The sequence below is a fragment of the Oncorhynchus keta genome, chromosome 22, assembly GCF_023373465.1.
Source record: "Oncorhynchus keta strain PuntledgeMale-10-30-2019 chromosome 22, Oket_V2, whole genome shotgun sequence".
NCBI classification, from domain to species: domain Eukaryota; kingdom Metazoa; phylum Chordata; class Actinopteri; order Salmoniformes; family Salmonidae; genus Oncorhynchus; species Oncorhynchus keta.
The window spans coordinates 19,384,748-19,516,414 of NC_068442.1; the positions used below are offsets into that span (position 1 = coordinate 19,384,748).

Here is a 131,667-nt window from a genome sequence, read left to right on the forward strand (position 1 = left end):
CCGTTTACAGAGGAGCGAGGGAGACTACTGTCACTGATCTCTTGTTTGTATGACTCAATAAATGTCAATGGGGTTTTCCCTGATCCAACAACATTCACATCATCCAAATGGGATTTTTTAGCATTGATCTCATAAGACATGAGCTGAGGCTGAGGCCTGCACACCCAGAATTTCTCTGGGACTGGAGTTAGACCTCTCTGGTCTGTACAAATAATGCAAAATTCTGATGTCGAGAGACTCTGTGTCAGACCCAAAACTATCTCTTCTCCCAGGCTTTTGTGTTTTAGAGCAGAGATGGGAAGATGGATGTGTATTTTTAATCAGTACCAACGGTAGCATCCCCTTGTGTAAAGCTTATCTGCTACAGTTATTCAGGAAATATTTATTTTGGATTATTCAATTGTTTCTTGTTTCAACCCAGTTTTGGCCTTCTTAATGTATAGATTTGTTTTGTTTGTTTTACATTTGTGAGTAAATATGTTTTATTTAAAGGTGACTGCCTCCATCTCTCCACGCCTCATTGTTTGAGCTTGTTAAAAATGAAAAGTTGAGGTTCCTATATTTCCAGTAAAATACGATGTGCAATCTATGCCCTCTAGTGTTGAAGCTGGTAAGTGGTTCAAAGCCAGCATATTATTATGGCACTGTCTGGGTTTCTCTGACCAAGAGGGAGGGGAAAGGTTTGTGAATGCTCCCCCCCCACATAGCAAAAGATTATTCATGTTTTCATGCTAATACAACTCTTTCCACAAACCAAAAGCAGTGAGATCACACATATTGATTGTATTGTCAAAGTCAGACCATGTAGGAGCATAACAGTTGATTTAAGCAGAAAGACGTTTGTCAATCACAGTGAAGGCTCCTCAGACGAGGAAGGGGAGGACCATCCTCCTCAGTGAATTTCTTACAAATAGTGAAACATTAAATTGATCCTTTTTCGATAAAATTATACTAAATATATTCACGTCACCAAATAACTGCTTAAACACATTGTCAATGAAGGTCTACAGCACTCTGTAGGATAGCACCATTGTGTAAAAGGAAGACAGTTAGTTTACGTTCTCTGGTCACATTCACTTCAATACCAAATCTAGGAGGCTCAATTATGACAACTTCCAGAGGACACCCTCCAACCTATCAGAGCTCTTGCAGCATGAACTTTGTTTAGTCTGTTTCCAAGTAAGGATATCTTCCCTTGACTCGACAGCTTGGGTAATGGGATGGCTGGTTGAGTGGTGCAGTGGTCTAAGGCACTGCATCTCAGTGCCAGAGGCGTCACCACAGACACCCTGGTTCGAATCCAGGCTGTATCACAACCGGACATCATTGGGAGTCCCATAGGGCAGTGCACAAATGGCCCAGCGTTGTCCGGATTTGGCCGGTGTAGGCCGTCACTGTAGATAAATATTTGTTCTTAACTGACTTGCCTAGTTAAAGGTTAAATTAAATCAACTCCTGAGGCACTCACATGGCCTTTAACGATATAAGGATGGCGAAGGATTTGGCCAGTTTGTGATACTTTGCTGGGCTGATGGATTTGGGCAGTTTGTTCATTATGGACATCAAAACTGCTGGAGTCAACGTTATTAGCTCCAAAAGAGGAGTCAACATAATTAATGTAATTTCCAAAGCCACAGGGTTTTGCAAGCCACATCTTTTGCCCCTTGTTTAACAGGGACTTTGACATGTTTCTCTGAGACAATGTTTGGGACTGTTTTCCCTTTAGATAGGATGGTGGGTGGGCTCACATAGATTCCACTCCTCTGAGGAAAACCTCCAGTCTGGGTAGAGTCATAGCCACTGGATACAGGGTGCTGGACACTGGTTCCGCTGGTCACATATTTGGGCTTCTTGCTGATGGGGACTTTCAACTATTGCTTACAGAAGGGAGAAGTCTTCTTTGACCCAAGGCCTGGTTACTAGTGGGCTTGGGAAATAAGATGGATTGACGAGAGAAGCCTCTAGGCCAGAAGAGCTGGATGCGGCAGGTCAGTACGCTGGAGACATATCCAGATTGTGTTTGTGGGCATTGGGGATTGTGTCATTATTGCATCAAAACTGCTAGAAGAACCTTAATAGTTTCCAAAGCGACCTGAATGCATGAAGCTGGACACTGGGTCTGGAGGCCATGTCTTTGGGCTTCTGAATCTGACTGATTGGGACTTTGTGCTGCTGCTCAGAAACTGAATGCCAGAGGGCTGGTAGTTTGCGTGCTTGGGAAATAAGATGTATTGGCTATGGGGGCTGAACTTTGGGAAACTCACTTAGCCACCAGTTCTGTAAGAACCACATTGTACAGAGGAAGAGCTAGAAGGGGAAGGTATTTGTACATTCGCTTTCCTTGACCGCTGGACATTAGGAACTCTCCCCCGATTGCTCAGTTTGGCCGGGCGGCCAGCTCTAGGAAGAGTCTTTGTGGTTCCGAACTTCTGACATTTAGGAATGATGGAGGCCACTGTGTTCTTGGGGACCTTCAATGCTGAGAAGTTTTTTGGTACCGTTCCCCAGATCTGTGTCTCGACACAATCGTGTCTCGGAGCTCTACGGATAATTCCTTCCACCTCATGGCTTGGTTTTTGCTCTGACATGCAATGTCAACTTTGGGACTTATATAGACAGGTGTGTGTGTGCCTTTCCAAATCATGTCCAATCAATTGAACAGTGGTGGGGAATGTACCCAATTGTCATACTTGAGTAAAAGTAAAGATACCTTAACAGATTATGACTCAAGTGAAAGTCACACAGTAAAATACTATTTGAGTAAAATTATTTGGGTTTAAATATACATAAGTATCAAAAGTAAAAGTATAAACCATTTCAAATTCCTTACATTAAGCAAACCAGATGGCACTATTTTATTGTGTATATATACAGTTGAAGTCAGAAGTTTACATACATTTAAACTCTGTTTTTCACAATTCCTGACATTTAATCCTAGTAAAAATTCCCTGTCTTAGGTCAGTTAGTATCGCCACTTTATTTTAAGAATGTGTAATGTCAGAATAATAATAGAGAGAGGATTTATTTCAGCTTTTATTTCTTTCATCACATTCCCAGTGGGCCAGAAGTTTACATACACTCAATCAGTACTTGGTAGCATTGCCTTTAAATAGTTTAACTTGGGTCAAATGTTTCAGGTAGCCTTCCACAAGCTCCCCACAATAAGTTGGGTGAATTTTGGTCCATTCCTCCTGATAGAACTGTTGCAACTGAGTCAGGTTTGTAGGCCTCCTTGCTCACACATGCTTTTTCAATTCGGCCCACAAATTTTCTATAGGTATGAGGTCAGGGCTTTGTGATGGCCACTCCAATACCTTGACTTTGTTGTCCTTAAGCCATTTTGCCACAACTTTGGAAGTTTGCTTGTGGTCATTGTCCATTTGGAAGACCCATTTGCAACCAAGCTTTAAATTCCTGAATGATGTCTTGAAATGTTGCTTCAATATATCAACATAATTGTCCTGCCTCATGATGCCATCTATTTTGTGAAGTGCACCAGTCCCTCCTGCAGCAAAGCACCCGCACAACAGGATGCTGCCACCCCCGTGCTTCACGATTGGGATGGTGTTCTTCAGCTTGCAAGCCTCCCCCCTTTTTCCTCCAAACATAACGATAGTCATTATGGCCAAACAGTTCTATTTTTGTTTCAGACCAGAGGACATTTCTCCAAAAAGTATGATCTTTGTTCCCATGTGCAGTTGCAAACCGTAGTCTGACTTTTTTAATGGAGATTTTGGAGCAGTGGCTTCATCCTTGCTGAGCTGCCTTTCAGGTTATGTCAATATTGGACTCGTTTTATGGTGGATATAGATACTTTTGTACCTGTTTCTTCCAGCGTCTTCACAAGGTCCTTTGCTGCTGTTCTGGGATTGATTTGCACTTTTCGCACTAAATTACATTAATCTCTAGGAGACAGAAGGCGTCTCCTTCCTGAGCGGTATGACGGCGGCGTGGTCCCATGGTGTTTATACTTGTGTACTATTGTTTGTAAAGATGAACGTGCTACTTTTAGGCGTTTGGAAATTACTCCCAAGAATGAACCAGACTTGTGGAGGTCTACAATACATTTTCTGAGGTCTTGGCTGATTTCTTTTGATTTTCCCATGATGTCAAGCAAAGGGGCACTGAGTTTGAAGATAGGCCTTGAAATACATCCACAGGTACACCTCCAATTGACTCAAATTATGTCAATTAGCTAATCAGAAGCTTCTAAAGTCATGACATAATTTTCTGGAATTTTCCAAGCTGTTTAAAGGCACAGTCAACTTAGTGTATTTAAACATCTGACCCACTGGAATTGTGATACAGTGAATTATAAGTGAAATTATCTGTCTATAAACAATTGTTGGAACAATTACTTGGGTAGTGCACAAAGTAGATGTCCTAACCGACTTGCCAAAACGATAGTTTGTTAACAAGAAATTTGTTGAGTGGTTGAAAAACGAGTTATAATGACTCCAACCTAAGTGTATGTAAACTTCCGACTTCAACTGTATATACGAATAGCCAAGGGCACACAGCCAAGGGTACACTGTTTAGTGAGTCCGCCAGAATAGAGGTAGTAGGGATGACGAGGGACGTTCTCTTAAGTAAGTGTGTGAATTGGACCATTTTCCTGTTCTGCTAAACATTCAAAATGTAACGAGTACTGTTGGGTGTCAGGGTTAAAATGCATGGGGTAAAAAAGTACATTGTTTTCTTCAGGAATGAAGTGAAGTAAAAGTTGTCAAAAATATAAATAGTAAAGTACAGATAACCCCAAAAAACTACTTCAGCAGTACTTTAAAGTAATTTTACTTAAGTACTTTACACCAGTGCAATTGAATTTACTACAGTTGGACTTCAAGTGGTAGAAAAACCTCAAGGATGATCAATGGAAACAGGATGCACCTGAGCTCAATTTCGTGTCTCATAGCAAAGGGTCTGAATACTTATGTAAATAAGGTATTTCTGTTTATTTAGAATACATTTGCGGAAAAAAAAAAAAAAAAAGTTTCTCTTTGTCATTATGGGGTAGTGTGTGTAGATTGAGGGAATAAAAAAATAAAAAAAAAACATTTTAGAATTAGGCTGTGATGTAACAAAATATGGAAAAAGTTCAGGGGTCTGAATATTTTCCGAATGCACTGTAACTGCGGCTTGGAACGCTGCTTGTCCAATCAGCATCCACGACCCAAACAAGTTGTATAATAGACCAATACAAATTAGAGTTCCAAACCTCTCTGCCAATAACAGCTAGTTTTCTATTATTTCCTTCCCTACTCAGACCACTTCCAGACAGTTCTAGCAAAGTTCTTACTTGAGAAACACTCTTTGCTACTAAGATATTTTTGTTTTTAATTAAAATGATAAAAACAAATACCATCACAGTAAGGTATTTAATTGTTACAGAGAAATGATTTGATGTAAAGATAATAACAGCTGCATTGGTCCTTTTAACCCTCATACTACCAACAAATTTGACATGTATTACTAATGGGTCATTTTGACACCAATAAAAAACCATTGGAAAAAGCAACAATTATAGCAAACTATCAACCTAATTCTTATCAAAACATCATTAGATATGTAAATAATGTTATCTGAAATTTAAAAAAATACAAACCCAAAAATACTATTTTAACAAAATGACAGTAATTTGCATATTCTGTCAAACGAAAATATATATTTTTCCCCTAATGTGCATCTTTTTTTCAAAGTGCAATCCACATTTAGCTCTAAAGTTGATTTTAACATAACTAAATGATACTACAATCACATTTTCATAATTTTGAAGTAAATATAAACGTTGTCATATTTATGTGGTAAAAGTGCCACTTATTAAAGGGGTGGAACACCAAAATGGGAAATATACTTTTATTGACAAAAAGTGATTTAATCCATTTATCCTTAGAGAGGGGGGATACTATGAATAACTGCGTGGGGGCAGCTACTGAGGCTATACCTAAGAGTTCAGGGAGGAGGAAAGCTGTCCCATGGTGGATGGAGGAGTGCGGGGCAATGGTGAGGAGTAGGAACAGGGAATTTAGAGTACTGATTCAGTATAAGCAGGCCTGGGCCATGGTGAGGAGTACTGTCCATCAGGCAAAGTGGTCATGTTTCTGTCGGTCCTGTTACCATTGGAAGGGTGACACCTGTGGGGAAAAGTCTGTGATATAATTTAAGAGGATGAATGGCATTAGAAGAGAGTGGGATTATCCAGTGTTGACGACTGGGGATGGTATGGCAGTAACAGATGAGAAGGCAGAGATGATGGCCAAAGCGTCTGTCCAAGTGCATAGCTCGGCAAATTTTTCAGAGGGGGCAGAGAGAACAAGATGAGCACCCTGGAGCGCTGGACAGGAGGGAGGATTAAATGATGCATTGCCATACAGGGGCGAGGACTACAAATATGTAGTGGGTTGTTTCAGACCTCCCCAGTGTCTGCACTACAGGTGGACATGGGGGGATATGCAATTGGAGATTAGGAGACAGCAGCTGGCAATTAATTATTGGGTCAACCTACAGAGACATTGGGTGTCTCATCCTGTGAAAGGGATTTTACAGGCATGCTGGGAACAGGAGTGAGGACAGAACACGCGCTTTGGGTGTATGGGTAATAACCAGGCGAGAGAGATGGGACTGTATGGAAGGGAGTTTAGTCCAACGGCAGCTATTCCTGTAAACCCACCATGGCTCCTCCTTCCTCCAGTAGTTGATCTAGAAGTGTTGGAGAGACTACAGAAAGACAGGGAGGGTGATGATCCATCTGATTGGTTTAATAGACATCTGGATACTGTATATCAGATGGTTCAAAAGATCCAAGGACAGGATGTACTGGGTCAGCACAGTAATGTGGGGTGACAGTCAGGAAACGTATTACAGATCATCTGGCTGTATATACGGCGGAGCTGATGGTCATACTGTTGGCCTTGCAGTGGGTGGAGGAAGTCAAGTCAGACAGAGTAGTTATTTGTCTCTGATTCATGTACAGTGTTGATGAGTCTGCAGTCCTTTAGCTCACCTAGCAGACAAGACCTATTTTATGATGGTCTACAAACCTATGGCGGGATTAGACACATAGGTATACAGAAGATTTACTTGGGTCCCAGCCCCCATGTGAGGGTGAAGGGGAACGAGGCAGTTGATGTACTTGCTAAACAATCACTTAGTACTGGGGATGTTGATTTTGTTTCAATGACCAAGGCAGAGGAAAAAAGCCTGATATGGAGAGTAATTGTGCAGAGATGGCAGCAGTGGAATAGAGATACTAAGGGCAGGCATTTATTTGAAGTACAGAGGAATGTCGGGGAGGACGACAGGAAGGGACAAGAGGGGAGGCTATTTAGTTACAAGATTAAGGGTGGGACATAGTTGGTTGAATAAGACTTTACATGTGATGGGAAAGCATCCAGCAGGAAGGTGGGATTATTGCCAAGAAATGGAGACAGTGGAGCATGTATTGATGCAGTGTGGGCAGTATGAGAGAGAAAGAGAGGCTGAGATATAGTATGAGGGAGGATGTTGAGTGGAACGTCATTAGATACAGTCTCAAATATTTCATATTTTTTAAGAGAAACAGGGCTGGCAAGTAGGATTTAATTTCTCTCTGTCTCTGGCCCACACTCCAGTACAGTAGGTGGCGGTAATGCACAGTTGGATGCCAACTGCCGATAAACCCCACCGAATAAGTAATCACTATCTTTCATTCAGATGGAACCTCAGAGCTGTTACTGACATTACACACAGGAGGTTGGTGGCATCTTAATTGGGAAGGACGGGCTTGTGGTTATGGCTGGTGCGCAATTGGAGGATGGTATCAAATACATCAAACACATTGTTTGATGCTATTCCATTCACTCTCCGTTCCAGCCATTATTATGAGCCGTCTTCCCCTCTGCAGCATCCACTTCATTACCGTCATCTGTTCCACTGTCTGAAGCCTACAAAGATCAAATGTATTCAATAGGGTATACCCTTTCCCTCTTGTTCTTACAGACACTCCATTCCGGCAAATCCCATCCACCCACCTACAGACATTTTTGTCAAAATGTCAAAAACTTAATTCCACTGAGATTATGCTACTGTGTGTGTAGGCCAGTGACCAAAACAAACATGTTATCTATTTTAAATTCTGGCAAACACAACAAAATGTGGAAAAGATCAAGTGGTGTGAATACTTCTAAAGGCACTGTAAAAATGTATTGACAAATACAATGTTCCGGTCATAACGATCTCTGATAAGCCTTTGACCAGGGTTGAAGGTCTTTGTGACCTTAACATTGAATTTGTGCAGGACTACACTCAACAAGTTGAAAAAAATATAAAACAATAGACACGCATCTATATATCTACTTCTAATATAGCTATCAATATACAGTGGCGGCCAAATATATTGACAGCCTTGCTCTTTTCTTAAATAATTCCCTATTTCTTCTAGAATAAGTGAAACATAAATCAAATAAAAAGTTCAGTTTCTACATGTTTTTATTAGATTGTCAACATTGCAGAACCACTAGAAAATGCTTCTTGTATCCATCAATGAGCTTGCTGCACCTTTCTACTGGCAATTTACCCCACTCCAATTCTTCAATGTTTGAGTTGTGCCTTCTACCAACTGCTGTTTTCAGATCTCGCCATAGGTTTTTGTTGGCATTCAGATCTGGACTCATTGCTGGCTCCTCCAGGACCGTCCAGTGTTTTATTCATGAACCATTCCTGGTTGCTTTTTGATGTGTGTTTGGGTTGTTGTTCTGCTGGAAGACCCACAGCCTTTAACAAACACCTAGTTTTGGTCACTGGGTTGAACATTGCACTCTAAACTTCTTGATAATCTGCTGATTTCATGATGTCTTGCCCCAAATTGTTTACATAGTCAACTTACACACAGCTCTGACACACACACACTTACCCCACCAGACATTCCACCAGGGGTCTTTTCACAGTTCCCAAATCCATAACAAATTCAAGAATATAGAGCCATTATTGCATGGAACTCCATTCCATCTCATATTGCTCAAATGAACAGCGAACCCGATTTAAAAAATAGATAAACACCTCATGGCACCATGCCTCTCCCCTATTTGGTCAAGATAGTTTGTGTGTATGTATTGTAATGTAGGCTTTATTCATGTAATTATGTCCTTGAGCTGTTCTTGTCTATTAATGTTCTGTACTATTTCATGTTCATGCTGCTTTTGCAACAGCTAATGGGGATCCTAATAAAATACCAAATGCCTTCCCCTGATGTAAATATCTGATGTTCATCTGGCCTGAGCCAGGATCAATTATACAGTGCCTTCAGAAAGTATTAACACCTAAATAAGTTCAGGAGTAAAAATGTGCTTAACAAGTCACATAATAAGTTGCATGGACTCACTCTTTGTGCAATAATAGTGGTTAACATGATTTTTGAATGACTACCTCATCTCTGTACCCCATACATACAATTATTTGTAAGATCCCTTAGTCGAGCAGGGGATTTCAAACACAGATTATGTTTGCAACAAGGCACTAAAGTAATGCAGCTTAAAATGAGTCATGTTATGAGTATGCTTGTAAACGTTAAGGACTGGAGAGTTTTTCCAGGAAGAAAAATAAACGCGATGGAGCTAAGCACATGCAAAATCCTAGCATAGAACCTGGTTCAGTCTTGCTGTCCACCAGACACTGGGAGATGAACTCACCTTTCAGCAGGACAATAACCTAAAACACAAGGCCAAATCTACACTGGAGTTGATTACCAAGAAGACAGTGTATGTCCCTGAGTGGCTTAGTTACAGTTTTGACTTAAATCTGCTTTAATATCTATGGCAAGACCTGAAAATGGTTGTCAAGCAATGATCAACAACCAATTTGATAGAGCCTAAAAGTTGTTTTAAAGAATAATGGGCAGATGTTGCACAATCCAGATGTGGAAAGCTTTAAGAGACTTAACTAGAAAGACTCACTGCTGTCATCGCTATCAAAGGTGAGTCTGAAATGTATTGACTCAGGGTTGATTAATTTTGTTCAAATGTTATCATTTTTTAATCCATTTTAATTCCAGTTTGTAACAACCAAATGTGGAATGAGTAAAGGGGTGTGAATACTTTCTGAATGCAGTGTAAATGGATCAGAATCAAAATCCCATGTAGTGTACATATCAAATATAGGTGGTTATTGTTGTGCATCTCACTTGTCTCACAGTGCCAGACAGACACCACACCATGACTAAACGGATGGGTACACGGCCTCTCACTGGCTGTCAAATGCAAGCATATGCTGTCTTTGAGACTTCCTCTGGTGAAAGGTTTTGAGAAGTTTGCGGACACTGAGAGCACGCACGCACACACTTACACACAAACGCTTTCTCTCTATGATCATGCGATGCTCCTTTTCAGTTCAGTATTCACAGATGAGTGGAGATTGCTGCACGTCTTCCTTTGTAAATGTGTAAAGGATGCGCATGAAAGCCCGACGAGCGACCAATAGATAGGTAGGCATATGCCCACTCAAACTGTATTACGAGGAATGGGAAATGAATAGGAAAACCTTCCCAGTAAAGGTCTACATGCCTAGCCTACAACACAGCCCATATAGTGCAGTAATCACTACGCTTCCCATAATTCCATGTTGCCTAATCCGTGAGCGCAGAACCCTCTGCCGTCATACGACAAGGTTGAGCAAGAAGCGCGTGATGGAACCCATTACTATAACTGACTGAGAGACTGATTTGTCTCTCTCCAGCCCACACATGTCAACAGACACAGAGAGTCGACGGCGGAGATCAACCATCGACAGTCAAGGTGAGGCCGAGCTAAATAGCCTATTACTGATGTAGCTAACGTTAGTGTTGTGCGATGCTAAACTTTTTTTAGGCTATGCAAACTAGCCATATACTTCGTATCGTCGATGTGCTTTAAAAAAAATCTGTCATATAATAAATAATCATACTGCGAAATAATTCCTACATGTTAATACATGCACATTAGGCTACAGTGTAATTTCAAGAAATTGAACAAAGGGAAAAGACAGGTGCATTGCCTATCCTTTTTTGATAATGACTGTGTTACTACTGAATAAATACATTATTGTCGTGGTCACTTAAATCAAAATCTGAGAATAAACCTGTGACGTATGATCACACGGAATACACTACAGGTTAAGCCAAAAACGGCAGGTGGCGATATTGATCTGGTTTCATTTTACCATCAAAGGCCGTTGAATGCAGCCGGCAATACACTGGTATCCCCTTTGGACCGGTTCCTACCTACAACGTTCTCCAGTATGGCTGCAAATGCGTTGATTTCCTCATGAACTAGATTTAATGGAGAGAAGGTATTTTTGTTGTTGTTGAAAATATGCATACTTTCTTTACGAAACACCATTTCCAACCCCATGCTAATGACACTTCCTGTTGTCGCGTCCTTCGTTCAACTAGCAACAGAAACAACAGATGGCTGCAAACAGATGGCGGCATGGGATATGCAACATCTGGGATTAGTGTTTGCAGGCATTAGCCACTTTAGCATGGTGGTGGAACATCGTGTTTCATAAAGAAAGTATGCATATATATGTTTTACCGTTTTTTCGCCAGCCTTCTTGCCATTAAATATAGTTAAGGTGGAAATCGATGCCTTTGCAGACCGAATGGAGGAAGAACCGGTCCACTGGGATACGGGTTTATTGCTTGCTGCATACAATGCAGACTGTAAAATGGAAATGACTCAATATCACCATCTGCCGGCCTTTGGACTAGCAACAGGTGTGGTGATACAGATGGTTTGTAGGGACTGATGGTTTGTTTACATAGCTGGTTAGAACTAGGAGAATTAACATGGCAAGTTAGGAGAATTAGGTTAAGGTTAGGAAAAGGGTTAGATTTAAAATGCTAGTTGTCACCAACTGTTGTCCCTGATAGGACAACTAGATAGAGCTGTAGGCCTACTCCGTATAACGACAACCATAAAAACATAAACAGACCATCAGTCCCGACAAAACAGTAGTATTATAACACCATCACCAACATATGCTCGCACACCTGTCACGCAGGATTTTTTTTCCTTGTGTCAAATGTCCTGCTCAGAATTTTAGAATTCATTATTCTGCTCCCCTTTGGATTGAGCTATAATACAGTTAAAAAAAAAAACTTAACTAGATAGGTGATAACATTGTGGACTTTTTGCTTTTCCTCAAACCCAATTTTTACCTTTTACCCAATCATCCCCAGTCATATCCATAGGAATATAATCTCATTCTAGTTATGTGGTCATATCAGTGATTGGAGGAAGGGAGGACAGAAGGATGCATTTTGAAAGCATCCTACTTTGTAGGATGAGTCCGTTGGATACATACACTTCGTGACCAAAAGTATGTGGACACCTGCTATAAATATGGAGTTGGTCCCCTTTTTCCTGCTATAACAACCTCCACTCTTCTGAGAAGGCTTTCCACTAGATGTTGGAATACTGCTGCGAGAATTTGCTTCCATTCAGCCACAAGAGCATTAATCTTGGGAGATTAGGGCTGACTCACAGTCTGCGTTCCAATTCATCCCAAAGGTGTTCGATGGGGTTGAGGTCAGGGCTTTGTGCAGGCCAGTCAAGTTCTTCCACACCGATCTCGACAAACCATTTCTGTATGGCCCTTGTGGACCTTTGTGCATGAGGGCATTGTCATGCTGAAACAGGAAAGTGCCTTCCCCATACTCTTGACACGGTTGGAAGCACAGAATTGTCTAGAATCAAATCCAACTTTATTTGTCACATGCGCCGAATACAAAATGTGTAGAGCTTACCGTGAAATGCTTACTTACAAGCCCTTAACCAACAGTGCAGTTCAAGAAAGAATTAAGAAAATAAATAACGGCCTACCCCGGCCAAACCCGGACGACGCTGGGCCAATTGTGCGCCGTCCTATGAAACTCACAATCATGGCTGGTTGTGATTCAGCCTGGGTGTCTGTAGTGAGTGACGCCTCTAGCACTGAGATGCGCCACTCGGGAGCCCCCCGAGTGACTAGGTATATACAGGGGGTACCGGTACCGAATTAATGTGCGGGTTAGTTCAGGTAATTTGTACATGTAAGTAGGGGTGAAGTAACTATGCATAGATAATAAAAAGCAAATAAAAGGCTACCTGCCTCCCCATACCAGGCAGTGATGCAACTGGTCAAGATGCTCTCGATGGTGCAGCTGTAGAACCTTTTGAGGAACTGGGGACCCATGCCAAGTGTTTTCAGTTTCCTGAGCGGGAAAAAGTGTTGTCGTACCCTCTTCATGACTGTCTTGGTGTGTTTGTACCATGATACTTTGTTGGTGATGTGTACACCAAGGAACTTGAAACGCTCCACTACAGCCCCGTCAATGTTAATTGGGGCCTGTTCGGACCGCCTTTTCCTGTAGTCCACGATCAGCTCCTTAGTCTTCCTCACATTGAGAGAGAGGTTGTTGTCCTGGCACCACACTGCCAGGTCTCTAACCTCCTCTCCTCCCTCTCAGGCCTACCGTTGTTGTGTTGCCAGCAAACTTAATGATGGTGATGGAGTCGTGTTTGGCCACACTGTCGTGGGTGAACATGGAGTACAGGAGAGGACCAAGAACACACCCCTGATGGGCCCCAGTGTTGAGGATCAGCGTAGCAGACATGTTGTTGCCTGCCCTTAACACCTGGCGGCGGCCCGTCAGGAAGTCCAGGATCCAGTTGCAGAGGGAGGTCTTTAGTCCCAGGGTCCTTAGCTTAGTGGTGAGCTTTGTGGGAACTATGGTGTTGAACGCTTGAGCTGTAGTCAATGAGCTGCATTCTCACGTAGGTGTTCCTTTTGTCAAGGTGGGAAAGGGCAGTGTTATTGTATGCTGTAGTGTTAAGATTTCCCTTCACTGGAACTAAGGGGCCTAGCCCGAACCATGAAAAACAGCCCCAGACCGTTATTCTTCCTCCACCAAACTTTTACAGTTGGCACTATGCATTGGGGTAGGTATAGTTCTCCTGGCATCCGTCGGACTGCCAGATGGTGACGCGGGATTCATCACTCCAGAGAATGCATTCCCACTGCTCCAGAGTTTATATCTCTCCAACCATGTGCAGCTGCTCAGCCATGGAAACCCATTTCACGATTCTCCTGACAAACAGTTATTGTGCTGACATTGCTTCCAGGGGCAGTTTGAAACCCGGCAGTGAGTGTTGCAGATTTTTACACACTACGCGCTAGGGATGCAAGATATATCGGTAAGCATATCTGAATGGACAGATATTAGCTAAAAATGCCAACATCAGCATCGGATTAATGTCTAGTTTAACTCCGATGTGCAAAACCGATGTCAAACTGACCTATATAATGTAGGTAGATGACGTGCATACCTATATAACGTAGGTAGATGACGTGCATACCTATATAACGTAGGTAGATGACGTGCATACCTATATAACGTAGGTAGATGACGTGCATACCTATATAACGTAGGTAGATGACGTGCATACCTATATAACGTAGGTAGATGACGTGCATACCTATATAACGTAGGTAGATGACGTGCATACCTATATAATGTAGGTAGATGACGTGCATACCTATATAATGTAGGTAGATGACGTGCATACCTATATAACGTAGGTAGATGACGTAACCACGCCACAAAAAATACAGCTCTACACAGAACAAAAACATAAAAATACTAAGCGCACACTTCCAAGAACTAAACAAGTTGAAGTCGAGCAGTCATTTGAAAGAGTAAGAATATTTCAGCGAGACAACTCGGGCAAAATCCATTAACGCCAAGATAATGAAATTCATTGCCCTTGACAATCAACCATTCTCTGTTGTGGATGATGTTGGCTTTCGTCGACTGGCCGAGCACCTCGAGCCTCGGTACACACTACCAAATAGGCACAATTTTTCAGATGTTGCCCTACCGGAGTTACACAGTATTGTTGAAACGCACATCCATGAGCTACTTGCTATGGGCATCACTGCTATTAGCTTCATGACTGACATTTGGACCAGCGATGTCAGCCGTATGAGCATTATGAGTGTGACAGCAGTGGGTCGATGAGGATTGAAGACATTTAGGCAGAAAGATGGGGAAGTTCAAGAACATCGTTTGTATTTATACTGGTAAAGGGAAGTGATACTAATACTTCTGTATGTTACTCAAATCAAAGGTTATTGGTCATGTACACAGTTTAGCAGGTGTTACTGCAGGCCTACTGTGACTATGAGAAGCCTTGGTACAGAAAAACAAGTCAGGGGAACATTAGATCACACTTTGGCCTAAGTGCATTGCATGACTGCTTACCTGGATGAATAAAGGTTATATAAATAGTGTAATGTATTGGGTCATAAAGTTTATTTGCCACCATTAAGCACATTCTGAAAATAACCGACCAGGCAGGCACGCCTGTCTTGTTTCAGGCAGAGTTTTGTCTCCGTGAACAAGCCCAGCTTATGTCTGTCTGTGCCCATCTGTCTGACTGTGTATGTCTGTCTGGCTGTGTATGTCTGTCATGCCTCTCCTCTTCCAGACATGAAGTACAGGGTCATTGTCTCTGACCTACGGTTCCACCAGAATACCACATGCTAGACCAGTGTTTACCAAACACTTTGGGCCATGGCCAGAACCTCTTGTGCCATTGCTACATCTCCTCCCCTCGTCTACTCCCTGCAGATTCTCCATGGGACCAAGATCACCGGGGGGGGCACCTCCACGGGCCAATGTGTGATCAGCTGTGTGTGGCCAGCCTGCACTCCGAGCTGAGGGATGCCTGCACCCCCTCGCTTTCCCCCTCCCTCCTCCCCGGACCAGGTGTCTACACGCCAAAATGTCCGTCCACACACACACGTGAGTACAAGGTCCAGTCACATTTTGGTACTATAGCACTAGGAGAAGAGAGGGCGGTAAGGGTTGAAATGGAACCGGGCCAGAGATAAACTTTTGGTTGTTATTATTAACCTCAATAGAGTTAGATTGTAACATGATTGAATACATCTCACCCTTCAGGACTCAGCGCCCATGAGGATGTATGGGAGGATGCCACCAACAAGACCACTATCAGAGCAGAGAACGAAGTGGAGGCCAACAAACTAGCCAATAACTACAGGGTATAGTACAGTATAGTTTATGAAGCAGAATCAACAACATTGCAGATGAATGAAAGATTTTGATCCATCCCAGGGATGTAGCCCTGCACACAATCAAACAAATTCACAATACTTACAATTTCAATACAATAAAAATACACAATTTTTTACAAGGAATTTAAGAAAAGTCACTAACAAAACACTTTCCTGAAAAACAAACACATTCCTCAGTCAAAAAGTAATCAACCAACTGTCTGAAATGTCCTTGCGACACCAAAACATCCAACTTTGTAGAATTCTAGAGATCATTTCACAAGGTGCAAAAGGACCAAAAGGATCTCCAGAGTTGACCATCCCTGTGATCCGGTCTGGTGACTCGTATGTCTGTAATTTAACAGGGATGTAAGGCATGGCAGAAGTTTGCACGAGGGCTTTATAAAGTAAAATAGAGCAGTGCATTGATACAGAATGCAGTGTACTGAACCTATCACCGGTAATAAAGCATAGTGCACTATAATAAACTGTGTCCATTGGCTTCAATACAGTGGCAGCTGCATTCATATACGGTGCATTGGAAAGTATTCAGACCCCTTGACGTTTTCCACGTTTTGTTGCGTTACAGCCTTATTCTAAAATGAAATACCTTACTTACATAAGATTTCAGACCCTTTGTTATGAGACTTGAAATTGAGCTCAAGTGCATCCTGTTTCCATTGATCATCCTTGAGATGTTTCTACAACTTGTTTGGCGTCCACCTGTGGTAAATTCAATTGATTGGACATGATTTGGAAAGGCAAATACCTGTCTAGATGGGAGGACCTTCCAGAAGGACAACCATCTCTGCTGTCATTATGGGGTATTGTGTGTAGATTGATGGGGGAAAAAATGATTTAATAAATTTTAGAATAAGTCTGTAACGTAACAAAATGTGAAAAAAGTTTAGGGGTCTGAATACTTTCCGAATGCACTGAATATAAAGTGTAATATTGGGATGCAAACTCAACATTTAAACTTAACATTTAAACTCTATATCTGACATGGTACAGGTGTCTTTTTTAAGCCCATGACCATGTGTGTGAGGCGCATACGTTTGTTTCAAAGTAGATTTGTTGAAGTCTACCAAGAAACACTCTGTGACCCTGATTTAGCCCACTGCTGTAAAATGTTAACATGGTTAAAACTAACATTTTGATATCATGGTCATTCCTTGCATCCATAGCTCTGTCGTTGAATTTGAGAGTTGTTACATTTCTCCAGCCTTGTCCCCCGCTTTTCACTGAAGTAGTGGTGGGGAGAAGGCTTTGTCATTGTTTTTACTGAAATAGTGGTGGGGAGAAGGCTTTGTCATTGTTTTTACTGAAATAGTGGTGGGGAGAAGGCTTTGTCATTGTTTTTACTGAAATAGTGGTGGGGAGAAGGCTTTGTCATTGTTTTTACTGAAATAGTGGTGGGGAGAAGGCTTTGTCATTGTTTTAACTGAAATAGTGGTGGGGAGAAGGCGTTGTCATTGTTTTAACTGAAATAGTGGTGGGGAGAAGGCTTTGTCATTGTTTTTACTGAAATAGTGGTGGGGAGAAGGCTTTGTCATTGTTTTAACTGAAATAGTGGTGGGGAGAAGGCGTTGTCATTGTTTTAACTGAAATAGTGGTGGGGAGAAGGCTTTGTCATTGTTTTTACTGAAATAGTGGTGGGGAGAAGGCTTTGTCATTGTTTTTACTGAAATAGTGGTGGGGAGAAGGCTTTGTCATTGTTTTAACTGAAATAGTGGTGGGGAGAAGGCTTTGTCATTGTTTTAACTGAAATAGTGGTGGGGAGAAGGCTTTGTCATTGTTTTTACTGAAATAGTGGTGGGGAGAAGGCTTTGTCATTGTTTTTACTGAAATAGTGGTGGGGAGAAGGCTTTGTCATTGTTTTAACTGAAATAGTGGTGGGGAGAAGGCTTTGTCATTGTTTTTACTGAAATAGTGGTGGGGAGAAGGCTTTGTCATTGTTTTTACTGAAATAGTGGTGGGGAGAAGGCTTTGTCATTGTTTTAACTGGAATAGTGGTGGGGAGAAGGCTTTGTCATTGTTTTAACTGAAATAGTGGTGGGGAGAAGGCTTTGTCATTGTTTTAACTGCTGATTTGCCACTGTACGCAGGGTGTCTAGCACATCACAAGTAGAGTTGTTGAAATGAAAACAAATATTCACTAAATCTGAAGTTAGGAAGTATGTTTCGTACAGTAAAGGTTCAAATGAACTGTCTAAATCATATGTGCACAATAACTCTCTCGCTGTGTGTGTGCGCGCATGTTTTAGTTTGGATTTAGGAAGTGGAAGAGTCATGTGACGGAGCGTCCCTTTGAGGACAGGTCGGATGTGGTCAAGGAGCTCTATTCAGAGCTCAACGTCATCAAACCACACACAGGTGAGTGTTTGTGGGTTTTTTTTGTGTGTATTTGTGCTTGTAAGGAGGAAACGTAGTCAACTCTACAGATGTCACTGTGATACTCAGTACAAACCCCTCAATCATGGCTTGCTGTGAATAGGGCTAAATGGCGTCATCACTAATTTCTCTCTGTCTGTGTCTCTGATGTTAGGTCATCTGATCACCTGTGGAAATGTGGTGTATGTGTTGTTGTTTGGCTGGTGGGTGTCTCTGGTCTACCTCCTGGTCAGCATACTGATGTTCATCACCATCATTGGAGTACCATATGGTATGGATCTCCATTGGCAGTACTGTCTATCCTTTGGCAGTACTGTGTTATCAAATTTGATTTGTCACATGCGCCGAATACAAAAGGTGTAGACCTTACAGTGAAATGCTTACTTACAAGACCTTAACCAACAATGTTTTAAGAAGTTTTAAGAAAAAATAGATAAGTTCAAAAAATAGAAAATAAAATTAACCAATAATTAAACAGTAGTAGTAAAATGACAACAGCGAGGCTATATACAGGGGGTACAGGTACAGAGTCAATGTGGAGGGGCACCGGCTAGACGAGGTAATTGAGGTAATATGTACATGTAGGTAGAGTTAAAAATGACTATGCCTAGATAATAAACAGAGAGTAGCAGTAACGTAGCCCTTTGATTAGCTGTTCAGGAGTCTTATGGCTTGGGGGTAGAAGCTGTTAATAAGCCTCTTGGACCTAGACTTGGAGCTCCGGTACCGCTTGCCGTGCGGTAGCAGAGACAACAGTCTATGATTAGGGTGGCTGGAGTCGTTGACCATTTTTAGGGCCTTCCTCTGACACCGCCTGGTATAGAGGTCTTGGATGGCAGGAAGCTTGCCCCCGGTGATGTACTGGGTCGTTCGTACGCACTACCCTCTGTCGTGCCTTGCCGTGGATGGCTGAGCAGTTGCCATACCAGGCAGTGATGCAACCAGTCAGGATGCTCTCGATGGTGCAGCTGTAGAACCTTTTGAGGATCTAAAGACCCATGCCAAATCTTTTCAGTCTGCTGAGGGAGAATAGGCTTTGTCGTGCCCTATTCACGACTGTCTTAGTGTGTTTGGACCATGATTGTTTGTTTGTTGGTAATGTGGACACCAAAGAATTTGAATCTCTCTACTTGCACCACTACAGCCCCTTCGATGAGAATGGGGGCATGCTCAGTCCTCCTTTTCCTGTAGTCCACAATCATCTCCTTTGTCTTGATCACGTTGAGGGAGAGGTTGTTGTCCTGGTAGCACACGGCCAGGTCTCTGACCTCCTCCCTGTAGGCTGTCTCATCATTGTCGGTGATCAGGCCTACCACTGATGTGTCATCGGCAAACTTGATGATGGTGTTGGAGTCATGCCTGGCCATGCAGTTATGGAAGTACAGGAGGGGACTGAGTACACACCCCTCAGCGGCCCTCATGTTGAGGATCAGCGTGGCGGATGTGTTGTTACCGACCCTTACCACCTGGGGGGGCAGCCAGGAAGTCCAGGATACAGTTGCATAGGGAGGTGTTTAGTCCCAGGGTCCTTAGCTTTGAGGGCACTATGGTGTTGACTACAGCTCAACGTTCAATGAATAGCATTCTCACATAGGTGTTTCTTTTGTCCATGTGGGAAAGGGCAGTGTTGAGTGCAATAGAGATTGCATCATCTATGTATCTGTTAGGGCGGTATGCAAATTAGAGTGGGTTTCTGGGATAATGGTGTTGATGTGAGCCATGACCAGCCGTTCAAAGCACGTCATGGCTACAGACGTGAGTGTTACGGGTTGGTAGTCATTTAGGCAGGTTACCTTAGTGTTCTTGGGCACAGGCACTATGGGAGTCTGCTTGAAACATGTTGGTATGTTGGTATTAGGTGTAAAATGTCCGTGAAGACACTTGCCAGCTGGTCAGCACATGCTCAGAGTACACGTCCTGGTAATCCATCTGGCCCTGCGGCCTTGTGAATGTTGACCTGTTTAAAGGTCTTACTCACATCGGAGAGTGTGATCACACAGTCGTCCAGAACAGCTGATGCTCTCATACATGTTTCAGTGTTATTTTCCTCTAAGTAATTTAGCTCGTCTGGTCGGCTCGTGTCACTGGGCAGCTCACGGCTGTGCTTCCCTTTGTAGCCTTAGATTTCATTCACCAGCTGTTGTTTCCAAATACACATAGACCCCCACCCCTTGTCTTACCAGAGGCCATTGTTCTATCATGCCGAAAAAGCTTACAACCCGCCAGCTGTATGTTATTCATGTCGTCGTTCAGCCACAACTTGGTGAATCATAAGATATTACAGTTTTTTATGTTCCGTTGGTAGGATGTAGGTGCTCATAGCTCGTATATTTTATTATCCAATGATTGTACATCTGAAGTAAATCCTTCCCGTCCGACTCATGAAAGAAAAATTATTCCTCCAATATTGGGTGAGTAGTCACTGTCCTGATAACTAGAAGCTCTTTTCAGTCATAAGACACGGTGGCAGAAACATTATGTACAAAATAAGTTACAAATAACGCAAAGAAACACACACAACAGCACAATTGGTTAGGGAATCATAAAACGGCAGCCATCCCCTCCGGCGCCATTATTTTCGATAATCAATTTTTGATTATCAATTGAATTGGTGGACTCCAATCTGAGATGAAACCTTTGTATCTTGTGGAGGGTGGGATTATCACATACTGCCATCCTAAGATATGATTCCTTTAGAAATGATTGGGTCTCTCTCGCTCTCTCTGCTTTTAGGGAAGATGTGCTGGAAGTTGTCTTGGTATTTCTTATGGCCATTTGGGAAGTCCATACAGGAGGTACAGTAATATGTGTTTTGTCCATCACGTTGCTTCCACTGGAAAAGATCAGTTTAGAGGAAGTAAGTTAAAACTGTTAAGATACACCACATCTGTTTCAGCTCCTGTCTTCACTTCCTGTCTGTTTGTCTGTGGTTGCTGTGTAGCAGAAGTCCCTGTTTCCTTTCCCCACCACAAGCCATTAAAGGCAAATGTCCACAACAATCATGTAGACTTAAAGGTCTATGTTATCGAAGCATATAGCTAGAATACAGCTAGATTGTTGAACATTGTTGAACATGTGATGACTTATAGGGAAAAGATTAGACAGACAGACAGATAATGTCCTCTAAGAGAATGAATGTTGTGTCTGGGCTAAACTCTCTTGTGTTCCCCCTCTAGTTGGGAGGAGGCGTAGAGAGGTGCTGTGGTAGGTTCCCCCACTGTGAGGCCACCCCAGAGGATATGGAGGACACTTCTCCCATCCTCCTGCCATCACCCACTGAAGAGCCCATCCCAGACCTGCTACAGGGGCCACCGCAGCACAAGCCCTACTGGGTAAGATGTGTGATGCGGGGGCTTGTATACAGTTGCGGACAAATATGTTGACACCCATGCACTTGTCTTAAATAATTCCCAATATCTACTAAAATACAATACAACAAACTTTTGATCACCACACCGTGTTATTGGATTTTCAACATTGCAGAACCAGTTTTATTTTTCTGAATTTAAGTTTACACATTAGATTTAGAAAATAAAGACAAATGGCATGGACAATAGTATTGTAGTACTTGGTGGCGCAGCCTTTGGCAAAGATAACTGCGGAGACAAACGCTTCTTGTCGTCGTCAATGAGCTTGCAGTACCTTTCTGCTAACCTTTCATGTTTGTTTACTTTTTCTTGACGCACACATTTTTTGTGGTCACCCTCCCTTCACATTTCCCACTGTCAATTGTGAATGATAATTATTCAAGTTTTACTGGTGAAACGTCCACGCAGCACCTGTATACAGTAGCATAGCCTACCTGTGTTTAGTTTCAATCAAAGCACGTATTTTGCCTGGTGGCGTGCGCTGTTGAGTTTTGGCCACATGAGAACATTTCGACCCTTCGCACAATCATTCTAAAATCTCATAAGGATTTGGGTGGTGTCTTTTTGTCTTAGAGTAACTTTATACTATGCTACTATATTCGGCTCTATTGTGTAGAATGCTATCATTATGGGATATTGCAGACATTGATTCAGCTTTGATCTAACTATATTAAACGAGCACCATTCGCCATGAGTAGCCTGTTATCTACGAGTAGAGCAGAGACTGTGCGTCAAGTAGAGTGTCATGCGCAGAAGTTTCGAGACCTTTAGCTGTCGGGAAGAGGGGTCCAGAAAGGTTGGATCTGCAGCCAATCCGTGTGATGTATACCTTCTATCTGTCTCCTCTATCCTATGTAGCACCGTGTGAGCACGTATGTGTGGCTGCTGTTGGGTTATCCTTTTCTGGCTGTGGTTCACTCCCTGGCCTGCCTGATCTCCTGGCTGCTGGTGTTCACCATTCCCGTGGCCAAGATGAATGCCCGGACCCTGGCCTCCATCCTCCTCATGCCCCCTGAGAACCTCTCGGTCTCCACCTGCTCAAAGAGGAAGGTAGGGGCAGAGCAGGCAGACAGGGCGCTGATCATTTAAGCATTTAAGCCAGGTATAGCCAGATCTCCTCCTTGGGAGCTGGCTATGCAGGCTTTTGTTCCATCCCTGCTGTAACACACCTGTTTTAGAAAATCTAAGGCCTTGGTGAGCAGCTGATAAAATGAATATGATTGTCTGGATTAGGTCTCAGTAAAGAATCCATGTATTATTACTAACTGTAATATCCTGTATGACTTCCAGCCTCAGGGTTGTGAGACTCGAGCGCTGCTGTGCTGCTACCACGCGGTCAACTGGTATTACTACAAATACACTGTGGATGGGATCAATGTGTTTGCTGTCAGTATCCTTTATGACAAGGCCTATAGTGTTGGGGCCAAAAGGACTAGGCCGGGGTTGTTTTTGGACCAGTCATTTGATTTACATTTTACATGTTGAATTCCTTAGTCCCTTCATCAGACCTCCTTCCCCTGGTGATAGTGTCCCTGGTGATTGGCTATGTAGATAAAGGAAACCAGTTTGCCAGCTCTGAGGTCAAGTTTGCCACAGCAGTCGGCTCCATCATTCCTCTGTCCTACTACATCGGCATGGGCATCGCCAGGTCAGCACACGCACTCACACAAATACTGTCGGGGAGAGTGGGGTATGTTGAGCCACCCTTGTTTCTTGGAAACCATACACAAAATGAACAATTTGACCAAATATTTGGGAAGACGTCATCATTTCATGGAGTCTGTGAAGGAAGAAACCACATGGAAAAAGTCGTAAACAGTTGTGTCCAAAAGAAACAGATTTTCACTAAGTCAAATGAATTTATTGTGTTGAGGTTTCGTGATGCTTGTATATAAACAATAGTAGAGATTGTTCTATACATCAGTTGGGACCTCTATAAGCATCCATATGATGTCCTAAACCTAGCAATAAAGTACATCCTTGTAGCTGTGTGGACTAATAGTAAAAATGTTTGCCTTGGTGTAAGTTGAGCCAATGTAAGAGTTTTCTTACCAGGTATAATGCAAGTCATTACCGGTCCCTTGGAAATGAATATACAACTAGTCCGTGACATCTCTGTGGAGTTTGTGACAGCAACTATGTGAGCTTATTACAGTATATGTGTCCTGGGATTTCCTGTGATCTTCTATGTAGAAGAACCCCTCACCTTCTAACGACTCTTGTGAGCAAAACATGTTACCTGTTTGTGAGAGTCTCAGCTTTTAATGCTTTGTAGCTCAAACCATTCACTCTACAGATGTTTTTGTAAAAAGACCTGGGCCCAGTCTAGCTCAGCCCCCATTAATGGTCGGTATCTATGGATGCAGAAGAGATTGATTGATCCAATGGTACAACCCATAAGTATGTATGTAGCGCATACACACTATGATTAAAAGGGGACAGAAGTCTAAAACGCGCTGGTGTTACAGTGGGACTCATTGGGTTAAAATGATTCAAAGACAAAAAAGCTATTTTGATTGTGTTTAATATTGTTTGGGAAATGAGGATATACATGGTTTCAAAAAGGCAGTGATAATATTTCATTCAGTACAGAAATGTGTAGCAAAACCCGGGGTAAATTGTGCCAAGAGACAACTTTTTTTGGACAAGCTATGTTTTCAAGACTGTAATGTTTACATTAATTTTGATTTATTTCCAGGGATACACAGCATCCTGACAGATATCTTTGTTAGAATGGAAACTATATTTCCCTTGACAGATTGATGCTGAATGAAAAACAATGGCTCATCTTACCCCACTCTCCCCTACATATTCCCATAAACAAACATGCATACAGCACATGTATACTTGAGGAGCAAACATGACGAGCAATACTCGTATTACCCTTTATTTTAAAGCTGAATAAAAACAATTGGCCACAACAAAGTCATATGAACATTGCCCCTTATCCCTTCTGCAGTATCTCTGCCCAGAGCAACTTTGCGGTGGGGGCGGTGGTGAATGCGACCTTTGGCTCCATCACAGAGATGACCTTCTATATCACGGCCCTGCTGAGGGGTCACCGCGCTGGTAATGCCTGTCTGCAGGAGATAGTTAAATCTGCCCTCACCGGCACACTGCTGGGCTGCATCCTCTTCATCCCTGTGAGTCTCACACACACACACACACACACACACACACACACACACACACACACACACACACACACACACACACACACACACACACACACACACACACACACACACACACACACACCTACACTGAAATGCAATACGTCTCTTTTTCCTTATTCCTCTTTTTTGCTTACTCCTCCCCCAACCACTCACTCCTGCTCACCCTTTCTTACCTCTCTAGGGGATCTGTATGATCATAGGAGGGCTGAGACACAGGGAGCAGAGGTTTAACAGTCGTTCAGCTGGGGTCAGTTCTGCCTTGCTCTTCATCTCTGTGGGAGGTGAGTCCTGACCTCCTCACCACCAACTTTCTCCTTCGTCCTTACTCCTCACCCCGTATCCAAGACCTTCAACTCTAAACCACAACTCACCTCTAACCCCTAACTCCTTTCCCACCCCGTACCCAAGACCCTCAAGAGCCACATATCCTCAAAAAGGTTTTATTCCCCTGGCTTACCCTCTCCTCATCCTGTCTCTGTAGGTGTGTTTGCCCCCACGCTGTTCTCTAAGGCGTATGGGAACCTGGTGTGTGACAACTGCACCAATTCCAACACCACCAGCGGGTCATTCGCCTGCCGCAACTGTCACTACGACCTGGTCAGTAACGCTTAGTCATGCTCAATCATCAACAGACACACAGTCAAACTGTAATGTTCAATCATCAACAGACACAGTCAAACTGTAATGTTCAATCATCAACAGACACAGTCAAACTGTAATGTTCAATCATCAACAGACACAGTCAAACTGTAATGTTCAATCATCAACAGACACAGTCAAACTGTAATGTTCAATCATCAACAGACACAGTCAAACTGTAATGTTCAATCATCAACAGACACAGTCAAACTGTAATGTTCAATCATCAACAGACACTCAGTCAAACTGTAATGTTCAATCATCAACAGACACAGTCAAACTGTAATGTTCAATCATCAACAGACACTCAGTCAAACTGTAATGTTCAATCATCAACAGACACTCAGTCAAACTGTAATGTTCAATCATCAACAGACACTCAGTCAAACTGTAACGTTCAATCATCAACAGACACTCAGTCAAACTGTAACGTTCAATCATCAACAGACACTCAGTCAAACTGTTACATTCAATCGTCGACACACAGTCAAACTGTAACATTCAATCATCGACACACAGTCAAACTGTAACATTCAATCATCGACACACAGTCAAACTGTTACATTCAATCATCGACACACAGTCAAACTGTTACATTCAATCATCGACACACAGTCAAACTGTAACATTCAATCATCGACACACAGTCAAACTGTAACATTCAATCATCGACACACAGTCAAACTGTAACATTCAATCATCGACACACAGTCAAACTGTAACATTCAATCATCGACACACAGTCAAACTGTTACGTTCAATCGTCAACAGTCACACAGTCAAACTGTTACATTCAATCGTCAACAGACACACAGTCAAACTGTAATGTTCAATCATCGTCACACAGTCAAACTGTACCGTTCAATCATCAACAGACACTCAGTCAAACTGTAATGTTCAATCATCAACAGACACTCAGTCAAACTGTAACATTCAATCATCGACACACAGTCAAACTGTAATGTTCAATCATCAACAGACACTCAGTCAAACTGTAATGTTCAATCATCAACAGACACACAGTCAAACTGTAACGTTCAATCATCGACACACAGTCAAACTGTTACATTCAATCATCGACACACAGTCAAACTGTAACATTCAATCATCGACACACAGTCAAACTGTAACATTCAATCATCGACACACAGTCAAACTGTAACATTCAATCATCGACACACAGTCAAACTGTAACATTCAATCATCGACACACAGTCAAACTGTTACGTTCAACAGTCACACAGTCAAACTGTTACATTCAATCGTCAACAGACACACAGTCAAACTGTAATGTTCAATCATCGTCACACAGTCAAACTGTACCGTTCAATCATCAACAGACACTCAGTCAAACTGTAACATTCAATCATCAACAGACACTCAGTCAAACTGTAATGTTCAATCATCAACAGACACAGTCAAACTGTAATGTTCAATCATCAACAGACACAGTCAAACTGTAATGTTCAATCATCAACAGACACTCAGTCAAACTGTAATGTTCAATCATCAACAGACACAGTCAAACTGTAATGTTCAATCATCAACAGACACAGTCAAACTGTAATGTTCAATCATCAACAGACACAGTCAAACTGTAATGTTCAATCATCAACAGACACAGTCAAACTGTAATGTTCAATCATCAACAGACACAGTCAAACTGTAACGTTCAATCATCAACAGACACTCAGTCAAACTGTAACATTCAATCATCAACAGACACTCAGTCAAACTGTAATGTTCAATCATCAACAGACACAGTCAAACTGTAATGTTCAATCATCAACAGACACAGTCAAACGTAATGTTCAATCATCAACAGACACTCAGTCAAACTGTAATGTTCAATCATCAACACACACAGTCAAACTGTAATGTTCAATCATCAACAGACACAGTCAAACTGTAATGTTCAATCATCAACAGACACAGTCAAACTGTAATGTTCAATCATCAACAGACACAGTCAAACTGTAATGTTCAATCATCAACAGACACAGTCAAACTGTAATGTTCAATCATCAACAGACACAGTCAAACTGTAATGTTCAATCATCAACAGACACTCAGTCAAACTGTAATGTTCAATCATCAACAGACACAGTCAAACTGTAATGTTCAATCATCAACAGACACTCAGTCAAACTGTAATGTTCAATCATCAACAGACACTCAGTCAAACTGTAATGTTCAATCATCAACAGACACTCAGTCAAACTGTAACGTTCAATCATCAACAGACACTCAGTCAAACTGTAACGTTCAATCATCAACAGACACTCAGTCAAACTGTTACATTCAATCGTCGACACACAGTCAAACTGTAACATTCAATCATCGACACACAGTCAAACTGTAACATTCAATCATCGACACACAGTCAAACTGTTACATTCAATCATCGACACACAGTCAAACTGTTACATTCAATCATCGACACACAGTCAAACTGTAACATTCAATCATCGACACACAGTCAAACTGTAACATTCAATCATCGACACACAGTCAAACTGTAACATTCAATCATCGACACACAGTCAAACTGTAACATTCAATCATCGACACACAGTCAAACTGTTACGTTCAATCGTCAACAGTCACACAGTCAAACTGTTACATTCAATCGTCAACAGACACACAGTCAAACTGTAATGTTCAATCATCGTCACACAGTCAAACTGTACCGTTCAATCATCAACAGACACTCAGTCAAACTGTAATGTTCAATCATCAACAGACACTCAGTCAAACTGTAACATTCAATCATCGACACACAGTCAAACTGTAATGTTCAATCATCAACAGACACTCAGTCAAACTGTAATGTTCAATCATCAACAGACACACAGTCAAACTGTAACGTTCAATCATCGACACACAGTCAAACTGTTACATTCAATCATCGACACACAGTCAAACTGTAACATTCAATCATCGACACACAGTCAAACTGTAACATTCAATCATCGACACACAGTCAAACTGTAACATTCAATCATCGACACACAGTCAAACTGTAACATTCAATCATCGACACACAGTCAAACTGTAACATTCAATCATCGACACACAGTCAAACTGTTACGTTCAACAGTCACACAGTCAAACTGTTACATTCAATCGTCAACAGACACACAGTCAAACTGTAATGTTCAATCATCGTCACGTGGTCAAACTGTACCGTTCAATCATCAACAGACACTCAGTCAAACTGTAACATTCAATCATCAACAGACACTCAGTCAAACTGTAATGTTCAATCATCAACAGACACAGTCAAACTGTAATGTTCAATCATCAACAGACACAGTCAAACTGTAATGTTCAATCATCAACAGACACTCAGTCAAACTGTAATGTTCAATCATCAACAGACACAGTCAAACTGTAATGTTCAATCATCAACAGACACAGTCAAACTGTAATGTTCAATCATCAACAGACACAGTCAAACTGTAATGTTCAATCATCAACAGACACAGTCAAACTGTAATGTTCAATCATCAACAGACACAGTCAAACTGTAACGTTCAATCATCAACAGACACTCAGTCAAACTGTAACATTCAATCATCAACAGACACTCAGTCAAACTGTAATGTTCAATCATCAACAGACACAGTCAAACTGTAATGTTCAATCATCAACAGACACAGTCAAACGTAATGTTCAATCATCAACAGACACTCAGTCAAACTGTAATGTTCAATCATCAACACACACAGTCAAACTGTAATGTTCAATCATCAACAGACACAGTCAAACTGTAATGTTCAATCATCAACAGACACAGTCAAACTGTAATGTTCAATCATCAACAGACACAGTCAAACTGTAATGTTCAATCATCAACAGACACAGTCAAACTGTAATGTTCAATCATCAACAGACACAGTCAAACTGTAATGTTCAATCATCAACAGACACTCAGTCAAACTGTAATGTTCAATCATCAACAGACACAGTCAAACTGTAATGTTCAATCATCAACAGACACTCAGTCAAACTGTAATGTTCAATCATCAACAGACACTCAGTCAAACTGTAATGTTCAATCATCAACAGACACTCAGTCAAACTGTAACGTTCAATCATCAACAGACACTCAGTCAAACTGTAACGTTCAATCATCAACAGACACTCAGTCAAACTGTTACATTCAATCGTCGACACACAGTCAAACTGTAACATTCAATCATCGACACACAGTCAAACTGTAACATTCAATCATCGACACACAGTCAAACTGTTACATTCAATCATCGACACACAGTCAAACTGTTACATTCAATCATCGACACACAGTCAAACTGTAACATTCAATCATCGACACACAGTCAAACTGTAACATTCAATCATCGACACACAGTCAAACTGTAACATTCAATCATCGACACACAGTCAAACTGTAACATTCAATCATCGACACACAGTCAAACTGTTACGTTCAATCGTCAACAGTCACACAGTCAAACTGTTACATTCAATCGTCAACAGACACACAGTCAAACTGTAATGTTCAATCATCGTCACACAGTCAAACTGTACCGTTCAATCATCAACAGACACTCAGTCAAACTGTAATGTTCAATCATCAACAGACACTCAGTCAAACTGTAACATTCAATCATCGACACACAGTCAAACTGTAATGTTCAATCATCAACAGACACTCAGTCAAACTGTAATGTTCAATCATCAACAGACACACAGTCAAACTGTAACGTTCAATCATCGACACACAGTCAAACTGTTACATTCAATCATCGACACACAGTCAAACTGTAACATTCAATCATCGACACACAGTCAAACTGTAACATTCAATCATCGACACACAGTCAAACTGTAACATTCAATCATCGACACACAGTCAAACTGTAACATTCAATCATCGACACACAGTCAAACTGTTACGTTCAACAGTCACACAGTCAAACTGTTACATTCAATCGTCAACAGACACACAGTCAAACTGTAATGTTCAATCATCGTCACACAGTCAAACTGTACCGTTCAATCATCAACAGACACTCAGTCAAACTGTAACATTCAATCATCAACAGACACTCAGTCAAACTGTAATGTTCAATCATCAACAGACACAGTCAAACTGTAATGTTCAATCATCAACACACACAGTCAAACTGTAATGTTCAATCATCAACAGACACAGTCAAACTGTAATGTTCAATCATCAACAGACACAGTCAAACTGTAATGTTCAATCATCAACAGACACAGTCAAACTGTAATGTTCAATCATCAACAGACACTCAGTCAAACTGTACCATTCAATCATCAACAGACACACAGTCAAACTGTAATGTTCAATCATCAACAGACACAGTCAAACTGTAATGTTCAATCATCAACAGACACAGTCAAACTGTAATGTTCAATCATCAACAGACACAGTCAAACTGTAATGTTCAATCATCAACAGACACAGTCAAACTGTAATGTTCAATCATCAACAGACACAGTCAAACTGTAATGTTCAATCATCAACAGACACAGTCAAACTGTAATGTTCAATCATCAACAGACACTCAGTCAAACTGTAATGTTCAATCATCAACAGACACTCAGTCAAACTGTAATGTTCAATCATCAACAGACACTCAGTCAAACTGTAACGTTCAATCATCAACAGACACTCAGTCAAACTGTAACGTTCAATCATCAACAGACACTCAGTCAAACTGTTACATTCAATCGTCGACACACAGTCAAACTGTAACATTCAATCATCGACACACAGTCAAACTGTAACATTCAATCATCGACACACAGTCAAACTGTTACATTCAATCATCGACACACAGTCAAACTGTTACATTCAATCATCGACACACGGTCAAACTGTAACATTCAATCATCGACACACAGTCAAACTGTAACATTCAATCATCGACACACAGTCAAACTGTAACATTCAATCATCGACACACAGTCAAACTGTAACATTCAATCATCGACACACAGTCAAACTGTTACGTTCAATCGTCAACAGTCACACAGTCAAACTGTTACATTCAATCGTCAACAGACACACAGTCAAACTGTAATGTTCAATCATCGTCACACAGTCAAACTGTACCGTTCAATCATCAACAGACACTCAGTCAAACTGTAATGTTCAATCATCAACAGACACTCAGTCAAACTGTAACATTCAATCATCAACCGACACTCAGTCGAACTGTAACATTCAATCATCAACAGACACACAGTCAAACTGTAATGTTCAATCATCAACAGACACAGTCAAACTGTAATGTTCAATCATCAACAGACACAGTCAAACTGTAATGTTCAATCATCAACAGACACTCAGTCAAACTGTACCATTCAATCATCAACAGACACACAGTCAAACTGTAATGTTCAATCATCAACAGACACAGTCAAACTGTAATGTTCAATCATCAACAGACACAGTCAAACTGTAATGTTCAATCATCAACAGACACAGTCAAACTGTAATGTTCAATCATCAACAGACACAGTCAAACTGTAATGTTCAATCATCAACAGACACTCAGTCAAACTGTAATGTTCAATCATCAACAGACACAGTCAAACTGTAATGTTCAATCATCAACAGACACTCAGTCAAACTGTAATGTTCAATCATCAACAGACACTCAGTCAAACTGTAACGTTCAATCATCAACAGACACTCAGTCAAACTGTAACGTTCAATCATCAACAGACACTCAGTCAAACTGTAACGTTCAATCATCAACAGACACTCAGTCAAACTGTTACATTCAATCGTCGACACACAGTCAAACTGTAACATTCAATCATCGACACACAGTCAAACTGTAACATTCAATCATCGACACACAGTCAAACTGTTACATTCAATCATCGACACACAGTCAAACTGTTACATTCAATCATCGACACACAGTCAAACTGTAACATTCAATCATCGACACACAGTCAAACTGTAACATTCAATCATCGACACACAGTCAAACTGTAACATTCAATCATCGACACACAGTCAAACTGTAACATTCAATCATCAACAGACACAGTCAAACTGTAATGTTCAATCATCAACAGACACTCAGTCAAACTGTAATGTTCAATCATCAACAGACACAGTCAAACTGTAATGTTCAATCATCAACAGACACTCAGTCAAACTGTAATGTTCAATCATCAACAGACACTCAGTCAAACTGTAATGTTCAATCATCAACAGACACTCAGTCAAACTGTAACGTTCAATCATCAACAGACACTCAGTCAAACTGTAACGTTCAATCATCAACAGACACTCAGTCAAACTGTTACATTCAATCGTCGACACAGAGTCAAACTGTAACATTCAATCATCGACACACAGTCAAACTGTAACATTCAATCATCGACACACAGTCAAACTGTAACATTCAATCATCAACAGACACACAGTCAAACTGTAATGTTCAATCATCAACAGACACAGTCAAACTGTAATGTTCAATCATCAACAGACACAGTCAAACTGTAATGTTCAATCATCAACAGACACTCAGTCAAACTGTACCATTCAATCATCAACAGACACACAGTCAAACTGTAATGTTCAATCATCAACAGACACAGTCAAACTGTAATGTTCAATCATCAACAGACACTCAGTCAAACTGTAATGTTCAATCATCAACAGACACTCAGTCAAACTGTAATGTTCAATCATCAACAGACACTCAGTCAAACTGTAATGTTCAATCATCAACAGACACTCAGTCAAACTGTAATGTTCAATCATCAACAGACACACAGTCAAACTGTACCGTTCAATCATCAACAGACACACAGTCAAACTGTAACATTCAATCATCAACAGACACTCAGTCAAACTGTAACATTCAATCATCAACAGACACTCAGTCAAACTGTAACGTTCAATCATCAACAGACACTCAGTCAAACTGTAACATTCAATCATCAACAGACACTCAGTCAAACTGTAACATTCAATCATCAACAGACACACAGTCAAACTGTAATGTTCAATCATCAACAGACACTCAGTCAAACTGTAACATTCAATCATCAACAGACACAGAGTCAAACTGTAACATTCAATCATCAACCGACACTCAGTCAAACTGTAACATTCAATCATCAACAGACACTCAGTCAAACTGTAACATTCAATCATCAACAGACACAGTCAAACTGTAACATTCAATCATCAACAGACACTCAGTCAAACTGTAACATTCAATCATCAACAGACACACAGTCAAACTGTAATGTTCAATCATCAACAGACACTCAGTCAAACTGTAACATTCAATCATCAACAGACACACAGTCAAACTGTAACATTCAATCATCAACCGACACTCAGTCGAACTGTAACATTCAATCATCAACCGACACTCAGTCGAACTGTAACATTCAATCATCAACAGACACACAGTCAAACTGTAATGTTCAATCATCAACAGACACTCAGTCAAACTGTAACATTCAATCATCAACAGACACACAGTCAAACTGTAACATTCAATCATCAACCGACACTCAGTCAAACTGTAACATTCAATCATCAACAGACACTCAGTCAAACTGTAACATTCAATCATCAACAGACACAGTCAAACTGTAATGTTCAATCATCAACAGACACTCAGTCAAACTGTTACATTCAATCGTCGACACACAGTCAAACTGTAACATTCAATCATCGACACACAGTCAAACTGTAACATTCAATCATCGACACACAGTCAAACTGTAACATTCAATCATCGACACACAGTCAAACTGTAACATTCAATCATCGACACACAGTCAAACTGTAACATTCAATCATCAACAGACACAGTCAAACTGTAATGTTCAATCATCAACAGACACAGTCAAACTGTAATGTTCAATCATCAACAGACACAGTCAAACTGTAATGTTCAATCATCAACAGACACTCAGTCAAACTGTAATGTTCAATCATCAACAGACACAGTCAAACTGTAATGTTCAATCATCAACAGACACTCAGTCAAACTGTAATGTTCAATCATCAACAGACACTCAGTCAAACTGTAATGTTCAATCATCAACAGACACTCAGTCAAACTGTAACGTTCAATCATCAACAGACACTCAGTCAAACTGTAACGTTCAATCATCAACAGACACTCAGTCAAACTGTTACATTCAATCGTCGACACACAGTCAAACTGTAACATTCAATCATCGACACACAGTCAAACTGTAACATTCAATCATCGACACACAGTCAAACTGTTACATTCAATCATCGACACACAGTCAAACTGTTACATTCAATCATCGACACACAGTCAAACTGTAACATTCAATCATCGACACACAGTCAAACTGTAACATTCAATCATCGACACACAGTCAAACTGTAACATTCAATCACCGACACACAGTCAAACTGTTACGTTCAATCGTCAACAGTCACACAGTCAAACTGTAACATTCAATCATCGACACACAGTCAAACTGTAACATTCAATCACCGACACACAGTCAAACTGTTACGTTCAATCGTCAACAGTCACACAGTCAAACTGTTACATTCAATCGTCAACAGACACACAGTCAAACTGTAATGTTCAATCATCGTCACACAGTCAAACTGTACCGTTCAATCATCAACAGACACTCAGTCAAACTGTAATGTTCAATCATCAACAGACACTCAGTCAAACTGTAACGTTCAATCATCAACCGACACTCAGTCGAACTGTAACATTCAATCATCAACAGACACACAGTCAAACTGTAATGTTCAATCATCAACAGACACAGTCAAACTGTAATGTTCAATCATCAACAGACACAGTCAAACTGTAATGTTCAATCATCAACAGACACTCAGTCAAACTGTACCATTCAATCATCAACAGACACACAGTCAAACTGTAATGTTCAATCATCAACAGACACAGTCAAACTGTAATGTTCAATCATCAACAGACACAGTCAAACTGTAATGTTCAATCATCAACAGACACAGTCAAACTGTAATGTTCAATCATCAACAGACACTCAGTCAAACTGTAATGTTCAATCATCAACAGACACTCAGTCAAACTGTAACGTTCAATCATCAACAGACACTCAGTCAAACTGTAACGTTCAATCATCAACAGACACTCAGTCAAACTGTTACATTCAATCGTCGACACACAGTCAAACTGTAACATTCAATCATCGACACACAGTCAAACTGTAACATTCAATCATCGACACACAGTCAAACTGTTACATTCAATCATCGACACACAGTCAAACTGTTACATTCAATCATCGACACACAGTCAAACTGTAACATTCAATCATCGACACACAGTCAAACTGTAACATTCAATCATCGACACACAGTCAAACTGTAACATTCAATCATCGACACACAGTCAAACTGTAACATTCAATCATCGACACACAGTCAAACTGTTACGTTCAATCGTCAACAGTCACACAGTCAAACTGTTACATTCAATCGTCAACAGACACACAGTCAAACTGTAATGTTCAATCATCGTCACACAGTCAAACTGTACCGTTCAATCATCAACAGACACTCAGTCAAACTGTAATGTTCAATCATCAACAGACACTCAGTCAAACTGTAACATTCAATCATCGACACACAGTCAAACTGTAATGTTCAATCATCAACAGACACTCAGTCAAACTGTAATGTTCAATCATCAACAGACACACAGTCAAACTGTAACGTTCAATCATCGACACACAGTCAAACTGTTACATTCAATCATCGACACACAGTCAAACTGTAACATTCAATCATCGACACACAGTCAAACTGTAACATTCAATCATCGACACACAGTCAAACTGTAACATTCAATCATCGACACACAGTCAAACTGTAACATTCAATCATCGACACACAGTCAAACTGTTACGTTCAATCGTCAACAGTCACACAGTCAAACTGTTACATTCAATCGTCAACAGACACACAGTCAAACTGTACCGTTCAATCATCAACAGACACTCAGTCAAACTGTAACATTCAATCATCAACAGACACTCAGTCAAACTGTAATGTTCAATCATCAACAGACACAGTCAAACTGTAATGTTCAATCATCAACAGACACAGTCAAACTGTAATGTTCAATCATCAACAGACACTCAGTCAAACTGTAATGTTCAATCATCAACAGACACAGTCAAACTGTAATGTTCAATCATCAACAGACACAGTCAAACTGTAATGTTCAATCATCAACAGACACAGTCAAACTGTAACGTTCAATCATCAACAGACACTCAGTCAAACTGTAACATTCAATCATCAACAGACACTCAGTCAAACTGTAATGTTCAATCATCAACAGACACAGTCAAACTGTAATGTTCAATCATCAACAGACACAGTCAAACGTAATGTTCAATCATCAACAGACACTCAGTCAAACTGTAATGTTCAATCATCAACAGACACAGTCGAACTGTAATGTTCAATCATCAACAGACACAGTCAAACTGTAATGTTCAATCATCAACAGACACAGTCAAACTGTAATGTTCAATCATCAACAGACACAGTCAAACTGTAATGTTCAATCATCAACAGACACTCAGTCAAACTGTACCATTCAATCATCAACAGACACACAGTCAAACTGTAATGTTCAATCATCAACAGACACAGTCAAACTGTAATGTTCAATCATCAACAGACACAGTCAAACTGTAATGTTCAATCATCAACAGACACAGTCAAACTGTAATGTTCAATCATCAACAGACACTCAGTCAAACTGTAATGTTCAATCATCAACAGACACAGTCAAACTGTAATGTTCAATCATCAACAGACACTCAGTCAAACTGTAATGTTCAATCATCAACAGACACTCAGTCAAACTGTAATGTTCAATCATCAACAGACACTCAGTCAAACTGTAACGTTCAATCATCAACAGACACTCAGTCAAACTGTAACGTTCAATCATCAACAGACACTCAGTCAAACTGTTACATTCAATCGTCGACACACAGTCAAACTGTAACATTCAATCATCGACACACAGTCAAACTGTAACATTCAATCATCGACACACAGTCAAACTGTTACATTCAATCATCGACACACAGTCAAACTGTTACATTCAATCATCGACACACGGTCAAACTGTAACATTCAATCATCGACACACAGTCAAACTGTAACATTCAATCATCGACACACAGTCAAACTGTAACATTCAATCATCGACACACAGTCAAACTGTAACATTCAATCATCGACACACAGTCAAACTGTTACGTTCAATCGTCAACAGTCACACAGTCAAACTGTTACATTCAATCGTCAACAGACACACAGTCAAACTGTAATGTTCAATCATCGTCACACAGTCAAACTGTACCGTTCAATCATCAACAGACACTCAGTCAAACTGTAATGTTCAATCATCAACAGACACTCAGTCAAACTGTAACATTCAATCATCAACCGACACTCAGTCGAACTGTAACATTCAATCATCAACAGACACACAGTCAAACTGTAATGTTCAATCATCAACAGACACAGTCAAACTGTAATGTTCAATCATCAACAGACACAGTCAAACTGTAATGTTCAATCATCAACAGACACTCAGTCAAACTGTACCATTCAATCATCAACAGACACACAGTCAAACTGTAATGTTCAATCATCAACAGACACAGTCAAACTGTAATGTTCAATCATCAACAGACACAGTCAAACTGTAATGTTCAATCATCAACAGACACAGTCAAACTGTAATGTTCAATCATCAACAGACACAGTCAAACTGTAATGTTCAATCATCAACAGACACTCAGTCAAACTGTAATGTTCAATCATCAACAGACACAGTCAAACTGTAATGTTCAATCATCAACAGACACTCAGTCAAACTGTAATGTTCAATCATCAACAGACACTCAGTCAAACTGTAATGTTCAATCATCAACAGACACTCAGTCAAACTGTAACGTTCAATCATCAACAGACACTCAGTCAAACTGTAACGTTCAATCATCAACAGACACTCAGTCAAACTGTTACATTCAATCGTCGACACACAGTCAAACTGTAACATTCAATCATCGACACACAGTCAAACTGTAACATTCAATCATCGACACACAGTCAAACTGTTACATTCAATCATCGACACACAGTCAAACTGTTACATTCAATCATCGACACACAGTCAAACTGTAACATTCAATCATCGACACACAGTCAAACTGTAACATTCAATCATCGACACACAGTCAAACTGTAACATTCAATCATCGACACACAGTCAAACTGTAACATTCAATCATCAACAGACACAGTCAAACTGTAACGTTCAATCATCAACAGACACAGTCAAACTGTAATGTTCAATCATCAACAGACACAGTCAAACTGTAATGTTCAATCATCAACAGACACTCAGTCAAACTGTAATGTTCAATCATCAACAGACACAGTCAAACTGTAATGTTCAATCATCAACAGACACTCAGTCAAACTGTAATGTTCAATCATCAACAGACACTCAGTCAAACTGTAATGTTCAATCATCAACAGACACTCAGTCAAACTGTAACGTTCAATCATCAACAGACACTCAGTCAAACTGTAACGTTCAATCATCAACAGACACTCAGTCAAACTGTTACATTCAATCGTCGACACACAGTCAAACTGTAACATTCAATCATCGACACACAGTCAAACTGTAACATTCAATCATCGACACACAGTCAAACTGTTACATTCAATCATCGACACACAGTCAAACTGTTACATTCAATCATCGACACACAGTCAAACTGTTACATTCAATCATCGACACACAGTCAAACTGTAACATTCAATCATCGACACACAGTCAAACTGTAACATTCAATCATCGACACACAGTCAAACTGTAACATTCAATCATCGACACACAGTCAAACTGTAACATTCAATCATCGACACACAGTCAAACTGTTACGTTCAATCGTCAACAGTCACACAGTCAAACTGTTACATTCAATCGTCAACAGACACACAGTCAAACTGTAATGTTCAATCATCGTCACACAGTCAAACTGTACCGTTCAATCATCAACAGACACTCAGTCAAACTGTAATGTTCAATCATCAACAGACACTCAGTCAAACTGTAACATTCAATCATCAACCGACACTCAGTCGAACTGTAACATTCAATCATCAACAGACACACAGTCAAACTGTAATGTTCAATCATCAACAGACACAGTCAAACTGTAATGTTCAATCATCAACAGACACAGTCAAACTGTAATGTTCAATCATCAACAGACACTCAGTCAAACTGTACCATTCAATCATCAACAGACACACAGTCAAACTGTAATGTTCAATCATCAACAGACACAGTCAAACTGTAATGTTCAATCATCAACAGACACAGTCAAACTGTAATGTTCAATCATCAACAGACACAGTCAAACTGTAATGTTCAATCATCAACAGACACAGTCAAACTGTAATGTTCAATCATCAACAGACACTCAGTCAAACTGTAATGTTCAATCATCAACAGACACAGTCAAACTGTAATGTTCAATCATCAACAGACACTCAGTCAAACTGTAATGTTCAATCATCAACAGACACTCAGTCAAACTGTAATGTTCAATCATCAACAGACACTCAGTCAAACTGTAACGTTCAATCATCAACAGACACTCAGTCAAACTGTAACGTTCAATCATCAACAGACACTCAGTCAAACTGTTACATTCAATCGTCGACACACAGTCAAACTGTAACATTCAATCATCGACACACAGTCAAACTGTAACATTCAATCATCGACACACAGTCAAACTGTTACATTCAATCATCGACACACAGTCAAACTGTAACATTCAATCATCGACACACAGTCAAACTGTAACATTCAATCATCGACACACAGTCAAACTGTAACATTCAATCATCGACACACAGTCAAACTGTAATGTTCAATCATCAACAGACACTCAGTCAAACTGTAATGTTCAATCATCAACAGACACACAGTCAAACTGTAACGTTCAATCATCGACACACAGTCAAACTGTTACATTCAATCATCGACACACAGTCAAACTGTAACATTCAATCATCGACACACAGTCAAACTGTAACATTCAATCATCGACACACAGTCAAACTGTAACATTCAATCATCGACACACAGTCAAACTGTAACATTCAATCATCGACACACAGTCAAACTGTTACGTTCAATCGTCAACAGTCACACAGTCAAACTGTTACATTCAATCGTCAACAGACACACAGTCAAACTGTACCGTTCAATCATCAACAGACACTCAGTCAAACTGTAACATTCAATCATCAACAGACACTCAGTCAAACTGTAATGTTCAATCATCAACAGACACAGTCAAACTGTAATGTTCAATCATCAACAGACACAGTCAAACTGTAATGTTCAATCATCAACAGACACTCAGTCAAACTGTAATGTTCAATCATCAACAGACACAGTCAAACTGTAATGTTCAATCATCAACAGACACAGTCAAACTGTAATGTTCAATCATCAACAGACACAGTCAAACTGTAACGTTCAATCATCAACAGACACAGTCAAACTGTAACGTTCAATCATCAACAGACACTCAGTCAAACTGTAACATTCAATCATCAACAGACACTCAGTCAAACTGTAATGTTCAATCATCAACAGACACAGTCAAACTGTAATGTTCAATCATCAACAGACACAGTCAAACGTAATGTTCAATCATCAACAGACACTCAGTCAAACTGTAATGTTCAATCATCAACAGACACAGTCAAACTGTAATGTTCAATCATCAACAGACACAGTCAAACTGTAATGTTCAATCATCAACAGACACAGTCAAACTGTAATGTTCAATCATCAACAGACACAGTCAAACTGTAATGTTCAATCATCAACAGACACTCAGTCAAACTGTACCATTCAATCATCAACAGACACACAGTCAAACTGTAATGTTCAATCATCAACAGACACAGTCAAACTGTAATGTTCAATCATCAACAGACACAGTCAAACTGTAATGTTCAATCATCAACAGACACAGTCAAACTGTAATGTTCAATCATCAACAGACACAGTCAAACTGTAATGTTCAATCATCAACAGACACTCAGTCAAACTGTAATGTTCAATCATCAACAGACACAGTCAAACTGTAATGTTCAATCATCAACAGACACTCAGTCAAACTGTAATGTTCAATCATCAACAGACACTCAGTCAAACTGTAATGTTCAATCATCAACAGACACTCAGTCAAACTGTAACGTTCAATCATCAACAGACACTCAGTCAAACTGTAACGTTCAATCATCAACAGACACTCAGTCAAACTGTAACGTTCAATCATCAACAGACACTCAGTCAAACTGTTACATTCAATCGTCGACACACAGTCAAACTGTAACATTCAATCATCGACACACAGTCAAACTGTAACATTCAATTATCGACACACAGTCAAACTGTTACATTCAATCATTGACACACAGTCAAACTGTTACATTCAATCATCGACACACGGTCAAACTGTAACATTCAATCATCGACACACAGTCAAACTGTAACATTCAATCATCGACACACAGTCAAACTGTAACATTCAATCATCGACACACAGTCAAACTGTAACATTCAATCATCGACACACAGTCAAACTGTTACGTTCAATCGTCAACAGTCACACAGTCAAACTGTTACATTCAATCGTCAACAGACACACAGTCAAACTGTAATGTTCAATCATCGTCACACAGTCAAACTGTACCGTTCAATCATCAACAGACACTCAGTCAAACTGTAATGTTCAATCATCAACAGACACTCAGTCAAACTGTAACATTCAATCATCAACCGACACTCAGTCGAACTGTAACATTCAATCATCAACAGACACACAGTCAAACTGTAATGTTCAATCATCAACAGACACAGTCAAACTGTAATGTTCAATCATCAACAGACACAGTCAAACTGTAATGTTCAATCATCAACAGACACTCAGTCAAACTGTACCATTCAATCATCAACAGACACACAGTCAAACTGTAATGTTCAATCATCAACAGACACAGTCAAACTGTAATGTTCAATCATCAACAGACACAGTCAAACTGTAATGTTCAATCATCAACAGACACAGTCAAACTGTAATGTTCAATCATCAACAGACACAGTCAAACTGTAATGTTCAATCATCAACAGACACAGTCAAACTGTAATGTTCAATCATCAACAGACACTCAGTCAAACTGTAATGTTCAATCATCAACAGACACAGTCAAACTGTAATGTTCAATCATCAACAGACACTCAGTCAAACTGTAATGTTCAATCATCAACAGACACTCAGTCAAACTGTACCATTCAATCATCAACAGACACACAGTCAAACTGTAATGTTCAATCATCAACAGACACAGTCAAACTGTAATGTTCAATCATCAACAGACACAGTCAAACTGTAATGTTCAATCATCAACAGACACAGTCAAACTGTAATGTTCAATCATCAACAGACACAGTCAAACTGTAATGTTCAATCATCAACAGACACTCAGTCAAACTGTAATGTTCAATCATCAACAGACACAGTCAAACTGTAATGTTCAATCATCAACAGACACTCAGTCAAACTGTAATGTTCAATCATCAACAGACACTCAGTCAAACTGTAATGTTCAATCATCAACAGACACTCAGTCAAACTGTAACGTTCAATCATCAACAGACACTCAGTCAAACTGTAACGTTCAATCATCAACAGACACTCAGTCAAACTGTTACATTCAATCGTCGACACACAGTCAAACTGTAACATTCAATCATCGACACACAGTCAAACTGTAACATTCAATCATCGACACACAGTCAAACTGTTACATTCAATCATCGACACACAGTCAAACTGTTACATTCAATCATCGACACACGGTCAAACTGTAACATTCAATCATCGACACACAGTCAAACTGTAACATTCAATCATCGACACACAGTCAAACTGTAACATTCAATCATCGACACACAGTCAAACTGTAACATTCAATCATCGACACACAGTCAAACTGTTACGTTCAATCGTCAACAGTCACACAGTCAAACTGTTACATTCAATCGTCAACAGACACACAGTCAAACTGTAATGTTCAATCATCGTCACACAGTCAAACTGTACCGTTCAATCATCAACAGACACTCAGTCAAACTGTAATGTTCAATCATCAACAGACACTCAGTCAAACTGTAACATTCAATCATCAACCGACACTCAGTCGAACTGTAACATTCAATCATCAACAGACACACAGTCAAACTGTAATGTTCAATCATCAACAGACACAGTCAAACTGTAATGTTCAATCATCAACAGACACAGTCAAACTGTAATGTTCAATCATCAACAGACACTCAGTCAAACTGTACCATTCAATCATCAACAGACACACAGTCAAACTGTAATGTTCAATCATCAACAGACACAGTCAAACTGTAATGTTCAATCATCAACAGACACAGTCAAACTGTAATGTTCAATCATCAACAGACACAGTCAAACTGTAATGTTCAATCATCAACAGACACAGTCAAACTGTAATGTTCAATCATCAACAGACACAGTCAAACTGTAATGTTCAATCATCAACAGACACTCAGTCAAACTGTAATGTTCAATCATCAACAGACACAGTCAAACTGTAATGTTCAATCATCAACAGACACTCAGTCAAACTGTAATGTTCAATCATCAACAGACACTCAGTCAAACTGTAACGTTCAATCATCAACAGACACTCAGTCAAACTGTAACGTTCAATCATCAACAGACACTCAGTCAAACTGTTACATTCAATCGTCGACACACAGTCAAACTGTAACATTCAATCATCGACACACAGTCAAACTGTAACATTCAATCATCGACACACAGTCAAACTGTTACATTCAATCATCGACACACAGTCAAACTGTTACATTCAATCATCGACACACAGTCAAACTGTAACATTCAATCATCGACACACAGTCAAACTGTAACATTCAATCATCGACACACAGTCAAACTGTAACATTCAATCATCGACACACAGTCAAACTGTAACATTCAATCATCAACAGACACAGTCAAACTGTAACGTTCAATCATCAACAGACACAGTCAAACTGTAATGTTCAATCATCAACAGACACAGTCAAACTGTAATGTTCAATCATCAACAGACACTCAGTCAAACTGTAATGTTCAATCATCAACAGACACAGTCAAACTGTAATGTTCAATCATCAACAGACACTCAGTCAAACTGTAATGTTCAATCATCAACAGACACTCAGTCAAACTGTAATGTTCAATCATCAACAGACACTCAGTCAAACTGTAACGTTCAATCATCAACAGACACTCAGTCAAACTGTAACGTTCAATCATCAACAGACACTCAGTCAAACTGTTACATTCAATCGTCGACACACAGTCAAACTGTAACATTCAATCATCGACACACAGTCAAACTGTAACATTCAATCATCGACACACAGTCAAACTGTTACATTCAATCATCGACACACAGTCAAACTGTTACATTCAATCATCGACACACAGTCAAACTGTAACATTCAATCATCGACACACAGTCAAACTGTAACATTCAATCATCGACACACAGTCAAACTGTAACATTCAATCATCGACACACAGTCAAACTGTAACATTCAATCATCGACACACAGTCAAACTGTTACGTTCAATCGTCAACAGTCACACAGTCAAACTGTTACATTCAATCGTCAACAGACACACAGTCAAACTGTAATGTTCAATCATCGTCACACAGTCAAACTGTACCGTTCAATCATCAACAGACACTCAGTCAAACTGTAATGTTCAATCATCAACAGACACTCAGTCAAACTGTAACATTCAATCATCAACCGACACTCAGTCGAACTGTAACATTCAATCATCAACAGACACACAGTCAAACTGTAATGTTCAATCATCAACAGACACAGTCAAACTGTAATGTTCAATCATCAACAGACACAGTCAAACTGTAATGTTCAATCATCAACAGACACTCAGTCAAACTGTACCATTCAATCATCAACAGACACACAGTCAAACTGTAATGTTCAATCATCAACAGACACAGTCAAACTGTAATGTTCAATCATCAACAGACACAGTCAAACTGTAATGTTCAATCATCAACAGACACAGTCAAACTGTAATGTTCAATCATCAACAGACACAGTCAAACTGTAATGTTCAATCATCAACAGACACTCAGTCAAACTGTAATGTTCAATCATCAACAGACACAGTCAAACTGTAATGTTCAATCATCAACAGACACTCAGTCAAACTGTAATGTTCAATCATCAACAGACACTCAGTCAAACTGTAATGTTCAATCATCAACAGACACTCAGTCAAACTGTAACGTTCAATCATCAACAGACACTCAGTCAAACTGTAACGTTCAATCATCAACAGACACTCAGTCAAACTGTTACATTCAATCGTCGACACACAGTCAAACTGTAACATTCAATCATCGACACACAGTCAAACTGTAACATTCAATCATCGACACACAGTCAAACTGTTACATTCAATCATCGACACACAGTCAAACTGTAACATTCAATCATCGACACACAGTCAAACTGTAACATTCAATCATCGACACACAGTCAAACTGTAACATTCAATCATCGACACACAGTCAAACTGTTACGTTCAATCGTCAACAGTCACACAGTCAAACTGTTACATTCAATCGTCAACAGACACACAGTCAAACTGTAATGTTCAATCATCGTCACACAGTCAAACTGTACCGTTCAATCATCAACAGACACTCAGTCAAACTGTAATGTTCAATCATCAACAGACACAGTCAAACTGTAATGTTCAATCATCAACAGACACAGTCAAACTGTAATGTTCAATCATCAACAGACACTCAGTCAAACTGTAATGTTCAATCATCAACAGACACAGTCAAACTGTAATGTTCAATCATCAACAGACACAGTCAAACTGTAATGTTCAATCATCAACAGACACAGTCAAACTGTAACGTTCAATCATCAACAGACACAGTCAAACTGTAACGTTCAATCATCAACAGACACTCAGTCAAACTGTAACATTCAATCATCAACAGACACTCAGTCAAACTGTAATGTTCAATCATCAACAGACACAGTCAAACTGTAATGTTCAATCATCAACAGACACAGTCAAACGTAATGTTCAATCATCAACAGACACTCAGTCAAACTGTAATGTTCAATCATCAACAGACACAGTCAAACTGTAATGTTCAATCATCAACAGACACAGTCAAACTGTAATGTTCAATCATCAACAGACACAGTCAAACTGTAATGTTCAATCATCAACAGACACAGTCAAACTGTAATGTTCAATCATCAACAGACACTCAGTCAAACTGTACCATTCAATCATCAACAGACACACAGTCAAACTGTAATGTTCAATCATCAACAGACACAGTCAAACTGTAATGTTCAATCATCAACAGACACAGTCAAACTGTAATGTTCAATCATCAACAGACACAGTCAAACTGTAATGTTCAATCATCAACAGACACAGTCAAACTGTAATGTTCAATCATCAACAGACACTCAGTCAAACTGTAATGTTCAATCATCAACAGACACAGTCAAACTGTAATGTTCAATCATCAACAGACACTCAGTCAAACTGTAATGTTCAATCATCAACAGACACTCAGTCAAACTGTAATGTTCAATCATCAACAGACACTCAGTCAAACTGTAACGTTCAATCATCAACAGACACTCAGTCAAACTGTAACGTTCAATCATCAACAGACACTCAGTCAAACTGTAACATTCAATCATCAACAGACACTCAGTCAAACTGTTACATTCAATCGTCGACACACAGTCAAACTGTAACATTCAATCATCGACACACAGTCAAACTGTAACATTCAATCATCGACACACAGTCAAACTGTTACATTCAATCATCGACACACAGTCAAACTGTTACATTCAATCATCGACACACGGTCAAACTGTAACATTCAATCATCGACACACAGTCAAACTGTAACATTCAATCATCGACACACAGTCAAACTGTAACATTCAATCATCGACACACAGTCAAACTGTAACATTCAATCATCGACACACAGTCAAACTGTTACGTTCAATCGTCAACAGTCACACAGTCAAACTGTTACATTCAATCGTCAACAGACACACAGTCAAACTGTAATGTTCAATCATCGTCACACAGTCAAACTGTACCGTTCAATCATCAACAGACACTCAGTCAAACTGTAATGTTCAATCATCAACAGACACTCAGTCAAACTGTAACATTCAATCATCAACCGACACTCAGTCGAACTGTAACATTCAATCATCAACAGACACACAGTCAAACTGTAATGTTCAATCATCAACAGACACAGTCAAACTGTAATGTTCAATCATCAACAGACACAGTCAAACTGTAATGTTCAATCATCAACAGACACTCAGTCAAACTGTACCATTCAATCATCAACAGACACACAGTCAAACTGTAATGTTCAATCATCAACAGACACAGTCAAACTGTAATGTTCAATCATCAACAGACACAGTCAAACTGTAATGTTCAATCATCAACAGACACAGTCAAACTGTAATGTTCAATCATCAACAGACACAGTCAAACTGTAATGTTCAATCATCAACAGACACAGTCAAACTGTAATGTTCAATCATCAACAGACACTCAGTCAAACTGTAATGTTCAATCATCAACAGACACAGTCAAACTGTAATGTTCAATCATCAACAGACACTCAGTCAAACTGTAATGTTCAATCATCAACAGACACTCAGTCAAACTGTACCATTCAATCATCAACAGACACACAGTCAAACTGTAATGTTCAATCATCAACAGACACAGTCAAACTGTAATGTTCAATCATCAACAGACACAGTCAAACTGTAATGTTCAATCATCAACAGACACAGTCAAACTGTAATGTTCAATCATCAACAGACACAGTCAAACTGTAATGTTCAATCATCAACAGACACTCAGTCAAACTGTAATGTTCAATCATCAACAGACACAGTCAAACTGTAATGTTCAATCATCAACAGACACTCAGTCAAACTGTAATGTTCAATCATCAACAGACACTCAGTCAAACTGTAATGTTCAATCATCAACAGACACTCAGTCAAACTGTAACGTTCAATCATCAACAGACACTCAGTCAAACTGTAACGTTCAATCATCAACAGACACTCAGTCAAACTGTTACATTCAATCGTCGACACACAGTCAAACTGTAACATTCAATCATCGACACACAGTCAAACTGTAACATTCAATCATCGACACACAGTCAAACTGTTACATTCAATCATCGACACACAGTCAAACTGTTACATTCAATCATCGACACACGGTCAAACTGTAACATTCAATCATCGACACACAGTCAAACTGTAACATTCAATCATCGACACACAGTCAAACTGTAACATTCAATCATCGACACACAGTCAAACTGTAACATTCAATCATCGACACACAGTCAAACTGTTACGTTCAATCGTCAACAGTCACACAGTCAAACTGTTACATTCAATCGTCAACAGACACACAGTCAAACTGTAATGTTCAATCATCGTCACACAGTCAAACTGTACCGTTCAATCATCAACAGACACTCAGTCAAACTGTAATGTTCAATCATCAACAGACACTCAGTCAAACTGTAACATTCAATCATCAACCGACACTCAGTCGAACTGTAACATTCAATCATCAACAGACACACAGTCAAACTGTAATGTTCAATCATCAACAGACACAGTCAAACTGTAATGTTCAATCATCAACAGACACAGTCAAACTGTAATGTTCAATCATCAACAGACACTCAGTCAAACTGTACCATTCAATCATCAACAGACACACAGTCAAACTGTAATGTTCAATCATCAACAGACACAGTCAAACTGTAATGTTCAATCATCAACAGACACAGTCAAACTGTAATGTTCAATCATCAACAGACACAGTCAAACTGTAATGTTCAATCATCAACAGACACAGTCAAACTGTAATGTTCAATCATCAACAGACACAGTCAAACTGTAATGTTCAATCATCAACAGACACTCAGTCAAACTGTAATGTTCAATCATCAACAGACACAGTCAAACTGTAATGTTCAATCATCAACAGACACTCAGTCAAACTGTAATGTTCAATCATCAACAGACACTCAGTCAAACTGTAACGTTCAATCATCAACAGACACTCAGTCAAACTGTAACGTTCAATCATCAACAGACACTCAGTCAAACTGTTACATTCAATCGTCGACACACAGTCAAACTGTAACATTCAATCATCGACACACAGTCAAACTGTAACATTCAATCATCGACACACAGTCAAACTGTTACATTCAATCATCGACACACAGTCAAACTGTTACATTCAATCATCGACACACAGTCAAACTGTAACATTCAATCATCGACACACAGTCAAACTGTAACATTCAATCATCGACACACAGTCAAACTGTAACATTCAATCATCGACACACAGTCAAACTGTAACATTCAATCATCAACAGACACAGTCAAACTGTAACGTTCAATCATCAACAGACACAGTCAAACTGTAATGTTCAATCATCAACAGACACAGTCAAACTGTAATGTTCAATCATCAACAGACACTCAGTCAAACTGTAATGTTCAATCATCAACAGACACAGTCAAACTGTAATGTTCAATCATCAACAGACACTCAGTCAAACTGTAATGTTCAATCATCAACAGACACTCAGTCAAACTGTAATGTTCAATCATCAACAGACACTCAGTCAAACTGTAACGTTCAATCATCAACAGACACTCAGTCAAACTGTAACGTTCAATCATCAACAGACACTCAGTCAAACTGTTACATTCAATCGTCGACACACAGTCAAACTGTAACATTCAATCATCGACACACAGTCAAACTGTAACATTCAATCATCGACACACAGTCAAACTGTTACATTCAATCATCGACACACAGTCAAACTGTTACATTCAATCATCGACACACAGTCAAACTGTAACATTCAATCATCGACACACAGTCAAACTGTAACATTCAATCATCGACACACAGTCAAACTGTAACATTCAATCATCGACACACAGTCAAACTGTAACATTCAATCATCGACACACAGTCAAACTGTTACGTTCAATCGTCAACAGTCACACAGTCAAACTGTTACATTCAATCGTCAACAGACACACAGTCAAACTGTAATGTTCAATCATCGTCACACAGTCAAACTGTACCGTTCAATCATCAACAGACACTCAGTCAAACTGTAATGTTCAATCATCAACAGACACTCAGTCAAACTGTAACATTCAATCATCAACCGACACTCAGTCGAACTGTAACATTCAATCATCAACAGACACACAGTCAAACTGTAATGTTCAATCATCAACAGACACAGTCAAACTGTAATGTTCAATCATCAACAGACACAGTCAAACTGTAATGTTCAATCATCAACAGACACTCAGTCAAACTGTACCATTCAATCATCAACAGACACACAGTCAAACTGTAATGTTCAATCATCAACAGACACAGTCAAACTGTAATGTTCAATCATCAACAGACACAGTCAAACTGTAATGTTCAATCATCAACAGACACAGTCAAACTGTAATGTTCAATCATCAACAGACACAGTCAAACTGTAATGTTCAATCATCAACAGACACTCAGTCAAACTGTAATGTTCAATCATCAACAGACACAGTCAAACTGTAATGTTCAATCATCAACAGACACTCAGTCAAACTGTAATGTTCAATCATCAACAGACACTCAGTCAAACTGTAATGTTCAATCATCAACAGACACTCAGTCAAACTGTAACGTTCAATCATCAACAGACACTCAGTCAAACTGTAACGTTCAATCATCAACAGACACTCAGTCAAACTGTTACATTCAATCGTCGACACACAGTCAAACTGTAACATTCAATCATCGACACACAGTCAAACTGTAACATTCAATCATCGACACACAGTCAAACTGTTACATTCAATCATCGACACACAGTCAAACTGTAACATTCAATCATCGACACACAGTCAAACTGTAACATTCAATCATCGACACACAGTCAAACTGTAACATTCAATCATCGACACACAGTCAAACTGTTACGTTCAATCGTCAACAGTCACACAGTCAAACTGTTACATTCAATCGTCAACAGACACACAGTCAAACTGTAATGTTCAATCATCGTCACACAGTCAAACTGTACCGTTCAATCATCAACAGACACTCAGTCAAACTGTAATGTTCAATCATCAACAGACACTCAGTCAAACTGTAACATTCAATCATCGACACACAGTCAAACTGTAATGTTCAATCATCAACAGACACTCAGTCAAACTGTAATGTTCAATCATCAACAGACACACAGTCAAACTGTAACGTTCAATCATCAACAGACACACAGTCAAACTGTAATGTTCAATCATCAACAGACACACAGTCAAACTGTACCGTTCAATCATCAACAGACACACAGTCAAACTGTAATGTTCAATCATCAACAGACACACAGTCAAACTGTACCGCTCAATCATCAACAGACACACAGTCAAACTGTAATGTTCAATCATCAACAGACACACAGTCAAACTGTAACATTCAATCATCAACAGACACTCAGTCAAACTGTAACATTCAATCATCAACAGACACTCAGTCAAACTGTAACGTTCAATCATCAACAGACACTCAGTCAAACTGTAACATTCAATCATCAACAGACACACAGTCAAACTGTAACATTCAATCATCAACAGACACACAGTCAAACTGTAATGTTCAATCATCAACAGACACTCAGTCAAACTGTAACATTCAATCATCAACAGACACACAGTCAAACTGTAACATTCAATCATCAACCGACACTCAGTCAAACTGTAACATTCAATCATCAACAGACACTCAGTCAAACTGTAACATTCAATCATCAACAGACACAGTCAAACTGTAACATTCAATCATCAACAGACACTCAGTCAAACTGTAACATTCAATCATCAACAGACACACAGTCAAACTGTAATGTTCAATCATCAACAGACACTCAGTCAAACTGTAACGTTCAATCATCAACAGACAAACAGTCAAACTGTAACATTCAATCATCAACCGACACTCAGTCGAACTGTAACATTCAATCATCAACCGACACTCAGTCGAACTGTAACATTCAATCATCAACAGACACACAGTCAAACTGTAATGTTCAATCATCAACAGACACTCAGTCAAACTGTAACATTCAATCATCAACAGACACACAGTCAAACTGTAACATTCAATCATCAACCGACACTCAGTCAAACTGTAACATTCAATCATCAACAGACACTCAGTCAAACTGTAACATTCAATCATCAACAGACACAGTCAAACTGTAATGTTCAATCATCAACAGACACTCAGTCAAACTGTAACATTCAATCATCAACAGACACTCAGTCAAACTGTAACATTCAATCATCAACAGACACACAGTCAAACTGTAATGTTCAATCATCAACAGACACTCAGTCAAACTGTAACATTCAATCATCAACAGACACACAGTCAAACTGTAACATTCAATCATCAACCGACACTCAGTCGAACTGTAACATTAAATCATCAACCGACACTCAGTCGAACTGTAACATTCAATCATCAACAGACACTCAGTCAAACTGTAACATTCAATCATCAACAGACACAGTCAAACTGTAACATTCAATCATCAACAGACACAGTCAAACTGTAACAGTCAATCATCAACAGACACTCAGTCAAACTGTAACATTCAATCATCAACAGACACTCAGTCAAACTGTAACATTCAATCATCAACAGACACTCAGTCAAACTGTAATGTTCAATCATCAACAGACACAGTCAAACTGTAATGTTCAATCATCAACAGACACTCAGTCAAACTGTAATGTTCAATCATCAACAGACACTCAGTCAAACTGTAATGTTCAATCATCAACAGACACTCAGTCAAACTGTAACGTTCAATCATCAACAGACACTCAGTCAAACTGTAACGTTCAATCATCAACAGACACTCAGTCAAACTGTTACATTCAATCGTCGACACACAGTCAAACTGTAACATTCAATCATCGACACACAGTCAAACTGTAACATTCAATCATCGACACACAGTCAAACTGTTACATTCAATCATCGACACACAGTCAAACTGTTACATTCAATCATCGACACACAGTCAAACTGTAACATTCAATCATCGACACACAGTCAAACTGTAACATTCAATCATCGACACACAGTCAAACTGTAACATTCAATCATCGACACACAGTCAAACTGTAACATTCAATCATCAACAGACACAGTCAAACTGTAACGTTCAATCATCAACAGACACAGTCAAACTGTAATGTTCAATCATCAACAGACACAGTCAAACTGTAATGTTCAATCATCAACAGACACTCAGTCAAACTGTAATGTTCAATCATCAACAGACACAGTCAAACTGTAATGTTCAATCATCAACAGACACTCAGTCAAACTGTAATGTTCAATCATCAACAGACACTCAGTCAAACTGTAATGTTCAATCATCAACAGACACTCAGTCAAACTGTAACGTTCAATCATCAACAGACACTCAGTCAAACTGTAACGTTCAATCATCAACAGACACTCAGTCAAACTGTTACATTCAATCGTCGACACACAGTCAAACTGTAACATTCAATCATCGACACACAGTCAAACTGTAACATTCAATCATCGACACACAGTCAAACTGTTACATTCAATCATCGACACACAGTCAAACTGTTACATTCAATCATCGACACACAGTCAAACTGTAACATTCAATCATCGACACACAGTCAAACTGTAACATTCAATCATCGACACACAGTCAAACTGTAACATTCAATCATCGACACACAGTCAAACTGTAACATTCAATCATCGACACACAGTCAAACTGTTACGTTCAATCGTCAACAGTCACACAGTCAAACTGTTACATTCAATCGTCAACAGACACACAGTCAAACTGTAATGTTCAATCATCGTCACACAGTCAAACTGTACCGTTCAATCATCAACAGACACTCAGTCAAACTGTAACATTCAATCATCAACCGACACTCAGTCGAACTGTAACATTCAATCATCAACAGACACACAGTCAAACTGTAATGTTCAATCATCAACAGACACAGTCAAACTGTAATGTTCAATCATCAACAGACACAGTCAAACTGTAATGTTCAATCATCAACAGACACTCAGTCAAACTGTACCATTCAATCATCAACAGACACACAGTCAAACTGTAATGTTCAATCATCAACAGACACAGTCAAACTGTAATGTTCAATCATCAACAGACACAGTCAAACTGTAATGTTCAATCATCAACAGACACAGTCAAACTGTAATGTTCAATCATCAACAGACACAGTCAAACTGTAATGTTCAATCATCAACAGACACTCAGTCAAACTGTAATGTTCAATCATCAACAGACACTCAGTCAAACTGTAATGTTCAATCATCAACAGACACAGTCAAACTGTAATGTTCAATCATCAACAGACACTCAGTCAAACTGTAATGTTCAATCATCAACAGACACTCAGTCAAACTGTAACGTTCAATCATCAACAGACACTCAGTCAAACTGTAACGTTCAATCATCAACAGACACTCAGTCAAACTGTTACATTCAATCGTCGACACACAGTCAAACTGTAACATTCAATCATCGACACACAGTCAAACTGTAACATTCAATCATCGACACACAGTCAAACTGTTACATTCAATCATCGACACACAGTCAAACTGTAACATTCAATCATCGACACACAGTCAAACTGTAACATTCAATCATCGACACACAGTCAAACTGTAACATTCAATCATCGACACACAGTCAAACTGTAACATTCAATCATCGACACACAGTCAAACTGTTACGTTCAATCGTCAACAGTCACACAGTCAAACTGTTACATTCAATCGTCAACAGACACACAGTCAAACTGTAATGTTCAATCATCGTCACACAGTCAAACTGTACCGTTCAATCATCAACAGACACTCAGTCAAACTGTAATGTTCAATCATCAACAGACACTCAGTCAAACTGTAACATTCAATCATCGACACACAGTCAAACTGTAATGTTCAATCATCAACAGACACTCAGTCAAACTGTAATGTTCAATCATCAACAGACACACAGTCAAACTGTAACGTTCAATCATCAACAGACACACAGTCAAACTGTAATGTTCAATCATCAACAGACACACAGTCAAACTGTACCGTTCAATCATCAACAGACACACAGTCAAACTGTAATGTTCAATCATCAACAGACACACAGTCAAACTGTACCGTTCAATCATCAACAGACACACAGTCAAACTGTAATGTTCAATCATCAACAGACACACAGTCAAACTGTAACATTCAATCATCAACAGACACTCAGTCAAACTGTAACATTCAATCATCAACAGACACTCAGTCAAACTGTAACGTTCAATCATCAACAGACACTCAGTCAAACTGTAACATTCAATCATCAACAGACACACAGTCAAACTGTAACATTCAATCATCAACAGACACACAGTCAAACTGTAATGTTCAATCATCAACAGACACTCAGTCAAACTGTAACATTCAATCATCAACAGACACACAGTCAAACTGTAACATTCAATCATCAACCGACACTCAGTCAAACTGTAACATTCAATCATCAACAGACACTCAGTCAAACTGTAACATTCAATCATCAACAGACACAGTCAAACTGTAACATTCAATCATCAACAGACACTCAGTCAAACTGTAACATTCAATCATCAACAGACACACAGTCAAACTGTAATGTTCAATCATCAACAGACACTCAGTCAAACTGTAACATTCAATCATCAACAGACACACAGTCAAACTGTAACATTCAATCATCAACCGACACTCAGTCGAACTGTAACATTCAATCATCAACCGACACTCAGTCGAACTGTAACATTCAATCATCAACAGACACACAGTCAAACTGTAATGTTCAATCATCAACAGACACTCAGTCAAACTGTAACATTCAATCATCAACAGACACACAGTCAAACTGTAACATTCAATCATCAACCGACACTCAGTCAAACTGTAACATTCAATCATCAACAGACACTCAGTCAAACTGTAACATTCAATCATCAACAGACACAGTCAAACTGTAATGTTCAATCATCAACAGACACTCAGTCAAACTGTAACATTCAATCATCAACAGACACTCAGTCAAACTGTAACATTCAATCATCAACAGACACACAGTCAAACTGTAACGTTCAATCTTCAACAGACACTCAGTCAAACTGTAACATTCAATCATCAACAGACACACAGTCAAACTGTAACATTCAATCATCAACCGACACTCAGTCGAACTGTAACATTAAATCATCAACCGACACTCAGTCAAACTGTAACATTCAATCATCAACAGACACTCAGTCAAACTGTAACATTCAATCATCAACAGACACAGTCAAACTGTAACATTCAATCATCAACAGACACAGTCAAACTGTAACATTCAATCATCAACAGACACTCAGTCAAACTGTAACATTCAATCATCAACAGACACTCAGTCAAACTGTAACATTCAATCATCAACAGACACTCAGTCAAACTGTAACATTCAATCATCAACAGACATAGTCAAACTGTAACATTCAATCATCAACAGACACTCAGTCAAACTGTAATGTTCAATCATCAACAGACACTCAGTCAAACTGTAATGTTCAATCATCAACAGACACTCAGTCAAACTGTAATGTTCAATCATCAACAGACACTCAGTCAAACTGTAACATTCAATCATCAACAGACACTCAGTCAAACTGTAATGTTCAATCATCAACAGACACAGTCAAACTGTAATGTTCAATCATCAACAGACACTCAGTCAAACTGTAATGTTCAATCATCAACAGACACAGTCAAACTGTAATGTTCAATCATCAACAGACAGTCAAACTGTAATGTTCAATCATCAACAGACACAGTCAAACTGTAATGTTCAATCATCAACAGACACTCAGTCAAACTGTAATGTTCAATCATCAACAGACACAGTCAAACTGTAATGTTCAATCATCAACAGACACTCAGTCAAACTGTAACATTCAATCATCAACAGACACTCAGTCAAACTGTAACATTCAATCATCAACAGACACAGTCAAACTGTAATGTTCAATCATCAACAGACACAGTCAAACTGTAATGTTCAATCATCAACAGACACAGTCAAACTGTAATGTTCAATCATCAACAGACACAGTCAAACTGTAATGTTCAATCATCAACAGACACAGTCAAACTGTAATGTTCAATCATCAACAGACACAGTCAAACTGTAATGTTCAATCATCAACAGACACTCAGTCAAACTGTAATGTTCAATCATCAACAGACACTCAGTCAAACTGTAATGTTCAATCATCAACAGACACACAGTCAAACTGTAATGTACAATCATCAACAGACACTCAGTCAAACTGTAACGTTCAATCATCAACAGACACTCAGTCAAACTGTAACGTTCAATCATCAACAGACACTCAGTCAAACTGTAACATTCAATCATCAACAGACACTCAGTCAAACTGTAATGTTCAATCATCAACAGACACTCAGTCAAACTGTAACATTCAATCATCAACAGACACTCAGTCAAACTGTAATGTTCAATCATCAACAGACACACAGTCAAACTGTAACATTCAATCATCAACAGACACAGTCAAACTGTAATGTTCAATCATCAACAGACACAGTCAAACTGTAATGTTCAATCATCAACAGACACACAGTCAAACTGTAACGTTCAATCATCAACAGACAGTCAAACTGTAACGTTCAATCATCAACAGACACAGTCAAACTGTAACGTTCAATCATCAACAGACACACAGTCAAACTGTAATTTCGCAAAGTAACAGAAACACTCTTCTGTATAGTACTGTATCAGACAGTCATGTGGCACTGAGTATTTCACCTGATGATATATTGTCATCTTACCAACAGAGTGAGAACAACTACACCTTGTTCCACAGCCACATCCAGTGAGTGTTGAGAGGTTCTGCTCCAAATTATTAGTACTTTTTTTGTAACTCGATGATCTAGGTGAATATTAAAAATATATATACTTTTGTAAAGAATTGTGATACTCATCTTTATTTGTGTGTGTATTTGTGTGTGTGTCTCAGGCCACTGGTGTACACGGTCTCCTTCCTTCTGCCTGTTGCTTACATCATTGGTTTAATCTTCACACTGAAGACACACTCACACATCTACGACATTCACGTTGGCGAGGGACATGGTAAGGGTAAAATACACACACACACACAGTTATAAACTATATAAGTAACAGCCATCCATAACTGTGTGTTTATGTGTGTCTGCAGTGACCGGCCACCATGGTGCAGTTGTCCACTGGTCTCGGTGGAGAGCTCTGGCCATCCTCATCATAGCCACTCTACTGATGTCAGCCTGCGCTGACGTCACCACTGAACACATCCAGCCCATACTGAGTCAGCCCAATATCTCACAGGTACACACACACACCACACCACACCACACCACACCACACCACACCACACCACACACCACACCACACCACACGGTTGTCTTGTCATCATGATGATCTCCCTATAGCTCCCTCTCCTCTCAACCCTCACTCTCCCTCTCGTTTTTCATCAGTACTTCATAGGAGTAACCGTGCTGGCCATGGTACCTGAGATCCCGGAGATTGTCAACGGGATCCAGTTTGCCCTTCAGAACAACATCAGTCTGAGGTGGGTCCTCACTAACAGAGGTCATGAACAGTTGTTTTTCCTAACCACATGATCTGACGGGGTAAAAACTGCAATGGTGACCTGTTGGTTAGCAGGAATTCTCTGACTGAAACAAGTGTTTGATGGGGAGTGACTGACTGTTCCTCTGTGTTGCTTTTCCCAGCCTGGAGGTGGGCAGCTGCATCGCTGTACAGGTCTGCATGCTCCAGATCCCCCTGCTTGTTTTATTCAACGCCTTCTACGTAAGACACTACCCCTTGACTGTACCTGTCACTAGATAACTAATCAATAATACAAGTCCAGTTGAGAATGGAAACACCATGTAGCAGGAGCAGAACCTGGTCAGATTAAATGGAGCTCCAACTAAGGTAATTAGGTGATTGTTACTAAAGTAGCACCTAATTGGTGCACTCTCAGCTGATGTCAGCTAAGGCGGGGGACTCGGATTCCCTTTCTGAATTGGCTTCGCTTAAATTTTCATGGATGGATTTTTTTAGATGTTTTTTTTCATTTGATTTGTCAACTCACCCAAATACCATAGTTATACCATGGTAGACTATAGAAAATAAATATGTTGATGGTAAAAACAGACAAGTCATTTCCTGTGTGTGTGTGTGTGTTATGACAGGATGTGGGCTTTGTGCTAATATTCTGTGACCTGCATCTGTGGGCCAGCATCTTCAGCGTGGTCCTCGTCAACTACATCTTCATGGATGGCAAATCGGACTACTTCCAAGGTAAGGCGTGACTGGAGGGTTTGCCTCAGAGCGATCCATCCCAACCTGTATGCCTGACTGTTTCTGCATCAGCCAACGTGGCATTGTAAACACCAGTGTTGTTCAATGCAGAAACAGTCAGCTACACTGTACACAGGCTAGGGTAATCAATTAACACGTTGAAATGATCATTGATCCAACCAAATCATCCTTGTCCATCTGTTGCCGGTCATCGTAGGATATTGATTATTTGAGCATGATAGAGTACTGCCCTCTAGTGGATTAAGTGTTTAATTGGACAGTTTTCTCCTCTGGTCAGGCACTGCTCTGGTGGTGGTCTACCTCATCCTCCTGGCATCCTACTTCTTCGCTCCATCGCCAGCTGGCTGCTGAGGGACTAATCTGAGCATCATCTTGTTACCTTTTATATCAGACTAAGTTGCATTCAATATGTTTTTTTTTTTAACTTAGTTAATTTATTTATGGAATTGAATATTGTGTGCAGACTGCTAGAGAACATCTAGAAATTTCTCTGGACTGCGGTTCAAAAACAATTCTAATAGTTGGTGAAACATTTCAGTGTTGAACACTGTAGCGTCCGCACAGTCTCACAATTCCAGCTAACATATATACTGTAATCCTCCTGTTCCACGCTACATTTAGTCACTCATCTGTTTCTGTCAAATCAGAATCTACATATTTTCTTAGAACTACTTCTCTGAATTTACTGATTTTACACACCAACCAAACCTTAGTACCGTACTACCTTGCTGTTTAATATTATTGCTTTTAAAACCATCACTGAGAATGTTCAATAGAAGCTATGCAAACTGGAGGACAACATTCAACTGTCAAAGAGCAATGATTAGTCGGTGTAGTTTGGTAAACTTTACACTGGCCCTCTCTCCCCATCTTAGGTTTGTTTTTATTTTTGTACTTGTTTGAAAACCCCTAGGGTGTTTTCAGCAGCCTCTGTAAAGAAGGTATTTTTGTACATTTAAAACGTGTTTAGAAGATGTCAAACTTATTTTGTCAATGCTAAAAGTATTTTAATGCAAAGGAATAAATACATTTAATAGCCAAATGTGTGGGTGTTTAACGAGCCACAGTTGATTTGACGATAAAGCATTCTGAAAGACCTTAAGGATTTGAAAATGTCAAAGGGCCTATCCAGACTTCCAGATCACTATGGTTAATGGAACCTTTTTGAAAGGTCAGCCACTTCACTTGTCAAAAGTCTGTCATCCAGCCGACCCAAGCATGACAATTATCCAAGTTGGACTTTTTCCTGCATTATAAAATGTATTTTTTACAATCAGATTAATAAAGCATTTTTGTGGGGAAAAGTCCATCGGAGTGGCTAGGCCTGGCCATGGGTTGCGCCCCTGCCCAGTCATGTTCGATCCATAGATTAGGGCCTAATGATTTATTTAAATTCACTTGTTTCCTTATGAACGCATAGTTTGTGTACATTTTTCAGAACACTTTAAATCTAGACAGAAATACTTAATTTCATCAGCTGTCTGGGTAGTTGGTCTCAGACAATCCTGCTGGGGAAGAAGACATGTGGAAGTCCTGGGCTGGCGTGGTTACACATGGACAGAAGTTGAGGTCGGTCGAACATACGGCCAAATTCTCAAACTGTCAGGCGGCTTATGGTAGAGAAATGAACATTCAATTCAATCCTGTCAACAGCTCTGGTGGACATTTCTACAGTCAGCCTGCCAACTGTACGCTCCCTCAACTTGAGACATCTGAGCATTGTTTTGTGACAAAATTGCACATTTCAGAGTGGCCTTTGTAAAGGTGCACCTGTGTAATGATCATGCCGTTCAATCAGCTTCTTGATACGCCCCTTGTCAAGTGGGTGGAGTATCTTGGCAAAGGAGAAATGCTCACTAACAGGGATGTAAACAAATGTGTGTACAACATTTGAGAGAAATACACTTTGTGCCTATGGGACGTTTCTGGGATCTTTTATTTCAGCTCATGAAACCAACACTTTACATGTTGCATTTATATTTTTGTTCAGTATAATACAAAGTCAAAACAAGTTGTGTTTGAAAGGGAGTCAGTTAAATTAAATACATAGTACCTGGATTTTCAGGCCAAATAATACACCAGTCAAACAACGTTTTTAAAAAGTGCTTACAGTACATTTATTGATTCAAACAATTAAATTAAAAAACCTAAATGGAATCATGATTGCCTTTAATTGTGCAGAGTCGGGTTGTTTGTCCATCCACATTCAGTACAGCATGTGTAGAGTGACTACATTCACAGGTTGACATGGAGTTCCAAAATCTATTCCATAGATTACCAACAAAACAATAGACCACTGGGTGCAGTGTCTCATACAGAAGCCCACTTTCCCAAAAATTTGAGTTATAGCAAAGGCAAATTTCCCAGTCCAAAAATCAACCCTTAGGCACTATCCCTTGATACTTCTCATGATCCTAAAAGATGTGAGTGGGTGTAAGAAACATGTCAGAAGCCAACGCTAGTCTTCCAGATCGACAAGTAGTATCCAGGGGGCAAGAGGATTGGCATTGATTTCAGACTGAGCACCTGTGTTCTGTGCAGAAACTATAGTATAAAAAGGAGGACCAGAAGTGACATGTGAGTTACATGCTATCAGTCTAACTGACAGGGAAAATGTGTGGGATATTAGAGATTAAACCCAACATTGTTGAAAAGTTAAAAAAGGCAGAGTCGTGATTTCATTGGTTTTTCCACCAGATACATCTCCAGTTTGGTTTAATGTTAAAATGACCTGAAGACACTGGTGCACATCTTTAAAAGCAAAAATAGGATAAATGCAGAAGGGGGTAGCTGCAGCCCAATATGACGTCCGGAGTGGGTGAGTGGGCGCGTGGAAAGGATAGTAGCGCTCTGCTGTTAGGTTACACCAGAGTTTCCTGGGGACCCCAAGAGGTGCACATTGTGGTTTTTGCCCCAGCGCTACACAGCTGATTCAAATAAATCAACAAATGATGATTTGGTTATTTGAGTCAACCGTGTTGTGCTGGCGCAATACAAGACTGGGTGCACTAGTCATTCGCACTGGCTTAAACTGACGGGCAAAACAGTCGAGTGGCAACAAATCTGCCCAATTAGCTGATTCACTTTCCATACACCCACTCCTTTCGACACACCCACACTCCGGTCACCATATTGGGCTGCACCATACCAAATGAGTCTATACATAGTCTGTCCAACCAAATTCACAAGTTAAGGGTTCACTATGCGTGATCGACATTCAGAAACCCAAATAAAAAGAACTGTAATGGACAGAATGGTTTGACCAAAGGTCAGTAAAGAGAATAGATGGAATGGGGACAACATTAAAAGATGAGCGGGTCAATGGCTCAGATTACTAAAGCATGGGGGAACAGAGACTGGTGGAGGGCTATATGGACATTTCCATATTGTCAGTGACTAGGAGTAAAGTTAAAAGCCATGCTTCAGGGACACATGCGTGGTAAAAGGAGAGAACTCTACACAACCAATACAGTTGTCACACTGGAAAAAAATGATCTGAAAAGGCACTAAATGAAATAAATGGCAACAGTACAGTTTCACACCGCTCCCCGCTGTGTGTGTGATCAGTGTGTCTAAGAACAGAAGTTGTAAGACTCAGGCTCTAGAGAATCACAGTGCTGTCACAGGGGGTTCACATAGTCACACTGGCTCAAGAGGTATACCGAACAAGATTTGCCCTGTCTGTCCTAAATCAATGCCTTGCCCCACCAGCCTGCTAGATGAGACCAATTCGTATTAGACCGGTCAGTGGACATAGCAGCAGCTGTTTCTTTACCAGTGGGCTTCCTTACAGAAAACAAGACACCATGTCTATCAGCATCATGTACCTGGTCTGTCTCCCTCAGGAACCTATACATCACAGTATCAAAAGAGACTAATTCAAATGTCCCTTTAGGCATTAAGGAAATAAACCACTGAGTTTAAAGTTTCCGCTATTCCGTTTTGAACAGCATGTGTGTGGTGGGTGGGGGGGGAGGAATAATGAGTAGAGTTAAGGGCTCTCCATAGTGGTTTTCAGTCTACGGAGCTACGTTTGCGTCACGTTCTAAAAATTCAGCAGCACAAAAAAAAGAAAATACGTAATACTACGTAGAGAGCTAAGCAACCTAACCTCCATCGGCTATGTTGCAGATCTTTTGCCTAGACTGTAGAGCCCTTTGAAACAATACTCACGATAACAGGTATGATTAGTGTGGTCAGCTGCATGCAAACACATAAAAGGGTGAAATAAGTAGCATTCAGTGAACTCCCAAGTTCTACTAAAACTCCACTCTCCTAGTTGCTCGCCTAGTTAAGCCATGGCTAATGGAATATGAAGGCAAACAAACCCTGAAATACACCAGGTCCCAGGGACTCCAACACACATTTCAAACATTCCACTTGGGATTTCAAACTCAGTCAAAGTGCACACATTAAAAACTTTATTTTTTTTTAAAAGGCATCCAATGTTTGAGGATGACCTGACGTTATGTCCGCAATATACATCGCTTCTCATCCCTCAGTCCATTCCCAGATATGCCAACACACCTGCTCATTGTTCCATTGGCCATTCAGTCCCTCTGCTCAGTGGTGGCAGGAAAGGGAGTCAACTCAGTTCCATCCACAATCCGTTGGCCTTCACCACTGTCCTTGCTTTGACCTGTTCCCACATCAGCCGTGAGGGCATGGTGGTCTACTTGAGGCGCTGGATGAGGGTGTGTGTGAGGCCCAGGCTGAGAAGCTGCAGGGAGGAGAGCTGAGCCAGGTGAGGGAAGGCCTTTAGCAGCCTCTCCCAGGTCAGCTCCAGCAGGCTGGGCACCACTAGCCACACCTTGTACAGAGACCCAGTCCTCCTGTTCTCTGACATGTTCACCACTCCACCATGCACATACATACAGCCAGCCTGGGAGAGGAGAGAGAGATGTGATTGAAAATCGTACATCCAGAAAAGTGTGCGTGTGTGTGATGTACTGACCGGTGTGACTGCAGCACAGTGGAAGTAAGCAGGCTCAGGCAGGACGGTGGGTAGCTTGGTCCACTGGAAGGTCTGCAGGTTGATCTTCCACAGGTCAGCTAGGATCAGCTCCCCGTTGTAACCCCCACATAGAAACACCTCTGAGGGGGGAGAGAGAGGGATGAACACTGACTCCCAGTCCATAGCCTAGACTAGGGAAGCAAAGGGACGGTATGTTATTGGTAACTTTCAAAGTTTACCGGTAAACTACCAGAATTTTGGTAATGGGTACTTCAGATTATCACATTTATGCAATTATTTCTGGCCCTGTGTGTGGCCTTATCACATGTAAAATACACTGAGTGAACAAAACATTAAGACATCTGCTCTATCATGACACACTGACCAGGTGAAAGCTATGATCCCTTGATGTCACCTGTTAAATCCACTTAAATCAGTGTAGATGAAGAGGAGACAGGTTCAAGAAGTGTTTTTAAGCCTTGAGGCATGGATTGTGTGTGTGTGTGCACGCACCATTCAGAGGGTGAACGTGCAAGACAAAAGATTTAAGTGCCTCTGAACAGGGGTATGGTAGTAGGTGCCAGGCGCAGCGGTTTGTGTCAAGAACTGCAATGCTACTGGGTTTTTCACACTCAACAGTTTCCAGTGTGTATCAAGAATGGTCCACCACCCAAACGACATCCAGCCAACTTGACAGCTATGGGAAGCATTGGTTTGGCACCCCCTCTGGCTCGTGTGGAGGGGGAGAACTTCGTGGGCTATTCTCAGCCTTGTCTCAGGGTAGTAAGTTGGTGGTCTGTCGATATCCCTCTAGTGGTGTGAGGGCAATGCTTTGGCAAAGTGGGTGGGGTCATATCCTGCCTGGTTGGCCCTGTCCGTGGGTATCGTCGGACGGGGCTACAGTGTCCCCCGACCCACCCGTCTCAGCCTCCAGTATCTAGGCTGCAATAGTTTGTGTGCTGGGGAACTAGAGTTAGTCTGTCATATCTGGTGTAATTCCCCTGTCTTTTCTAGTGTCGTGTGAGAATTTAAGTATGCTCCCACTAATTCTCTCTCTCCCTCTCGAGGATGTGAGCCGTAAGATCATGCCTCAGGACTACCTGGCCTGATGACTCCTGGCTGTCCCCAGTCCACCTGGTCGTGCTGCTGCTCCAGTTTCAACTGTTCTGCCTGTGGCTATGGAACCCTGACCTGTTTACCGGACGTGCTACTGGTTTCGGACCTGCTATTTGACTACCACACATGCTGTCTCGACCTCTGAATCCGAATGTTTGGTACTCATTGCATATCAAATAAGATTTAAAAATAAAATGACAAAGCAGTAAAACATTATCTTAAATATAAAACATCAATTTAGTGAATACCATTGTGTTTAACATGGTTTTAGCATGAAATATCCTTTTTTTAATACATCTTTAATGTATATGTTTTGGTGCCAAACTGGTGGAAGTTCTGAAGTCCAGAGTTGCGGAGTAAATTCTTAATTTGATGCTTTTCATTAGCCTATTTTCTTGTGAACCAAAAGCCTATCCCCTAGAAACTAAATGCACAATATGGACATACTATATCATGCCTTTAGAAAGTATTCATATCCCTGGATTCATATCCCTGGACAGCCTGAATTCAGAATGGATTAAATAGATTTTTCCCCTCACCCATTTACTTACACGCACAATACCCCATAATGGCTGTTGATCATTGCTAGACAGCCATTTAAGTCTTGCCATAGATTTAAGCGTGATTTAAGTAACAGTCAAAAGTTTGGGCACACCTACTCATTCAAGGGTTTCCTTATTTTGACTATTTTCTACACTGTAGAATAACAGTGAAGGCAAAACTATGATATAACATATGGAATCATGTAGCAACCAAAAGTGTTACATTTTATGTTTGGGATTCTTCAAAGTAGCCACCCTTTGCTTTGACAGTTTTGCAAACTCTTGACATTATCTTAACCAGCTTCACCTGGAATGCTTTTCCAACAGTCTTGAAGGAGTTCCCACATATGCTGAGCACTTGTTGGCTGCTTTTCCTTCACTTAACTCATCCCAATTGGGTTGAAGTCAGGTGATTGTGGAGGCCAGGTCATCTGATGCAGCACTCCGTCACTCTCCCAGGTCAATTAGCCCTTACACAGCCTGGAGGTAAGTTTTGGGTCATTGTCCTGTTGAAAAACAAATGGTGGGACTAAGCGCAAACCAGATGGGATGGCATATCACTGCAGAATGCTGTGGTAGCCATGCTGGTTAAGTGTGCCTTGAATTCTAAATCAGTCACAGACAGTGTCACCAGAAAAGCACACCCACACAATCACACCTCTTTGCTTCACGCTGGGAACCACACATGCGGAGAGCATCTGTTCACCTACTCTGCGTCTCAAAGACACAATTAATACCAAAAATCTCAAATTTAGAATCATCAGACCAAAGGACTATTTTTCCACCAGTCTAATATCCATTACTCGTGTTTCTTGGCCCAAGCAAGTCTCTTCTTATTATTGGTGTCCTTTAATAGTGGTTTCTTGCAGAAATTTGACCGTGAAGGCTTGATTCATGCAGTCTCCTCTGAACAGTTGATGTTGAGATGTGTCTGCTATTTGAACTATGTGAAGTGTTTATTTGGTCTGCAATTTGAGGCTGGTAACTAATTACCTTGTCCTCTGCAGCATAAGTAACTCAGGGTCTTCCTTTCCTGTAACGGTATTCATGAGAGCCAGTTTCATCATAGTGCTTGATGGTTTCTGCGACTGCACTTGAAGAAACATTCACAGTTCTTGACATTTTCCATACTGACTGACCTTCATGTCTTAAAGTTGTTGTTTCTCTTTGCTTATTTTAGCTGTTCTTGCCATATTATGGACTTGGTCTTTTAGCAAATAGGGCTATCTTCTGTATACCCCCCTACCATGTCATAACACAACTAATCGGCTCAAACGCATTGAAGAAATTCCACAAATTAACAAGACATAACTGTTAATTGAAATGCATTCCAGGTGACTACCTCATGAAGCTGGTTGAGAGAACGCCAAGAGTGTGCAAAGCTGTCAAGGAAAAGGGGGGCTAATATATTTTGATAAATGTAACACTTTTGGTTATTACATGATTCCAGTTGTTATTTCATAGTGTTGATGTCTTCACTATTATTCTACAAAGTAGAAAATAGTAAAAATAAAGAAAAACCCTGAAATAAGTAGGTATGTCCAAACTTTTGACTGGTACTGTAAGTTAAACTGTAACTAGGCCACTTGGGAACATTTAATGCCATCTTTGTAAGCAAAACTATTGTACATTTGGGTTATTAGGTTTATTGCTGAAAGCTGAATTGGTCTCCCAACAGGTTTTCCTCTACGATTTTGCCTGTGCTTAACTCTATTCCGTTTCTTTTTATCCTAAAAAACATCTCAGTCCTTGCCGATGACAAGCATACCCATAACATGATGCAGCCACCACCATGCTTAGAAATATGAAGAAAGGTACTCAGTGGCGTTGTGTTTGCTCCAAACATAAGGCTTTGTATTCAGGACAAATTTTTAGCAGTTTTACTTTAACAGGATGCATGTTTTGGAATATTTTTATTCTGTACATCTTTCCTTCTTTTCACTGTCATTTATGTTAGTATTGTGGAGTAACTACAGCATTACCTCCCATAAAGTCACTATTGGCCTCACGGTGAAATCTCTGAGAGGTTTCCTTCCTTTCCGGCAACTAAGTTAGGAAGGGCGTCTGTATCTTGGTAGTGACTGGGTGTATTGATACACAATCCAAAGTGTCATTAAAAACTACATCATGCTCAAAGGGATATTCAATGCCTGCGTTTTATTTCTACCCATCTAACAATAGGTGCTGTTCTTTGCGAGGCACTGGAAAACCTCCCTGGTCTTGAATCTGTGTTTAACATTCATTGCTTGACTGAGGGACCTTACAGATGTATGTGTGAGGTAGTTTTTCAAAAATCATGTTACACACTATTATTGCACACAGAGTGAGTCCATGCAACTTATTATGGGACTTTAGCACATTTTCACTCCTGAACTTATTTAGGGTTGCCATAACAAAGGAGTTGAATACTTATTGACGAAATACATCTCAGCTTTTCATTGTTAATTCATTTGTACAATTTCTAAAACACATCATTCCACTTTGACATTATGAGGTATTGTGTGTAGGCCAGTAACAAAATCTCAATTGAATCCAATTAAAATTTAGGATGTAACAGTTCAAATGTGGAAAAAGGTCAAATGTGGAAAAAGGTCAAGGGGTGAGAATAGTTTCTGAAGGCACTACATAGGATTTAAAATCATTTTGGAAGTTAATCAAGTATAAATTACCAAAGTTACCATAAATTACCTGCTATTTACCAATATTACTGAAAATGAACCCTAGCCTGGACACACAGAGCTGATTCCTAGTAAACAGATGTAAAGTTCTTACCCTGCCTGACCTGGACACAACTGTGACACCGTCGTGCTGCAGGATACCCTGACAACAACAGAACACACATCAGTTTACAGGCGTGCACAGTAATGTGTATATGAACAACAGTAGACCCTTATGTAAACAAACCTATTTTTTCATGAGGTTTTGTGATAATCTCCTCCCAGGAGTTAGTCTCTAGGTTGTAGGCATGTATCTGAGGGGGGAACAGAACGTAAACCCCCATGCTAAAATATGTCAGTAAAACAACCACCTTACATACAGTGTTCTCTCATCCTGTACTGTACTTTGTCTAGGGGATATGATGTCCAGGAAGTCCCGCCTCCTAGGATGTATATTCTCTGTCCATCATGGGCCACCTCATGTCTGTACCTGAAAGAGAGATTAAGATGTGTGTGTGTGTGTGTGTGTGGGCAGGGGGGGACACTACCAGAAGATTAAGAGGTGACTGACCTTTCCTCTGGCAGGTCTGTAGGGGGGTTGTTGGGCTTGAGGTGGGTCCACTCCCTGGTAGTCAGGTCCAGCCTGTGTAGGTCTGTGCTGTAGACGTAGCCTGTCGTCCCTCCAAACACATACAGGTAGCCATTAATGATGGCCATGGCCTGGAAGGAGGGAGGGAGGAATGAGGGAGAGAGCATGGTTGTGGGGAATGTCCTTACGGTCAAGTGATTTGTTACATACAGTAGGACAGACTAACAATGTAAATAATTGTGTCAGTTATTTACTTTGACCGAGCCAATCTTTTCAGATCAGAGGTTAGGAAAGACAAAGGAAGGAAGTCATATATAGTGCATTTGGAAAGTATTCAGACTAGAGGGCGAACGATTCTGATTTTTCAACGCCGATACCGATTAAAACCGGACGATTTTTTAAAATGTATTTGTAATAATGACAATTACAAAAATACTGAATTAATACTTATTTTAACTTAATATAATACATCAATAAAATAAATTTAGCCTCAAATAAATAATGAAACATGTTCAATTTGGTTTAAATAATGCAAAAACAAAGTGTTGGAGAAGAATGTAAGTGCAATATGTGCTATGTCAGAAAGCTAACGTTTAAGTTTCTTGCTCAGAACATGAGAACATATGAAAGCTGGTGGTTCTTTTTAACATGAGTCTTCAATATTCCCAGGTAAGAAGTTTTAGGTTGTAGTTATTATAGGAATTATAGGACTATTTCTCTCTATACCATTTGGGGTGGCAGGGTAGCCTAGTGGTTAGAGCGTTGGACTAGTAACCAGGTTGCAAGGTTGCAAGTTCAAACCCCCGAGCTGACAAGGTACAAATCTGTCGTTCTGCCCCTGAACAGGCAGTTAACCCACTGTTCCTAGGCCGTCATTGAAAATAAGAATGTGTTCTTAACTGACTTGCCTAGTTAAATAAAGGTAAAATAAAAAAAGTTAAAATTTGTATTTCCTTAATCTTTGACTATTGGATGTTCTTATAGGCACTTTAGTATTGCCAGTGTAATAGTATAGCTTCCGCTCGAACCATGAACACATCGACAACAGCCACCCTCGAAGCAGGTTTACCCATGAAGAGCAAGGTGAACAACCACTCTAAGTCTCAGAGCGTTGTGACATTTGAAACGCTATTAGCGCGCACCCCGCTAACTAGCTAGCCATTTCACATCGGTTACACCAGCCTAATCTCGCGAGTTCATAGGCTTGAAGTCATAAACAACTGCTGGCAAACGCACAACAGTGCTGTTTGAATGAATGCTTACGAGCCTACCATCGCTCAGTCAGACTGCTCTATCAAATCATAGACTTAGTAAAAACATGATAACACACAGAAATAAGACCCTTAGGTCATTAATATGGTCGAATCCGGCCCAAACTGTTGCCTAAACACTGACTCTGCGTGCAATGAACGCAAGAGAAGTGACAATTTCACCTGGTTAATATTGCCTGCTAACCTGGATTTCTTTTAGCTAAATATGCAGGTTTAAAAATATATACTTCTGTGTATTGATTTTAAGAAAAGGCATTGATGTTTATGGTTAGGAACACATTGGAGCAACGACAGTCCTTTTTCACGAATACGCATCGATTATATGCAACGCTGGACACGCTAGATAAACTAGTAATATCATCAACCATGTGTAGTTAACTAGTGATTATGATTGATTGAGATCTTATAAAAAAACTCAGTTTAATGCTAGCTAGCAACTTACCTTGGTTTCTTACTGCATTCGTGTGACAGGCAGGCTCCTCATGGAGTGCACTATAATCAGGTAGTTAGAGCGTTGGACTAGTTAACTGTAAGGTTGCAAGATTGAATCCCCAGAGCTGACAAGGTAAAAATCAGTCGTTCTGCCCCTGAACGAGGCAGTTAACCCACCGTTCCTAGGCCGTCATTGAAAATAAGAAAGTTAAGAACACAGACTTGCTTAGTTAAATAAAGATTTAAAAAATATATATATATTTTTTAAATCAGCCAAATCGGTGTCCAAAAATACAGATTTCCGATTGTTATGAAAACTTGAAATCGGCCCTAATTAAAATCGGTCGACCTCTAATTCAGATCCCTTAACTTTTTCCACATTTTGTTACGTTTCAGACATCCTAAGATTGAGGATTTGTATTTAATCAATCTACACCCACAATACCCCAGAGTGACAAAGCAAATATGTTTCTCAATTCCTTTCCAAATTTATTAAAATTAACATCAATACCTTATTTATGTAAGCATTCAGACCCTTTGATATGAGACTCAAAATTGAGTTCAGATGCATTTTGTTTCCATTGATCATCTTTGAGATGTTTCTAGAACTTGATTTGACTCCACATGTGGTAAATTCAATTGATTGGACATGATTTGGAAAGGCACACACCTGTCTATGTAAGGTCCTACAGTTGACAGTGCATGTCAGAGCAAAAACCAAGCCATGCGGTCGAAGGAATTGTCCATAGAGTTCCGAGATAGAATTGTGTCAAGGTACAAATCTGTGGAAGTGTACCAAAAGATTTCTGCAGCATTGAACGGCCCCAAGAAGACATAGAAAAACGGAAGAAGTTTGGAACCACCAAGACTCTTTCTAGAACTGGCCGCACGGCCAAACTGAGCAATCGGAGAGAATGGTCACTCTGACGGAGCTCTAGAGTTCCTCTGTGGAGATGGTTGTCCTTCTAGAAGGTTCTCCCATCTCTGCAGCACTCCACCAATCAGGCCTTTATGGTAGAGTTGCCAGATGGAAACCACTCCTCAGTAAAAAGGCACAGGACAGCCCGCTTGAAGTTTGCCAAAAGGCACCTGAAGACTCCCAGACCATGAGAAACAAGATTCTCTGGTCTGAGGAAATCAAGATTGAACTCTTTGGCCTGAATGCCAAGAGTCACATCTGGAGGTAACATGGCACCATCCCTACAGTGAAGCAAGTTGATGGTGGTATCGTGATGTTTTTCAGCAGCAGGGACTGAGAGAGTAGTCAGGATCGAGGGAAAGATAAACAGAGCAAAGCACTGAGATCCTTGATGAAAACCTGCTCTAGGGCGCTCAGGAACTCAGACTGAGGGAAAGGTTCACCTTCCAACAGGTCAACAACCCTAAGCACAAAGCCAAGACAATGCAGGAGTGGCTTTGGGACAAGTCTCTGAATGTCCTTGAGTGGCCCAGCCAGAGCCTGGAATTGAACCCGATCGAACATCTCTGGAGAGACCTGAAAATAACTGTGCAGCGACACTCCCCATCCAACCTGACAGAGCTTGAGAGGTTCTGCAGAGAAGAATGGGAGAAACGCCCCAAATACAGGTGTTCCAAGCTTGTAGCATCATACCCAAGAAGACTGGAGGCTGTAATCGCTGCCAAAGGTGCATCAACAAAGTAAAGAGTCTGAATACTTATGTAAATGTTTCTGTTTTGTATTTGTAATAAATGTGCTAACATTACTAAAATGCTTTGTCATTATTGGGCATTGGGTATAGATTAAAGAGGGGAAAAAAGCCATTTAATCAATTTTAGAATAAGGCTGTAACATAAAATGCAAAGTAAATGGTTCTGAATACTTTCTGAATGCACTGTAGGAGTAATAGAAATTTCCACAGCCCAGGTTTAAAGCTAACCGTTAACTCTCCACAGACCACACGATGTGTCAGTGGGACAGCTCAGGTGGTCAACAGATGAGAGCTCTTTACCTGCCCGTAGATTCGGTTGGGTTTCTTCCCTCGGCAGTTGAGCAGTTTCCAGCGTTTGTAGTGAACATTGCAGACATGGACGTCATTCCCGTTGCTTTCTCCAAAAGGAATCCCAGTGCCCCCAAACACCAATAGATTGTTGCCGTGTAAGACAGCTGAGACACACAGAGAAAAACACAACACAAACTGTTCAACGGTCTGTTCTCAGTCTGACCAAGAACGGATAATAATGGTTAAGCAAGTTAACTTTGCAATGGATCGATGGGTACATTAAAGGACAGCCAATATTCAACTTAATCCCTTACCTGACATGGAAGCCAGCTCGGTGGGCATGTAGCCCTCTGTGTGGACCTGTTGCCAGGTAGCCGTGGCGAAGTGAAACCTCCACAGCTCCCTGAAAAGAGGGTAGTCCTCGTTCTCCGAGCCACCTGCCTCCTCAAAGTCAGGATTGTATCCTCCAAACACATACAGGTTGGCATTGTCTGCCACACACCGGTGCCCGCTGCGGGCCGGGGGGGCACAGTGACCTGAGGGGGAGGTGAGTAAAGAGTGGGGTTTCATGGATGGAAGAGGGAGCAAGGGTGAGAGAAGGAGACACGGTTACAGGGGAATTGTCCTTCCTCTTGCACTTCTTTAGTGCCCTTTGTGGATCTCTGCGATATCTTTAAACAATAGCGCCACCTTTTCTCTTTTTGCCATATGGTTTTCACCTATTTAGTCCAGCCAGATTCATGAGGGCAGGAACAACAGCACAGAAGGGGACGTTATTTGGAATGGAGCCTGAAACAATGTCTAGATTTCAATCTAAAACACGTATCCTACCCTTGTTGACTTGACCGCCACTACATGATTTGCATGGGCTGAAAAGCCATAGATGTGTAGGCCTAGTCTGTTATTTCCCAGCTGTTTGTCACAGACAGCCGATCTAGAGACATAAATGAGTATAATAAAATGCAGTGAAGTAATCCAGGGGGTTTCCATCAGATTTCCACCCAGAGCCATTATGTAATCTGCTGCACAGATTACCAAGAACATGGCTGCATAAACAGACCGCTTTCAACAAGCAAATGCTAAAACATTTCTGATTATTTAAGAATCTAGATAAATAGGCCTAGCCATCACATAAGCAAGCATGTGGTTAAAGTACTCCCTATATGACAGGCTTAGGAGAAAGTCTGCATGTTAAATGAATAATGAGCCATATCTTATTGACATACTTCATAACATTTCCACTGTGGAGGTGGTGGAGTTCACCGTGTGTACTGATTAAATGTCCAGGCATCAGTATGATGAGCTTTGAGTAAACAGCCAAGGACTAAACAACAGCCCTATGGAATCATTGAGCCTCAAGATATTTTGTTGTAGAAAAGACCAGAGGAATGTTTTTAGTGGAATAACAGATCAAATAGTCAAGTGGATCTATTTTCAGACACTGAGGAAAATAGGAGGCACAGGTCAAGGGCTCTACACCGACATTCTAATTTATGAGCCTATGTTGAAACATTTAGGAGCACATTTTTCTTTTGAAGTAACAAGCTATTTTCTTTGTAGTAATGGTGCAAGCATGACGGTCATGAATCTGCCCTCAGTGTATTCTCCATGGCACTCAGGGGCAGCGGTACAGTGAAGTCATCATTGCAACCATTATCATTTGGGTGATTTGTTTTCTTCTCCTAGGCGCACGGAGGTCAATTGCTTCCTATAACAATTATGACAATTGTTATAGGAGCAACAACATGACCGACTCACAGAAAGAAAAATAGAACAGAGAAAGCGAGACCTCAGAACACTCCATGACAAACATACATCCAAACCCAGAGACACTGAGGGAGAGAAAGCCTCCCTGGGTCCAATAAAGAAAGCTGAAGAGGATGAGTGACAAGAGGAAAGGAGGAACCAGGGCCAATCAGAGTAAGAGAGACTCTTGCTAAGAGGGATAAAAGTGATAAGAGAACAGGAAGGAAGAGAAGAGGTGGAGTGGACCAAGAACCATTACAAGGGAGAGGAAGAGGCTGTTTAGATAGGAAGAGAGGAGGAAGAGAGAAGGAAGCAGAGTGGTACAAGTGGATTTCCTTGAGTCATGGGGAAATGAGAGGGAGAAGAGAAGCACTGCAGACTGGACAAGGGAGTGAGAGAGGAGGTGGAAGAGCAGATAGGACATTCGTGCTTGACCAACTGTAGGAGACATAGTTGCCATTGAGGGGATTCCATTAATGCCCCGTTCTGGCCAACAGCAGCTCAAAACAAAAGTGACGTACAGTAGGTGAAATATGTGGAGTAATATGTAAGAATGTGTATTTCTATGCAAAAATGATTGAGCTTGATAAATCTGCATGCTTAATCTGCATTCCCAATGAAACCTAGTTTGAAAATTCAAACATATATTTCATGGAAAAGAGATGTTTCTGAACGATGCTTCATGATGCCTTGTTGACAAGATGACCAAGTGGCACTGATTACTGTTCAATTTTAGCATGGCGCACCCTGCTATCCCTGTTCAACCCGGAGCCAGCTTATATTGAATCCCTCATTCTTTAGTCTGAGGGCACTAGAGTTGCGTTAGCATTGGTCGGTGAAGAGAGAGGTGGTCTTGGCTGCAGTCTCGGGTGTTACAGTTACCCACCTTCTCTCAGAAACCTATTAGGGATGCGGAAGTTGGGGCACGAAGGGGAGAAGATCCGCCGAGCCTGAAGCCATCTTACTCTCTTCTTAGAGCCTGCCAGTCATCACCAACCACAATCACCAGCCATGATACAGACATGTGCACACACAGACACAATTAGCGGAGAACAAAACCACAAAAACATTACAAAAGCAGACAGACCAACATTCCACCCCAAACATAGGCTTTTGGTGGAGTTCAGTTCAAGCCTGCTTAGTGTCTAACCAAATAGGCTAGACAAGTGGCTTGTCCATTGTTGTATGACAAACACACACAGGTACCCTAATATTTATATAATTCTTAATTCCATTATTTTACTTTAGATTTGTGTGTACTGTTAAACACTACTGCACTGTTGGAGCTAGGGACACAAGCATGTCGCTACACCCGCAATAACAGCTGCTAAATATGTGTATGTGATCAATAAAATGTGATTTGAGAGAGAGAGACACAGCCTTGGTGGTGAAGCTACCACATAAGTGGCTGACACTACCCAGCCACTCAGAACCTAGAGTATATTTGACTCGAGTCAAAGATACTTTTCCAACCTTACATCAGTACTTGAGTTGTTTCAAAACTGTAGTTGCCACTGATTGGTCAATACTACAATATTTCCTATGGAAATACATTTAGATCTACTCAGTAAAGTCAGTAGTACAAATGACTGGCAATGGATTGCACAGAGGGATAATGTATGCTTCCCACCATCTAGTCAGTCTTCTTTGCATGACAGTCGACTTCCGTATCAAGCTGCGCTAACGTTAGTTGACTAAAATACTTGTTTAAAGTCCAAGCTAAAGTTTAATCGCCTGTCTCTAATATTGTAATTCGAAGATATGCCTTCCTAAACAATTACACTGACTCGTTTTTTTTGTTGATTGCCCGTCAGTTAGTTACTTTAGCTAGCTAACTAATTCTAGCTAGGTAGTTTTACATGGATAGCAGCTAGATAGAAAAATAACAATTAAGCTAGCTACAAACCTGAGTCTCTGATGGGAGGCCTCCCCGACAGTTTCTCGAATTTGTTGAGTTGATACAAGCCGCGACTACATTCACCATCTTCAACAGAGGACATTTTGAAAAGGTAACTAACATTAAATAAAAACTTTCATCGATTGAAATGATGTCGCAACAAACCGTGATAAGGACAAAAAAAACTAAACACCAGTTCGCTAGACATGCATCCACGTCAACTTGAAACGTTGTCCACGCCAGATGAAATGCTCCAGCCAATCAGATAATCGAGAATGCATTCAAGAGTTACAGTATTCTAAAACGTTGGGAAATGGGTTATAAACTGTTTGCAAACAAACTTCCAAGCAGATGGGTGGTAAATGTAGTCAGGGTTAACAGGCGGCAGCTAGTCTTACTGGTGTAAGACTTACTGTTATATATTTCTTAATTCCATTATTTGACTTTTAGATTTGTGTGTATTGTTGTAAATTGTTAGATATTACTGCACTGTTGGAACTAGCAACACAAGCATTTCACTACACCAGCAATAACTAAATATGCTAAATATGTGTATGTGACCAATTAAATTAGATTTGATTTGGTGTGTGTGCATCTATCAGTTTCACATACTAAAACATTATCAGTACATACACACAACAAGTAGGTCACATGGGGGAGAGCCATTGTGCTTTATTTGTTTGTTTTTTTAAACCAGGTTTGCTGTTCACTTGCGCTATATACAGTGGGGCTAAAAAGTATTTAGTCAGCCACCAATTGTGCAAGTTCTCCCACTTAAAAAGATGAGAGAGGCCTGTAATTAGGAGAGGTACTTCCGGCGCCGACAGAGATGGCCGCCTCGCTTCGCGTTCCTAGGAAACTATGCATTTTTTTTTTTTGTACGTGTTATTTCTTACATTAGTACCCTAGGTCATCTTAGGTTTCATTACATACAGTCGAGAAGAACTACTGAATATAAGATCAGCGTCAACTCACCATCAGTACGACCAAGAATATGTTTTCCGCGACGCGGATCCTGTGTTCTGCCTTACAAACAGGACAACGGAATGGATCGCATGCAGCGACCCAAGAAAACGACTCCGAAAAAGAGGGAAACGAGGCAGTCTTCTGGTCAGACTCAGGACACGGGCACATCGCGCACCACTCCCCAGCATTCTTCTTGCCAATGTCCAGTCTCTTAACAACAAGGTTGACGAAATCCGAGCAAGGGTGGCATTCCAGAGGGACATCAGAGACTGCAAAGTTCTCTGCTTCACAGAAACATGGCTCACTGGGAAGATGCTATCCGATGCGGTGCAGCCAACGGGTTTCTCCACGCATCGCGCCGACAGAAACAAACATCTTTCTGGTAAGAAGAGTGGCGGGGGCGTATGCCTCATGACTAACGAGACATGGTGTGATGAAGGAAACATACAGGAACTCAAATCCTTCTGTTCACCTGATTTAGAATTCCTCACAATCAAATGTAGACGCATTATCTTCCAAGAGAATTCTCTTCGATTATAATCACAGCCGTATATATCCCCCCCCCCCCAAGCAGACACATCGATGGCTCTGAACAAACTTTATTTAACTCTTTGCAAACTGGAAACCATTTATCCGGAGCCTGCATTCATTGTAGCTGGGGATTTTAACAAAGCTAATCTGAAAACAAGACTCCCTAAATTGTATCAGCATATCGATTGCGCAACCAGGGGTGGTAAAACCTTGGATCATTGTTACTCTAACTTCCGCGACGCATATAAGGCCCTGCCCCGCCCCCCTTTCGGAAAAGCTGACCACGACTCCATTTTGCTGATCCCTGCCTACAGGCAGAAACTCAAACAAGAGGCTCCCACGCTGAGGTCTGTCCAACGCTGGTCAGACCAAGCTGACTCCACACTCCAAGATTGCTTCCATCACGTGGACTGGGACATGTTTCGTATTGCGTCAGATAAAAATATTGACGAATACGCTGATTCGGTGTGCGAGTTCATTAGAACGTGCGTCGAAGATGTCGTTCCCATAGCAACGATAAAAACATTCCCTAACCAGAAACCGTGGATTGATGGCAGCATTCGCGTAAAACTGAAAGCGCGAACCACTGCTTTTAATCAGGGCAAGGTGTCTGGCAACATGACCGAATACAAACAGTGCAGCTATTCCCTCCGCAAGGCTATTAAACAAGCTAAGCGTCAGTACAGAGACAAAGTGGAATCTCAATTCAATGGCTCAGACACAAGAGGCATGTGGCAGGGTCTACAGTCAATCACGGACTACAAGAAGAAACCCAGCCCAGTCACGGACCAGGATGTCTTGCTCCCAGGCAGACTAAATAACTTTTTTGCCCGCTTTGAGGACAATACAGTGCCACTGACACAGCCTGCAACGCCGAGGTGAGTAAGACATTTAAACGTGTTAACCCTCGCAAGGCTGCAGGCCCAGACGGCATCCCCAGCCGCGCCCTCAGAGCATGCGCAGACCAGCTGGCCGGTGTGTTTACGGACATATGCAATCAATCCCTATACCAGTCTGCTGTTCCCACATGCTTCAAAAAGGCCACCATTGTTCCTGTTCCCAAGAAAGCTAAGGTAACTGAGCTAAACGTCATCATGAAGTGCTTTGAGAGACTAGTCAAGGACCATATCACCTCCACCCTACCTGACACCCTAGACCCACTCCAATTTTCTTACCGCCCAAATAGGTCCACAGACGATGCAATCTCAACCACACTGCACACTGCCCTAACCCACCTGGACAAGAGGAATACCTATGTGAGAATGCTGTTCATCGACTACAGCTCGGCATTCAACACCATAGTACCCTCCAAGCTCGTCATCAAGCTCGAGACCCTGGGTCTCGACCCCGCCCTGTGCAACTGGGTACTGGACTTCCTGACGGGCCGCCCCCAGGTGGTGAGGGTAGGCAACAACATCTCCTCCCCGCTGATCCTCAACACGGGGCCCCACAAGGGTGCGTTCTGAGCCCTCTCCTGTACTCCCTGTTCACCCACGACTGCGTGGCCACGCACGCCTCCAACTCAATCATCAAGTTTGTGGACGACACAACAGTGGTAGTCTTGATTACCAACAACGACGAGACGGCCTACAGGGAGGAGGTGAGGGCCCTCGAAGTGTGGTGTCAGGAAAATAACCTCACACTCAACGTCAACAAAACTAAGGAGATGATTGTGGACTTCAGGAAACAGCAGAGGGAACACCCCCCTATCCACATCGATGGAACAGTAGTGGAGAGGGTAGCAAGTTTTAAGTTCCTCGGCATACACATCACAGACAAACTGAATTGGTCCACTCACACTGACAGCGTCGTGAAGAAGGCGCAGCAGCACCTCTTCAACCTCAGGAGGCTGAAGAAATTCGGCTTGTCACCAAAAGCACTCACAAACTTCTACAGATGCACAATCGAGAGCATCCTGGCGGGCTGTATCACCGCCTGGTACGGCAACTGCTCCGCCCTCAACCGTAAGGCTCTCCAGAGGGTAGTGAGGTCTGCACAACGCATCACCGGGGGCAAACTACCTGCCCTCCAGGACACCTACACCATGTTACAGGAAGGCCATAAAGATCATCAAGGACATCAACCACCCGAACCACTGCCTGTTCACCCCGCTATCATCCAGAAGGCGAGGTAAGTACAGGTGCATCAAAGCTGGGACCGAGAGACTGAAAAACAGCTTCTATCTCAAGGCCATCAGACTGTTAAACAGCCACCACTAACATTGAGTGGCTGCTGCCAACACACTGTTATTGACACTGACCCAACTCCAGCCACTTTAATAATGGGAATTGATGGGAAATGATGTAAATATATCACTAGCCACTTTAAACAATGCTACCTTATATAATGTTACTTACCCTACATTATTCATCTCATATGCATACGTATATACTGTACTCTACATCATCGACTGCATCCTTATGTAATACATGTATCACTAGCCACTTTAACTATGCCACTTTGTTTACTTTGTCTACATACTCATCTCATATGTATATACTGTACTCGATACCATCTACTGTATGCTGCTCTGTACCATCACTCATTCATATATGTGGTCCTTCTGTAGCTCAGTTGGTAGAGCATGGCGCTTGTAACGCCAGGGTAGTGGGTTCGATTCCGGGACCACCCAGGACCATCCCGGGACCATCCAAAGCGACTGTAAGTCGCTTTGGATAAAAGCGTCTGCTGAATGGCATATATATATATATATATATCCTTATGTACATATTCTTTATCCCCTTACACTGTGTATAAGACAGTAGTTTTGGAATTGTTAGTTGGATTACTTGTTGGTTATCACTGCATTGTCGGAACTAGAAGCACAAGCATTTCGCTACACTCGCATTAACATCTGCCATAAGGTGAATGCACCAATTTGTAAGTCGCTCTGGATAAGAGCGTCTGCTAAATGACTTAAATGTAAATGTAAATGCTAACCATGTGTATGTGACAAATAAAATTTGATTTGATTTTGATTTTATTTTATTTTAATTTTCAACATAGGCACACTTCAACTATGACAGACAAAATGAGGGGGAAAAATCCAGAAAATCACACTGTAGGATTTTTGAGGAATTTATTTGCAAATTATGGTGGAAAATAAGTATTTGGTCAATAACAAAAGTTATGAAAATACCCCAGTGCTGTAAGTTGACTATGCAAACAATTTGGAATTTCCAAAAACATGAATATGTCTTCTAAATATAAGAAGTGACACAATCAGTCTTTCCTCAACTCATGCATAGTATTCATATTAGCACTCTGATTACAATGAAGAGCAAGACGTGCGGCTCTGTTCAGGGCCAGCTGCAGCTTAACTAGCTCTTTCTTTGCAGCACTTGACCATATGACTGGGCAATAATCAAGATAAGATGAAACTAGATCCTGCAGGACTTGCTTTGTGGAGTGTGGTATCAAAAAAGCAGAGAATCTCTTTATTACAGACAGACCTCTTTCCATCTTTACAACCATTAAATCTATATGTTTTGACCATGACAGTTTACAATCTAAGGTAACACCAAGTAATTTAGTCTCCTCAACTTGTTCAATAGACATAACATTAATTACCAGATTCAGCTGAGAACTTAGGAAATTATTTGTACCAAATGCATGTTCAGGACCAGTTTATTACTGGCCACCCATTCCAAAACTGAGTGCAACTCTTTGTTAGCCGTGGTTGCTGATGCGTATAAGGTTGAATCATCAGCATATATGGACACACATGCTTGGTTTAATGCCAGTGTCAGGTCATTGGTCAAATTGAAAAGAGTAGAGGGTCTAGAGACCATCCCTGGGATACTCCATACTTGACATGTTTTACACTAGAGAAGCTTTCATTAAAGAAAACCCTCTGAGTTCTGTTAGCTAGATAGCTCTGAATCCATTTTATGGCAGAGGTTCTCAACAACAGGTCTTAGTCAATAATATCAAAGGCTGCACTGAAATCTAACAGTACAACTACCTCCATCTTCTTATTATCAATTTCCTTCAACCAGTCATCAGTAATTTGTGTCAGTGCAGTGCGTTGAGTGCCCTTCTATATAAGCATGCTGAAAGTCTGTTCATTTGTTTACAGAGAAATAGCATTGTATTTGGTCAAACACTATTTTTTCAACAGTTTGCTATGAGCTGGCAGCAAGCTGTACCTACGGTGAGGGCTCGCTGCTTCCCCAATCAAAGCCCTGTATTAACACAGAGGTTTGCACTAAACTAAAGGACAGGGCTACCACACACAGAGATATCGCAGACAACCCTGAGGCTATGGCCGACGACAGGAACAAGTACAAGAAGTCCCGCTATGACCTTCCCAGAGTTATCAAACGAGCAAGAGGATAATATAGGAATAAGGTTGAATCCTACTACACAGGCTCCAACGCCCGCCATATGTGGCAGGGGCTACAGTCCATTACGGATTACAAAGGAAGACTCGACCATGATCTGTCCAACGATGCTTCTCTACCAGATGAACACAATGCATTTTATGCACGCTTTGACAACAACAACATCATGCCGGGTGTGAGTGCCGTCACCGACCCAGAGGATTGAGTGATCTCGCTCTCCAAGGCCGACGTGAAAAAGGTCTTTAATCAGGTCAATACCCTCAAGGCCACGGGGCCAGATGGAATTCCAGGGCACATTCTCAGAGTATGCGCAGAACAGCTGGCAGGCATGTTCACAGTAATTGTCAACCTCTCCATGTCCCAGTCTGTCATACCCACATGTTTTAAGATGACCACCATAATTCCTGTCCCCAATAACTGTAAGGCTTTATGCTACAATGACTACCGCCCTGTAGCACTCACTTCTGTAATCAGGAAGTGCTTTTGAGAGGCTGGTTATGGCACACATTAGATCCATAGATGAAGCAATCTCAATCGCTCTTCACACTGCCCTCACCCACTTAAAAAAGAGCAATACCTATGTGAGGATGCTGTTCACTGACTACAGCTCAGCGTTCAATACACTTGTCCCCTCCAAGCTCGTCACCAAGCTTAGGACTCTGGGTCTGAACACCTTCCTGGACTTCCTGATGGGCCGACCCCAGGTGGTGAGGGTAGGCAACATCACTTCCGCCACACTGACCCTCAACACAGCAGCCCCCAGAGGTGTGTGCTTAGTCCCCTCCTGTACTCCCTGTTCACCCACGGCTGCATGGCCCTGCATGACTCCAACAAATTCATCACGTTTGTTGACGACGGTGGTAGGCCTGATCACCGGTGATGATGAGTCAGTGTACTGGGAGAAGGTCAGTGGCCTGGCAGTGTTGTGCCAGAACAACAACCTCTCCCTCAACGTAAATAAGACCAAGGAGCTAATCGTGGACTACAGGAAATGGGAGGGGGAGCACGCCCCCATCCACATCGACGGGCCGCAGTGGATCAGGTCGAGAACTTCAAGTTCCTCGGTGTCCAAATCACTAAAGAATTAAAATAGTCCAAACACACACACAGTTATGAAGAAGGCACAATAGCGCCTCTTCTCCCTCAGGAGGTTGAAAATGGGCACTCAAATCTATAAAAAGTTGAAAATGGGCACTCAAATCTATAAAAAGTTCTACAGCTGTGGCTCTACAGAGGGTGGTGCGGACAACCCAGTACATCACTGGGGCCAAGCTCCCTGCCATCCAGGACATCTACAGTACATTCGGGAAGTATTCAAGTGTCTAAATACTTTAATGCACTGTATTTCAGGTAGTGGAATAGGAAGGCCCGGAAAATCGTTAGACTTCAACCACACGAGTCATAGACTATTCTCTCTGATTTCGCACGGCAAGCGGTACTGGTGCATCAAGTCTGGCACCAACAAGCTCTTGAACAGTTTCTATCCCTAAGCAAGACGACTGATATATAGTTAACAAAATAGCTACACAGACTGAGTTAACCTTGTACCCTCATTGACCTTTTTATTTGTGTCTCTACGCACACTCACTGGGCCCTACACACTCACTCCATCATCTGCTCACTCACACTATCACGACTCAGGATATGACCCAGATGCAGACACAGGAGGCAGATAGTTTGATTCTCAGAATATTTATTATAACAAAGGAACAGGCAAATGACAGCTCGAGGGCATGCAGAGGTTCGTAATCCAAGGCAGAGTCAATCAGGGACAGAACGGCAGGCAGGCTTAGGGTCAGGACAGGCAGAAAGTTCGGAACCGGGAAGACCACAAAACAAAACTTGAGATACTGGAAAAACGCTGGTAAGACCTGACATAACAAGACGAACTGGCAACAGACAAACAGAAAACGCAGGTATACAGGGGATAATGGGGAAAAATAGGAGACACCTGGTGGGGATTTGGAAACGAGCAGAAGACAGGTGAAACAGATCAGGGTGTGACACACATAACATGCACACATTTATACTGACTCTACACACAAGCACACCCACTCATATTCAAGCTGCTGCTACTCTCTTTATCTTATATCCTGATGCCTAGTCACCTTACCCCTATACATATCTACCGCCATCACTCCAGTATCTCTGCACATTGTAAATATGGTATTGGAACTGGCCCTGTAAATAATATGCTTACTTACTTATTGTGTTCTTCTTATTTCTCATGTGTTTTTTTCTAGTATTACATTGTTATTGATTATTGCATTGTTGGGTTCTGAGTTTGCAAGAAAGGCATTTCATTGTACTTGTGCATGTGACATTAAAACGGTCAACTTTAAACTGTTAGAACCAGTAAAGGCTGCTTTACCATTCATGGGTAGTGGAATGAGTTTGGCTTCCCTCCAGGCCTGGGGAGTTTCCTGGCCATGGACCCAAAATATCAATGTTTTGTTCCCTGAGCCACTTAGTTATCACTTTTGCGTTATGGCAAGGTGCTCCATCATACTGGAAAAGGCATTGTTTGTCACCAAAATGTTCCTGGATGGTTAGGAGGAGTTGCTCTCGAAGGATGTGTTGGTACCATTCTTTATTCATGGCTGTGTTCTTAGGCAAAATTGTGAAGGAGCCCACTCCCTTGGCTGAGAAGCAACCCCACACATGAATGGTCTCAAGATGCTTTATTGTTGGCATGAGACAGGACTGATGGTAGCGCTCACCTTGTCTTCTCCGGACAAGCTTTTTTTTTTAATTTTTTTTTTTACAGATGCCCCAAACAATCGGAAAGGGGATAAATTCCGGACGACGCTGGGACAAATGTGCGCCGCCCTTAAGGACTCCCAATCACAGCTGGTTGTGATACAGCCTGGAATAAACCTGGGTCTGTAGCGACCCCCCCTAACACTGAGATGGAGTGTTTTAGAACGCTGCACCACGTGGGAGCCCAGAGTTAATGAGTGTTTTGTTTTACGTGTTTTCACCCGGTGCCATGGTTCATAAGCATTATTTATCATAGTAATTTTCATTCGCTGTGTGTAGAAATTCTCCTGCGCATCTGTGGGAAGAAAACGATGTCTATGGTTGTCGTGTTTATTAAGTCTATTTCTATGTTCTATTTCTAATGCCGCCTTCAAGTGATAGTTGGAACTAGGAAACTCGGAAATAGCTAACTGTTTGTAGTTATATACATGCGGCTTTCTACAAATCAGCAAGTCGGACATTTCCGAGTTTCCTAGTTCCGAATAGTACATGAACACGACACAAGCTCTCCTCTCTCGTCATTGAATGTCGATAAATTGGGATTGATGTCACTGTCGGAGGGGTTGTTTTGTTCAGGACGGGACAGACATTTGTTCAGAATTAGAGAGAGAGAGTAGACCTGATGTGCGCTCAGTTCGCTGAACGTTTGCTACGTTGCGGAACGGTTTGAACTGAACGACACGTTCCACAAAATGTTATTGTACGTTCTTGAACAAACTGAGGTACGTTTGCTCTCGTTCTGTGGGTGTGGCTTGAACCAATGAGTGACGTATTTGAAGGGCAGTGGACAAGCTGACAGCGCCCCCCTTCCCGTTTCAACTGGTCGTTCAGTACAGTACTGTTTCCGTTCAATTGAACGTTCCAGAACGTAAAAGCGTAGTTACTGAACGCAGCCCTTCAGACATTTGCTAGTGTTGTTGAGAGAAAGCGAGGTATGTTGAAATATTTCGTTCGATGGACAAACTGAAAAGGCAGAACATATAGTTCGAATAGCTTGCCTCATCGAAGTAAAGTATCGAGCTAGCCAAGGAATAACGTTACAAAAATGTCTTCGCCAAGTCCAGGCAAGAGGCGAATGGATACCGACGTGGTGAAACTGTATCCTTTTCTGAGCAAAAACAACAGACAGGCAAAACAATCTTTTTCGTCTTTAGCTAATCATAAATTGCAGTGACAACTATCTACAACTTTTGTAATTACATGTATTGGTTACTGATGACACAAATAACTAGCTAATACAGTATGTTGTGTAAGCGAACAATAACGGCTGTTATTGGGTTTTATGACAACAAAAGTAGGAAACATTTAGTTTTGATCAGGCATCACACGATTCGTTTCAGTTAGCCATAGCTGGGTCAGATCTAGGCTAAATATTTCACCCTCAATAATATATGCTATATAGTTGTTTGCTCAGATCAGAAAACTTCCCAAATGTCGTCCAATACCTGTAGTTGTCATGTATCAAGCTAATTAGCGTGCTTAATGTTAGTGATGCTTTCATCAATCCTTGGTTGTTTCCACAAACCCTGCTTTATTTTATGGAACACATAGTTAGCTAGCTGTACCTCTTGAACGACGATGACTAGAAAAGCTAAACAATGACGATGGCCTTGTAGGCACCATTTTCTGCGTGCAATCGGTCGTCCGTCCTTTTACTGGCCTTTCTTTCCTATCTAAGCTATTTCGCTTGCTATTATATCTCGACCTTGTGAAGTCATTCACGTTGACACTGCTGCTGTTAAAACGTTAGCTGCATGATTAACCATTAGTAATATTGCATCGCTCTCTTGTTTACAAATCGTTTACTTGTCCCCTGCCTTGTCAAGTTTGCCAGTGTTTTTGTTTTGAACCATTTTGATATTCCAACCTTGAGTCATGTGGAAATGATGTACTATAATAATGGGGAAATGTTTGTGTTAAATGTATTTCCGTCCTAAAGTAGTACACGGTGCAACTATGTTTTGCATTTCCCCAACGCTAACTATGATGTAATGGGAGCAAGTTGAATTCCGAATTTTATCAAAGTTCTCATTCTCACTCGTTTATTGTATTTTTTTGTATTTAACAAAATCTTATTTACAATGACGGCCATGTTCCGGGGCAGAACGACAGATTACCTTGTCAGCTCGGGGATTCGATCTAGCAACCTTTCGGTTACTGGCCCAACGCTCTAACCACTAAGCTGCCGCACCAAATTGTAGCCCTTTTCACCAAATGATCAGAATGTAGATGGACATTATAGTTTTTTTTTATCTAGCGCTTAGTTTGTGAAATTTGCCTGTAAGGTTAGGTTTAGACAGCGTGAGTTGAATTGTTTTGTTTTTGTGCTCCTGTAGCGACAGCTAGCGCCCTGATTGGTCAGCCTGTTACTATCCGGAAACTGGTAGGGGGCGGGACTAGATAAACGGCTGCTCGAGTGACAACAAATGGGTGGGGCTATCGGGGCTCCTTGCTCCCCTCCCATTGACGTTGACAATTAAAATGGTTCAAATAAAATTATATTTGTCACGTACACGTGTTTAGCAGATGTTAATGCTTGTGCTTCTTGTTCAGACAGGGCAGCAATATCTAACAAGTAGTGTCTAACAATTTCACAACAAATACCTAATACACACAAGTCTTAGTAAAGGAATGGAATTAAGAATATATAAATATATTGAAGAGCAATTGTCATAGATTGAGATACAGTAGATGGTATAGAATACAGTATATACTTGGATTTTATCAAACGATTATGATTTTTCAACACCGATACCGATTATTGGAGGGCCAAAAAAAGCAGATACCGATTAATCGGTTGATTTTTAAAATATATATTTGATTTATTTGTAATAATGACAATTACAACAATACTGAATGAACACTTATTTTAACTTAATATAATACATCAATAAAATCAGTTTAGCCTCAAATAAATAATGAAACATGTTCAATTTGGTTTAAATAATGCAAAAACAAAGTGTTGGAGAAGAAAGTAAAAGTGCAATATGTGCTATGTAAGAAAGCTAACGTTTAAGTTTCTTGCTCAGAACATGAGAACATATGAAAGCTGGTGGTTTCTTTTAACATGAGTCTTCAATATTCCCAGGTAAGAAGTTTTAGGTTGTAGTTATTATAGGAATTATAGGACTATTTCTCTCTATACCATTTTGTATTTCATTAACCTTTGACTATTGGATGTTCTTATAGGCACTTTAGTATTGCCAGTGTAACAGTATAGCTTCGGTCCCTCTCCTCGCTCCTACCTGGGCTCGAACCATGAACACATCGACAACAGCCACCCTCGAAGCAGCGTTACACATTGCTCCACAAAAGCCTCGGCCCTTGCAGAGCAAAGGGAACAACCACTCCAAGTCTCAGAGCGAGTGACGTTTGAAACGCTATTAGCGCGCACCCCGCTAACTAGCTAGCAATTTCACATTGGTTACACCAGCCCAATCTCGGGAGTTGATAGGCTTGAAGTCATAAACAACTGCTGGCAAACGCATGAAAGTGCTGTTTGAACGAATGCTTACAAGCCTGCTGGTGACTGAGCAATGGTAGGTAGACTGCTCTATCAAATCATACTTCGTTATAACATGATAACACACAGAAATATAAGCCTTAGGTCCTTAATATGGTCGAATCCGGAAACTATCATCTCGAAAACAAGACCTTTATTCTTTCAGTGAAATATGGAACCGTTCTGTATTTTATCTAACGGGTGGCGTCCATAAGTCTAAATATTCCTGTAACATTGCACAACCTTCAATGTTATGTCATAATTACGTACAATTCTGGGAAATTAGGTGGCCCAAACTGTTGCACATACACTGACTCTGCGTGCAATGAACACAAGAGAAGTGACACAATTTCACCTGGTTAATATTGCCTGCTAACCTGGATTTATTATGCTAAATATGCAGGTTTAAAAATATATACTTCTGTGTATTGATTTTAAGAAAAGGCATTGATGTTTATGGTTAGGAACACATTGGAGCAACGATATGCACCGCATCGATTATATGCAACGCTGGACACGCTAGATAAACTAGTAATTTCATCAACCATGTGTAGTTAACTAGTGATTATGATTGATTGATTGATTGATAGTTTTTTATACAGTGCCTTGCGAAAGTATTCGGCCCCCTTGAACTTTGCGACCTTTTGCCACATTTCAGGCTTCAAACATAAAGACATGAAACTGTATTTTTTTGTGAAGAATCAACAACAAGTGGGACACAATCATGAAGTGGAACGACATTTATTGGATATTTCAAACTTTTTTTAACAAATCAAAAACTGAAAAATTGGGCGTGCAAAATTATTCAGCCCCTTTACTTTCAGTGCAGCAAACTCTCTCCAGAAGTTCAGTGAGGATCTCTGAATGATCCAATATGGACCTAAATGACTAATGATGATGATAAATACAATCCACCTGTGTGTAATCAAGTCTCCGTATAAATGCACCTGCACTGTGATAGTCTCAGAGGTCCGTTAAAAGCGCAGAGAGCATCATGAAGAACAAGGTACACACCAGGCTGGTCCGAGATACTGTTGTGAAGAAGTTTAAAGCCGGATTTGTACACAAAAAGATTTCCCAAGCTTTAAACATCCCAAGGAGCACTGTGCAAGCGATAATATTGAAATGGAAGGAGTATCAGACCACTGCAAATCTACCAAGACCTGGCCATCCCTCTAAACTTTCAGCTCATACAAGGTCCTGGCGCTTGCTGGACTTTCTTGGGCGCCCTGAAGCCTTCTTCACAACAATTGAACCGCTCTCCTTGAAGATCCGATAAATGGTTGATTTAAGTGCAATCATACTGGCAGCAATATCCTTGCCTGTGAAGCCCTTTTTGTGCAAAGCAATGATGACGGCACATGTTTCCTTGCAGGGAACCATGATTGACAGAAGAAGAACAATGATTCCAAGCACCACCCTCGTTTTGAAGCTTCAGGTCTGTTATTCGAACTCAATCAGCATGACAGAGTGATCTCCAGCCTTGTCCTCGTCAACACTCTCACCTGTGTTAACGAGAGAATTACTGACATGCCAAATGGTCCTTTTGTGGCAGGGCTAAAATTTTGGGGGATTCAGTTCATTTGTGTGGCAAAGAGGGACTTCGCAATTAATTGCAATTCATCTGATCACTCTCCATAACATTCTGGAGTATATGCAAATTGCCATCATACAAACTGAGGCAGCAGACTTTGACACATATTAATTTTAATTCTAAAACTGTACAGGTGCATCAAAGCTGGGACCGAGAGACTGAAAAACAGCTTCTATCTCAAGGCCAACAGACTGTTAAATAGCCATTACCAGCACAGATATGCTGCAGCCTACATACACAGACTTGAAATCTGTGTAAATGAATAAATGGAACACTAGTCATTTTAATAATGTTTACACATCTTGCATTACTCATCTCATATCTCACCACACGGTACCCCCTGTATAAAGCCCTGCTATTGTTATTTGCTGCTGCTCTTTAATTATTTGTTATTCTTATCTCTTACTTTTTAAAATATATTTTTGTAGATATTTTCTTAAAACTGCATTGTTGGTCTTGTAAATAAGCATTTCACTGTAAGGTCTACTACACCTGTTGTATTCAGCACATGTGACACATACATTTGATGTATATACTAGAGTGGCCGATTAATTAGGGCCGATTTCAAAGCACTTCATGACATAAGTGAGTGCTACGGGGCGGGGCGATAGTCATTTAGTCATTTAGTTCAGTTACCTTTCCATTCTTGGGAACAGGGACAATGGTTAAGGTATAGGTTTAGGGTATGGGCGTCCAAAGAACCCCGGACAGCACTGACCTACACTAAACCCTGCTTCCACAGGGAGCGGATGGGGGCTTGGAATAGACAGGCCTAGCTACTGACTTCCTATCAGGTCATAAACTGAGACCCACCTGCCATTATGAAAACAATCCGTTAGAGATGATTCAGTGTGCATGTCAAGGTTTTGGAGAAAACATTAGATTTTGTTGTTGCAATCGGTTGGTGTCTTTTGGATAATAGCACTGTAGGGTTTAAAAATATCTAGTAACCTAATCTCTCATGACTGTGTGTGTGTTTTCTGATGTCTACTCACTCTATAGGTCAGGATAGACTACCTGCTAAATACACCTGGGAAAACATGCACAATGACATTTCCCCTCTTTAGTAAAGCTATTGCGTCCTCCTCCCACCCCCCTAACATACTGTCTGGTTTGAAATCAATGCATGGATATCATGAGTAATTTGCTGCCTTCCTGGGCAGTTCTCTCAAGACATTAATATAAATTGCATAAATAAATAATGAACAGTACAGTAGGCTAAACATCAAATGAGCAGTGGCCTATTGAGTGCCATCGCTGTGAGGAACATGAATGTGTTAGAGAGGGAGAGATATTTTCATGATTGTGTGTCATCTTGAGATGTTTGTTTTTTGTCTTAGCATGTTTTGTGTCTGTGTGTGTGTGCGCGCATGCACGTGTGTACTTGTGGGTTTATACACGTGTGGGTGTTCCTGAAGTTTAGGTGGGGGCTGGGTATTGTGGTAAATCTGTCCTTTCTTTGTGCCTGCCAAATCCGCATAGTCTGTCTCTGGCACTGGATCTTGTATATTAGTATGTGAAGCCTCTGCTCTCTTATCTGATAAGAGAACATTGTAAAGCCTGGTAGAAAAACCTGTACACAGTAAATCCAGTGTTTTTAGCCCAGCACCAGTGGAGAAATGTGGGTTGTGCATGATATACTAAATACACAAAATTATGTGGACACCCCTTCAAATTAGTGGATTTGGCTATTTCAGCCACACCTGTTGCTGACAAGTGTATCAAATTGAGCTCACAGCCATGCAATCTCCATAGACAAGCATTGGCAGTAGAATGGCCTTACTGAAGAGCTCAGTGACTTTCAACATGATACTGTCATAGGATGCCACCTTTCCAACAAGTCAGTTCATCAAATTTCTGCCCTGCCAGAGCTGCCCCAGTCAACTGTAAGTGCTGTTATTGTGAAGTGGAAACATGTAGGAGCAACAACGGCTCAGTTGCAAAGTGGTATGCCACACAAGCTCACAGAATGGGACCGCCGAGTGCTGTAACGTGTAGAAATGGACTGTCCTCCGTTGCAACACTCACTACTCAGTTCCAAACTGCCTCTGGAAGCAACGTCAGCACAATAATTGTTCGTCGGGAGCTTCATGAAATGTGTTTCCATTGTCGAGCAGCCGCACACAAGCTTACGGTCACTATGCACAATACGTTGGCTGGAGTGGTGTAAAGCTCACTGCCTTTGGACTCTGAAGCAGTGGAAACGCGTTCTCTGGAGTGATGAATCACGCTTCACCATCTGGCAGTCCGATGGACAAATCTGGGTTTGGCGGACGCCAGAAGAATGCTACCTGCCCGAATCATAGTTCCAACTGTAATGTTTGGTGGAGGAGGAATAATAGTCTGGGGCTGTTTTTCATGGTTCGGACTAGGCCCCTTTGTTCCAGTGAAGGCAAATCTTAACATTACAGTATACAATGACATTTTAGATGATTCTGTGCTTCCAACTTTGTGACAACAGTTTGGGAAAGGCCTTTTCCTGTTTCAGCATGACAATGCCCTGTGCACAAAGCAAGGTCCATACAGAAATGTTTTGTTGAGATCGGTGTGGAAGAACTTGACTGGCCTGCACAGAACCCCATCGAACACCTTTGGGATGAATTGGAACACTGACTGCGAGCCAGGCCTAATCTCCCGACATCAGTGCCTGACCTCACTAATGCTTTTGTGGCTGAATGGAAGCAAGTCCCCGCAGCAATGTTCCAACATCTAGTGGAAAGCATTCCCAGAAGAGTGGAGGGTGTTATAGCAGCAAAAGTGGGACCAACTCCACATTAATGCCCATGAATTTGGAATGAGATGTTCGACGAGCAGGTGTCCAGATGTAGTGTATATCAGCCACTCAGTGTGAGGGCATGTCTTTTGTTTACTCCAGGCAGCAGAGGAACAGGTAAATGTAGAGCATGCTTAATGTAGAACGCATGACTGTTTGTCATGATGACCTCTGGGGACTGGTTCCATTTCAGGCCCTAGTCCCTTCCCTTTGTACCTATGGACTATTTCAGTGTTTGGTATTGTCTGTGTGCACGCATCAGCCCTGGGCCCTAGGGGAAAGACAAGACAGAGATGCATGGTAGCCAGCCTTATTTATAGGTCCTGTCTGTTGTAGGTCACAGTCACTGCTGACTGCCCTGCTCTCATCCTTTAGTCTAGGCCAGTGTTCTTCAATCCTGCTCTTGTTCAGTTGTTCCTAAACCCAATAAAAAAAAATCTTTTCTTGATGTTGTGACTTAAGCCTAGCTGCAAACCAAGACAGACTAAACATAATAGATAGATAAACCAATAAATACATGGCTGACAGCTGCATAGGAGCGACTCTGACGTTGGGGGGGACGGACAGTTTTTGCTACCGGGGTCCGGGAGCATGCCCCCAGATTTTTTGTTGTTGAAAAACAGGTTTAAATGCAAATTTCTAGTGACGTTTGAGTAAAGGATATAGACAAATCCGGACTTACAAATGGGCAACTTTACAAGGCTATGGGGGGCCTTGCAGAGGGGTACTTACTCTGATTACTACAGTCCAATCAGTCTTAGGGCCATGGCTGTTCATACTGTACTGAATGCCAGTGTGATTGTTACTGTGGATATATTTAATTAAACAATCTCCAAGATGTTTTGAGTGGACAGGCAGTCGTTGATGCAGAAAGAGAAGAATAAGATCAGGGTTGAGGGACATCGGGGATAGAAAACCTACAGGGGGTGGCCAAAAATGGAAACAAGTAATGGAAAAGAAGATGACAATTGGGTGACTAATCATGCACTTTCAGGTTCATCCATTGTTTAGGTCCCCCACCTGTACCTCTTTCACACACAGTAGAGGGGGAGATTTGAAACAGTCTTCAGATAGGCTTTAGGAAGATAAGTTGGACTAATTAACAAGAATAGCAGAACGGCAAATGTAAATCAGCTTTCAGAGAATTAATTGAAAGTTGTTTGCGTTAGGGCATGGCTGCGCATGCTTCTTATCCAGAGGCCCAGTGTGGGTGCAGGGTTGTGTTCTAACCAAGCATTAACACACCTGATTAAACTAATCATGTCTTGATTGAAGTCGATGATTCGTTGATTAATAGAGTCAGGTGTGCACTGGTTGGCAAGAATAATAGCCAAAGTCCACATTTTTCTGTGGATACGATTGGACACCCCGCTGTTATGAGTGCTACATCTGTGATGACTCTTTTTTATTTTAACTTTAGGGGAGATAATATGATCAAATATTACATCAGAAATGTCAGTTTGGAAATGAATTCAAATGTATTATTTAAGAGGTGGACTTATTTGGAACACCCAGGGGCCTTTAAAGGGTACACTTGGTACCGATTAAGCCCACTCCACACTTTTCATACATTTTGATCAAATATTTGTATGTCTTTTTAAACAATTTTTAAGTAAATTAAACTTCACATGAGATATTATTATTTAATTTGCTCTCCACTTTCCTTACAAACATTTCTATATGTTAGAAATGTCTAAACCTATATTTTGTTGGGCTTACCCTACTGGTGCTCTACATACTGTATGCTTTGAAACTTAATGTAATATTTCCAACTTATAATAGTTGTCATACTGTAAAAATAACCAGCAACAAACTGATTTAATTTGAAAGAAGTTAGGCATGAAATGATTCAGTCTCCACTCTACACAAAATAAAATAATGGCTGCCATTCTCCTGCATGAAGCTAACACATGCAATACACCCTCTAGACTTAATTTAATTTTACCTTTATTTTACTAGGCAAGTCAGTTAAGAACAAATTCTTATTTTCAATGACGGCCTAGGAACAGTGGGTTAACTGTTAAGATGCTGTCATTACATCAGAGATCAGATTGATTGACACTATGACTAATCACCAGTCTCTGAACTCTACGCGCTTGAAGAGGTACTTTTCACTATCCTGCCATGACCCTATGATGGAGACTAAGATAGTAATTGCATAAGCAATTATGTAGCTAGCAAGTATTCTTGGCTTCAAAACTTTCACTATCAGTTTATCACACAGCCAGAACTATCCAAACCAATAGTATTTGTCACATGCTTCGTAAACAGCAGGAGTTGACTAACAGTGAAATGCTTAATTACGGGCCCTCCCCAACAATGCACAGAGAAAAATATTTTTTTATTGCTCAATCTGATTCATGCTGATACATTTTTTAAATAATCCATAGGCCTAATGGACACATGCTCAAACTTGTACACTTTTGATAGACTAAAATTCAGTCGTCTTTAAGTCTATGCCACTCTGACATTTCTCATCCTAATATTTATATATTACATAATTCCATTCTTTTACTTTTAGGTTTGTGTGTATTGTTGTGAATTGTTAGATATTACTGCACTGTTGGAGCTAGAAACACAAGCAATTCGCTACACCTGCAATAACATCTGCTAAACATGTGTATGTGACCAATAAAATGTGATTTGATGGGGAAAGCTGTAGTTGTATCTTTATTAATGTAACGATATAAATGAATCGTATTATTGTATGTAGTAGAAAGCGATGGGTTACAAGAAGCCTACATAACCAACCCATAAAGTGACATTTTACATTCATATATGGCCAGTTATGGAAACTGTAACATTGATTTATCCTGCAATAGATGTTGTTCAATTGGTAACTTTTACATTTTGTTCTTCTTCTAATCTAAAAGTCTAACTGAATGTAATCAGATTACGTTAAAGTTTGGTTAATCCAAAAGTTACATTACTGATTACAATTTTGGACAGGTAACTAGTAACTTTAACGGATAACATTTAGAAAGTTACCTACCCAACCCTGGTGATGAGTCAAAAGAGTTCATGCAAAAGGTGGTTGATGCAGATATTCCGGGTAGCTATTTGGTTAAATATTTAGTCTTATGACTTGGGGGTAGAAGTTGTTCAGGGTCCTGTTGGTTCCAGACTTTGGTACCTCTTACTGTGTGTTAGCAGAGAGAACCGTCTATGACTTGGGTGGCTGGAGTCTTTAAAAAAAAATGTATGGCCTTCCTCTGACACAGCCTGCTATAGAGGTCCTGGATGGCAGGGAGCTCGGCCTGATGCATTATCATACCAAGCGGTGAAGCTTCCTGCCATCCAGGACCTCTATACCAGACGGTGTCAGAGAAAGACCCTAAAAATGGTCAGACTCCAGCCACCCCAGTCATAGACTGTTCTCTCTGCTACCGCACAGCAAGTGGTACCGGAGCGACAAGTCTAGGTCCATGAGGCTTCTAAATAGCTTCTACCCCCACGCCATAAGACTCCTGAACACCTAATCAAATGGCTACCCAGACTATTTGCATTGCCCCCCCCTTTTACACAGCTGCTACTCTCTGTTGTTATCTATGCATAGTCACTTTAATAACTCTACCTACATGTACACATTACCTCAACTAACCGGTGCCCCCTGCACATTGACTGTACCGGTACCCCCCTGTATATAGTCTATTGTTATTTTACTACTGCTCTTTAATTACTTGTTACTTTTATTTCTTATTGTTATCTGTATTTTTGTTTTAAACTGCATTGTTGGTTAAGGGCTCATAAGTAAGCATTTCACTGTAAGGTCTACGACACCTGTTGTATTCAGCACATGTGACTAATAAAGTTTGATTTGATGCAGCCAGTCAAGACGGTCTATGTTACAGCTATAAAACTCTGAGGGCCCGTGCCAAATTTTTTCAGCATCTTGAGGGTGAACAGACATTGTCTTGCCTTCTTCACAACTGTGTTGGTGTGTGAGGACCATGTTAATTCCTTAGTGATGTGGACACCAAGGATCTAAAGCTCTCGACCCGCTCCACTACAGCCCTGTCGATGTGGATGGGGTCGTGCTCGGCCCTCCTTTTCCTGTAGTCCACGATCAGCTCCTTTGTCTTGCTGACATGGAAGGAAAGGTTTTTGTCCTGGCACCACACTGCCAGGTCACTGACCTCCTCCCTATAGACTGTCTCATCTTCATTGGTGATCAGGCCTATCACTGCCGTGTCATCAGCAAACTTAATGATCGTGTTGGAGTTGTGTGCGGCCACGGAGTTGTGGGTGAACAGGGAGTATTAGGGGACTAAGCACGCACTCCTGATGCCCCCCCGTGTCATTTAGACCGGTTACCTTGGCGTTCTTGGGCTCATGGACTATAGTGGTCTGCTTGAAACATGTTACAGACTGGGTTAGGGCAAATGTCAGTGAAGACACTTGCCAGCTGGTCAGCGCTTGCTCTGAGTACCCGTCCTGGTAATGCCCCGCTGCCTTGTGAAAGTTGACCTGTTTAATGGTCTTAGTCGCATCGACTACATCTGGAAAAGTTGGTGCGCTCATGCATGGATCAGTGTTGCTTGCATTCTATGCTCGCTTCAATGCATTTAGCTCGTCTGCTAGGCTTGCGTCACTGGGCAGCTTGCGGCTGGGTTTCCATTTTGTAATCCGTGAGTTTGCAAACCCACATCAGACGGGGTTCGCACAAGGTGCTTAAAGTACTTGAATTTGGCACTCAAGTCAAGTTGGTACAAGAAAAATACTTGACTTAAAATGAGAGGAAAACAGATAATGATCAAATATGTTTATGAAAACGTATTGGTCTTGCAAATGTAATTTCTAGGCAGACAACTGAGTTTTGTTTCCTCACGTGTTTCGCACTGTGGTTTCAGGGCAAGCTCGCTCATTCCACCCACACTGCCACTCAGCCAGGCAGGTATCGAACTGACTGATTAGGTGCTGCCAAACCTCACATCAATAGCTAAAATGTAGATTCAATCCTGCCTTTTGTACATATTTAATTTAAAATCTATTTTATTTCAGTTCATGAAACATGATTGCATTCTATATTTTTGTTCAGTATAGTTTACCCACCTTTTTACCACTACATCACTGAACCCAACCATCCCACACCGCATAAGGTGCAGAAAAAGCAACTTTGACATTGCGAGCATGAGTGAATTGGCCCTGAAGAGCCACATGAAAGGGGAATGACACAGCGCTGCATCCTGCGCTAGCGGCAGTTCGACATCGACTTTTTTCTCTGCAGCAACCTCCAGAGTTTTTTTTTTTGCCTATCGCCTCAAGGAGCGCAAACGATATTCCGCTTTATCAAGCAGCAGCCATGCTCCTGCTGTTCTGGTGGCTGTTCACATGTCGTTTTCCTCACACAGCCCACCTGCCCTCCCTAAAGCTGCCAGTCGGAAGCAAGACACTTTTTTTGTAGCTATTAAATAGTAGATGCCCAATAAAAACAGTCATTAAGCTGGAATTGTGTAGTAATGCTAATATGAAATGTGTTCACCAGTAGGCATGTACAAAATCTCTGCTCATCACTACTCAAATTACAACATCATCAGTACTGACTTAACACTCATGTATGTAGTAAAACCATTTATTATTGAGTAGAACTTGTCAGGTAATGTTGAATATCATAAGGTTGTGGCAATATACTGGCATCTGGTGGCGACTAGAAACAATTGCATAATATGAACTATTACAAATTGATAGTGTTTGAAAAAGTACTTGAAAGTCCTTGAATTTGACTTGCCACTGTTTGTACGAACCCTGGTCAGAGACGGCGTAGTAGGATTCGGTCTTAGTCCTGTACTGGTGCTTTGCCTGTTTGATGGCTCGTCAGAGGTTGTAGCGGGATTGCTTATAAACGTCCGGATTAGTGTCCCGGTCCTTGAAAGCGGCAGCTCTAGCCTTGAGCTCGGTATTATTTTGATTTTTTTCCACCTTTATTTAACCAGGTAGGCCAGTTGAGATCAAGTTCTTATTTACAACTGTGACCTGGCCAAGATAAAGCAAAGCAGTTGACAAAAACAACAACACAGAGTTACGCATGGGATAAACAAACGTACAGTCAATAACACAATAGAATAATCTATATACAGTGTGTGCAAATGTGCTGAAATAATTACAATTTAGCATTAACACTAAAGTGATGGATGTGCAGATGATGATGTGCAAGTAGAGATACTGGGGTGCAAAAGAGCAAAAAAAAGAACAGTATGGGGATGAGTTAAGGTGGGCTATTATTGATTCTGTCTCTCCGCAACAAAATCTACAGAGCTGAGATTGTTATATGGCCCATATATATAGCATTCTGTTGGTGGCAAGAATTGTATGTAATCATTTAAATTGAAAAACTCTGAGTCAAGTGTATGGAATTGGTACATCGAAAATCTCCTGCCATTTATTTTGCAACCCGGTCCATGAAAGCAGCAGCTGTAGCCTTTATCTCAGTGTAGATGTTGCCTGTAATCCATGGCTTCTGGTTGGGATAATTACGTACGGTCACTGTGGGGACGACGTCGTCGATGCAATTATTGATGAAGCAGGTGACTGATGTGGTAAACTCCTCAATGTTTTCGGATGAATCCAGGAACATTGTAATCTGTGCTAGCGAAACAACAGTCCTGTACTTTAGCATCCGCATCGGACCACTTCCATATTAAACGTGCCACTGGTACTTCATTTTGGAGTTTTTGCTTGTAAGCAGGAATCAAGAGGATATAGTTTCTCAATATGTAGACTAGAATTAATTTGAGAAGCAATCACACTTCCCCCACTATTACCTCACACTGCAACTCCCATTCACTAAACCTTCTTTTAGCCAGGACAATGGCAACAATGGAGAAGAAACAAGATATACACAAAGCAAATGTTTTACTTTAACTATCAGCTAACTACATGTGAGTAATAATCTAGCTAGCCAGCTTGTTAAACAGGCTAAAATGACCTAAAACTAATGTTATGCAAGGTCAATTTTCCGTGGGTAGCTAGCAAGCAATTTAGCCCTATTGACATACTATGGACCCATTCACTAAACCTTCCAGTTAGGACAATGGCAATAGAGACTAAATAAAATACACACAAAGCAAATATTTTACTTCATAACTATCAACTATGTCCTCCACGGCTCCTATGCACTTGGTGGTTGATACAGAAATGAATGAGATTAAATAAAAACTGAAGTAAAATCTTCTTGATGTGGACTGGAGTGGCGAGTTAGATCTCTAAACATATCATGTTATCTAGCTCTCTCTATGGCCCTATTCCCACTACGAGATATGAAGGAGCGGAGTTGCAGAAGAGAATTCTACTTTTTAATTCACATTACATCCTTGCCTTTCGTTGGTCAACACAACATTCTTGGTCTGCAGCTCAAATTGACCATAAATATCACAGTAGGCACTAGCCAGCACAAACTATTCAACAATGACAAACTTTTCTTCTGAAACATATTACATTATTAAATAATGCAACCAAACCATATTACGCTATTGAATAATGCAACAATTCACAAGCATGTATGTGCAGTCAATTAAAGGGTTTCTCTTCTCATCTGTAGGCTACACTCATTACATTTTAGCTTCAAGAACAAAGCAAAGAGTTGCTGTAACAGCATGTCTTCATCAAGTAACGTTAGCCTATAAGAAATGACAGATTAACCCTTTCACATGCATGTACAAGTACAGCACCTTACAACATTACAACAAACCAGGCTTTATTTTTATCAATATCATGCAAATCATTACGTGGTTAAAGCAAAATGCGACTGAAAATGTGACCAAGCTTTTTATTTGGAAGCCCATACCCGCCACCCAATTTTTAAATTTTGTATTTTTACTAAAATGCCACATGATTTGTCAACGTACACATTTAGTCTGTGTTTCAGTCTGATCAACTGTAGCCTACTGATAACATCCACAGCTGCAGGTAGCCTAGAGAAGCCTATGCACTCTGATCCCATCCCATGTTTTTGTAGCCTAAGCTATGAATTTATAGCCCAAAATAGGCACATTTATTTGTGTTCTGAGAATTTGATCAAATTTGATGTATATTCACACTGGTGGCTAGGCTACCTACAGCTTTATATAAAAAAATGATTGACTGGAATGAATAAATTAACACAATAGTGATGACATACTGCATGAGTATCTTTTTAATTGCAGATGCAAAGTCCTACGCAATGCCTTTGCAATGCAGCGAGCTCGGCCCTGTTCTGTTTTTTTGTTGTCCAATCACATTGGTCTGTTTTTGGGTAAAGGGTTTTAATGTTTTCATCCTCCCTAGGGTAGGGGTTTTTCTAGGTGTAAAAATAAATAAATAATCATATGGCCTGATTTAGAAAAATAATCTTGTCCCATCAAAGCCCATATAAAACTGTTTTATTTATTTTTATTTTTACAGCTGATTTATTACCATGACATTCGCTACAACTAGGGTGGGAGTTGATTAGGTTAGCCCCCAGGAAAACAATTCATACACTCTAGGACCTGTGGTGCCACATCTGAAATGACCAAACAATGTTCTAAAACATATCCTGTTTTACATGTTTTTGGTAGTGGGATGGGTTTCCATAGTTTTACATGGCTCAGTGCATCTGGCAGCTACTGTGACAATTTGTGTGTGTGTGTGTGTGTGTGTGTGTGTGTGTGTGTGTGTGTGTGTGTGTGTGTGTGTGTGTGTGTGTGTGTGTGTGTGTGTGTGTGTGTGTGTGTGTGTGTGTGTGTGTGTGTGTGTGTGTGTGTGTGTGTGTGAGAGAGAGAGAGAACCTCATGTTGTTAGACCCAACTGACCCAGGTGGAAATGAAACAGACTTCTAGAGCCATAGTAGTTTCTCATCTCCGTGACAACCCTAACACACACAGCATGACACACTGTTGTTGCTCTGGATGAGAGAACCACAGAGATGAACTACTATCAACCCAGGAGCTGTCTGTCACTAAACAAACTCCCACTGTTGTCCACCAGACACTCCTTTAGCCCTCCTCTCCGTTTTAGGAAAGTGTTTCATTCTCTAAGCATCCTTTTGTACCTTGTGGCATGATCCAGAAGTTAAGTTGTGTAGTGCTTTGTTGAGCTTATTTGCTGTAGAAATATAGAAAAGACACCTCATGTGTGATGGACAGGTCTAGATGTCAGCGGTGTCCAGTCGTATCCACACTGAGGGCCAGTGCATCTGGCAGCTACTGTGACAATTTCAGAATGTAACACGCTGTTGCTGCAATTTCAGGTAAAAACTCAATAAAACAAGTCTCAAATATTAGAAAAATGTCTACATTTCAGCTCCGCTATTACTATTTATACTACAGGAGTGTTTGATCAATGAGACAATTGTGTTTTTGCCCTGATTCAAGGGGGGCAACTGTCAGGTGAATGTTGTGCGCTGCCCCCGGAAGTAGGGGTTGAGAAGTAGCAAGTAAGCAAGTTTACAATTGAGTAATAAGTGTAGTCGTCTGTATTTTTATGAACCGTTTAGTAAGTTTGGAGAGTCTCACTCTCTTTATTTTCTTCTCTCCCATTCTTTTCCCTCCCCAGCCTCATCTCGTTCACCCAGGTGAACTTGAACATTGGCCAAATGAACTCTCAATTCATTGGTCAAAACAATACAGGGCACAGGTGTCAGAATGTGGAAGGTGTTTCCATCCATAGACCCTGGTGACTGATGCCCAGCATGTAGCTCCACAGCGGGGGTCCTCATCAGGCCAGAGCATTGTCTCCCAGAGGCCTAGACTAGTTGATGGGACACTGGTGCTTTCCTATTGTTTCGGTTCCTATTCTCCCAAGAAGAGAAGCTGATACCCACATTTGGTTAGTTCTGGGTAGAGCCTGAGGGTGTTGGGTCATTCTGGTTATTGTATGAAGTTAGGCTATTTCTGGTTATAATATGACATTGTTTGTTATAAGAGAGTGAGGTAACGTATTAGTTATTTGTGTGGTTAGTTTTGGTTAGGGTAAGTGTTTGTGTGTTGGCTGAGTCTGATCACTACATTATTGATCAGACACCACGGCTGGCGTTATCGATCCTATGTTTGACCTTAGCCCAGAGTATCTCTCACACACACTGGTTCTACTGACCTCAGACCAGGGCTGAGTCCCAAATGGCACTCTATTTATTGCACTACTTTTGATCAGTACCGTTTGGGACGGAGCCCAGTTCACCCAACTAGTTGGATTCTGATTGTGGCTCATTTTAATTGGCTTGTTTTACTTTCATTTAAAATGTGTGTTGTTTGTACTGTAGCCTTCTCGTTAGTCACGTTCAGTCGTGTCTTTTCCTTAACAAGTGCTCAGCATCGAGAGCAAGCATGAGGTAACCATCCTCAGCGGACTCAATGAGTTTGTGGTCAAGTTCTACGGCCCACAAGGAAGTAAGTGTTTTCATAAACAACCTAATGACTTCCGCTGGCTTCTCACTGGGCTCATTGTGTCTATGCAAAGATCTGTATGGTAGGCTATATGGAGGCAATCTTCCTCCCTGTGTGTGTGTGTGTGTGTGTGTGTGTGTGTGTGTGTGTGTGTGTGTGTGTGTGTGTGTGTGTGTGTGTGTGTGTGTGTGTGTGTGTGTGTGTGTGTGTGTGTCTCTAATCAAATGTTGTTTTTTAGCACCTTATGAAGGAGGTGTATGGAAGGTGCGAGTAGACTTACCAGACAAATACCCCTTCAAGTCTCCATCTATAGGTACAGTATCAAAATGCATCTGTCAACAAGCTCTATGTAATAGAAACTAATAACATAACTGGTTAAAGCATTGTGGAAATTACAATAACACAGGTTTTCTATGAAAACTAACTTTATTGTTCTCCTCACAGGATTCATTAATAAAATCTTTCATCCCAACATTGATGAAGCGTGAGTTCATTTTGATGATATCGTTTTAGTAGATTCCAACTAATGTACGGTATGTTGACGTATAGGTCTGGACAATCTTATCAGTTATACATCATGTTTGTTATAGCTCACAATTCTGTTCATTTTCTGCTCTCTCATCTCCCCTCTCCTTCAGGTCAGGGACGGTGTGTCTAGATGTCATCAACCAGACGTGGACAGCCCTGTATGGTGAGTAACAGTTCAGAATTTATTTCAAAATGGACACAATGGACATGCTACCACTTCAGTTTGTAAATGTTTGAAACTCACTGAATGGTTTGTTCCATGACATGGGTACATACTGTACCCTTTCTCTATGATCATGTCTGGGCTGGTGGCTGCTGGGAGCAGCTGTGAGGAGCTGACATAAGAGCGACCGACTAGGAAAACAGGTCTACAATGTCTCAACGTAGTGTTTATTAGGCTTTTATATGGCTCGCCTTGTGAATAGCTGAGCATGATTGCCATACAGAAGTTCCTATCATTGAAAACTGAACTAGCAATTTAAACGTACAAGGAATTGACCTTGTTACTGTGATTTGAACTCTTGTTTCAACGATTAGGAACACTGTGTCAGTGGGACATACCAGACGTGGCATTATAATGTCTTTTTTAGCAGGGTCAATCGGTTTTAACATGACTGAAAATGATCACCCGTTCTGGTTTGAGTTGTTGGCCCATTCACTGCTTGTAGCAGATAGGCTGTTGCATTGATGGTGAGAGCTGAACAGAGACCTAGTAGTCATTTGTCATGACAGGACTCAATATGAAATGCAAAATTGTGAGGCCAACTAACCTCCAAATGAAATACTTGTGATGTGGCGGGGTTGATCTGCAGTTCAACTTGTACGGTTGTATTAGTTGTGCAATTAGTACAGCTCATTGAGTGTTTACCTTGAGTCTAAGGTTGCACATTAGTACCTCTTTAACCCCCATAATGTAAAACACTGGTCGTCCCTCCACCCCTTGCAGACCTGACCAACATCTTTGAGTCATTCCTGCCCCAGCTGTTGGCCTACCCCAACCCCATCGACCCTCTCAACGGAGACGCTGCCGCCATGTACCTGCATCGGCCAGAGGACTACAAACACAAGATCAAAGGTGAGGCACACACATGTACATACACACACACACACACACATATATACATACTGTATATAAATACACATATACATACTGTATATACACATACACACATATACATACTGTATATACATACACACACATACATACTGTATATACATACACACACACACACATACATACTGTATATACATACACACACACACACATACATACTGTATATACATACACGCACACAAACACACGATCGACTGTCTGACTCTTTTCCTTCTCTCTGTTCCAGAGTATCTTCAAAAGTATGCGACAGAGGAGGCTCTAAAGGAGCAGGAGGAGGGAGGTGACTCCTCGTCTGAGAGTTCCATGTCTGACTTCTCTGAGGATGAGGCTCAGGACATGGAGTTGTAGTGAAGGGCTGGCAACCGCCCTCCCTCACTCACACGGACTATCATTTCCTAAAGAGCAGAAGCAAACTATTATATTCATATTTAAACAAGGCAATTGTTTTATTACTAAACAAACAAGGATTTTTATGGATTATATGTATGAGAAGTGGCGGTGTGAAATGTCAGTCTCCCCCTCGTCTAGGTATTCTTTATTACTTACCCATAGCCTTCTACCAACACCACCCCACCCACATTATTACCCCCTCCTACCCAGAAAGGAGTGCAGCATTCCCATGATCCTAGATGCCCTCCTGCGGTCTGGATGATATTCTGATTAACCCAACCATGATGGAACCGACGATAGGGTGAGAGCAGAGCATCATGGGAAGACAAGACTGTCAGACTGTCATTGTCATGACAGAGACAGGGATGGAATGTTTACTCAGTACCCCCTCCCCACCACAGTTTAGATTTTTAATTCTCAGAATGGTTCTGTATTTGGTGAGTGAAACACTGTTTCAACAGTTACAGCTTTTTTTCCCCTCCCCATGCTCTACCAGAAGCTCTCTGTCTCTAGTGCATGGCCCCCTCTCTCTGGAGTTATTACCACAATGAGGAATTACACCATTTCGAAAGTCATTTTCTGCCTTCCTTTGGATGGGGTTGGAAGCTACCATCAGGAACAGGATCATTCCTTCCTGAGGATCAGTTGGTGGGTTTCATCCAGATCCACCTATCCAATATGGCTGTTTTTGACCCATCTTTCAGGCCTTGCCCCAGAGGCCAGTATGCAAGCCTATCAACCCACCACACCCTGGTTGTCATAGAAACTGTTCTGTAAACACTCCTTTCACCCCATAGACAGGAGCACCAGCTCACCAACCAAAGACAACCTACCACACCACTTAACACCTGAGAGAGAGAGTGTGAGTGTGAGTGTGAGTGTGAGTGTGAGTGTGTGTGTGTGTGTGTGTGTGTGTGTGTGTGTGTGTGTGTGTGTGTGTGTGTGTGTGTGTGTGTGTGTGTGTGTGTGTGTGTGAGTGTGAGAGAGAACCTCATGTTGTTAGACCCAACTGACCCAGGTGGAAATGAAACAGACTTCTAGAGCCATAGTAGTTTCTCATCTCCGTGACAACCCTAACACACACAGCATGACACACTGTTGTTGCTCTGGATGAGAGAACCACAGAGATGAACTACTATCAACCCAGGAGCTGTCTGTCACTAAACAAACTCCCACTGTTGTCCACCAGACACTCCTTTAGCCCTCCTCCTCTCCGTTTTAGGAAAGTGTTTCATTCTCTAAGCATCATTTTGTACCTTGTGGCATGATCCAGAAGTTAAGTTGTGTAGTGCTTTGTTGAGCTTATTTGCTGTAGAAATATAGAAAAGACACCTCATGTGTGATGGACGGGTCTAGATGTCAGCGGTGTCCAGTCGTATCCACACTGAGGGCCAGTGCATGACCAGGCTTCATTCCATCCAAACACTAACACACCTGTTTGGACTTCTCTCAGTCTTTATGGAAGACTATGATTAGTTGAATCAGGTGTGTTGGTTGGTACAGGAGCCACATCACTGGCCCTCTGTAGATAAAACTGGACTGCCCTGATCTAGGGGTTGGATTGGGTTGTTGTGTGGGACTGGGCTGGGAGGTGTTGAGGGGTACCTGGGGACTTGTGGGGTGTAGGGGAATTTTGCCTATTGCTTGTGTTCAACTATAATAGGTATTTGACTTGCGTAGTGCTAGTTAATGTGCCAGATGGTGAATCCTATTATAATCTATATGGTTTTATTCCTTCTATAGCAAGCTAGTTTCAAAGCGAATTGTCCTGTAAAGGTGAAGCATTTAGTTTTAATTAGATTTGTTTTTTTCTTCTCCTGATTTGAATCTGATCCTCCAAAGGCATGTTGCATCTCTGTATCCTTTCTCTTATGCAAATGGTCTCTTCTGTCTGCACTGTCAGTGTGCAAGTGAACTTATCTAGCCTGGGTGTCTGGCTGTTTCTGCTGTGGCCAACTCCTTTGTTCACTGTTGTGACGTCATGTTGGGATTAAGCAGAAACACACTGTCTGGCACCCAGGCTAGATGAGTACAGCTACATACCCAGACTGGCAAGCAGTGTTTTGGGTTTTTCAAACTTTGATCTCTAACTCAGCAGCACCACATTGGGAGTGCTCCAGGATTCTCCTCTCCTACTATTGTGTTCATGGAGAGGTTGGTCAAGGCTCATCAACCTACACAGGGTGTCCCATTCATGCCACAGTACAGTACATGGGCCCAATCATATCCCCAGATTGGTGTGCTTAATCCTATGATATTCTATAGGGCACATTCTATATGAGACTTTCAGATAGAAATGCAATGTGAATGGGTGTCTGTTCCACACAATAGAGGATATTGTCCATTCTGTACATGACAGATCTACCTATGATTTTCTAAACATTGTGCATCAATTCAATATGCTACTAGTGACATGTACAGAAACTGAAAAGGGTTGGGGTCCTAAACTTTAGGAGCCGGGTGTATATTACTGCCATAATAATGTGGACCCTTTGCTCAAAGCAGATGTCATAATGGTTCAAAACACTGCCGTAACACTGCCTTAAAGCCTGTTACAGGGGGGTGTACTGGCCTCTTGTCCCAGGTCACATAACACGAGATCTGTATTTCTTTAAGAAAAGTCATCATAGCTTTCATTGGGGACATCCTAGTCGTACACAAGAATTGAATCACAATTGATTTAATCCCTTTGTTTTCATTTTCACAAAATGCAACAACTGTCAAATGTAGAATAATATAGTTAACATAATTTGAAGTATTAGGGTGCAGGGTGACGTTACAGATGACAGAACAGGCCCCACACCGCAGTCCCACATGATGGTGAAGCTATTGTTGATATTTGTCTGTAATTTGTCTTTTGCCTCCATTAAACTAAGAACAGGAGAGTCGATGAGACAGGAAAATTGCATCTCTTTGAGAAATGATTGCGTTGAAAAACATGCACTGTCTGCACTGACATGGGAAAGCCTCAGCATTGAGATGGATCGAGTTAGCATTAGCATCCTAATACATTATGAGTGTAGTTTTAGCATTATGCCAACTGTGTCTCAATAACATGGGCACCAGACACTGTGGTGTATTGTAATGGTTGCCACAAGAGAACAGCCATAGTGTGTAACTATTTTGGCTATTAGCAAATTGAGCATAATTTGAGGAAAAACATGTATTCTACATATTCAACTTGGCACAAAAGCAGAACAACGAACATCTGAAGAAAATACATAATGTCTGCTCTCACTGTTTGATGAATTGCAAACTTGTTGGAAGCAACAATCAGTGATTGGACAGGACCCTTTTCCTTTAGCTGTTTAGCGTCAGGACACATTAGTCATTACAGTATGTGTATTCACTCCCTTTCAATAATGAGATATATACTGTATTTGAAGCGTTATTTGTTTTAATCCTTTAAGGATGTAGAAGACCAGAAATTCCCACATTTTTAAAGGCAAACAAGTTAATGAATAAATGTGCTTCCCTTGTAACTTTAATAAATAAATAAACAAAAATATGAAAACAAACTCCTTTAAAATCGTCTCTGTTTTACTACTCGTTTGTGGTCTGATTATCTCCACTTTCCCTGGAGTGTACAAATGCTCACTCCACCTTGTGAGTTTTAAAGCATTTTGATTGGTATAACTATGGGCTTGATGGATTTTTCATCATATTTCTAAAAGACTGAGCAGCACCAGAATCAGAGGGGTGACAGGTAGCCAAGCGGTTAGAGAGGCAAGCCAGCAACTGGAGGTTTGCCAGTTCTCCGGGGGAAAAGTCCTGGAGGAAGTGAGCTGGCAACCGTTGCGTTGCTGGCATCAAATCCTAGATGCCATTGTAAGGCGTTGTGCCCTTGAGCAAGGCACTTAGCCCCCACAACAACAGTTCCCCGGTCCCCAATGTGGCACCCTCTCGCACCTCTCCAAAACCTGTATGTATGCGTGTGTGTCTTTCGGAGAAGTAACATTTTGGTTGGAACTTGTGGGCAATTGACCAATAGTGTTATACCAGGTCTGGCCAGCAGAGGGCATAAACTACATGTAAATACTTGAAGCTTTTCTACCTTTCCTCTATGGTTCAATGTCCTTTACTCTCTTTGGTCAGACATATTCTCAGATATTAGAGTCTACACAGTACACAGTGGTTTCCTTTCCTTGTCTCCTCTCATCTGTACTGATCTAAATAATAATAATACAATACCCCCCAGTTCAGAGTGGATGGACAGGAGATGTAGCCTAGCTGAGGCGTAAAATGTTGTCAACGATGACTCAAATTTAAACATTTTTATTGATCAAAAGGATTATTTATACAGGTAAGTCCCATTGACATTGATCTACACAAATTCTAAATTATACAAACATTTTATTTGCATTTTCATCAGAAAATTACAGCAATATTTCCATAAATATATATTACATCATAGGCCTGCCTACAAGCAAAAGATTAACTAGAGCAGGTAGAAACATGATTTCACAGAATGTGTCTTTGTTTTGTTTTTCATTTATTGTGGGGGAAGGGCAGATAGTGGTTATTTACTGTAGGTAGGCTAGGTTAGGCGTGAGGTAGAGCGGGCAGACTTTGGGGTTAGACTGGGTATCTGCAATGGAAAGGGCTGAGGTTCCTCTAAAGTCAATAGGATGTAGAGAGATGACACGTCATTACTAAAATGTGCAGTAGGTCTCTGTGGTAAACCTGTGTCAGCATGGGGACCATCTGTTTACAATTAGCTGGGTGACTTTTATTTGTCATTTCTGTCCTGTGGCAGAAGATGGCTCAATGACAGACAGGTTATGGGGTGATTGTGGCTGGGACTCAGCTTAAAAGAAGATAAAATAGCTATCATTATCGAAATATTACCCTTCGTGTCCCCCGCCTCCAGCGCACAGCCATCTGCCCGCTCATTAGGCGGGATTAGGCTAGATTGACGAGGACGGCAACAATACATAAAACCTCACATAATTCTGACCAAAAACAATGACAATTTCTCTCAACCAGTGGCATATGGGATATTTAGGTGATCGCTGATTCCGCATTGTGATAAACCGTGCCCACTTTGTCAAAGGTAGGGGCGAACAATATTTTGCTTCCTCATTCCCAGCGTGCCTCTCCAGGGTGCTGTTGGAGAGACTCATCGCTGCCGCGCTCCACTAACGTTCCGTCAAAAAAACTAACGTAAATCATGTAGCAGATATAGGATATGGTAGACAGGGTATGTAGCCATTTCTGTAGGCCAAAGAATGGAGATAAAATGTAAGACAATGTAATGAGACGGACACTTTTTTTTTAAATGTTTTTTTTACATCATGCAGGTTTCTCCGATCAAATTGCCTAACTAACCTAAATGGTGCTAAATCAAATAAAATATGTACTGTAATTTTAACAAACAACATATCCTAAAAACAGGACAGGTCAAACAAAGTAAAATGGACGGAATGGAATGGACAATCACAGCTGTTGTCCAGGAGTTTCACCCCTTTGTCATGATCAATGGTTTAAAGTTTGTATCTGTACAAGCTGATCATAGTGAAAAAGAAAATCATTCTGCTTTCCCCGCCATGTAAACACATTGCAAACAGGCTCATGATAACTCCTGATAAAGTTGAGTAGCTGATATACAGAATTTAAATAGCCAAATTGATTGGTCACAGGTATCAGAACTAATTAAACCAATGCATCGGCCTGTTTTACAAACGGTGGGCCTACCACATGAATGGGCATACATAACATTCCATTGTGGCTGACATGGTAGGCTACACCCCAGTAAGCACGAGCCAACGTCTTTTGGATGTCTTTTTTTTTATTTTAAAGGGTAGGTTTACCACATAGATGGACATTCATAAAATTCAATTTCAGGCTACACCTCAGTAAGCAATGACCGACGGCGACACCTTTTGGACATCTTTTTTTGGTGCAGTCTGGACCAGCCTTGATTGCCACAGACATACATTTATGGCCCAGCCTTGATTTGAGCCAAACATAGACGTCTATAAATGACCTCTTTTCAACTTTAATTTAAAACCAAAAATGTACCTGAATTCAACGTCCGGAAAATACATATTTTTCAACGTCCAGAAAACACGCCTTTTCAACATCCTGGAAAATATGTATTTTAAACATACGAAAAATACATTTTCACCTTTTATTCAGAACCTACATTTACCCTAACTACAACGTCTAGAAAATACTTATTTTCAATGTAATTTTGCTTACGGGGATTATTCTAGTTTTGCAGGGGGCAGCATTTTCTGGTTTCACCTAGGGCGGCAGAACGGAAAGGACCAGCTCCAGGGTACTTCTTTCTCACCTCCCCAAACTGTTAAAAGTGGGATCAGATTTACATGGCATTGTCCAATGACGTTGTAGAGTAAGCCCAAGCACGTGCATGTCTTTGTGCACAGCTGCAGGGGCTCGAGAGCAATTACGCGATGACACAGTACACAACTTTTATGGAGCCCCTTTAACATACAGCGCTTCTAAAATGTTTACTTCTCTTTAAATATTTCAAACTGGCCAGCAACAGCACAAAATTATCCCAAGCATCTTGTTTTTACCCCAAATGTTTATTCTAAAGCAGGCTTTTAAATAACAATAATTAAAATAATAAAACATACAACATTCTGGCTTAATAGGTAGGCAATTTACATTATCAATGGCATAATTATTAAAAGCATAACAGAGACTTCTAAATCCGATAAAAATGTATTTAACCTGATTTAAAAATAGATTTTTCAAAACCTCCAGTTATTTCCTTATAGAAACACTGTCTTAAATATTCTGCACCTGTGTTTTTGCTCTTCATGAACCCAAGTGAAAAAAGCTCCAGAATAGTAAAAGCTCTACAACACAGTGTTTAGTTCTAGGTAGTTTCAACAGTACTGTCACTAGTATGATCACTAGTAGCTCTTCTAGGTCTTTAAGTGCATCTTGGCTGATTCAAGTCCTTTCAGTTCAGTGGTTGGTTGGCTGGCTATTGGTTACTTCCAAACCCTTCCAGACCATAGAGGGAGAAAGGGAGGACATATGACTGCTCGTTGTATTCATCCCAACGTCTACGATTGGTTAAAGTGTGTCCCAATATTATGCCATACCCTTATGTATCTATGTCCTCTAGCTTTTAGACTACCAGTCTTTCACCAGTGGTGAGTCTGACCACACGACAAAGAGAGTGGCATGTGAGGTTACAGGGCCTGTCCTCCTTTTCTCCCTCCTCCCTTTCTATCATCCTGTCTTCCTTCCCAGTCCAGAGCTCTCTTCCCCCTCTGCCTCTGACTGGGAACCAATTCAGTGTCCTCTCTCACTCCATCAGTCATCGGTCGTCGGTCTGTCTGTCGGTCTGCAGCGGGGCAGGGGGTCACCGAGGAGGGGCGACCTTTGGCCTGCCCCTTGCCCCAGTGCACGTTGGGAATGGTCAGACACTTCCTGAAGTGCTCCAGCTGAGCCTGCAGCCTCTCTCTCTCATCTCTCACCCTCTGTCTCTGACTCACCAGCTCCTAGAGAGAGAAAGAGAGGGATGGGAGCAAGAGAGAGATAAAGATCGAGAGCGTCACTACAAGTGAGAGTGGGGGTGAACAAGCACATCAGTGTAGACAGAAACAGACAGACTGTCAGTCAGTGCTGATCAAGCTTTACTTTCCACTTTTAGATCATAATAAATAAGATTGTATGGACAGATCCTATATCAGCACTCCTACTCTGAGACACTGTGTATATGTGGACTTCGAGGACACTTTGTGCATCTATGGGCCTTGAGGTTCTTACCGCCATGCTGTGTGAGAGTTGTTCAGCTGTCAGACTGAGAGTGTAGTTCTGAGTCTCCAGCCTCCGGCACTGACTGTGAAGAACCTGTCTCTCCATACACCGCTCTGAGAGAGAGAGAGTGGGTAGGAGAGATATAGAGAGCGCGACAGGAGGGTAAAGGGAGACATGGGGTCATAGAGGCAGAGAGAAGAAGACCGATAGAGAGAGCAGCATAGAGGGTGAGAAAGTGAGTGTGTGGGGGGGACAGCAAGTGAGACAAAAACATAAAAAACAAACATATTTGTAGATGAAACAGGTGTATTTTTATTTGACTCATCCCAAATAAAGCCCAAAGGTAAACGTACCATCCACATACTCCTGATACGCCTCAAAGACTGACTCTATGCCCCTCCACTTCCTAGGGGCTTCTCCCTCCTCCTCCTCCTCCTCCTCATCCTCATCCTCTTCCTCTGACAGCTCATAACGTACGCCAAGGTGTACATGGTGGGCTGGAGAGGGGTAAGGGTGATGCCCGTTGGTGGGGTGTAGGGATGTGTTGAGGAGGACTGGTCTCTTCAGTGGGGGGATGTTGTAGGGCACTGAGAGCTCAGACTTTATACTGGACTCTGGAACACAGGTGGAGCCACTCAGTGTCTTGTGGGTAGACTGCAACACAGACTGGTGGAAGTCCTTCGGGATGAATCTTTCCCAGGTTATGTTCTGCCCGTTCTGCACAGCCAGGGGCACCTTCTGTTGAGGATGATGGCCAGGGTGGCCTCCTCCATTCTGGAGGCACTGGAGCCTCTTAGCTGGGTGACCTCCACCCAGTCCTTTCCTGTTTGGGTCGGGGGCCAGGGGAGGCGGTTGGCTGGGTGGAGGGGTGGATGGTTTTAGTGGGTCTCTATGGAGGTTGTTGGGGTGGTGGGGGTAGGAGGGCGAGGGGCTTGGGGAGTCTTGGTAGTGGAGTCCGTTTGATTCGCCTGATAACATAAACATAAACGCAGTATAAGGATCTCATGGGTGTTACCCTTTGTGTGTGTGTGTGTGTTTGTCTTACCAGTTGGGGAAACAGGGGGGCTTCTACAGAGGGGTAATGGGTTGTATCTGATGGTGTCCAACGTCACACTCTTCAGCTTTATAGCCTTCAACAACCCCTCCATCTTCTCCTTATCTAGAGAGAGAGGGGGTGTGTGGGGGATGGGGAGGATGGACGGACGGGGGAGGGTGAGAATGAGACTGATTTAGACCTGGAACACCAATTAATTATCAGGTAGAAAAGAAAACCAGCGGTAGTCTTGACCTCTTCGAGCAAGATTTGAATACCCCTGGGATATAGCATTACAGTACACTAGAGTGTAGTGGTTAGGGGTTGGAAAATAAGAGCTAGGGTGTAGTGCATAGGGGTTAGTGTAGTGTATGTTACCTCTCCTCTGCTGGATGGTCACATGGGACAGGCTGAACATGTTGAGGAAGTGTTTCTTGTCCTCCAGGTGAGGGGAGCAATTCATCTCCTCTGGGGTGAGAGTGGTGCAGAGGGTGGGAGCGGGTGCCGCAGGATGCGGAGAGGTCTTCCTCTTGCCTCGTACTGCTGGAGGGGAGATGCTGCGCTCTTTCAACATCCTCCTCCTCTTCCTCCTCTTCTGATGAAGCAGCTGGTCACGATGGGCCAGCGTGGTCAGGCCACAGACACGCAGGAAACACACCTTCTACAATAAAACAGATTACAGAGAACGGACAATCACACAACATTATAGTAAGGACGTGGCGGTTCTTAAGTGTGTGGCAGTTACCTCTGAGGATGTGTCCAGTTTTAACGGGGGCTGCTCTGCTACCCTTCTGAGGTGGGCCCTCACTTCCTCCTCATCACTGTCATCATACCACTCATCTAGATCATAGTCATACCCTGGGGGAGAGAGAGACGGAGAGATGGAGAGAGAGTGAGGGAGAGAGAGAGTGAGAGAGCACCGACAATATTTATGTTAAAGACCACACCAGATCTCGTCTCATACACCCCTCTCCTCACCTCCCTCTCTCTTATATCCCGTCCCCTCTCTTCTTACCTCCTTCCCTGGCCTCTCTCCTCCTGCTCTCCTCCAGGTCCAGCTTGCTGACCAGCCTGCGGTACTGCTGGAGGATCTCATCGTACACCACTGGGTTCTGAGGCTCCTGGCCTGGCCGTTCAGACCTCTGGAGGTCCATGGAGGGAGATGGGGAGCTGGCGTGGTGCTGGACCCCTAGGTTGGAGCTGGGGCTGGGGGAGGAGAAGGACAGCGAACCACTCTGGTGGAGGTGGTTATGGTGGTGGAGACTGTGGGTGGATCTTTCAAGCTCAGCCCAGCCCCAGAGGCCAGGCTCCTGCAGAATGGGTCCCCTGACAGACGAGAGCCTCTCTGGGTCCTTCCCCTCTTCCTACACCCATCCTCCCCCCTCTCCCAGCTGGGGGACCGCTTGATTCTGGTCAGATCAGGAGGGGAGCGAGATGGAGGAACAGGGGAGTCGAACCTGAAACGGGGGTCTGGGGGGGTCTCAGTGAGGGAGGCAGGGTTCCAGAGGGTGGTGGAAGGGGCAGGGGGGTGGGGGAGGAGGTGAGGTTTGGGTGAGATGAGTGGAGGCGGGGCTCCTAGGTGAGGTTGAGATTCTCTGTTGCCTGTGTCACGTTGGCTGGCGTTGGATCTGTGAAGACAACAAACACAATGTAGTCACAAACACACACTGGGTTTTATCCAAGGTGACCTTGATAATGCAGCCAATTTAAAAGTAGATGTCAGCAGAGTAGAGAGAGTACTGACTCGGGGGATACTGTAGTGTTATCAAACAAACACACACACACAGGTCAACCCCACCTTTCTCAACTGCTTGTTCCTTGATTAAACACTGACCTGTAGCTGTCTCTCCTAGGCTCCACCCCTTCCCCAGGTGGCCACACCTCCCTCTCCTGTCCCTGCCTGCGTTGACGTGCCAACCTGCGCTCCTCCCCATTGGCCTGTTGGAGCATCATGGCAGAGAGCAGTGTTCCATGGAGCCCCCCGGAAGAGGCTGAGGCAGTGTGTCTGTTCCCCATCTGAGAGGGCACCAGGCTGGGCATGAGGTGAGGGGCTGACTGGAGGCCTGGCTGTAGAGGTTTAGGTACTGGGAGGGCAGGGAGGGTGGGCTTATCTGGGGAAAATAGATGAGTTATTACAATGAATGCTTCATTTTATTTTAGGAACACACTTTGAAATACATTATGGATGTTATAATGCATGATATTGATGGCAATCAGGCTCTACTTAAAAGATAAATCTCTGGACCATAATTAATGGGAAATCAACCAATCAATGTGTGTGTATTGCGTCTATACTGTGTGTGTGTGCATGTATCTGTGTGTGTACACCGTACCCAGTCTGTTAGGTGTCAGCCTCTCCCCAGGTCTGACCCTGTCCTCCGGCAGAGCCGTGAGAGCCTTCAGCCCAGCAAGGTACTGGCTCTTCACCGCTCTCACCATCTGTCTCTCCCTCTCTCTCTCCCTCTGCCTATCCTTCTGTCTTTCCATCTCTGTCTCCCTCTCTCTCTCCCGCTCCCTCTCTCTCTCCCGTTCAAGCTCTCGCTCCCTCTGTTTCTCTCGTTCATGCTCTCGCTCCCTCTCTCGTTGGCGAAGCTCTTCCTCCATCTGTATTCTGTGGGGGAGGTCAAAAAATACACACACACACACACACACACACACACACACACACACACACACACACACACACACACACACACACACACACACACACACACACACACACACACACACACACACACACACACACACACACACACACACCAAGGACACAGGGGAGAGAGAGGGTGAGAGATGCAACACCCACCATGGGGCAGATTAACCACACACTGTTTAACACACACACCTATGCACACATACGCCCAAACAGGCACTTACACACACACACACACACACACACACACACACACACACACACACACACACACACACACACACACACACACACACACACACACACACACACACACACACACACACACACACACACACACACACACACACACACACACACACACACACACACACACACACACACACACACACACACACACACACACACACACACACACACCATATTAGACATAAACAGCATGAGTGAGCAAGAGCAGATGAACAATTAATAGGTAACCACAGGATGAACACACACACACTGTTGTGTGTATTGGTGTGTGTTCATGATGTGTCTATGGTAGCATGGTGGGGTGTGTTCTAAAAATATAACAGTCAGCAACCTGTGCCTTTCCTGCAGAGAGATGTGTGTGTTTGTGTGCATGTACAAACTGTGTGTGTTTGTGTGCATGTATGAGTGTAACACCTTTCAGCCAGTGTCATTTGTGGGAAGGTGCAGGTGTGTGTGTTGTGTCTTATACGTGTGTGTGTTACTGTACCTCTCAGCCAGTGCACTGTGTGTGTGGCTGAACTCCCCAGGGTAGCGTGCCCCAGGCAGTTGCATGTGGAGGGCAGAGGGGTGGAGGTGAGGGAAGGCCCCCCCTGCTGGTACAGAGTAGAACTGAGACCGTAGTGCAGAAAGACACAAAGACTCCTCCATCCTGGAACACACAGGGACAAGTGGAAAAGAAGGAGGGAGAAAACGAAAACAGTAAGGCACACTTTGGGGTTCAGCTCATCCTAGAAACACAAACACACAGGCTGCTGCAAACCCCTGTCTCCCTGTGTCCCTGTCTGTCTTTTCATCTTTCTGTCTGCCTGTCTCTGGGTCTCTGTCTCCATAGCTGCAAAAAAATGACTCTGATAATTGCAGAGCCAGACTGAGGTAGGCAGGGTGGTCTGTAGACTGACTGTGTAGGTGGTGGAGGTAGGCAGGGTGGTATATAGACTGACCTGTGGAGGTTGTGGAGGGAAACAGGGTGGTCTATAGACTGACCTGTGTAGATGGTGGAGGTAGGCAGGGTAGTTATAGACTGACTTGTGTAGGTGGTGCTGGTAGGGTGGTCTATAGACTGGCCTGCATATGTGGTTGAGGTAGGCAGGGTGGTCTATAGACTGACCTATGTAGATGGTGCAGGAAGGCAGAGTAGTCTATAGATTGACTTGTGTATGTGGTGTAGGCAGGGTGGTCTATAGATTGACCTGTGTAGGTGGTTGAGGTAGGCAGGATGATCTATAGACTGTCCTGTGTAGGTGGCAGGGTAGTCTATAGACTGACATCTGTAGGTGGAAGAGGTAGGTATTGTGGTCTATAAACTGATCTGTGGAGGTGGTGGAGGTAGGCACGATGGTATAGACTGACCTGTGTTGTGGTGGAGAAAGGCAGGGTGGTATATATGCTGACTACTGTAGGTGGTAGAGGTAGCCAGTGTGGCCTATAGACTGACCTGTGTAGCTGGTGGAGGTAGACAGGGTTGTCTATAGACTGACCTGTGTCGGTGGTGAAGGTAGAGTGGTCTATAGACTGACCTGTGTAGATGATGTACACAGGGTGGTCTATAGACTGTCCTGTGTAGGTGGTAAAGACAAGATGGACTAAAGACTGGCCTGTGTAGGTGGTAGAGGTAGGCATGGTGGTCTATAGACTGACCTGTGTTGGTGTTTGAGGTAGGCATGGTGGTCTATAGACTTACCTGTGATGGTGTTTGAGGTATGCATGGTGGCCTATAGACTGACCTGTGTAGGTGGTGTAGGCAGGATGGTCTATAGACTGACCAGTGTTGTTGGTGGAGGTTGGTATGGTGGTCTATAGACTGACCAGTGTAGGTGGTGTAGGCAGGGTGGTCAATAGAATGACCTGCTGAGGTAGGCAGGGTAGTCTATAGACGGACCTGTGTAGGTGGTGGAGTTGGGCAGGGTGGTATATAGACTGACTTGTGGAGGAAGGCATGGTAGTCTATAGAGTGAACTGTGTAGGTGGTATAGGCAGGGTTGTCTATATACTGGCCTGTGTTGGTGGTTGAGGTAGGCATGGTAGTCTATAGAGTGAACTGTGTCGGTGGTATAGGTAGGGTTGTCTATAGACTGACCTTAATTGGTGGTATAAACTTACCTGTGTAGGTGGTGGATGTAGGTATGCTAGTCTATAGACTGTCCTGTTCAGGTGGTAGAGGTAGGCAGGGTTGTCTATAGACCGACCTGTGTAGGTGGTGTAGGCAGGATGGTCTATAGACTGACCTGTGTTGTTGGTGGAGGTAGGCATGGTGGTCTATAGACTGACCAGTGTAGGTGGTTGTAGGCAGGGTGGTCTATAGACTGACCTGCTGCAGTAGGCAGGGTGGTATATAGACTGACTTTTGGAGGTAGGCATGGTAGTCTATAGAGTGAACTGTGTAGGGGTATAGGCAGGGTTGTCTATAGACTGACCTGTGTAGGTGGTGGAATTGGTATGCCGGTCTATAGACTGACCTGTGTAGGTGTTGGAGGTAGCCAGGATGGTATCGACTGAGCTGTGTATCTGGTGGAGGTTGGCAGGGTGGTCTATCGACTGACCTTAGTTGGTGGTTGAGGTAGGCAGGGTGGTCTATAAATTGACCTGTGTAGGTGGTGGATGTAGGTATACTAGTCTATAGAATGTCCTGTTCATGTGGTGGAGGTAGGCAGGATGGTCTATAGACTGAGTTGTGTAGGTGGTGTAGGTAGGTATAGTAGTCTATAGACTGACCCGTGTAGGTGGTGGAGGCAGGCAGGGTAATCTATAGACATGTGTAGGTTTTGGAGGTAGCCATGATGGTATAGACTGACCTGTGTATGTGGTAGAGGTTGGCAGTGTTGTCTATAGACTGACATGTGTTGGTGGTTGAGGTAGGCAGGGTGGTCTATAAATGTACCTCTTTATGTGGTGGATGTAGAATTTTAGTCTATAGACTGTCCTGTTCAGGTGGTGGAGTTAGCCAGGATGGTATAGACTGACCTGTGTAGGTGGTGGAGGTAGGCAGGGTGGTCTATAGACTGACCTGTGTAGGTGGTGGAGGTAGGCATGGTGGTCTATAGACCGACCTGTGTAGGTGGTGGGGATAGGTTGGGTGGTCTATAGACTGACCTGTGTAGGTGGTGGGGATAGGCAGGGTGGTCTATAGACTGACCTGTGTAGGTGGTGGAGGTAGGCAGGGTGGTCTATAGACTGACCTATGTAGGTGGTGGAGGTAGGTTGGGTGGTCTATAGACTGACCTGTGTAGGTGGTGGGGATAGGCAGGGTGGTCTATACACTGACCTGTGTAGGTGGAGGTAGGCAGGGTGGTCTATAGACTGACCTGTATAGGTGGTGGGGATAGATAGGGTGATCTATACACTGACCTGTGTAGGTGTAGGTAGGCAGGGTGGTCTATAGACTGACCTGTGTAGGTGGTGGGGATAGGTTGGGTGGTCTATAGACTGACCTGTTTAGGTGGTGGAGGTAGACAGGGTGGTCTATAGACTGACCTGTGTAGGTGGTGGAGGTAGGCAGGGTGGTCTATAGACTGACCTGTGTAGGTGGTGGAGGTAGGCAGGGTGGTCTATAGACTGACCTGTGTAGGTGGTGGAGGTAGGCAGGGTGGTCTATAGACTGACCTGTGTAGGTGGTGGAGGTAGGCAGGGTGGTAGTAGGCAGCAGCAGCAGTAACGTGGGCAGCAGTGGTGGGGTCGAGCCCCAGGGGCAGTGAGCGCAGGCGGAGGTCATCTGAGGTGGCGAAGGGGCGTAGTCCTCTTAGGTACTCCTCTTGGACCGCCCCTGAGTGAACTGCAGGTTGTACCAGACCAGGTAGACTACAGGGGCGGGAGGAGTTGGGGATCAGATTGCAAATTGGAGTTAAAGGAGGTGTATGCGTTTTAAGGTTTAAGCAAGTATAGAGACGTGTGTGTATGTGTTTGTGTAGACATCCAGGTGATAGAGTGGCTCACCTGAGGCCCTGTAGTCGCCGGTCCTGCATGACAGAGCTGGGGGTGAGGGTGAAGGGGTAGGATGGGTGAGCCAGGATGTGAGGTGAGAGGACACGATGAGCCCCTTTCTCCTGGGGAAGGCTGGGCTCAGACCCCACAGGCTCCCTACTCACCCCCAGAACACCCAACTCAGCCTGACAGAGAGAGGGAGAGACAGCAGGAGAGAGAGACAGAAAGACAATCTTTGTTTGGCAAAAAAGTTCCTACCCACAACATGTGGAACTTCCATTTATGGACATTTTTCAAGTCAGGATTTGTCCCTTAATGTTGATCTATCCATAGCATCCTAACGCTGTCACATCCTAGCTAATCCAACCACCCACTCTATTTTCAGCAAGCATCACTGACTCACATGCCAGTAATGCTCTCACCATTACTTTGGCATCCCTGTCATATCTGTTCGCCATTCTCACACCCACACACACACACACACACACACACACACACACTCACACACTCACACACACACACACCCTCACCTTCTTCTTGGTCAAGGTTAGAGACTCACACGTTAATAGCTCTAAGAGCCTTGAGGCAGGGAGGGAGAGTGAGAGGAGAAAGGATGGAGAGTAGGGTAGAGGAAGGAGAGTAGGGTAGAGGGAGGAGAGTAGGGTAGAGGAAGGAGAGTAGGGTAGAGGAAGGAGAGTAGGGTAGAGGAAGGAGAGAAGAGGGGGGAAAGGGAGGGGAGATGACCTCTCAGCTGCGAATTAAAAGCCCACCCGGGTGGAGAAGTGCTTCAGGCAGGAGGGGACATCCTAAAACTCATCCTCCCTATACTACACCCTTCATCTTTCTCTGCTGTCTACCTCTCTCCATAAAGTATAAACATTCACTCACTCTTTCACTCACTCCACCAAACTACTCCCTCACATGAGTAACCTTGCTGACTTGTATTAGCTCTCAGTGCTAATGCCTAGTGTTGGATAATAAAGTCTAGGTTCACTCCAACAACCAGGGTTTCTGGCTGCAGCAGTGAAATCTCTGTGCTTTGAATATCTTTGACTATCTCTCTCAGGGAAATCAGATTCACACCAGGCTTTCCAATAATGATCAAACACTCCAGTCTCTTTCTGGTCTCTCTTTGGTCGCTGATCTCTGATCTCTCTCTCTCTGATCTCTCTCTCTCTCTGATCTCTCTCCCTAGTCATTATCACCTCTCTCTGGTCTCCATCCACCGTTGTAAAGAGGAGGATCAAGGGACAAAGCATGCTTATGTCTGCGTGTGTATATATGTATGTCTGCGTGTGTATATATGTATGTCTGCGTGTGTATATATGTATGTGTGCGTGTGTATATATGTATGTCTGCGTGTGTATATATGTATGTGTGCGTGTGTATATATGTATGTCTGCGTGTGTATATATGTATGTGTGCGTGTGAATATATGTATGTCTGCGTGTGTATATATGTATGTCTGCGTGTGTATATATGTATGTGTGCGTGTGTATATATGTATGTCTGCGTGTGTATATATGTATGTGTGCGTGTGTATATATGTATGTCTGCGTGTGTATATATGTATGTGTGCGTGTGTATATATGTATGTCTGCGTGTGTATATATGTATGTGTGCGTGTGTATATATGTATGTGTGCGTGTGTATATATGTATGTGTGCGTGTGTATATATGTATGTCTGCGTGTGTATATATGTATGTCTGCGTGTGTATATATGTATGTGTGCGTGTGTATATATGTATGTCTGCGTGTGTATATATGTATGTGTGCGTGTGTATATATGTATGTGTGCGTGTGTATATATGTATGTGTGCGTGTGAATATATGTATGTCTGCGTGTGTATATATGTATGTGTGCGTGTGAATATATGTATGTCTGCGTGTGTATATATGTATGTCTGCGTGTGTATATATGTATGTCTGCGTGTGTATATATGTATGTGTGCGTGTGTATATATGTATGTCTGCGTGTGTATATATGTATGTGTGCGTGTGTATATATGTATGTCTGCGTGTGTATATATGTATGTCTGCGTGTGTATATATGTATGTGTGCGTGTGTATATATGTATGTCTGCGTGTGTATATATGTATGTGTGCGTGTGTATATATGTATGTCTGCGTGTGTATATATGTATGTCTGCGTGTGTATATATGTATGTCTGCGTGTGTATATATGTATGTCTGCGTGTGTATATATGTATGTCTGCGTGTGTATATATGTATGTCTGCGTGTGTATATATGTATGTGTGCGTGTGTATATATGTATGTCTGCGTGTGTATATATGTATGTGTGCGTGTGTATATATGTATGTCTGCGTGTGTATATATGTATGTCTGCGTGTGTATATATGTATGTCTGCGTGTGTATATATGTATGTGTGCGTGTGTATATATGTATGTGTGCGTGTGTATATATGTATGTCTGCGTGTGTATATATGTATGTCTGCGTGTGTATATATGTATGTGTGCGTGTGTATATATGTATGTGTGCGTGTGTATATATGTATGTGTGCGTGTGTATATATGTATGTGTGCGTGTGTATATATGTATGTCTGCGTGTGTATATATGTATGTCTGCGTGTGTATATATGTATGTGTGCGTGTGTATATATGTATGTCTGCGTGTGTATATATGTATGTCTGCGTGTGTATATATGTATGTCTGCGTGTGTATATATGTATGTCTGCGTGTGTATATATGTATGTCTGCGTGTGTATATATGTATGTGTGCGTGTGTATATATGTATGTCTGCGTGTGTATATATGTATGTGTGCGTGTGTATATATGTATGTCTGCGTGTGTATATATGTATGTGTGCGTGTGTATATATGTATGTGTGCGTGTGTATATATGTATGTGTGCGTGTGTATATATGTATGTCTGCGTGTGTATATATGTATGTCTGCGTGTGTATATATGTATGTGTGCGTGTGTATATATGTATGTCTGCGTGTGTATATATGTATGTCTGCGTGTGTATATATGTATGTGTGCGTGTGTATATATGTATGTGTGCGTGTGTATATATGTATGTGTGCGTGTGTATATATGTATGTGTGCGTGTGTATATATGTATGTCTGCGTGTGTATATATGTATGTGTGCGTGTGTATATATGTATGTGTGCGTGTGTATATATGTATGTCTGCGTGTGTATATATGTATGTGTGCGTGTGTATATATGTATGTGTGCGTGTGTATATATGTATGTCTGCGTGTGTATATATGTATGTGTGCGTGTGTATATATGTATGTGTGCGTGTGTATATATGTATGTCTGCGTGTGTATATATGTATGTGTGCGTGTGTATATATGTATGTCTGCGTGTGTATATATGTATGTCTGCGTGTGTATATATGTATGTGTGCGTGTGTATATATGTATGTCTGCGTGTGTATATATGTATGTGTGCGTGTGTATATATGTATGTGTGCGTGTGTATATATGTATGTGTGCGTGTGAATATATGTATGTCTGCGTGTGTATATATGTATGTCTGCGTGTGTATATATGTATGTCTGCGTGTGTATATATGTATGTGTGCGTGTGTATATATGTATGTCTGCGTGTGTATATATGTATGTCTGCGTGTGTATATATGTATGTGTGCGTGTGTATATATGTATGTCTGCGTGTGTATATATGTATGTCTGCGTGTGTATATATGTATGTGTGCGTGTGTATATATGTATGTCTGCGTGTGTATATATGTATGTGTGCGTGTGTATATATGTATGTGTGCGTGTGTATATATGTATGTGTGCGTGTGTATATATGTATGTGTGCGTGTGAATATATGTATGTCTGCGTGTGTATATATGTATGTGTGCGTGTGTATATATGTATGTCTGCGTGTGTATATATGTATGTGTGCGTGTGCACGTGTGTGTGTGTTGGGGTTATCCGATGCAGAAAAAATTGCAGCAGCTCCCAGAACACACCTTGACCCCTGGCCTTACAGACACAGGACATGCTGTCCTTATTGGTTGAACTGGATGTATTCTGACTGAATGTGAAGCACCTGCTACATCAATGTACCGGAAGTGAAAACATGACATCCTTTCAATCTTTAACTTCCTTCATACTCCCTTTTATTTATCCCCTCTCAGTCTGTCCCACTTCCCCTCTCTCTGTCCCACTTCCTCTCTCTCTCTCTCTCTCTCTCTCTCTCTCTCTCTCTCTCTCTCTCTCTCTCTCTCTCTCTGTAACCCCCCCACCCACCCCCTCTCTCTCTGTACCCCACCCCCACTCTTTCTCTCTCTCTCTCTCTCTCTCTCTCTCTCTCTCTCTCTCTCTCTCTCTCTCTCTCTCTCTCTCTCTCTCTCTCTCTGTACCTCTCCCCCCACTCTCTCTCTCTCTCTGTACCCCTCCCCCCACTCTTTCTCTCTCTCTCCCCAACTTTCTCTCTCTCCCCCACTCTCTCTCCATCTCCCTCCCCCACTCTCTCTCCCCCCACTCGCTCTATTTCTCTCTCTCCACTCTCTCTCCCTCACTCTGTCCATTTCTCTGCCTCTTTAACCCTCACTCTCCTTGCTCTCTCTTTCTCTCTTCCGCTGACCCCTCTCTGAATAGGAGCCCCAGGGTAGGAAGCCGAGCCAGACAGACTGCTCTTTGTGAGGGGGAGAAAGGCTGCTCAGGGGGCTAACCCCTGGATTGTTTAGGGGGCTTGGTTCCTCACTCCAGCTTAAATACAAACACACATACACAGAGGGGTCTTGGGACAAAAGCAAATGTACACAAAGCTCCCTCAAACTACACACACACACCACACACGCACAATCCGGAAATATAACAATTGGAGACAGCGTCTACAGCTACTGCTTTTTCTCTCCAGTATGGGCCCACTGGGTGACTCCCTCTTTACCCTCTCTCTCAGAGAGAAGCAGAGATGGGGACAGAAATAGAGATGAGAGGGACGGGTGATTCTGACACATTGACTTGGATAAACGTTGGGACTATTTATTTAATGGTGGAAGTGGTAGCAGTGGGGTGGGGGAAAGACAGAAAAAGACAGAGAAGATAAGAGGCAGAAAAAATGAGAAAGCGAGAGGGAGATGACTCCATGGCTCATTGACCCCCTGTATAACCTTGTCAGGAAAAGAAGGGAGAGGGGGTAGATAAAGAGATAAAGACAGAGTAAAGTGGAGGAGTGAAGAGAAGAGTTCTAAGGTTCTGTGTGTGTTTCCTCTTACCTGGCGCCCTTCTCCTCTCCAGAGAATGCTGCCGCTCTTGGTGGGAGTGGGGGCGATAGTGACTACAGAAGGGATGGAGGGAAGGCCGTGTCCCCGAATTGGGGTCTGGAGTGGTCCTGACAACCCCCTCTTAGGAGTGTTGACTGGAGAACTGAGACTGGTGGCTGGAGAGGAGACTGGAGACTCACTATTGGGAGAAGAACCTAGGGGAGAGAGGGGGGGGGGGATTTCACAACAAAGAGGCCATCAGAAAGCCATTACTATAAAAATTAGACGTCTCACTAATCAACACACACTCACACACAAGCATGCACACGCACGCACGTAAACACACAAAATCAGCTAATGGGGCTCATCCACAGAGAGAGAAAGAGAAAGGAAGAGGGAGAGAGATGCCAGAAAAACAAATGGAAGAGATGAGTGAAAGAGAGAGGGATAGTATAAAGGAGTTAGTATAAGGGATAGGCAGGGAGAGAACGAGAGAGTGAGTGGGAGGGAGAGAGAAGGAAGGAAAGAGAGGGTGAGATAGTGAGTGGGAGTGAGAGAGAAGGAAAGAGAGGGTGAGATAGTGAGTTGGAGGGAGCGAGAGAGAAGGAAAGAGCGGGTGAGATAGTGAGAGAGAAGGAAAGAGAGAGTGAGATAGTGAGTGTGAGTGAGAGAGAAGGAAAGAGAGGGTGAGAGAGTGAGTGGGAGGGAGAGAGAAGGAAAGAGAGAGTAAGAGAGTGAGAGAGAAGGAAAGAGAGGGTGAGATAGTGAGAGAGAAGGAAAGAGAGAGTGAGATAGTGAGTGGGAGTGAGAGAGAAGGAAAGAGAGGGTGAGAGAGTGAGTGGGAGGGAGAGAGAAGGAAAGAGAGGGTGAGATAGTGAGAGAGAAGGAAAGAGAGGGTTAGATAGTGAGTGTGAGTGAGAGAGAAGGAGAGAGAGAAGGAAAGAGAGGGTGAGAGAGTGAGTGGGAGGGAGAGAGAAGGAAAGAGAGGGTGAGAGAGTGAGTGGGAGTGAGAGAGAAGGAAAGAGAGGGTGAGAGAGTGAGTGTGAGTGAGAGAGAAGGAAAGAGAGGGTGAGATAGTGAGTGAGGGAGAAGGAAAGAGAGGGTGAGATAGTGAGTAGTAGGGAGAGAGAAGGAAAGAGAGGGTGAGAGAGTGAGTGGGAGGGAGAGAGAAGGAAAGAGAGGGTGAGAGAATGAGTGGGAGGGAGAGAGAAGGAAAGAGAGGGTGAGATAGTGAGTGTGAGTGAGAGAGAAGGAAAGAGAGGGTGAGAGAGTGAGTGGGAGGGAGAGAGAAGGAAAGAGAGGGTGAGAGTCTGAGTGGGAGGGAGAAAGAAGGAAAGAGAGGGTGAGATAGTGAGAGAGAAGGAAAGTGAGGGTGAGAGAGTGAGTGGGAGTGAGAGAGAAGGAACGTGAGGGTGAGAGAGTGAGTGGGAGGGAGAGAGAAGGAAAGAGAGGGTGAGATAGTGAGTGTGAGGGAGAGAGAAGGAAAGAGAGGGTGAGATAGTGAGTGGGAGTGCGAGAGAAGGAAAGAGAGGGTGAGAGTGAGTGGGAGTGAAAGAAAAGGAAAGAGGGTGAGAGAGTGAGTGGGAGTGAGAGAGAGGGAAAGAGAGAGTGAGCTGGAGTGAGAGAGAGGGAAAGAGAGTGAGTGGGAGTGAGAGAGAAGGAAAGAGGGGGCAAGAGAGTGAGTGGGAGTGACAGAGAGGGTGAGAGGTTGAGAGAGTGAGTGGGAGTGAGAGAGAAGGAAAGAGAGGGTGAGAGAGAGTGGGAGTGAGAGAGAGGGAAAGAGACGGTGAGGGAGTGAGTGGGAGTGAGAGAGAGGGAAAGAGAGGGTGAGAGAGTGAGTGGGAGGGAGAGAGAAGGAAAGAGAGGGTGAGAGAGTGAGTGGGGGGAGAGAAGGAAAGAGAGGGTGAGAGAGTGAGTGGGAGTGAGAGAGAAGGAAAGAGAGGGTGAGAGAGTGAGTGGGAGGGAGAGAGAGAGAAGGAAAGAGAGGGTGAGAGAGTGAGTGGGAGGGAGAGAGAAGGAAAGAGGGTGAGAGAGTGAGTGGGAGGGAGTGAGAGAGAAGGAAAGAGTGGGTGAGAGAGTGAGTGGGAGGGAGAGAGAAGGAAAGAGAGGGTGAGAGAGTGAGTGGGAGGGAGAAAGAAGGAAAGAGAGGGTGAGATAGTGAGAGAGAAGGAAAGTGAGGGTGAAAGAGTGAGTGGGAGTGAGAGAGAAGGAACGTGAGGGTGAGAGAGTGAGTGGGAGTGAGATAGAAGGAAAGAGAGGGTGAGAGAGTGAGTGGGAGTGAGAGAGAGGGAAAGAGAGGACAAGAGTGAGTGGGAGTGAGAGAGAGGGAAAGAGAGGGTGAGAGAGTGAGTGGGAGTGAGAGAGAGGGAAAGAGTGGGTGAGAGAGTGAGTGGGAGGGAGAGAGAAGGAAAGAGAGGGTGAGAGAGTGAGTGGGAGGGAGAGAGAAGGAAAGAGAGGGTGAGATAGTGAGTGTGAGTGAGAGAGAGGGAAAGAGAGTGAGTGGGAGTGAGAGAGAAGGAAAGAGGGGGCAAGAGAGTGAGTGGGAGTGAGAGAGAAGGAAAGAGAGGGTGAGAGAGAGTGGGAGTGAGAGAGAGGGAAAGAGACGGTGAGGGAGTGAGTGGGAGTGAGAGAGAGGGAAACAGAGGGTGAGAGAGTGAGTGGGAGGGAGAGAGAAGGAAAGAGAGGGTGAGAGAGTGAGTGGGGGAGAGAAGGAAAGAGAGGGTGAGAGAGTGAGTGGGAGTGAGAGAGAAGGAAAGAGAGGGTGAGAGAGTGAGTGGGAGGGAGAGAGAGAGAAGGAAAGAGAGGGTGAGAGAGTGAGTGGGAGGGAGAGAGAAGGAAAGAGGGTGAGAGAGTGAGTGGGAGGGAGTGAGAGAGAAGGAAAGAGCGGGTGAGAGAGTGAGTGGGAGGGAGAGAGAAGGAAAGAGAGGGTGAGAGAGTGAGTGGGAGGGAGAGAGAAGGAAATAGAGGGTGAGATAGTGAGTGTGAGTGAGAGAGAAGGAAAGAGAGGGTGAGAGAGTGAGTGGGAGGGAGAGAGAAGGAAAGAGAGGGTGAGAGAGTGAGTGGGAGTGACAGAGAGGGAAAGAGAGGGTGAGAGGTTGAGAGAGTGAGTGGGAGTGAGAGAGAAGGAAAGAGAGGGTGAGAGAGAGTGGGAGTGAGAGAGAGGGAAAGAGACGGTGAGGGAGTGAGTGGGAGTGAGAGAGAGGGAAAGAGAGGGTGAGAGAGTGAGTGAGTGGGAAAGAGAGGAAAGAGAGGGTGAGAGAGTGAGTGTGAGTGAGAGAGAAGGAAAGAGAGGGTGAGATAGTGAGTGAGGGAGAAGGAAGGAGAGGGTGAGATAGTGAGTAGTAGGGAGAGAGAAGGAAAGAGAGGGTGAGAGAGTGAGTGGGAGGGAGAGAGAAGGAAAGAGAGGGTGAGAAAGTGAGTGTGAGTGAGAGAGAAGGAAAGAGAGGGTGAGAGAGTGAGTGGGAGGGAGAGAGAAGAAAAGAGAGGGTGAGAGAGTGAGTGGGAGGGAGAAAGAAGGAAAGAGAGGGTGAGATAGTGAGAGAGAAGGAAAGTGAGGGTGAAAGAGTGAGTGGGAGTGAGAGAGAAGGAACGTGAGGGTGAGAGAGTGAGTGGGAGTGAGATAGAAGGAAAGAGAGGGTGAGAGAGTGAGTGGGAGTGAGAGAGAGGGAAAGAGAGGACAAGAGTGAGTGGGAGTGAGAGAGAGGGAAAGAGAGGGTGAGAGAGTGAGTGGGAGTTAGAGAGAGGGAAAGAGAGTGAGTGGGAGTGAGAGAGAAGGAAAGAGGGGGCAAGAGAGTGAGTGGGAGTGACAGAGAGGGAAAGAGAGGGTGAGAGGTTGAGAGAGTGAGTGGGAGTGAGAGAGAAGGAAAGAGAGGGTGAGAGAGAGTGGGAGTGAGAGAGAGGGAAAGAGACGGTGAGGGAGTGAGTGGGGGTGAGAGAGTGAGTGGGAGTGAGAGAGAGGGAAAGAGAGTGAGTGGGAGTGAGAGAGAAGGAAAGAGGGGGCAAGAGAGTGAGTGGGAGTGAGAGAGAGGGAAAGAGAGTGAGTGGGAGTGAGAGAGAGGGAAAGAGAGGGTGAGAGGATGAGAGAATGAGTGGGAGTGAGAGAGAGGGACAGAGAGGGCGGGAGTGAGTGGGAGTGGGAGTGAGAGAGAGGGTGAGAGAGTGAGAGGGAGTGAAAGAAAAGGAAAGAGGGTGAGATAGTGAGTGGGAGAGAAGGAAAGAGAGGGTGAGAGGGAGTGAGAGAGAAGGAAAGAGAGGGCAAGAGAGTGAGTGGGAGTGAGAGAGAAGGAAAGAGAGGGTGAGAGGGAGTATGTAATAGCACGTAATTACCTGCATTAGGAGCT

At 42.0% G+C, this 131,667-nt stretch overlaps 5 protein-coding genes across 12 annotated transcripts in view; 3 read left to right on the top strand and 2 right to left on the bottom strand.

Annotated features, from left to right (window-relative positions):
• Positions 1-496, top strand: part of armc10 (armadillo repeat containing 10) — a 10,328-nt gene extending 9,832 nt beyond the window's left edge. For all 4 annotated transcript variants that reach the window (XM_035756194.2, XM_035756192.2, XM_052474856.1 and 1 more), the window contains exon 6: positions 1-496. This exon is cut by the window's left edge and continues 1,523 nt beyond it. The gene's annotated coding sequence lies outside the window, so the exon portion shown is untranslated.
• A 10,047-nt stretch (positions 497-10,543) lies between these two features.
• On the top strand, positions 10,544-61,578 carry cax2 (cation/H+ exchanger protein 2). The gene is made up of 20 exons (XM_052474857.1): positions 10,544-10,766; positions 15,623-15,796; positions 15,956-16,056; positions 18,336-18,444; positions 18,617-18,733; positions 21,196-21,257; positions 21,639-21,794; positions 22,689-22,880; positions 23,121-23,220; positions 23,337-23,478; positions 24,790-24,973; positions 25,188-25,287; positions 25,488-25,603; positions 59,009-59,046; positions 59,191-59,303; positions 59,389-59,534; positions 59,684-59,778; positions 59,942-60,020; positions 60,407-60,515; positions 60,814-61,578. Exons 1-20 carry the CDS (start codon positions 10,715-10,717, stop codon positions 60,885-60,887), a joined length of 2,259 nt encoding a protein of 752 aa, XP_052330817.1. The 5' UTR covers positions 10,544-10,714; the 3' UTR covers positions 60,888-61,578.
• Positions 61,579-62,454: 876 nt separating this feature from the next.
• Positions 62,455-77,955, bottom strand: LOC118370949 (kelch domain-containing protein 10-like). 5 transcript variants are annotated; one of them, XM_035756197.2, is made up of 10 exons: positions 77,711-77,952; positions 76,691-76,783; positions 74,373-74,594; positions 74,068-74,222; positions 70,377-70,525; positions 70,211-70,295; positions 70,053-70,119; positions 69,921-69,968; positions 65,491-65,630; positions 62,455-65,418 (listed from the first exon to the last, which is right to left on the bottom strand). In XM_035756197.2, exons 1-10 carry the CDS (start codon positions 77,802-77,804, stop codon positions 65,209-65,211), a joined length of 1,263 nt encoding a protein of 420 aa, XP_035612090.1. In that variant the 5' UTR covers positions 77,805-77,952; the 3' UTR covers positions 62,455-65,208. The 5 variants fall into 5 exon arrangements, with proteins under 5 accessions (XP_035612090.1, XP_035612088.1, XP_035612092.1 ...); XM_035756195.2 differs by having other exon boundaries at positions 62,455-65,630; positions 77,711-77,954; XM_035756199.2 differs by lacking the exon at positions 76,691-76,783 and having other exon boundaries at positions 77,711-77,953.
• Positions 77,956-86,890: 8,935 nt separating this feature from the next.
• Positions 86,891-110,060, top strand: LOC118370951 (ubiquitin-conjugating enzyme E2 H-like). The gene is made up of 7 exons (XM_035756201.2): positions 86,891-87,399; positions 104,437-104,513; positions 104,749-104,823; positions 104,955-104,994; positions 105,149-105,201; positions 105,985-106,113; positions 106,379-110,060. Exons 1-7 carry the CDS (start codon positions 87,347-87,349, stop codon positions 106,498-106,500), a joined length of 549 nt encoding a protein of 182 aa, XP_035612094.1. The 5' UTR covers positions 86,891-87,346; the 3' UTR covers positions 106,501-110,060.
• A 759-nt stretch (positions 110,061-110,819) lies between these two features.
• Positions 110,820-131,667, bottom strand: part of LOC118370952 (genetic suppressor element 1-like) — a 31,973-nt gene continuing 11,125 nt past the window's right edge. Inside the window, 14 exon segments of the mRNA XM_052474859.1 lie at positions 110,820-114,023; positions 114,292-114,395; positions 114,636-115,250; positions 115,328-115,441; positions 115,694-115,976; positions 116,061-116,173; positions 116,331-116,510; positions 116,513-116,943; positions 117,150-117,426; positions 117,649-117,926; positions 118,702-118,863; positions 121,815-122,009; positions 122,145-122,317; positions 127,340-127,542. Coding sequence (XP_052330819.1) covers positions 113,712-114,023; positions 114,292-114,395; positions 114,636-115,250; positions 115,328-115,441; positions 115,694-115,976; positions 116,061-116,173; positions 116,331-116,510; positions 116,513-116,943; positions 117,150-117,426; positions 117,649-117,926; positions 118,702-118,863; positions 121,815-122,009; positions 122,145-122,317; positions 127,340-127,542 — 3,440 coding nt within the window. The 3' untranslated portion in view covers positions 110,820-113,711.

Excerpts from the sequence above, each read along its gene's own strand:
- cax2 (XM_052474857.1), top strand. The coding sequence starts at position 10,715 with ATGTCAACAGACACAGAGAGTCGACGGCGGAGATCAACCATCGACAGT. Across the intron at positions 24,974-25,187 it reads GCTGCATCCTCTTCATCCCT|GGGATCTGTATGATCATAGG; the intron begins GTGAGTCTCACA and ends TTACCTCTCTAG. Across the intron at positions 25,604-59,008 it reads GCAACTGTCACTACGACCTG|AGTGAGAACAACTACACCTT; the intron begins GTCAGTAACGCT and ends TCTTACCAACAG.
- LOC118370951 (XM_035756201.2), top strand. The coding sequence starts at position 87,347 with ATGTCTTCGCCAAGTCCAGGCAAGAGGCGAATGGATACCGACGTGGTG. Across the intron at positions 104,824-104,954 it reads CTTCAAGTCTCCATCTATAG|GATTCATTAATAAAATCTTT; the intron begins GTACAGTATCAA and ends TTCTCCTCACAG. Across the intron at positions 105,202-105,984 it reads GACGTGGACAGCCCTGTATG|ACCTGACCAACATCTTTGAG; the intron begins GTGAGTAACAGT and ends CACCCCTTGCAG.
- LOC118370949 (XM_035756195.2), bottom strand. The coding sequence starts at position 77,804 with ATGTCCTCTGTTGAAGATGGTGAATGTAGTCGCGGCTTGTATCAACTC. Across the intron at positions 70,296-70,376 it reads ACAGACCTGCCAGAGGAAAG|GTACAGACATGAGGTGGCCC; the intron begins GTCAGTCACCTC and ends TCTCTCTTTCAG. Across the intron at positions 69,969-70,052 it reads AAAACCTCATGAAAAAATAG|GGTATCCTGCAGCACGACGG; the intron begins GTTTGTTTACAT and ends TGTTGTTGTCAG.